This window comes from Olea europaea, unplaced genomic scaffold (genome assembly GCF_002742605.1).
Source record: "Olea europaea var. sylvestris unplaced genomic scaffold, O_europaea_v1 scaffold1442, whole genome shotgun sequence".
Taxonomy (NCBI): domain Eukaryota; kingdom Viridiplantae; phylum Streptophyta; class Magnoliopsida; order Lamiales; family Oleaceae; genus Olea; species Olea europaea.
The window spans coordinates 2,694-146,872 of record NW_019231962.1 but is presented as its reverse complement, the minus strand read 5'-3'; the positions used below and the strand labels follow the sequence as shown (position 1 = coordinate 146,872).

Sequence of the window (144,179 nt, the reverse complement as noted above, 5' to 3'; positions counted from 1 at the left end):
CCGAGTTTCTTTTGTTGATTCCCTCTTTGGTTCCACTTTTCTGTTCAAGCCAAAAAATAAGTTCCTTTTCAAATCTGGGGTTTTGAACTCCATGCTTTGTGTTGCCATACTATCCAACTTGCTAGTGAAACTGAACTCAAACTTCTGCTCGGCTCTAGGCAAAATATTCTCAACTGGTTTGAAATGAATGCCACCAGATGAAAATCTTGTATTACCTTGATTTTTGAGATGCACCTGAGTATCACTATCCACACTCTGTATCCCTGCCTGAAAAGTTAATCCTGAATTAGTCGAACCCAAATCACTGTTCACATTAGCAGCATCCAAATTCTTCTGGGTGTCACTAACAGTTGCAAAAGAATCGAAACTTGTATTTATTTGGTCAGAATTGTTTCCAACTCCACTTCCCATTTTCAAGTTCTCCATCTCATGACCATCACCACTACCTCTAAATGTGAATTTACCATTGTCCCTGGAACTAACATCATCAACCTTCCCATCGTTGGAGGAACTCAAAGTCTCTTTAATTGTCAAATTCTTCATCTTGTTTGGGAGAATGGTGTCTGAACTTCCACTAACATGGTTTTTAATATTCAAATTCTTCATCTTACTTGAAATTTCCATTCCCACATTTCCACCATACACTTCGCTAAAATTTTCACTTCCAATATACATCTTTCTCATCTCATCTGGGAGTTCTGAAACCACTCTTTCAACATCAATCTTCTTATCATTGTAATTGTAACTACTAGAAAACTCCAGGGTCTGATCTCCACTCAAATTTACACTACTAAAAACGTCACTATTACTTCTGTTAATATTATTACTAATATTCGCATTCTCGCTATCAAATCCCGTCTCCTCACTCTGAATTCGCAATCTCCTCATTTCATCAGCAATTCTACTACTTTTCTCTACATCACTATTCATATCACTAGAGCTAAACAGATTAATTCCAGCGTTACTATTATTGCATCCAAAAACGAGTTGGCTCGACCCAACGCCCAGTCCAGATTCCGGTCTGACAGTATTAAAGTCTTGATCATTACGAGTAGTTTCGATGCCCCGATTTTCCTGAAACGACCCAAAACCTCGCTCCAAAACAGATCGGGACGAGTTCATAGTTTCTCCGGCCGGCGTGGACCCGGGGCGGTGACGCGCTTGTGGCTTCCAGTGCTTGACTAAACGAGGTGGCCGCGACAGTCCGGTGGGCTTGGCGGTGCCAAATGCAGGGAAGTTGAAACCGAAATCAGGATTCATTTAATCCAAACTCAGAGACCAGAATGATAAATAATACACTATTATTCTATTACAGATTAGGGGAGAAAATCAGACCAGGTATGCGGCGGAGAACCGGAATCAACGACGGCCGGCATAATAAAGTCATCTAATCGGACTGTTGATAATGAATGATTTTCATCGGAAATTTTGGAAAACCAAAAATTTAGAAAGAAAAATGGGGTTTCATGTCTGATAAATGTTCATCAAATAAGAATTTGAAAAAGGGTAGGGTTTTTGTAATTTCAAATTTTTATATAAAATTTATTTTAAATTTTTTGGCACTGTGTGTTTTTTGTGTTTCTTGAGATGGAAGGAAAAGAGAATAGAGAGATATGTGTCCTTCTCACGATAATCACGGACCAAAAAGTAATGTTTCATTTTGCACTTGTTTGACCTCCATTTTATGTTTCTTGATAAATTGATTTTTGAGATACCCCTTTTATGGGATTTTCTACATTTTTTCTTCGCAGTCGTCTTGTTCTATTTGGATTCACTTTTTTCCCTTTATTTTTTTTTAAAGTCCAACATTGATTTTTATTACACATTTTATAGGATCCACAAATATTATTCACTTTTCAATTACTCAATTTTTGAAAAGTAGAATTTTAGTAACAAAAAACAGAGAGATTTTATATATGTATCAACTTACTTATATGAGAGTATCTTTTCAATGAGGAAATAGAGTGATGTGCTTCAAATACATGTTGTAATTGTTTTATTCTTTGTTATGGCAAAATATTTTGATGACAAGTAAATGTAGCTCTCATACTAGTGTACCGTAAATGAGGTTAATTTTTGACTAGTGTGAAAGATGGATTTTATCACTCAAAATGAGTAGTATTGAGTGGGTAAACATGGCCCTGCACAATTTCTTTTCCATTTTTTTTTTTTTTGGTTAAGTTTTCAAAGAAAAAGGGGGAAACTTGTTTAGATTGACCTTCTTCTCTTAAGACCCCGTTTGGTACCAATTTTTGTCAAAATGCATTTTTCTCTCTCTTCTTTTCAACCACACAATCTTCATTAAAATAATATTACACATAAATAAAAAACTTTTCCTTATTTTTCAACCACACATTTTCCATCAATTTACTATTTCAAAATGCATCTTTACATAAAATTGGCTCCCAAACGCCCTCTAATTGTGTAGCACTTGAAACATGCTGAGTAAGGGAAGTTGGTACTTCATTAATGGATATTTGATCTTATTTCATATCTTTTCTTTTATCAATCAATTTTGACCATAATTTGAGGTTTATAATCGATTGGTTCTCTAAATCTTAACCTTATTTTAGTGTTCTTTTTTTATTGAGCGATTCTTGACCTTCATATATCCCATTCTTGACTTCGTCCAAGGTTCTTTTGCATTATGGTTCCACAATGAGCCTTTCATTGTTGTCATTTTGCACAGCAATAATAAAGACCATGTCGCGGAATTCCCTCGATAAATATTGATTACGGGTTCAGAAAACAATCAAACGAACACCAGTTTACCTCGACTCGACCTAAGATTTTCGTCTTCACTTTGGATAGCCCTTGCTCTCTCAATCCCCACAAAGGATACAGGATGGTGGTGGTAATAAAAAGAAGAAGAGGAGGCAACAATGGTGGGAATCACTCCAACAAACCCCCCAAGTCGGCTACCCCTCAACCCTGTCTCTCTCTCGACCCTCTCTTCCACACAGACAACCACACACCATACATTCACGGTTGTAGAAGAGATGGATATAACTAATGGGTCAATTTTCAACTCCATATTAATCACTAAATGGTCCAACTAACAAAAAATAATCCAACCCAAACCCGAGCCATCCAAAAGTGTAGTTCGTCTCCGAGGTGTCGATAAATAATCCGACAACTGTTTTAAATTATCGCCCAGGATTATTGGGTATCAAAAAACCCAACAGACCACATTCAACTTACACAGTCCATTAAGTTGCAAATATCAAAGATACCCATCTCTGCAGCAGACGTGTAATATATAAGGTGAAGGAAAATATAACATTAACCAATTTTCTATCTTCAACTTAGACCTATTAAATTCATCATGATACATGGTGCCTGGTGTATACTAGAGATGATCAGTTTCTTTAACTGATCCAGTGTTGAGACGTAGTAATTATCGACTCCAAGTCTAGCATTGAAAGTGTGCAATGTGAACTTTCTATTAAAAACAACTTTTATAGCATTGAATTCAGCTTGTAAACTTTATAAGTGATCCGTTGGAGCAATAATTTACAAGAGTTCAGAGTTCTCCATGAACAAACAAAGTACAACACAAGTTGGGAAACTACATAGAAGGGATGCACATAGTTAAAGGTGAAAATTACACCCCATCTTCTTTTCTTTTGAAATTTTAATTCTACTTTTTCGTTAGCAAATATTGATTTTTTTCTTTTACCATACAAACATATAGTGGTGGCAAACGACCTTATCAACTCAAGTGGTCTATGGCTCAACTCGAAAAAAGCCCAAATCGACCCGACTCAAAACTCATTTGTACAAGCCAAGGCTTAGACCAAACCTCAAAAATGAGATTTGGCCCAATCTCAAGCCAGCCCATGAGTCCAAATAAGGGACGACCTATATGTGGGGTCATGCGGACCACTTTTTAAATTAATTTTGTAGTTCATAAATTAACGGTCAAATTTTCATATATTCGAATAAAAAATCAAAAATTCCATGAGTCGGCTCAGCTCGACGAAGACTAGAACTAAAGCTCGATCCAAAACTCCATTTTTTAAGGACAAGAGCCCGAGCCCAAAAAGCACAAGCCTTTTTTTGACGAGCCAATACCGAGCCCCGAGCTTGGACAACAAGCTGATTCGACTCGACTCATTGCCTCTACTACAAACATACTATCCAAAACAAACCCTTCACCTTCTTCCTAATATCCTAGTGCAATCGCTCGACACAACTACATTCCAAAAGAAAAGCAAATACCAACTCCAACACCGCCACGCACTAGGCACCACTACCACCACCTTGTCACCTAGTTATGAGATATGAGTCCATCGTAGTCGCCACCTTTCCACCACCACCCGATTTGGTTTCAAGTTTAAAATCAAGAATTGATCATCTAGGAACCCTTGTAGAATAACTTGAAAGATGGATCTTACTCTTTATTTTTTATTCACTTTTGTGAGATTGGTTGTGTGGTGGGGATGGGTGATTGTAGTCTTGATGGTGAGATGGGACAGCGTTGATGGCAATGATGACAATTTTGTGTTGGATTTTGACAGTGGTACACATTTGATCGTGGTGGTAGTGGTGATTTGGGTTTATAATGGTTAACTGTTGGCGACTCAATCGTAGTTACCTAAGAATATTACAAGGGGGTGGTGGCAATGATGGTGTGGTAAATATTAAAAGTGGTAATGGTGTTGGCCATGGAAGTTGAACTATGTAGCAAAATGTGTGTAACACATTGAATTTCAAGTGATTATGGTGGTTAAATGCATAACATAATTTTATGAAATGTATGCACTTTGTTGCAAAAGAATTTGTAAAAATATTCAAATAATAATAATTATAATAACAACCAGAATAATAACAATAACAGCAATAAAAATAATAAGAAGAAAAAGAAGAAGAATATTGTGGTACAAAAAATGATAATTAGATGTGATATTAATGGTACTCATATTTCAACAATGATAACAGTAAGTAGCTATAGAAATCGTTCAGGAATAATTTCACATAATGTTCCAGCCACTTATAACTTTGATTTTGAATTTATGATCTTGTTTGAGCCCCATATTTTTTGGAAATAGTGTATTCATGGGAAATGCGTGGTTAAAAAATAAGGAAAATTTTGGATTTACGTGTAACATTATTTTATTAAAGAATGTGTGGTTGAAATAATGTCAAAACTTTAACGTCCCAATTTTTTTATAAACACCGGAACGTTACGAAAAACTCACTTTTCCTTAAGTTAAATGCGGAAATATAAAAACATAATTCTTTATTAAACAAAAACTGCAATATTTATAAATCTAAATTTGAAAACATGAAAGTCGTATCTAAACATAAACATAAACATAAACTTTTAGCAAATTCAAATAACACATTCTGAATAAATTAAACTAACTAATAAATTTTAAAAACGACAAACTTATTTCTTTTTCTCTATTCTTTATTCACTTGGCGCCCCGCATCATCAATTCGCCACTGTTCCAATCGACCCGAACTAACCTGTAAAATTAATGTAAGAGTGAGTATTTAAAAATATCCAGTAAGATACGTGCAGCTTCATATACAATTACATAACAAATAAATTATATATTTCATACCGCTCTTCTCTTATGGAGTATATCGGTGATCAAACGACACACCTATTTTAGGGCCTCTTAAATCCCCGTAGGAACTTCATATATCTTTCTCTAGAATCCGAAAGTCCACTAGCAATCTATGCATATTTAATTGCATATAAGAGTACAAGGAAACTAAAAACACTTTACACATAAATGTATCTTACTTGTCTTGAAAAATCTGAATGCACGTTCAAAATCTTTTCTTCACTTTGAAAAACACGTGATTAAAATATTTGATGTAGGAAAACTTTATTTCCAATACTACTCTCTCTCTCTCATTTCTCTTTCTCTTTCTCTCTTTACCCTATGTATTGTATAAGAATTGGTGTGAGTAAAACTTTTTTCAACATGCCTATATTTATAGTGCAGGATTTTTGGAAAAGTGGGACACTGCTCACAATTAATCTTTATCTTAGTCAACCAAAAAGATTCAATGGATTTTTACTACACCTTTGTTTCTATTTCAATCAAGTCACGTGCAATAAAATATTCCTTAACCCTTTCCTGATTTTAGCAGAAGTATTATTTTATTAATTATCACCAAAATTGAGGACTTCTGGAAGACTTCATTTGCTTTAGGAGTTGTTATCTAAAATAAATAAACAACAAACCCACTACACGTAACCGGCTAATTAAGTAAAAAAAAAAAGATAGTTATTTACTTAGGATTACTATTAACAATTAACCTTTATCCTAATCAACTATTAAAACTAATCTAAATTACCAGCCAACCATCATAATTAACTTGAACAGTTCCAGATTTATCTTCATAAAAAATGTAACCCTTTCATCTCTACAGACACGTAGGTAGATCCCTATGAAAATCCAAATCCAAAATCAAAGCAAATAAATCTATTTAAAATAATACTACCTTATCTATCATAACCTACCCTTGTACTACGCCAAGAAAATTGCACATATATTTTATATAATAAGTCATGGCAGCCATTAACTTAATAAAAAGATAACAGTAAGCAAAGTTTTAATGCTATCGAAACTGTCGAGCCTAGTTTCACAAATAATTTGAATGAGAAATATTTTACAATAATAAAGTTAGGACTATCATTAAACTATATCATAATCCAATTGAAATTACTAGTAAACTTATTAAAAACAGGGCCACGAGTGGCAGCAAATTTTCCCATTAATTACCTACCAACTTAATTAATAACAAAGCTTACATTTTTAGAACTACAATATCTCGGACCTAACTTATCCGAATTATCTTTTTCTTCGGCCTAAAATACATGATTAATTACGAGCTACCCAATGAGTCCAATATCGATATACTTATACTTCTTCTATCAAAATTTAATTATTTGACTCAAAGTATAAGAATTTAAAATATATTACCTCTTAGTCCCTCAATTTTGAAACCATAAAATATTATATATATTTATTCTAATATTTTTGGGGTGTTACAATCTCCCCTCCTTAAAGATTTTCGTCCTCGAAATTACCTGTATTTGGGTCCTCTGTTGTCCGTTCCTGGGCTAAAGCAAAAACTCGGGCATTTCCCTTCTTTTCTTGTTCGTCATTCTTCTTTAAGGGATCTTCTAAATGTGACTCGTTTTGCCACATCGATAGCATACATGTTTCCCGAACATACATTCCCCCCATGCATCCTATTGCACTTTGAACAGGGTGAAATGAATAGTCCAAAATTTGATCCAATGTTGACTTTCTTGTTCTGTCCTCTTTTTTCTTCGTTGGACCCGATCGATTTCCGCTTTCCTGAAGAGTCGGCTCCTTGCTGGGAAGTTTGATCAATCTCTAATCTATTTGAGATTGCCTGGGCAGTTTGCAATACTCGGGAATAAGTGGTGAATTGGTGCGATGCCATTATTCCACCAATCTCAGGGCGCAATCCCAATTCGAACCTCCTTGCTTTCTTTACCTTCGTGTCTACTAGGTGTGGTGCGTACCTAGAGAGTTGCTCGAACTTTCTATCATAATTTTTAAGTTTCATCTTTCCATGTTTGAGTTGAAGGAATTCTGTCTCCTTACGATCCCTCAGGGCATGTGGGAAGTATTTTCCCATCACCCCCTCCTTAAATTGCGTCCAAGTCAGGGCACGTTGTTGTGCTTCTGTTCTAGTGCGAGATGCTGACTCCCACCAATGGCCTGTCGCGCCAACTAACATAAATTCTGCACATAACACCTTTTGAGTATCAGTGCAAGATAGATGTCTGAAGATTCGCTCCATTCTTCTTATTCATTCTTCAGCTGCTAGTGGGTCTGCCTTGCCATCGAAGGTTGGGGTTTTGTAGTAATAAAACTGTTCCATGATTGAGCTGGTGTTGTTAGCGTTTGTACCATGGGGACCACCTTGTGCTTGTTACCTACTTAAATCTTATACCGCCCTTAGCAATTCCCTGATGATTGTAGCCTGATTTTGTTGTTGTCTCGACATTTTCTTAACACAAATAAAATTTTAATTTAGGAAAAATTGGTAAAACACTCTAATATTATTAATAATCTTTGTAATAATGAAGAATTTTAATATAATTTTCAAATCCTTACATGTAGAAAATTTTCTCTTCAAAAAAAATTAAAATCAAATAAATAAATAAATAATCAAACTTTTCCTAAGCAAATAAATAACACTTATCCCTAATCTAAAATCTTCCTTTTTTTATGCCGTCGCATCATCCGAAGTAATGCATGACTCGGGTGCGGAATCCATAACCAAATCAATGAAATTTTGTGGTTAGACTTCTTACTCAGGGTCTTCTGGCTCTGGTTCGATCTCCTCCTCTGGGTCTTCCTCCGACTCCTCCGGCTTTGGCTCTGGTTCTGGTTCGGGTGCTAGTGCTTGTTGTCTGTGATCCCATAAAATTATGATATCTTCACAGTATTCTTTAAAATCAATCTTATCCCAATCTTTTTCCAAATATAGATCATAATCCATGTCCCTCACGAAGTACGCCACGTCTCTCCATTGAGGTCGCATAATGCTTATAAGGTGATATATCGAAAGGATTGTCCCCTCATTATATCTAAACGACCTTGCTCGCTTCCACTTAGAAAGGAAATTTTCAACATGTTCAACAAAAGTTCACTCTCATCTCACTTCATAATTTATGTAGTTCTCAATGGCCATTTCAGCACGCTGGAGGTACGTTGGGCTATTTCTAGTCATCCTAATCATATAACAAGTATAATTTCAATTATGCTTAATTTTGTATTATCAATATTATTTTGTTCTTAGTGCATAAATGATATTATGGTAAAATGACAAATAAACTATGTGAGGTGAACATGCTTATACATTTTATAATATGCAGCAATGTTTAAAAACATGACATTACATTTCATACCTGGGATCAATTGGAGAGTAGTCGAATGGTGAGCGCCACGTGCAGAGTTGTTTAACATTCATCTTGCTTCCTTAAGGAATGTAGTTGATGGGATATTTTATATATTTAAATCATGGTTCACAATTTTCAAAATAACTTTTTTCACTTTCATAGCACACGCAAGCCAAGTTAGTTTTAGCTTATGTTGAATTTACATAATTTTATTTATAGAAAATGTCGTTCTAATGAATTTTCATTTAAACATCATAATATTTTTGACGAGGGAAAGACTTCGCACCTATTTTTAGAAGTCAAGAACAACATAGAGAGAATACTAATGCATGCAGAAGTACATTAGCACCTGACATACGGAGTGAGCTGGGAATAGATGATAACATTGAACATTGCTCAAATACTATTAATCCTTTGATATTTAAACTATTTGTTAATCTACATTTTTTAAAATATTTCTATTAACATGAGAAATGTGATTTTTTTACTTTGTGGAATAATATTACATTATACAACCATTTAGCTTAGCCTATGTTTGATCGGAATTAAAATCTAAATTTTATTAAATTAAAGTCAATAACTAATTTTAACTATGTATTTCATTGGATTTTCAATTTTTCAATCACATATTTCATAAATCTTTATCAAAATATACTAAATATCCAATTTTTATCTCAATCAAATCGGGGCTTAATAACTATTTTTTTCCCTAAAACAAACAAATTCATAAAAATCACTTTAAAAGTCCACAAATTACACAAAAGTCATCCATTTTAAAAAGTCTTCTAAAGTTCTAAATTGAATATACATTTAATGAATTTGTGAATTTTTCCTTGTTTAATTTATGGGCCCGATTAACATTTTGATCTATTTTATTTATCATAATAAATATGGAGCTCAGATACAACAATAAACGTTGTAAATCTGAATTGTGGAAATTACATAATACTAGGGCTTTAAACATCACAATTCAAAAATCAGGGCCGAAGTTACATTATTCAAAAATCAGGTATTGATTTAATAATTTAAATATGAAATATTTCACTCAAATTCAATTTCAATCCTAATTTCTCTCTCTCTACCATCTATATTCTCTCCCCTCTCTCTACCATAAATCACCACCGTTGCCATCGACGGCGGCGATTCACGACAACGCAACCTCACTGCCTCTTGGGGTTCTGTATAAGCCGGAATGTGCTCTTTCAAAATCGAGATTCGCCCCTGAATATTCTGGATCGCCCACTCGTGGTAGTTGGGGAGGCCCTTCTCGATCCGAATTTTCACCCTAGTAAGTTCCTCGAGTCGCTTAATGATAGAGCCAGAGCTCCCAATGACACCTCTAGCGGTGTGGAAGTGGCAGAGCAGGCAGAATGCCACCTACCCCGGCTGGAGAGGAACTGGTGAATTCGAATCCAGGTTCACGCCACCGTGCCTAATGGTGTTGCAATAATGAAAATCCTGGTTGTTTAACTGGTGGGATGTTTTAGCTTTGATGATTTTGTAAGGAAGCAAAGACAACAGAGGGCTTTCCTCCATTTCTATGGAAGTTCAAAACTCTCTTCCACACGCATCTATTTCTCCGTGGTGAGAAAAACCACTAGGGAGATGAATGATGAATAAATTGGTGAGGTGTCATGCTAGATGCGCTTTTATGGATTGATTCCGTGGGGCCGATGGTAGGAAGGCGGTGGCGACAATGGTAGTAACAGTGTTCGTGTTGGCTGTGGTGATTTGGGTGGTGTTGGTGAGGTTGAAAGGTAGTGTATTATTGGGTTCTGGTCTTGGTGGCTGTAGTGGTTTCTGGTGGTAGTTGTGTTGGCGGTGATGCTCATTTTGTTGGTGCTCATGATGGTGGTTGCAAGAGGCGGTGATGCTCATTTTGGTGAGGTGATGGTGGTTCTGGAGGCGGTCGTGTCCAAATATTGTTGTTTTGTTGTTGCGGTGGCGATAACGGTGATGGGTGGGGTGTCTGTGACCAACAATTAGGCGTCTGTGACTTTCACTTGAGTTTGGTTCATTGGCGCATTTCCAATCGAATTTGACTAAAATTTCATCTAGATTTTATTTATTGTCGCGCTTTAAATCAAATATGACTACAATTTCATCTGAGTTTGGTTAAATGACATGTTTTCAATCAAATATGAGTAAAATTTCCTCTGAATTTTGTTCATCGGTGCGTTTCAAATTAAATTTGATTAAAATTTCACATGGGTTTAGTTCATTGGCGCGTTTCCAATCAAATTTGACTAAAATTTCACTTGGATTTTGTTCATTGGCGTGTATCAAATCAAATTTGACTAAAATTTCACTTGAGTTTGGTTCATTGGTGTGTTTCCCATCAAATTTGATTAAAACATAGTCTGGATTTTGTTCATTGCGGCGCTTCTAATCAAATTTGACTAAAATTTCACTTGAGTTTAATTTATTGACGCGTTTCCAATCAAATTTGACTAAAATTTCATCTGAGTTTTGTTCATTGGCATGTTTCCAATCAAATATGACTAAAATTTCACTTGAATTTGATTCATTGGCGCGTTTCCAATAAAATTGACTAAAATTTGGTATGTGTTTTGCTCATTGGTGTGTTTCTAATCAGATTTGACAAAAATTTTCACTTGAGTTTGATTCATTGGCGCGTTTCCAATCAAATTTGACTAAAATTTCTCCTAAATTTTGTTCATTGGCGTGTTCCCAATCAAATTTGACAAAAATTTTACTTGAGTTTTGTTTATTGGCGCGTTTCCAATCAAATTTAACTAAAATTTCGTCTAAATTTTGTTCATTGTTGCGCTTCCAATCAAATTTGACTAAAATTTCACTTGAATTTGATTCATTGGCGCGTTTTCAATTAAATTGGAGAAAAATTTCTTCTGGATTTTGATTATTGGTGCGCTTCCAATCAAATTTAACTAAAATTTCACATGAGTTTAGTACATTGCCGCGTTTTTAATCAAATTTGACTAAAATCAAACCCTGGTTTCGTTTATTGGCGTGTGTCCAATCAAATTTCACTAAAATTTCACCTGAGTTCAGTTCATTGGCATGTTTCCAATCAAATTTGACTAAAATTTTATCTGAATTTTATTCATTATCGCGCTTCAAATCAAATATGATAACAATTTCATCTGAGTTTTGTTAAATGACGCGTTTTCAATGAAATTTCAGTAAAATTTCATCTAGATTTTGATCATCGGTGCACTTCCAATCAAATCTGACTAAAATTTCACTTCGGTTTAGTTCTTTGGTGCGTTTCCAGTCAAATTTGACTAAATTTCACTTGAATTTTGTTGTTTGGCACATTTCCAATCATATTTGATTAAAATTTCACTTGAGTATGGTTCATTGACGCGTTTTCAATCAAATTTCACTAAAATTTCTTCTAAATTTTGTGCATTGTTGTGTTTCCAATTAAATTTGACAAAAATTTCACATTAGTTTACTTCATTGGTGCGTTTCCAATCAAATTTGACTAAAATTTCACTTGAGCTTGATTCATTGGAGCGTTTCCAATCAAATTTGACTAAAATTTCACTTGAGTTTTGTTCATTGGCGTGTTTCCAATCAAATTTGACTAAAAGTTTTGTTTATTGGCGTGTTTTCAATCAAGTTTGACTAAAATTTCTTCTGAGTTTTGTTCATTGGTGCGCTTCCAATCAAATTTGACTAAAATTTCACTTGAGTTTGATTCATTGGTGCGTTTTCAATCAAATTTGACTAAAATTTCATATGGGTTTTGTTCATTGGCGTGTTTCCAATCAAATTTGACTAAAATTTCACTTGAATTTAGTTCATTGGCACGTTTCCAATCAAATTTGACTAAAATTTCGTCTGGATTTTGTTCATTAGTGTGCTTCCAATCAAATTTGACTAAAATTTCACTTGAATTTGATCCATTAGCGCGTTTTCAAACAAATTTGACTACAATTTCACCTGAATTTTGCTCATTGGCGTGCTTCCAATCAAATTTAACAAAAAATTCACATTGGCTTAGTTCATTGTCGCGTTTTCAATCAAATTTGACTAAAATTTCACCTGAGTTTCATTTAATGCCGTGTTTCCAATCAAATTCAACTAAAATTTCACCTAGGTCTTGTTCATTAGTGTGTTTCCAATCAAATTTGACTAAAATTTCACTTGGGTTTGGTTTGTTGGTGCTCTTCCAATCAAATTTAACTAAAATTTCGCTTGAGTTTGATTTATTCGAGTGTTTCCAATCAAATTTGACTAAAATTTCACTTGGATTTTGTTCATTGGCGCGTTTCCAATCAAATTTGTCTAAAATTTTCATACGAGTTTGGTTCATTAGCACGTTTTCAATCAAATTTGGATAAAATTTCATCTGAATTTTGTTCACTGTCGCGTTTCAAATCAAATATGACTACAATTTCATCTGAGTTTGGTTTAATGGCGCGTTTTCAATCAAATTTGAATAAAATTTTATCTGGATTTTAATCATTGGTGCTCTTCCAATCAAATTTGACTACAATTTCATCTGAGTTTGGTTTAATGGCGCGTTTTCAATCAAATTTGAATAAAATTTTATCTGGATTTTAATCATTGGTGCTCTTCCAATCAAATTTGACTAAAATTTCACTTGAGTTTAGTTCATTGGAATGTTTTCAGTCAAATTTGACTAAAATTTCACGTGAATATTGTTGTTTGGCGCGTTTTCAATCAAATTTGACTAAAATTTCACTTTAGTATTAACGTGTTTCCAATCAAATTTGACTAAAATTTCTTCTGAATTTTATTCATTGATGCGCTTCAAATCAAATAAGACTACAATTTCATCTGTGTTTGGTTAAATGACGCATTTTCAATCAAATTTGAGTAAAATTTCACTTGAGTTTTATTCATTTGCCTATTTCCAATCAAAATTTGACTAAAATTTCACTTGAGTTAGGTTCATGGGCGCGTTTTCATTCAAATTTGACCAAAATTTCGTCTAGATTTTGTTCATTGTTGTGCTTCAAATCAAATTTGACTACAATTTCATCTGAGTTTTGTTAAATGACGCATTTTCAATCAAATTTGACTTGAGTTTAGTTCATTGGCACGTTTCCAATCAAATTTGACTAAAATTTCACCTAAATTTTATTGTTTGGCACGTTTCCAAACCAATTTGACTAAAGTTTCGCTTCAGTATGGTTCATTGACGCGTTTCCAATCAAATTTGACTAAAATTTCTTTTGGATTTTGTTCATTGTTGCGTTTCCTATCAAATTTGACTAAAATTTCACATGAGTTTAGTTAATTGGCTCGTTTCCAATTAAAATTTAACTAAAATTTCACTTGAGTTTGATTCATTGGCACGTTTCCAATCAAATATGACTAAAATTTCTCCTAAGTTTTGTTCATTGGCGTGTTTCCAATCAAATTTGACTAAAATTTCACCTGAGTTTGGTTCATTAGAGCTTTTCCAATCAAACTTGACTTAAATTTCGTTTGAATTTTGTTCATTGGTGTGCATCCAATCAAATTTGACTAAAATTTCACTCAAGTTTGATTTATTGGCGCGTTTCCAATCAAATTTAACTAAAATTTCACCTGTGTTTTGTTCATTGGCGTGTTTCCAATCAAATATGACTAAAATTTCACTTGAATTTTTTTCATTGGCGCGTTTTCAATCAAATTTGACTAAAATTTCACTTGAATTTTGTTCATTGGCGTGTTTCCAATCAAATTTGACTAAAATTTCTTCTGAATTTTGTTCATTGTCGCGCTTCAAATCAAATATGACTAAAACTTCATCTGAGTTTTGCTTATTGGCTTATTTCCAATTAAATTTGACTAAAATTTCACCTGAATTTTGTTCATTGGCATGTTTCCAATCAAGTTGACTAAAATTTCTCTTGAGTTCGGTTCATTTGAGCGTTTCCAATCAAATTTGACTAAAATTTCGTTTGAAATTTGCTCATTGGTGCGCTTCCAATCAAATTTAACTAAAATTTCACTCGAGTTTGATCCATTGGCGCGTTTTCAATCAAATTTGACACAAAATTCACATGAATTTTGTTTCATTGGCATGTTTTCAATCAAATTTGACTAAAATTTCACTTGAATTTGGTTCATTGGCGCATTACCAATCAAATTTGACTAAAATTTTGTCTGAATTTTGTTTATTGGTGAGTTTCCAATTAATTTTGACTAAAATTTCACTTGAGTTTGATTCATTGGCTTGTTTTAAATGAAATTGGAGTTCTTCTGAATTTTGATCATTTGTGCCCTTCCAATCAAATTTAACTAAAATTTCACATGTATTTAGTTCATTGTCGCGTTTTCAGTCAAATTTGAGTAAAATTTCGCATAGGTTTCGTTTATTGGCATGTTTCCCGTTAAATTTGACTAAATTTTCACTTGAGTTTAGTTCATTGGCGCTTTCCAATCAAATTTGACTAAAATTTTGTCTGAATTTCACTCATTATAGCCATTCTAATCAAATATGACTACAATTTCATTTGAATTTTGTTAAATGGCGTGTTTTCATTCAAATTTGAGTAAAATTTTATCTGAATTTTGATCATTGGTGCTCTTCCAATCAAATTTGACTAAAATTTCACTTGGGTTTATTTAATTTGCGCGTTTCCAATCAAATTTGACTAAATGTTCACTTGAGCATGGTTAATTGGCACATTTCCAATCAAATTTGACTAAATTTTTTTCTGGATTTTGTTAATTGGCGCACTTAAAATCAAATATGACTACAATTTCATCCGAGTTTTGTTAAATGACGCGTTTTCAATCAAATTTGAGTAAACTTTCACCTGAATTTTGTTCATTCGTGTGTTTCCAATCAAACTTTACTAAAATTTCACTTGAATTTGATTTATTGGCGCGTTTCCAATCAAATTTCACTAAAATTTCTTCTGAATTTTGTTCAATGTCGCGCTTCAAATCAAATATGACTACAATTTCATCTGAATTTTGTTAAATGACGCATTTCCAATCAAATTTGAGTTAAATTTCATCTAAATTTTGATCATCGGTGCTCTTCCAATCAAATTTGAATAAAATTCGACTTGGGTTTAGTTCATCGGCACGTTTTCAGTCAAATTTGACTAAAATTTCACCTGAATTTTGTTGTTTGGCGTGTTTTCAATCAAATTTGACTAAAATTTCACTTGAGTATGGATCATTGAAGCGTTTCCAATCAGATTTAACTAAAATTTCTTCTGAATTTTGTTCACTGTTGCGTTTCCAATCAAATTTGACCAAAATTTCGTATGAATTTAGTTTATCAGCGCGTTTCCAATCAAATTTGACTAAAATTTCACCTGGATTTTGTTCATTTGTGTGTTTCCAAACAAATTTGACTAAAATCTCACTTGAGTTTGGTTCATTAGTGCGTTTTTAATGAAATTTAACTAAAATTTCGTCTGAATTTTGTTCATTAGTGCGCTTCCAATCAAATTTGACTAAAATTTCACCTGAATTTTGTTCATTGGCGTGTTTTCAATCAACTATTACTAAAATTTCACTTGAATTTAGTTCATTGGCGCATTTCCAATCAGATTTGGCTAGAATTTCATTTGGATTTTGTTCATTGTCGTGCTTCAAATCCAATATGACTAGAATTTCATCTGAGTTTTGTTAAATGGCCGATTTTCAAACAAATTTGACTAAAATTTCACTTGAGTTTTGTTCATTGGCGCGTTTCGAGTCAAATTTGACTAAAATTTCACTTGAGTTTTGTTCATTGGCGCGTTTCGAGTCAAATTTGACTAAAATTTCAACTGAATTTTGTTGTTTGGTGCGTTTCCAATCAAATTTTACTAAAATTTTAGTTGAGTGTGGTTCATTGACGCGTTTCCAATCAAATTCGACTAAAATTTCTTCTGGATTTTGTTCATTGTTGTGTTTCCTCTGAAATTTAACTAAAATTTCACATGGGTTTATTTCATTGGCGTGTTTACAATCAAATTTGACTAAAATTTCACTTGAGTTTGATTCATTGGCGCGTTTCCAATCAAATTTGACTAAAATTTCACCTGGATCTTGTTCATTGGTGTGTTTTCAATCAAATTTGACTAAAATTTCACTTGAGTTTGATTCATTGGCGCGTTTCCAACCAAATTTGGCTAAAATTTCACCTGAATTTTGTTCATTAGCGTGTTTCCAATCAAATTTGACTAAAATTTCACTTGAGTTTTGTTCATTGCGCGTTTCCAATCAAATTTGACTAAAACTTCGTCTTGATTTTGTTCATTGGTATGCTTCCATTAAAATTTGACTAAAATTTCACTTGATTTTGATACATTAGAGCGTTTCACCAGGGTTTTGTTCATTGGCGTGTTTCCAATCAAATTAGACTAAAATTTCACATGAGTTTAGTTCATTGGTGCGTTTTCAATCAAATTTGACTAAATTTTCATCCGAATTTAGTTCATTATCGCGTTTCAAATCAAATATGACTATAATTTCTTCTGAGTTTTGTTAAGTGGTGCTTTTCAAAAAAATTTGAGTAAAATTTCATCTGAATTTTGATCATCGATGCTCTTCCAATCAAATTTGACTAAAATTTCACTACGTTTTTTTTCATCGGCACGTTTCTAGTCAAATTTGACTAAAACTTCACCTTAATTTTGTTGTTTGGCGCGTTTCCAATCAAATTTGACTAATATTTCCCTTGAGTATGGTTCATTGACACGTTTCCAATCAAATTTGGTTAAAATTTCTTCTGGATTTTGTTCATTGTTGCGTTTTCAATCAAATTTGACTAAAATTTCATGTGGGTTTAGTTCATTGGCACGTTTCCAATTAAATTTGACTAAAATTTCACTTGAATTTGATTCATTGGCACGTTTCCAATCAAATTTGACTAAAATTTCACTTGAGTTTGGTTCATTGGCGCTTTTTCAATCAAATTTAACTAAAATTTCATCTGAATTTTGTTCATTAGAGCTCTTCCAATCAAATTTGACTAAAATTTCACTTGAGTTTGATTCATTTGCGCATTATCAATCAAATTCGACTAAAATTTCTCCTGGATTTTGTTCATTGGTGTGCTTCTAATCAAATTTGACTAAAATTTCACTTGAGTTTCGTTCGTTGGCGTGTTTCCAATCAAATTTGACTAAAATTTCGTCTGAATTTTGTTCATTGTCGCGCTTCAAATCAAATATGATTATAATTTCATCTGAGTTTTGTTAAATGGCACGTTTTTTAATCAAATTTAAGTAAAATTTCGTCTGGATTTTGATCGTTGGTCCTCTTCCAATAAAATTTGACTAAAATTTTACTTGGGTTTAGTTCATTAGCGCATTTGCAATCAAATTTGACTAAAATTTCACCTGAATACTTTTGTTTGGCGCGTTTCCAATCAAATTTGATTAAAATTTCATCTGAAATTTGTTCGTTGGTGCGCTTCCAATCAAATTTGACTAAAATTTCACTTGAATTTGATTCATTGGCGCGTTTCCAATCAAATTTGACTAAAATTTCACTTGAATTTTGTTCAATGGCCTGTTTCCAATCAAATTTGACTAAGACTCACTTCAGTTTGCTTCATTGGCGCGCGTTTCTAATCAAATTTGACTAAAATTTCGTTTGAATTTTGTTCATTATCGTGCTTCAAATCAAATATGACTACAATTTTATCTGAGTTTTGTTAAATGACGCGTTTTAATCAAATTGGAGTAAAATTTCTTTTGGATTTTGATCATTGGTGCGCCTCCAATCAAATTTAACTAAAATATCACAGGGATTAGTTCATTATCGCGTTTTCAATCAAATTTGAGTAAAATTTCACCTGGGTTTCGTTTATTGGCGTGTTTTCAATTAAGTTTGACTAAAATTTCACTTGAGTTTAGTTCATTGGCGCATTTCTAAACAAATTTGACTAAAATTTCGTCTGAATTTTGTTCATTGTCGCGCTTCAAATCAAATATGACTGCAATTTCATCTGAGTCTTGTTAAATGGCGCATTTTCAATCAAATTTGTGTTGAATTTTATTTGGATTTTGATCATTGGTGCTTTTCCAATCAAATTTGACTTAAATTTCACTTGAGTTTAGTTTATTGGCGCGTTTTCAGTAAAATTTGACTAAAATTTCACCTGAATTTTTTTGTTTGGCGTGTTTCCAATCAAATTTGACTAAAATTTCACTTGAGCATGGTTCATTGACTTGTTTTCAATCAAATTTGACTAAAATTTCTTTTGAATTTTCTGTATTGGCTCCCTTCAAATCAAATATGACTACAATTTCATCTGAGTTTTGTTAAAAGGCGCATTTTCAATCAAATTTGAGTAAAATTTCACCCGAGTTTTGTTCATTGGCATGTTTCCAATTGAATTTGACTAAAATTTCACTTGATTTTTGTTCATTGGCGCGTTTTTAATCAAATTTGACTAAAATTTCGTCTGAATTTTGTTCATTGTCGTGCTTTGCATCAAATATGACTAGAATTTCGTCCAAGTTTTGTTAAATGGCACGTTTTTTAGAAGAATTTCATCTGAATTTTGATCATTGGTGCTCTTCCAATTAAATTTGACTAAAATTTCACTTGGGTTTAGTTCATTGGTGCGTTTCCAATCATATTTGACTAAAATTTTACATGAATTTTGTTGTTTAGCACGTTTCCAATCAAATTTGACTAAAATGTCACTTGAGTATGGATCATTGACGCGTTTCCAATCAAATTTGCCTAAAATTTCTTCTGAATTTTGTTCATTGTTGCATTTCCAATCAAACTTGACTAAAATTTCACCTAAATTTCGTTGTGTTGGCACGTTTCCAATCAAATTTGACTAAAATTTCACTTGAGTTTGGTTCATTGGCGTGTTTCCAATCAAATTTGATTAAAATTTTGTCTCAAATTTGATTAAAATTTCACTTGAGTTTGATTCATTAGCGCATTTCCAATATATTTCATCTGAATTTTGTTCATTGGTGCGCTTCCAAACAAATTTGACTAAAATTTCACTTGAGTTTGATTCATTAGCGCGTTTCCAATCAATTTGGCTAAAATTTCGTCTGGATTTTGTTCATTGTCGCACTTCAAATCAAATATGACTACAACTACATCCGTGTTTTGTAAAATGGCGATTTCAATCAAATTTAAGGAAAATTTCATCTGAATTTTGATCATTGGTGCTCTTCCAATCAAATTTGACTAAAATTTCACCTAAATTTTTTTGTTTGGCACGTTTCCAATCAAATTTGACTAAAATATCACTTGAGTATGGTTTGTTGACGCGTTTTCAATCAAATTTGACTAAAATTTCATCTGAATTTTGTTCACTATTGCATTTCCAATCAAACTTGACTAAAATTTCGCATGATTTTAGTTTATTGGTGCGTTTTCAATCAAATTTGACTAAAATTTCACATGGGTTTTTATCATTGGCGTGTTTCCATTCAAATTTGATTAAAATTTTACTTGAGTTTGGTTAATTAGCGCGTTTCCAATCAAATATGACTAAAATTTCGTCTGGATTTTGTTCGTTGGTGCGCTTCCTATCAAATTTAACTAAAATTTTGCTTGAGTTTGATTCATTGGTGTGTTTCTAATCAAATTTGACTAAAATTTCACCTGGATTTTGTTCATTAGCTTGTTTCCAATCAAATTTGACTAAAATTTCACTTGAGTTTAGTTCAGTGGCCCGTTTCTAATCAATTTTGACCAAAATTTCACTTGAGTTTGGCTCATTGGCGCGTTTCCAATCAAATTTGACTAAAATTTCATTTGTATTTTCTTCAATGTCGTGCTTCAAATCAAATATGACTGTAATTTTATCTGAGTTTGGTTAAATGACGCGTTTTCAATCAAATTTGAGTAAAATTTCATCTGAATTTTGATCATTAGTGCGTTTTTAATCAAATTTGACCAAAATTTAACGTGGGTTTAGTTCATTGGCTCGTTTTCAATCAAATTTAACTAAAATTTCACATGGCTGTTGTTTATTGGCATTTTTTCAATCAAATTAGATTAAAATTTCACTTGAGTTTGGGTCATTGGTGATTTTCCAATCAACTTTGACTAAAATTTCGTCTGAATTTTGTTCATTGGTGCGTTTTCAATAAAATTTGACTAAAATTTCACTTGAATTTGATTCATTGGCGCAATTCATTGGCGCGTTTCCAATCAAATTTGACTAAAATTTCACCTGAATTTTGTTCATTGGCGTGCTCCGAGTCAAATTTTACTAAAATTTTACATGAATTTGGTTTATTGGCGCGTTTCCAATCAAATTTGTCTAAAATTTCGTCTGAATTTTGATCATTGGTACGCTTCAAATTAAATTTGACTAAAATTTCACTTGAGATTGATTCATTGGTGCATTTTCAATCAAATTGGAGTAAATTTTCTTCTGCATTTTGATCATTGGTTTCGCTTCCAATCAAATTTAACTAAAATTTCATATGGGTTTAGTTCATTGTCGCGTTTTCAATCAAAGTTTACTAAAATTTCACCTGGGTTTTGTTTATTGGCGTGTTTCCAATCAAATTTGACTAAAATTTTACTTGAGTTTAGCTCATTGGCACGTTTCGAATCAAATTTGACTAAAATTTCGTCTGAATTTGGTTCATTGTCGCTCTTCAAATCAAATATGACTACAATTTCACTTGAGTTATGTTAAATGACGCGTTTTCAATCAAATTTGACTAAAATTTTACTTGCGTATGGTTCATTGACGCGTTTTCAATCAAATTTGACTAAAATTTATTCTGGACTTTGTTTATTAGCACGCTTCAAATCAAATATGACTGTAATTTCATCTGAGATTTGTTAAATGGAGCGTTTTCAATCAAATTTGATTAAAATTTCATCTGAATTTTGTTCATTGGCATGTTTCCAATCAAATTTGACTAAAATTTCACTTGAATTTGATTCATTGGCACGTTTTCAATCAAAATTGACTAAAATTTCGTCTGAATTTTTTCAATTGCCGCACTTCAAATCAAACATGACTGCAATTTCATTTGAGTTTTGTTAAATGGCATGTTTTCAATCAAATTTGACTGAAATTTCACTTGAGTTTTGTTCATTGGCACGTTTTCAATGAAATTTGACTAAAATTTAATCTGAATTTTGTTCGCTGCCGCGCTTCAAATCAAATATGACAACAATTCCATCTGAGTCTTGTTAAATGGCACGTTTCCAATTAAATTTGAGTAAAATCTGTTATAGATTTTGATCATTGGTGCTTTTTCAATCAAATTTGACTAATATTTCACTTGGGTTTATTTCATTGGCGCATTTCCAGTCAAATTTGACTAAAATTTCAACTAAATTTTGCTATTTGACAAGTTTTCAATCAAATTTGACTACAATTTTACTTACGTACGGTTGATTGACGCGTTTCCAATCAAATTTGACTAAAATTTATTCTAAATTTTGTTTGTTCATTAGCGCGCTTCAAATCAAATATGACTACACTTTCATCTGAGTTTTGTTAAATGATGCGTTTTCAATCAAATTGGAGTAAAATTTCTTCTGAATTTTGATCATTGGTGAGTTTCCAATCAAATTTAACTAAAATTTCACATGGGTTTAGTTCATTGTCGCGTTTTCAATCAAATTTCACTAAGATTTCTCTTGGATTTCGTTTATTGGCGTGTTTTCAATCATGTTTGACCAAAATTTCAACTGGGTTTTGTTTATTGGTGTGTTTCCAATCAAATTTGACTAAAATTTCATCTAAGTTTTGTTAAATGGCACGTTTTCAATCAAATTTGAGTAAAATTTCACCTGAATTTTATTCATTGGCATGTTTCCAATCAAATTTGACTAAATTTTCACTTGAATTTGGTTCATTAGCACATTTCCAATCAAATTTGACTGAAATTTGTCGAGATTTTGTTCATTAGTGCGCTTCCAATCAAATTTGACTAAAATTTCACTTGAGTTTGATTCATTGGTGCGTTTCCAATCAAATTTGACTAAAATCTAACCTGAATTTTTTTTATTGGCGTGTTTCCAATCAAATTTAACTAAAATTTCACTTGAGTTTGGTTCATTGGCGCATTTCCAATACAAATTGACTAAAATTTCGTCTGGATTTTTTTCATTGCCGTGCTTCAAATCAAATATAACTGCAATTTCATCTGACTTTTGTTAAATGGCAAGTTTTCAACCAAATTTGAGTAAAATTTCACCTGAATTTTGTTGTTTTGTGCGTTTCCAATCAAATTTCACTAAAATTTCACTTGAGTATGGTTCATTGACGCGTTTTCAATCAAATTTGACTGAAATTTCTTCTGGATTTTGTTCATTGGCGCGCTTCAAATTAAATATGACTGCAATTTCATCTGAGTTTTGTTAAATGATGTGTTTCCAGTCAAATTTGACTTAAATTTCACCTGAATTTTGTTCATTGGCGTGTTTCCAATCAAATTTGACTAAAATTTCACTTGAGTCTGGTTTATTGGCGCGTTTCTAATTAAATTTGACTAAAATATCGTCTGAATTTTATTCATTGCCGTGCTTCAAATCAAATATGACTACAATTTCATTTGAGTTTTGTTAAATGCGCCGTTTCAATCAAATTTGAGTAAAATTTCATCTGAATTTTGATTATTGGTCCTCTTCCAATCAAAATTGACAAAAATTTCGCTTGGGTTTAGTTCCTTGGCGTGTTTCCAGTGAAATTTGACTAAAATTTCATTTGAATTTTGTTGTTTGATGCATTTCCAATTAAATTTGACTAACATTTCACTTGAGTTTGGTTCATTGGCGCGTTTTCAATCAAATTTGACTAAAATTTCACCTGGGTCTTGTTCATTGGCGTGTTCCCAATAAAATTTGAATAAAATTCACTTGAGTTTGGTTCATTGGCACGCGTTTCCAATCAAATTTGGCTAAAATTTCGTTTGAATTTTTTCATTGTCGCGCTTCAAATCAAATATGACTACAATTTCATCTGAATATTGTTAAATGGCACGCTTTCAATCAAATTTATGCAAAATTTCATCTGTATTTTGATTATTGGTGCTCTTCCAATCAAAATTGACTAAAATCATTTGGGTTTAGTTCATTGGCGTATTTCCAGTCAAATTTGACAAAAAATTCACTTGATTTTTTTGTTTGGCGCGTTTCTAATCAAATTTGACTAAAATTTCACGTAAGTATGGTTCATTGACGCGTTTGCAATCAAATTCGACTAAAATTTCATATAGATTTTGTTCATTGGCGCGCTTCAAATCAAATATGACTACAATTTCATTTGTGTTTTGTTAAATGGCACGATTTCAATCAAATTTGAGTAAATTTTCACCTGAGTTGTGTTCATTGGCGTGCTTTCGAACAAATTTGACTAAAATTTCACTTAAGTATGGTTCATCGACGCGTTTCCAATTGAATTTGACTGAAATTTCTTCTGAATTTTGTCCATTGGTGCGCTTCAAATCAAATTTACTGCAATTTCATCTGAGTGTTGTTAAATGGCGCGTTATCAATCTGATTTGAGTAAAATTTCACCTAGATTTTGTCCATTGGTGTGTTTCCAATCAAATTTGACTAAAATTTCACTTGAATTTGGTTCATTGAGGCGTTTCCAATCAAATTTGACTAAAATTTCGTCTGAATTTTGTTCATTATCGTGCTTCAAATCAAATATGACTGTAATTTCATCTGAGTTTTGTTAAATAGCGCATTTTCAATCAAATTTGAGTAAAATTTCATCTAGATTTTGTTCATTGGCCTGTTTCCAATCAAATTTGACTAAAATTCACTTAAGTTTGGTTCATTGGCGCGTTTTCGATCTAATTTGCCTGAATTTTACTTGAATTTTTTTGTTTGGCGCGTTTCCAATCAATTTTGACTAAAATTTCACTTGAGTATGGTTCATTGACGAGTTTCCAATCAAATTCGACTAAAATTTCGTCTGAATTTTTTTCATTGGCAAGCTGCAAATCAAATATGACTACAATTTCATCTGTGTTTGTTAAATGGCACGTTTTCAATCACATTTGAATAAAATTTCACCTGAATTTTGTTCGTTGTCATGCTTCCAATCAAATTTGACTAAAATTTCACTTGAGTTTGGTTCATTAGCGCTTTTCCAATCAAATTTGACTAAAATTTCTTTTGGATTTGTTTCATTGTCGAGCTTTAAATTAAATATGACTACAATTTCATCTGAGTTTTGTTAAACGGCGCATTTTCAATCAAATTTGAGTTAAATTTCATCTTGATTTTGATCATTGGTGCTCTTCTAATTAAATTTGACTAAAATTTTGCTTTGGTTTGGTTCCTTGGCGCGTTTCCAGTCAAATTTGACTAAAATTTCACCTGAATTTTGTTGTTTGGCGCATTTCTAATCAAATTTGACTAAAATTTCACCTGAGTTTGGTTCATTGGCACGTTGCCAATCAAATTTGACTAAAATTTCGTCTGAATTTTGGTCATTGGTGCGCTTCCAATCAAATTTGACTAAAGTTTCACTTGAGTTTGATTCATTGGCGCGTTTCCAATCTAATTTGACTAAAATTTCAGTTGGATTTTTTTCATTGTGTGTTTCCAATAAAATTTGACTAAAATTCACTTGAGTTTGGTTCATAGGCGCGCGTTTCCAATCAAATTTGATTAAAATTTTGTTTAAATTTTGTTCGTTGTCGAATTTCAATTAAAATATGACCACAATTTCATTTGAGTTTTGTTAAATGGCGCGTTTTCAATTAAATTGGTGTAAAATTTCTTCTGGATTTTGATCATTGGTGCGCTTCAAATCAAATTCAACTAAAATTTCACCTGTGTTTAGTTCATTATCGCGTTTTCGATTAAATTTGTCTAAAATTTCACTTGAGTTTAGTTCATTCGTGCGTTTTCAATCAAATTTGACTAAAATTTTGTGTGGATTTTGTTCATTGTCTCACTTCAAATCATATATGACAACATTTTTATCTGAGTTTTGTTAAATGGCACGTTTTCAATCAAATTTGAGTAAAATTTCATTAGGATTTTGATCATTAGTGCTCTTCCAATCAAATTTGACTAAAATTTCACTTGAGTATGGTTCGTTGACGTGTTTTCAATCAAATTTGACTAAAATTTCTTTTGTATTTTGTTCATTGGCATGTTTCAAATCAAATATGACTGCAATTTCATCTAAGTTTTACTAAATGACGCGTTTTCAATCAAATTTTACTAGAATTTCACCTGGGTTTTGTTCATTGGCGTGTTTCCAATCAAATTTGACTAAAATTTTACTTGAATTTGGTTCATTGCCATGTTTTCAATCCAATTTGACTAAAATTTCGTCTGAATTTTGTTCATTGTCCCGTTTCAAATCAAATATGACTACAATTTCATGTGAGTTTTGTTAAACAACGCATTTTCAATCAAATTTAAGTAAAATTTCATCTGGATTTTGATCATTGGTGCTCTTTCAATCAAATTTGACTAAAATTTAACTTGGGTTTAGTTCATTTGCGTGTTTTCAGTCAAATTTGACTAAAATTTCGCCTGAGTTTTGTTGTTTGGCGCGTCTCCAATCAAATTTGACTAAAATTTCACTTGAGTATAGTTCATTGACGCGTTTCCATTCAAATTTGACTAAAATTCTTCTGGATCTTGTTCATTGTTGCGTTCCAATCAAATTTGACTATAATTTCACATGGGATTAGTTCATTGGTGGGTTTCCAATCAAATTTGACTAAAAATTCACTTCGGTTTGATTCATTGGCCCGTTTCCATTCAAATTTGACAAAAATTTCACATGAATTTTGTTCCTTGGCGCGTTTCCAATCAAATTTGACTAAAATTTCACTTTAGTTTGGTTCATTAGCGCGTTTCCAACCAAATTTCACTAAAATTTCTCCTGAATTTTGGTCGTTGTCGCGCTTCAAATAGTTATGACTACAATTCCATCCGAGTCTTGTTAAATGATGCCTTTCCAATCAAATTTGACTAAAATTTCACTTGGGTTTAGTTCATTGGCGCATTTCCAATCAAATTTGACTAAAATTTCACCCGTGTATGGTTCATTGATGCGTTTCCAATCAAATTTGACTAAAATTTCAACAGATATGGTTCATTGACGCATTTTCATTCAAATTTGACCAAAATTTCACCTGAGTTTGGTTCATTGGCGCGTTTCCAATCAAAAAATTTCATCTGATTTTCATTCATTGTCGCGCTTCAAATCAAATATGACTACAATTTCATCTGAGCTTTGTTTTATGGTACGTTTTCAATAAAATTTGAGTGAAATTTCGTTCGGATTTTGATTATAGGTGCTCTTCCAATCAAATTTGACTAAAATTTCACTTGTGTTTAGTTTAATGGCGCATTTCCAATCAAATTTAACTAAAATTTCACCTGAGTATGATTCATTGACGTGTTTTCAATCAGATTTGACTAAAATTTCTTTTGGAATTTGTTCATTGGCGTGCTTCAAAGCAAATATGCCTACAATTTCATCTAAGCTGTGTTAAATGAAGCATTTTCAATCAAATTTGACTAAAATTTCACCTGAAGTTTGTTCATTAGCGTGTTTCCTGTCAAATTTTACTAAAACTTCACTTGAGTTTTGTTGATCGGCACATTTTCAATATAATTTGACCAAAATTTTGTCTGGATTTTGATCATTGCCGCGCTTCAAATATGACTACAATTTCATCTGAATTTTGTTAAATAGCACGTTTTCAATCAAATTTGAGTAAAATTTCATCTGCATTTTGATCAGTGGTGCTATTCCAATCAAATTTGACTAAAATTTCACTTGGGTTTAGTTAATTGGCGCATTTTCAATCAAATCTGACTAAAATTTTACCTGAATTTTGTTGCTTGGCGCGTTTCCAATCAAATTTGACTAAAATTTCACTTGAGTATGGTTCATTGACGCGTTTCCAATCAAATTTGACTAAAGTTTCTTCTGAATTTTGTTCATTGTTGCATTTTCAATCAAATTTGACTAAAATTTCACATGGGATTAGTTCATTGGCGGGGTTCCAATCAAATTTGACTAAAATTTCACTTTAATTTGAGTCATTGGCGCGTTTCCAATCAAATTTGACTAAATTTCACCTAGGTTTTGTTTATTGGCATATTTCCAATCAAATTTGACTGAAATTTCACTTGAGTTTTATTCATTGGCACGTTTTCAGTGAAATTTGACTAAAATTTAATCTGAATTTTGTTCGCTGCTGCGCTTCAAATCAAATATGACAACAATTCCATCCGAGTCTTGTTAAATGGCGCATTTTCAATCAAATTTGACTAAAATTTCACTTGAATTTAGTTTGTTGGCGCGTTTCCAATCAAATTTGACTAAAATTTCACCTGTGTATAGTTCATTGACGCGTTTTCAATCAAATTTGACTAAAATTTCACTGAATATTGTTGTTTGGCACGTTTCCAATCAAATTTGATTAAAATTTCACTTGATTATGGTTCATTGACGCGTTTTCAATCAAATTTGAGTCAAATTTCTTCTAGATTTATTTCATTGGCGCGCTTCAAATCAAATATGACTGCAATTTCATCTAAATTTTGTTAAATGGCACGTTTTCAATCAAATTTGAGTAAAATTTCACCTGTGTTTTATTTATTAGCGTGTTTCCAATCAAATTTGACTAAAATTTTACTTGAATTTGGTTCATTAGCTTATTTCCAATCAAATTTGACTAAAATTTCACCTGAGTTTTGTTTATTAGCGTTTCCAATCAAATTTGACTTAAATTTCGCTTGAGTTTGGTTCATTGGCTCATTTCCAATCAAATTTGGCTAAAATTTCGTTTGGATTTTGTTCATTATCTCGCTTCAAATCAAATATGACTACAATTTCATCTGAGTTTGTCAAATGGAGCGTTTTCAATCAAATTTGTGTAAAACTTCATCTGAATTTTGATTATTGGTGTTCTTCCAATCAAATTTGACTAAAATTTCACATGGTTTTAGTTCATTGGCACGTTCCCAATCAAATTAGACTGAAATTTCACTTGAATTTGATTAATTGGCGCGTTTTCAGTTAAATTTGACTAAAATTTCATTAGAATTTTTATTGTTTGCCGTGTTTCCAATCGAATATGACTAAAATTTCGGTTGAGTTTGGTTCATTGGCGCGTTTTCAATCAAATTTGACTAAAATCTTGTCAGAATTTTGTTCATTGGTGAGCTTCCTATCAAATTTGACTAAAATTTCACTTGGGTTTGATTCATTGGCGCGTTCCCAACAAATTTGACTAAAATTTCACTTGGATTTTTTTGTTGGCGTGTTTCCAATCAAATTTGACTAAAATTTTACTTGAGTTTGGTTCATTAGCGCGTTTCCAATAAAATTTGAATAAAATTTCGTCACGATTTTGTTCATTGTCACACTTCAAATCAAATATGACTACAGTTTCATCTGAATTTTGTTAAATGGCGTGTTTTCAATCAAATTTGAGTAAAATTTCATTTGAATTTTGTTCATTGGCGTGTTTCCAGTCAAATTTGACTAATATTTCACTTGACTTTAGTTCATTCGCGCGTTCCAATCAAATTTGACCAAAATTTGGTCTTGATTTTTTTCATCGTCGTGCTTCAAATCAAACATGACTACAATTTCATCTGAGGTTTGTTAAATGACGCGTTTTCAATTAAATTTGAGTAGAATTTCATCCGAATTTTTATCCTTAGTACTCTTCCAATCAATATTGACTAAAATTTCACTTTGGTTTAGTTTATTGGCACGTTTCCAATCAAATTTGACTAAAACTTCATTAGAGTATGGTTCATTGACGTGTTTGAAATTAAATTTGACTAAAATTTCACATGAATTTTGTTCATTGGCTGGTTTCAAATCAAATTTGACTAAAATTTCACCTGAGTATGATTCATTGACGTGTTTTAAATATAATTTGACTAAAATTTCTTCTGAATTTTGTTCATTGGCATGCTTCAAATCAAATATGACTAAAATTTCACTTCAGTTTCGTTCATTGGCGCGTTTCAAATCAAATTTGACTAAAATTTCACCAAAGTATGGTTCATTGATGCGTTTTAAATAAAATTTGACTAAAATTTCTTCTGAATTTTGTTTGTTGGCGTGCTTCAAATCAAATATGACTAAAATTTCACTTGAGTTTGGTTTATTGGCGTGTTTCGAATAAAATTTGACAAAAATTTTGACTGGATTTTATCCATTGTCGCGTTTCAAATCAAATATGACTACAATTTCATCTGAATTTTATAAAATGGCGCGTTTTCAATCAAATTTGAGTAAAATTTCATCCAAATTTTGATCATTGGTACTCTTCCATTCAATTTTGACTAAAATTTCACTTGGGTTTAGTTCATTGGCTCGTTTCCAATCAAATTTGACTAAAATTTCAACTGAGTTTTGTTCATTGGCGTGTTTCCAATCAAATTTGACTAAAACTTTACTTGAGTTTTGTTCATTGGCACGTTTTCAATCAAATTTGGCCAAACTTTCGTCTGAATTTTGTTCATTGCCGTGCGTCAAATAAAATATGACTACAATTTCATCTAAGTTTTGTTAAATGGCTCACTTTCATTCAAATTTGAGTAAAATTTCGTTTGGATTTTGTTCATTGGTCATTTTCCAATCAAATTTGACTAAAATTTCACTTAGGTTTAACTCACTGGCACGTTTGTAGTCAGATTTCACTAAAATTTTTCCTGAAATTTGTTGTTTGGCGCGTTTTCAATCAAATTTGACTAAAATTTCATTTGAGTATAGCCCATTGATGCGTTTCCAATCAAATATGACTAAAATTTCATCTGGATTTTGTTAATGTTTGCGTTTTCAATCAAATTTGACTAAAATTTCACATGGTTTAGTTTATTGGAGCGTTTACAATCAAATTTTTCTAAAATTTTACTTGAGTTTGATTCATTGGCGCGTTTCCAATCAAATTTGACCAAAATTTCGCCTGAGTTTTGTTCATTGGCCTGTTTCCAATCATATTTAACTAAAACTTGACTGGAGTTTGTTTTATTGGCGTGTTTCTAATCAAACTTGATTAAAATTTCATCTGGATTTAGTTCATTGGAGCGCTTCCAATCAAATTTGACTAAAATTACACCTAAATTTTGTTCATTCGCATGTTTCCAATCAAATTTGACTAAAATTTCGTCTGAATTTTGTTCATTGATGTGTTTCAAATCAAATATGACTACATTTTCACCTGAGTTTTGTAAAATGGCGCATTTTCAATCAAATTTATGTAAAATTTCATCCGAATTTTGATCATTGGTGCTCTTCTAATCAAATTTGACTAAAATTTCACTTGTGTTAAGTTCATTGGCGCATTTCCATTCAAATTTGACTTAAATTTGACCAGGGTATGGTTCATTGACGCGTTTGAAATCAAATTTGTCTAAAATTTCTTCCGAATTTTGTTCATTCTTGTGCTTCAAATCAAATACGACTACAATTTCATTTGAGTTTTCTAAATGACGCATTTTTAATCAAATTTGACTAAAATTTCACTTGAGTTTTGTTCATTGGCGTATTTACAATCAAATTTGACTAAAATTTCAATTGAGTTTGGTTCATTGACGCATTTCCAATCAAATTTGACTCAAATTTCGTCTTGATTTTGTTCATTATCGCGCTCCAAATCAAATATGACTACAATTTCATCCGAGTTTGGTTAAATGACACGTTTTCAATCAAATTAGATTAAAATTTCATCTGAATTTTGTTCATTGGTGCTCTTCCAATCAAATTTTACTAAAATTTCACTTGAATTTAGTTCATTGGCGTATTTTCGATCAAATTTGACTAAAATTTCATCTGAAATTTGTTGTTTGGCGCGTTTCCAATCAAAGTTGGCTAAAATTCACTTGAGTTTAGCTCATTGCCTTGTTTCCAATCAAATTTGAATAAAATTTCGTCTGGATTTTGTTCATTGTTGCGCTTCAAATCAAATATGACTACAATTTCATCTACATTTTGTTAAACTGCGCGTTTTCAATCAAACTTGAGAAAAATTTCATCTGAATTTTGATCTTTAGTGCTCTTCCAACAGAATTTGACTAAAATTTCACTTGAATTTAATTCATTGGTACATTTCCAGTTAAATTTAACTAAAATTTCACCTGAAATTTGTTGTTAGGTGCGTTTCCAATCAAATTTGACTAAACTTTCACTTGAGTTTGGTTCTATGATGCGTTTCCAATCAATTTTGACAAAAATTTCGTCTGGATTTTGTTCATTGCTGCGTTTCCAATCAAATTTGACTAAAATTTGACATGGAATTTATTCATTGGCGATTTCCATTCAAATTTGACTAAAATTTCACATCAGTTTGATTCATTGGCACGTTTTCAATCAAATTTGACTAAAATTTCATCTGGATTTTGTTCATTGGCGTGTTTCCAATCAAATTTGACTAAAACTTCACTTGAGTTTTGATCATTGGCACATTTTCAATCAAATTTGACTAAAATTTCGTCTGGATTTTGTTCATTGCCGCTCTTCAAATCAAATATGACTACAATTTTATCTGAGTTTTATTAAATGGCACCTTTAATCAAATTTGAGGAAAATTTCATCTGGATGTTGATTATTAATGCTCTTCCAATCAAATTTATCTAAAATTTCACTTGGGTTTAGTTCATTGGCACGTTTCCAGTCAAATTTGACTAAAATTTCACCTGAAATTTGTTGTTTGGCGGGTTTCCAATGAAATTTGACCAAAATTTCACTTGAGTATGATTCATTGACCCATTTCCCATCAAATTGAACTAAAACTTCTTTTGGATTTTGTTCATTGTTGCACTTCAAATGAAATATGACTGCAATTTTACTGGAGTTTTGTTAAATGGCACGTTTTCAACCAAATTTGGTAAAATTTCACCTGGATTTTGTTCATTGTCGTGTTTCCAATCAAATTTGGCGAAATTTCACTTGAGTTATATAATTGCAGCTTTTTCAATAAATTTGACTAAAATATCGTCTGGATTTTGTTCATTGTAGCGCTTCAAGTAAAATATGACTACAATTTCATCTGAGTTTTGTTAAATAGCGCGTTTTCATTCAAATTTGAGTAAAATTTCATCTGGATTTTGATCATTGGTGCTCTTCCAATCAAATTTGACTAAAATTTCACCTGAATTTTGTTGTTTAGCACGTTTCCAATCACATTTGACTAAAATTTCATCAGAGTATGGTTCATTGACGCGTTTTCAATTAAATATGACTAAAATTTCTTCTGTATTTTGTTCATTACTGCGTTTCCAATTACATTTGCCTAAAATTTCACATGAGTTTAGTTCATTGGCACGTTTCCAGTCAAATTTGACAAAAAAATCACTTTAGTGTGATTCATTGGCACGTTTCCAATCAAATTTGACTAAAATTTTACCTGGATTTTGCTCATTGCTGAGCTTTCAATCAAATTTGACTAAAATTCCACTTGAGTTTGATTCATTGGTGTGTTTCCAATCAAATTTGACTAAAAGTTTACTTGTGTTTGATTCATTGGCGCATTTCCAATCAAATTTGACTCAAATTTCACCTGAATTTTGTTAATTGGCGTGTTTCCAATTAAATTTGACTAAAATTTCACTTGAATTTGGTTCATTGGTGCGTTTTCAATCAAATTTGACTGAATTTTCGTCTGAATTTTGTTCACTGGTGCGCTTCTAATCAAATTTGTCTAAATTTCACTTGAGTTTGATTCATCGACATGTTTCCAATCAAAATTGACTAAAATTTCACCTGAATTTTCTTCATTGGCATGTTTCCAATCAAAATTGACAAAAATTTCACTTGTGTTTGGTTCGTTAGCACGTTTTCCGTCAAATTTGACTAAAATTTCGTTTGAATTTTGTTCATTGTCGCGCTTGAAATCAAATATGACTATAATTTCATTTGAGTTTGGTTACGTGGTGCGTTTTCAATCAAATTTGAGTAAAATTTCGTCTAGATTTTGTTCATTGGTGTGTTTCCAATCAAATTTGACTAAAATTTCACATGTGTTTAATTCATTGGCGCATTTCCAATCAAATTTGACTAAAATTTCACGTGAATTTTGTTCATTGGCGTGTTTCAAATCAAATTTGACTAAAATTTCACTCGAGTTTGGTTAATTGGCACGTTTCCTATCAAATTTAAATAAAATTTCGTCTGAATTTTGTTTATTTTCACGCTTCAAATCAAATCTGATTACAATTTCAACTTAGTTTTGTTAACTGGCATGTTTTCAATCAAAATTGAGTAAAATTTCATCTGAATTTTGATCATTGGTTCTCTTCCAATCCAATTTAACTAAAATTTCACTTGAGTTTGATTGATTGGCATGTTTCCAACTCAATTTGACTAAAATTTCCGCTAAATTTTGTTTTTTGACGAGTTTCCAATCAAATTTGACTAAAATTTCATTTGAGTATGGTTCATTGATGCGTTTCCAATCAAATTTAACTAAAATTTCTTGGAGATTTTGTTCATTGGCGTGCTTCAAATCAAATATGAACGTAATTTCATTTGAGTTTTGTCAAATGGAGTGTTTTCAATCAAATTTCGGCAAAATTTCACTTGAGTTTTGTTCATTGGCGTGTTTCCAATCAAATTTAACTAAAATTTCACTTCAGTTTGGTTCAGTCGTGAGTTTCCAATCAAATTTGACTAAAATGTCGTCTGGATTTCTTTCATTGTCGCGCTTCAAATCAAATATGACTACAATTTCATCTGAGCTTTGTTTTATGGCACTTTTTCAATCTAATTTGAGTAAAATTTCATCTGAATTTTGGTCATTGGTGCTCTTCCAATCAAATTTGACTAAAATTTCACTTGGGTTTAGTTCATTGGCGCATTTCTAGTCAAATTTGACTAAAGTTTCGCCTAAATTTTGTTGTTTGGTGCGTTTCCAATCAAATTTGACTAAAATTTCATTTGAGTATTGTTCACTGATGCGTTTCCAATCAAATTTGACTAAATTTTCTTCGGGATTTTATTCGTTGCGCCCTTGAAGTCAAATATGACTGTAATTTCATCTGAGTTTTTTTAAATGGCTTGTTTTCAATAAAATTTGAGTAAAATCACCTGGATTTTGTTCATGGTGTGTTTCTAATCAAATTTGACTAAAATTGCACTCGAGTTTGGTTAATTGGCACGTTTCCAATCAAATTTGAATAAAATTTTATCTGGATTTTGTTCATTGTCGTGCGTCAAATAAAATATAACTATAATTTCATCTGAGCTTTGTTTTATGGCGCATTTTCAATCAAATTTGAGTAAAATTTTGAATTTTGATCATTGGTGCTCTTCCAATCAAATTTAACTAAAATTTCATTTGGGTTTAGTTCATTGGCGCATTTCCAATCAAATTTGACTAAAATTTCGCCTGAATTTTGTTGTTTGGCGTTTTTTCAATCAAATTTGACTAAAATTTCACTTGTATATTGTTCAGAGATGCGTTTCCAATCAATTTGACCAAAATTTCTTTCGGGATTTTGTTCGTTGGTGCCCATGAAGTCAAATATGACTGTAATTTCATCTTTGTTTTTTTTAAATGGCTCGTTTTCAATAAAATTTGAGTAAAATCACCTGGATTTTGTTCATTGGCATGTTTTCAATCAAATTTGACTAAAATTGCACTCGAGTTTTGTTAAAAATTTTATCTGAATTTTGTTCATTGTCGCACTTCAAATCAAATATGACTACAATTTCATCTGAGTTTTGTTTCATGGCACATTTTCAATCAAATTTGAGTAAAATTTCATCTGAATTTTGATCATTGGTGCTTTTCCAATCATATTTGACAAAAATTTCATTTAGGTTTAGATCATTGGCGCCTTTCCAGTCAAATTTGACTAAAATTTCACCTGAATTTTGTTGTTTGGAGCGTTTCCAATCAAATTTGATTAAAATTTCACTTGAGTATAGTTCATTGACTCGTTTTCAATCAAATTTGACTAAAATTTCTGCTGAATTTTGTTCATTGGCGCACTTCAAAAAAAATATGATTACAATTTCATCTGAGTTTTGTTAAATGGCGTTTTCTCAATCAAATCTGAGTAAAATTTCACTTGAATTTTGTTTATTGGCGTGTTTCAAATCAATTTTGAATAAAATTTCACTTGAATTTGGTTTATTTGCGCGTTTCTAATCAAATTTGACTAAAATTTCTTCTGAATTTTGTTCATTGGTGCGCTTCCAATCAAATTTTACTAATATTTCACTTGAGTTTGATTCATTGGCACTTTTTTGATCAAATTTGACTAAAATTTCGCTTGAGCATAATTCAATGACGCGTTTCCAATAAAGTTTGACTGAAATTTCTTCTGGATTTTGTTCATAGTTTAGTTTCCAATCAAATTTAACTAAAATTTCACATGAATTTAGTTTATTAGCGCATTTCCAATCAAATTTTACTAAAATTTCAATTGAGTTTGATTCATTGGCACGTTTCCAATCAAATTGGACTAAAGTTTCACCTGAATTTTGTTCATTCGCGTGTTTTCAATCAAATTTGACTGAAATTTCACTTGAATTTGGTGCATTAGCACGTTTTCAATCAAATTTGACTAAAATTTCGTCTGGATTTTTTTTATTGGTGTGCTTCCAATCAAATTTGACTAAAATTTCACATGAGGTTGACTCATTGGCCCGTTTCCAATCAAATTTGACTAAAATTTTGCCTAAATTTTGCTCATTATCGCGCTTCAAGCCAAATATTACTACAATTTCAACTAAGTTTTGTTTAATAGCTTGTTTTCAATCAAATTTGAGTAAAATTTCATCTGAATTTTGATCACTGGTGTTCTTCCAATCAATTTTAACTAAAATTTCTCTTGGCTTTAGTTTGTTGGCGCGTTTCCAATCAAATTTGACTAAAATGTCACTTGAATTTTATTGTTTAGTGTGTTTCCAATCAACTTTGTCTAAAATTTCACTTGGTATGGTTCATTGACGCGTTTCCAAACAAATTTGACTAAAATTTCACATGGGTTTAGTTTATTGGTGCGTTTCCAATCAATTTTGACTAAAATTTCGCTTGAGTTTGATTCATTAGCACGTTTCCAATCAAATTTGACTAAAATTTCACCTGAATTTTGTTCATTGGCGTGCTTCCGATCAAATTTGACTAAAATTTCGCCTGAATTTAGTTCATTAGCACGTTTCAAATCAAATTTGATTTAAATTTCATCTAGATTTAGTTCATTGGTGATCTTCCAATCAAATTTGACTAAAATTGCACTTAAGTTTGATTCTTTAGCGCGTTTCCAATCAAATTTGACTAAAATTCCACTTGGATTTTGTTCATTGGCCAGTTTCTAATCAAATTTGACTAAAATTTCACTTGAGTTTAGTTCATTTGCATGTTTCCAATCGAATTTGACTAAAATTTGGTCCGAATTTTTTTCATTGGCGCGCTTCAAATCAAATATGACTACAATTTCATCTGAATTTTGTTTTATGGCGCGTTTTCAATCAAATTTGAGCAAAATGTCATCTGAATTTTGATCATGGGTGCTATTCCAATCAAATTTGACTAAAATTTCACTTGGGTTTAATTCATTGGAGCGTTTTCAGTCAAATTTGACTAAAATTTCATCAGAATTTTGTTGTTTGGAGCGTTTCCAATCAAATTTGACTAAAATTTCTTCTGAATTTTGTTCATTGGTAACATTCAAATCAAATATAACTGCAATTTTATCTTTGTTTGGTTCCATGGCGCGTTTTCAATCAAATTTGAGTAAAATTTCACCTGGATTTTTTTCATTAGCGTGTTTCCAATCAAATTTGACTATAATTTCGCTTGACTTTGGTTCATTGGCACGTTTCCAATCAAATTTGACTAAAATTTCTTCTGGATTTCGTTCATTGTCGCGCTTCAAATCAAATATGAGTACAATTTGATTTGAGTTTTTTTATGGCACGTTTTCAATCAAAATTGAGTAAAATTTCATGTGGATTTTGATTCCAATAAAATTTGACTAAAATTTTACTTTGGTTTAGTTCATTGGCGCGTTTTCAGTCAAGTTTGACTAAAATTTCACCTGAATTAATTTATTTTGCGCGTTTCCAATCAAATTTAACTAAAATTTCACTTGTGTATGGTTCATTGACGCGTTTCCAATCAAATATGACTAAAATTTCATCTGAATTTTATTCAATATTGTGTTTCCAATCAAATTTGGCTAAAATTTCACATGAGTTTAGGTCATTTGCGTGTTTCCAATCAAATTCGACTAAAATTTTATTTGAGTTTGGTTCATTGCCCTTCATTGGCACGTTTCCAATCAAATTTGACTAAAATTTTGTCTGAATTTTTTTCATTATCGCGCTTCAAATCAAATATGACTACAATTTCTTCTGAGTTTTATTAAATGGCGCCTTTTCAATCAAATTTGAGTAAAATTTCATCTGTTTTTTGATCATTGGTGCTTGTCCAATCAAATTTGACTAATATTTCACTTGTGTTTAGTTCATTGGCACGTTTCCATTCAAATTTGACTAAAATTTCTCCAGAATTTTGTTGTTTGGCGCATTTTCAATCAAATTTGAATAAAATTTTACCTGAGTTTTGTTTATTGGTTTGTTTCCAATCAAATCTGACAAAAATTTCACTTGAGTTTTGTTTATTGGTGCGTTTCCAATCAAATTTGACTAAAATTTCGTTTGAGTTTTGTTCATTGGAACTTTCCAATCAAATTTGACTAAAATTTTGCTTGAATTTGATTCATTGGCACGTTTCCAATCAAATTTGACTAAAATTTCACCTAGATTTTGTTCATTGGCGTATTTCCAATCAAATCTGACTAAAATTTCACTTGAGTTTAGTTCATTGGCACGTTACTAATCAAATTTGACTAAAATTTCGTCTTGATTTTGTTCATTGTCGCGTTTCAAATCAAATTTGACTAAAATTTCACTTGAATTTTGTTGTTTTGTGAGTTTCCAATCAAATTTGACTAAAATTTCACTTGAGTTTGTTTCATTGGCGCTTTTCCAATAAAAATGGACTAAAATTTCGTCTGAATTTTGTTCATTGTCGCTCTTCAAATCAAATATGACTACAATTTCATCTGAATCTTGTTAAATGACGCATTTTCAATCAAATTTGTGTAAAATTTCATCTGGATTTTGATCATTGGTGCTCTTCCAATCGAATTGAACTAAAATTTCACTTGGGTTGAGTTCATTGACGCGTTTCCAGTCAAATTTGACTAAAATATCACCTGAGTTTTGTTGTTTAGCGTGTTTCCAATCAAATTTGACTAAAATTTCACTTGAGTATGGTTCATTGATACATTTTCAATCAAATTTGACTAAAATTTCCTCTGAATTTTGTTCTTTGGCACGCTTCAAATCAAATATAATTGCAATTTTATCTGAGTTTTGTTAAATGAAGCGTTTTCAATCAAATTTGAGTAAATTTTCACTTGAGTTGTGTTCATTAGCGTGTTTCCAATCAAAATTGACTAAAATTTCCCTTGAGTTTGGTTCATTGGCGCATTTCCAATCAGATTTGACTAAAATTTCGTCTTAATTTTGTTCATTGTCATGCTTCAAATCAAACGTGACTACGATTTCATCCGAATTTTGTTAAATGACACATTTTCAAACAAATTTGAGTAAAATTTTATCTGGATATTGATCGTTGGTGCTCTTCCAATCAAATTTGACTAAAATTTCTCTTGAATTTGGTTCATTGGCGCGTTTTCAGTCAAATTTGACTAAAATTTCACCTGAATTTTGTTGTTTAGCGCATTTTCAATCGAATTTGTCTAAAGTTCCTTCTGGATTTTGTTCATTGTTGCGTTTCAAATCAAATTTGACTAAAATTTCACATGGGTTTAGTTAATTGGCGTGTTTCCAGTCAAATTTGACTAAAATTTAACTTAACTTTGGTTCATTGGCGCGTTTCCAATCAAATTCGACTAAAATTTTGTCTGGATCTTGTTCGTTGTCACGCTTCAATTCAAATATGACTAAAATTTCATCCGAGTCTTGTTAAATGGCACGTTTTCAATCAAATTTGAGTAAAATTTCATCCGAGTTTTGATCATTGGTGCTCTTCCAATCGAATTTGGCTTAAATTTCACTTAGGTTTAGTTTATTGGCTCATTTCCAGTCAAATTTGACTCAAATTTCACCTGAATTTTGTTGTTTGGGGCATTTCCAATCAAATTTGACTAAAATTTCACTTGTGTATAGATCATTGACGCGTTTCCAATAAAATTTGACTAAATTTTCTTCTGGATTTTGTTCGTTGTTGCGTTTCCAATCAAATTTGACTAAAATTTCACATGAGTTTAGTTTATTGATGCGTTTCCAATCAAACTTAACTAAAATTTCACTTGAGTTTTGTTCATTGGCGTGTTTCCAATCAAATTTGACTAAAATTTTACCTGAGTTTTGTTCCGTGGCTTATTTTCAATCAAATTCGACTAAAATTTCTCTTGAGTTTAGTTCATTGGTACGTTTCCAATCAAATTTGTCTAAAATTTCGTCTGAATTTTGTTCATTGGAGCGCTTCCAATCAAATTTGACTAAAATTTCACTTAAGTTTGACTCATTGGCACGTTTCCAATCAAATTTGACTAAAATTTCACTTAAGTTTAACTCATTGGTACGTTTCAAATCAAATTTGATTAAAATTTCACTTGAGTTTAGTTCATCGGTACGCTTCAAATCGAATATGACTGCAATTTCATCTGAGTTTTGTTAAATTGCACGTTTTCAATCAAATTTAAGTAAAATTTCACCTGAATTTTGTTCATTGGTGTGTTTCCAATTAAATTTGACTAAAATTTCACTTGAGTTTGGTTCATTGGCGCGTTTCCAATCAAATTTGACTAAAATTTCGTCTGGTTTTTGTTCATTCTCGCGCTTTAAATCAAATATAACTACAATTTCATCCAAGTTTGGTTAAATATCGTGTTTTCAATCAAATTTGAGTAAAATTTCATCTGAATTTTCTTCATTGGTACGTTTTCAATCAAATTTGACTAAAATTTCACATGGGTTTAGTTCATTGGCGCGTTTCCAATCTAATTTGACTAAAATTTCACCTGAATTTTGTTCAATAGCGTGTTTCCAATCAAATTTGACTAAAATTTCACTTGAGTTTACTTCATTTGCGCGTTTCCAATCAAATTTGACTAAAATTTTGTCTGAATTTTGTTAATTGCCACGCTTCAAATCAAATATGACTACAATTTCTTTTGAATTTTGTTAAAGGGCACATTTTCAATCAAATTTGAGTAAATTTTATCCGAATTTTGATCATTGGTGCTCTTCCATTCAGATTTGACTAAAATTTCACTAGGGTTTAGTTCATTGGCACGTTTCCAGTCAAATTTGACAAAAATTTCACCTGAGTATGGATCATTGACGTGTTTCAAATCAAATTTGACTCAAATTTCTTCTAGATTTTGTTCATTGGCGTACTTCAAATCAAATATGACTGCAATATCATCTGAGTTTTGTTAAATGACACATTTTCAATCAAATTTGAGTAAAATTTCATCTAGGTTTTATTAATTGGCGTGTTTCCAATCAAATTTGACTATATTATCACTTGAGTTTGGTTCATCGGCGCATTTCCAATAAAATTTGACAAAAATTTTGTCTGGATTTTGTTCACTGTGGCGCTTCAAATTAAATATGACGACAATTTCATGTGAGTTTTGTTTAATAGCTTGTTTTTAATCAAAATTTGAGTAAAATTTCATTTGAATTTTGGTCACTGGTGTTCTTCCAATCAAATTTGACTAAAATTTCTCTTGGCTTAGTTCGTTGGCACGTTTTCAATCAAATTTGACTAAAATGTCACCTGAATTTTGTTGTTTAGCGCGTTTCCAATCAACTTTACCTAAAATTTCACTTGGTATGGTTTATTGACGAGTTTCCAAACAAATTTGACTAAAATATCTTCTGGATTCTGTTCATTATCGCGTTTCCAATCAAATTTGACTAAAATTTCACATGGGTTTAGTTCATTGGTGCGTTTTCAATCAAATTTGACTAAAATTTCACTCGAGTTTGATTCATTGGCGCGTTTCCAATCAAATTTGACAAAAATTTCACCTAGGTTTTTATTCATTGGCATGTTTCCAATCAAATTTGACTAAAATTTCACTTGAGTTTAGTTCATTGATGCGTTTCCAATCAAATTTGACTAAAATTTCGTTTGTATTTTGTTCATTATCGCACTTCAAATCAAATATGATTACAATTTCATCTGAGTTTTGTTAAATGGCGTGTTTTCAATCAAATTTGAGTAAAATTTCATCTGAATTTTGATCATTAGTGCTCTTCCAATCAAATTTGACTAAAATTTCACATGGGTTTAGTTCATTGGCACGTTTCCTGTCAAACTTGCCTAAAACTTCCCTGACTTTTGTTGTTTGGCGCGTTTCCAATCTAGTTTGACTAAAATTTAGCTCGAGTATGGATCATTGACGCATTTCCAATGAAATTTGACTTAAATTTCTTCTGGATTTTGTTTATGGTTGCGTTCCTAATCAAAATTTACTAAAATTTTATATGGATTTATTTCGTTGGCGCGTTTCCAATCAAATTTGACTTGAGTTTGATTCATTGGCGCGTTTCCATTCAAATTTGACTAAAATTTCACCTGAGTTTGGTTCGTTGGTGTGTTTCCAGTCAAATTTGACTAAAATTTCACATGAATTTGATTCATTGGCGCGTTTCGAAAATTTTGTTTGAATTTTGTTCGTTGCCGCGCTTCAAATCAAATATGAGTACAATTTGAACTGGGTTTTGTTAACTGGCACGTTTTCTATCAAATTTGAGGAAATTTCATCTGGATCTTGATCATTGGTCCTCTTCCAAACAAATTTAAGTATAATTTCACTTCAATTTGACTCATTTGCGTGTTTTCAATTGAATTTGACTAAAATTTCACTCGAATTTTGTTGTTTGACGCGTTTCCAATTGAATTTGACTAAAATTTCACTTGAATATGGTTCATTGATGCTTTTCCAATTAAATTTAACTAAAATTTCTTCGAATTTTGTTCATTGGCGCGCTTCAAATCAAATATGACTACAATTTCATCTGAGTTTTGTTTAATGTCACGTTTTCAATCAAATTTAAGTAAAATTTCATCTGCATATTGATCATTGGTGCTCTTCCAATCAACTTTGACTAAAATTTCTCTTGGGTTGGGTTCATTGGCGTGTTTCCAGTTAAATTTGATAAAATTTCACCTGAATTTGTTTGCGCGTTTCCAATCAAATTTGACTAAATTTTTTCTGGATTTTGATCATTATTGCATTTCAAATCAAATTTGACTAAAATTTCACATGAGTTTAGTTCATTGGCGTGTTTCCAATCAAATATGACTAAAATTTCACATAAGTTTGGTTCATTGGCGCATTTCCAATCAAATTTGACTAAAATTTTGTTTGGATTTTGTTCATTATCGCGCTTTAAATTAAATATGATTACAATTTCATCTAAGTTTTGTTAAATGACACGTTTTCAATCAAATTTGAGTAAAGTTTCATCTGAATTTTGATCATTGGTGCTCGTCCGATAAAATTTGACTAAAATTTCACTTGGGTTTAATTCGTTGGCTCGTTTCTAGTCAAATTTGACTAAAATTTCACCGAAATTTTGTTGTTTGGGGTGTTTACAATCAAATTTGACTAAAATTTCACTTGAGTATGGTTCATTGACGCGTTTTCAATAAAATTTGACTAAAATTTCCTCTGGATTTTTTTTCATTGTTGCGTTTCCAATTAAATTTGACTTAAATTTCACATGGGTTTAGTTCATTAGCGCGTTTCCAATCAAACTTGACTAAAATTTCACTTGGGTTTTGTTCATTGGCTCGTTTCCAATCAAATTTGACTAAAATTTCACCTAGGTTTTGTTCCTTGGCTTGTTTCCAATCAAATTCGACTAGAATTTCTCTTGAGTTTGGTTCATTGGAGCATTTACAATCAAAGTTGACTAAAATTTCGTCTGTATTTTATTCATTAGAGCGCTTCCAAGCAAATTTGACTAAAATTTCACTTGAGTTTGACGCATTGGTATTTCCAATCAAATTTGACTAAAATTTCACATAGGTTTGGTTCATTGGCGCGTTTCAAATCAAATTTTACTAAATTTTCACTTGAGTTTAGTTCATTGGCACACTTCAAATCGAATATGACTGCAATTTTATCCGAGTTTTGTTAAATGGCGCGTTTTCAATCAAATTTAAGTAAAATTTTACCTGGATTTTGTTCATTGGCGTGTTTCCAATCAAATTTGACTAAAATTTCACTTGAGTTTTGTTTACTGAAGCGTTTCCAATCAAATTTGACTAAAATTTCGTCTGGTTTTTGTTCATTGTTGCGCTTCAAATCAAATATAACTACAATTTCATCCGAGTTTGGTTAAATATCGTGTTTTCAATCAAATTTGAGTAAAATTTAATCTGAATTTTGTTCGTTGATGCGTTTTCAATCAAATTTGACTAAAATTTCACCTGGGTTTAGTTTATTGGCGTGTTTCCAATCTAATTTGACTAAAATTTCACCTGAATTTTGATCAATGGTATGTTTCCAATCAAATTTGACTAAAATTTCAGTTGAGTTTACTTCATCGGCTCGTTTTCAAACAAATTTGACTAAAATCTCGTTTGGATTTTGTTCATTGTCACACTTCAAATCAAATATGACTGCAATTTCATCTGAATTTTATTAAAGGGCGCATTTTCAATGAAATTTGAGTAAAATTTTATCCGAATTTTGATCATTGGTGCTCTTCCAATCAATTTTGACTAAAATTTCACTAGGGTTTATTTCATTGGCACGTTTCCAGTCAAATTTGACAAAATTTTTACCTGAGTATGGATCATTGATGCATTTCAATCAAATTTGACTAAAATTTCTTCTAGATTTTGTTCATTGACGTGCTTCAAATCAAATATGACTGCAATATCATCTGAGTTCTGTTAAATGGCACGTTTTCAATCAAATTTGAGTAAAATTTCATTTGGATTTTGTTAATTGGCGTGTTTCCAATTAAATTTGACTAAAATATCACTTAAGTTTGGTTCATCGGTGGGTTTTCAATCAAATTTGACTAAAATTTCGTCTGGATTTTTGTTCATTGTCGCGCTTCAAATCAAATATGACTACAATTTCATCTGAGTTTTGTTTAATAGCTCGTTTTCAATCAAATTTGAGTAAAACTTCATCTGAATTTTGATCACTGGTGTTCTTCAAATCAAATTTGACTAAAATTTCTCTTGGCTTTAGTTCATTGGCACGTTTTCAATCAAATTTGAATAAAATGTCACTTGAATTTTGTTGTTTAGCGCGTTTCCAATCAACTTTGCCTAAGATTTCACTTGGTATGGTTCATTGACGCCTTTCCAAACAAATTTGACAAAAAGTTCTTCTGGATTCTGTTCATTGTTGCGTTTTCAATCAAATTTGACTAAAATTTCACATGAGTTTAGTTTATTGGTGCATTTCCAATCAAATTTGACTAAAATTTCACTTGAGTTTGATTCATTGGCGCGTTTCCAATCAAATTTGACAAAAATTTCACCTGGGCTTTTGTTCATTGGCGTGTTTCCAATCAAACTTAACTACTAAAATTTCACTTGAGTTTAGTTCATTGCTGCGTTTCTAATTAAATTTGACCAAAATTTCGTCTGGATTTTATTCATTGTCGTGCTTCAAATTAAAGATGATTACAATTTCATTTGAGTTTTTTTTAAATGGTGTGTTTTCAATCAAATTTGAGTAAAATTTCGTCTAGATTTTGATCATTGGTGCTCTTCCAATCAAATTTGACTAAAATTTCACTTGGGTTTAATTCGTTGGTGCGTTTCCATTCAAATTTGACTAAAATGTCACTTGAGTTTTGTTCGTTAGTGTGTTTCGAATCAAATTTGACTAAAATTTTGTCTGAATTTTGTTCATTGTCGCGCTTCAAATCAAATATGAGTACAATTTGAACTGGGTTTTGTTAACTGGCGCATTTCTATCAAATTTGAGGAAATTTCATCTGGATCTTGATCATTGGTCCTCTTCCAATCAAATTTAAGTATAATTTCACTTCAATTTGATTCATTGGCGTGTTTCCAATCCAATTTGACTAAAATTTCACCCGAATTTTGCTGTTTGGCACGTTTCCAATCAAATTTGACTAAAATTTCTTCGGGATTTTGTTCATTGGCGTGCTTCAAATCCAATATGACTGTAATTTCATTAGAGTTTTGTTAAAATGGTGCGTTTTCAATCAAATTTGAGTAAGATTTCACCTGGGTTTTATTCATTAGCGTGTTTCTAATCAAATTTAACTAAAATTTCACTAGAGTTTCCTTCATTGGCGCGTTACCAATCAAATTTGACAAAAAATTAGTTTGGATTTTGTTCATTATCGCCCTTCAAATCAAATATGGCTACAATTTCATCTGAGTTTTGTTTAATATCGCGTTTTCATTCAAATTTGAGTAAAATTTAACATGGGTTTTGTTGATTGGTCTGTTTCCAATCAAACTTGAATAAAATTTCACTTGAGTTTGGTTCATTGGCGCGTTTCCAATCAAATTGGACTAAAATTTCGTTTGAATTTTATTCATTGTCGCACTTCAAATCAAATATGACTACAATTTCATCTGAGTTTTGTTAAATGGCGCATTTTCAATCAAATTTGAGTAAAATTTCATCTAGATTTTGATCGTTGGTGCTCTCCCAATCAAATTTGACTAAAATTTCACTTAGGTTTATTTCATTGGCGCGTTTCCAGTCAAGCTTGACTAAAATTTCACCTAAATTTTGTTGTTTGGCGTGTTTTCAATCAAATTTGACTAAAGTTTCACTTGAGTGTAGTTTATTGATGCGCTTCCAATCAAATTTGTGTAAAATTTCTTTGGGATTTTGTTCATTGACACGCTTCAAATCAAATATGACTGTAATTTCATCTGAGTTTTGTTAAATGACGCATTTTCAATAAAATTTGAGTAAAATTTCAACTGGGTTTTGTTCGTTGGCGTGTTTCCAGACAAATTTGAATAAAATTTCACTTGAGTTTGGTTAATTGGCGCGTTTCCAAATTTGAATAAAATTTCGCCTAGATTTTATTCATTGTCGCGCTTCAAATCAAATATGACTACAGTTTCATCTGAGTTTTGTTTAATGGCGCATTTTCAATCAAATTTGAGTAAAATTTCATCTGAATTTTGATCATTGGTGCTTTTCCAATCAAATCTCATTGACTAAAATTTCACCTGAATTTTTTTGTTTGGTGCGTTTCCAATCAAATTTGATTAAAATTCCACTTGAGTATGGTTCATTAGCGCGTTTTCAATCAAATTTGACTAGAATTTCTTCTGGATTTTGTTCATTGGCGCGCTTCAAATCAAATATGACTGTAATTTCATTTGAGTTTTGTTAAATGTATGTTTTCAATCAAATTTGAGTAAAACTTCACCTGAATTTTTTTAATTGGCGTGTTTCAATCAATTTTAACTAAAATTTCACTTGAGTTTGGTTCATTTGCGCATTTCCAATCAAATTTGACTAAAATTTCGTCTGAATTTTGTTCATTGGTGCGCTTCCAATCAAATTTGACTAAAATGTTGCTTGAGTATAGTTAATTGACGTGTTTCCAATCAAATTTGACTAAAACTTCTTCTGGATTTAGTTCGTGGTTGCGTTTCGAATCAATTTTGATTAAAATTTCACTCGAGTTTTATTAATTAGCACGTTTCCAATCACATTTGACTAAAATCTCACTTGAGTTTTGTTCTTTGACGTGTTTCCAATCAAATTTGAATAAAATTTTACTTGAGTTTGGTTTATTGGCGCGTTTTCAATCAAATTTGACTAAAATTTCGTCTGGAATTTGTTCATTAGTGCGCTTCAAATCAAATATGATTGTAATTCATCTGAGTTTTGTTAAATGGCGTGTTTTCAATCAAATTTAAGTAAAATTTTACTCTTGTTTGGTTCGTTGGCGCGTTTCCAATCAAATTTGACCAATATTTTGATTTTGTTCATTGTGGCGCTTCAAATTAAATATAAATATAGTTTCATATGAGTTTTGTTAAATGGAGCATTTACAATCAAATTTGAGTAAAATTTCACCTAGGTTTTGTTCATTGGTGCGTTTTCAAACAAATTTGACTAAAATTTCATCTAAATTATGTTCATTGGCCTGTTTCCAATCCAATTTGACTAAAATTTCACTTGAGTTTGGTTCATTTGCGTGTTTCTAATCTAATTTGACTCAAATTTCACATGAGTTTGGTTAATTGGCACGTTTCCAATGAAATTTGACTAAAATTTCACTTGATTTTTTTTATTGGTGCGCTTCCAATCAAATTTGACTAAAATTTCACATAAGTTTGATCCGTTGGCGCGTTTCTAATCAAATTTGACCAAAATTTCAACTTTATGTTGTTCATTAGCGTGTTTCCAAACAAGTTTGACTATAATTTCACCAGAGTTTAATTCATTGGCGTCTTTCCAATCAAATTTGACTAAAATTTCGTTTGAATTTTGTTCATTGTCGCGATTTAAATTAACTATGACTATAATTTCATCTGAGTTTTGTTAACTGGTGCGTTTTCAATCAAATTTGAGTAAAATTTCATCTGAATTTTGGTCATTGGTGCTCTTTCACTCAAATTTGACTAAAATTTAACTTGGCTTTAGTTCATTGGCGCCTTTCCATTCAAATTTGACGAAAATTTCACCTGAATTTTGTTGTTTGGGGAGTTCCACTTTGATACGACTCGTCCCGAATCACCCTAGTGGACCCGAAACTTGACATGCGTCGATGATAGATGCTGACTAGATGTCAAATCTATCACCAAAGCTGACTATGAGAGAGATATTGAGAGAGATCAAGAATTCTCACTATTTCTTAGATTCATGGACCCAATTCAATTCAGTGGGATCTTTCATTCATATTTTTTCCACCAAGACCGACCCCATCATCTCCACCCCGTAGGAACTACGAGATCACCCCAAGGGATGCCATTAAATTTGACTAAAATTTCACTTGAGTATGGTTCATTGATGCGTTTCCAACTAAATTTGACTAAAATTTCTTCTGGATGCTGTTCATTGTTGTGTTTCTAATGAAATTTGACTAAAATTTCACAAGGGTTTAGTTCATTGGCACGTTTCTACCCAAATTTGACTATTCACTTAAATTTGATTCATTGGCGCATTTCCAATCAAATATCACTAAAAATTTTCTTGAATTTTGTTCATTGGCATGTTTCCAATCAAATTGGACTAAAATTTTACTTGAGTTTGGTTAATTGGCGCGCCTCCAATCAAATTTGACTAAAATCTCGTCTGAATTTTGTTCATTGTTGCGCTTCAAATCAAATATGACTACAATTTCATCTCAGTTTTGTTAAATGATGCATTTTCAGTTAAATTTGAGTAAAATTTCATTCGGATTTTGATCATTGGCGCTCTTCCAATCAGATTTGACTAAAATTTAACTTGGCTTTAGTTCATTGGCGCATTTCCATTCAAATTTGACGAAAATTTCACCTGAATTTTGTTCTTTGGGGAGTTTTCAATCAAATTTGACTAAAATTTCACTTGAGTATGGTTCATTGATGCGTTTCCAACCAAATTTGACTAAAATTTCTTCTTGATGTTGTTCATTGGCGCGTTTCCAATCAAATTTTACTAAAATCTCACCTGAATTTTGTTCATTGACGTGTTTCCAAACAAGTTTGATTTTAATTTCACTAGAGTTTAGTTCATTGACGTGTTTCCAATCAAATTTGACTAAAATTTCGTCTGAATTTTGTTCATTCTCGCGCTTCGAATCAACTATGACTACAATTTCATTATGTTAAATGGCGCGTTTTTAATCAAATTTGAGTAAAATTTCATCTGAATTTTGGTCATTGGTACTCTTCCAATCAAATTTGACTAAAATTTAACTTGGCTTTAGTTCATTGGTGCCTTCCCATTCAAATTTGACAAAAATTTCACCTGAATTTTGTTGTTTGGGGAGTTTTCAATCAAATTTGACTAAAATTTCACTTTAGTATGGCTCATTGACGCGTTTCCAATCAAACTTGACTAAAATTTCTTCTGTATGTTGTTTATTTTTTCATTTCCAATCAAATTTGACTAAAATTTCACAAGGGTTTAGTTCATTGGCACGTTTCTACCCAAATTTGACTAAAATTTCACTTAAATTTGATTCATTGGCTTGTTTCCAATCAAATTTGACTAAAATTTCACCTGGGTTTTCTTTCTTGGCTTGTTTCCAATCAAATTTGACTAAAATTTCATTTGGATTTTGTTCATTGGTGCCCTTCCAATCAAATTTAACTAAAATTTCACCTGGATTTTGTTCATTGGCGTGTTTCCAATCAAATTGGACAAAAATTTTACTTGAGTTTGGTTCATTGGCGCGTCTCCAGTCAAATTTGACTAAAACCTCGTCTAGATTTTGTTCATTGTCGCGCTTCAAATCAAATATGACTACAATTTCATCTTAGTTTTGTTAAATGGTGTGTTTTCAATCAAATTTGAGTAAAATTTCATTCGGATTTTGATCATTGGTTCTCTTCCAATCAGATTTGACTAAAATTTCACTTGGGTTTAGTTCATTGGTGCGTTTTCAGTCAAATTTGACTAAAATTTCCCTTGAATTTCTCTGTTTGGTGCGTTTCCAATTGAATTTGACTAAACTTTCACTTGAGTATGGTTCGTTGATGTGTTTCCAATCAAATTTGACTAAAATTTCTTTTAGATTTTATTCATTGGTACGCTTCAAATCAAATATGACTGCAATTTCATCTAAATTTTCTTAAATGGCTCGATTTCAATCAAATTTGAGTAAAATTTCACCAGGGTTTTGTTCATTGGCGTGTTTCCAATCAAATTTGACTAAAATTTCACTTGAGCATGGTTCATTGATGCGTTTGCAATCAAATTTGACTAAAATTTTCCCTGAATTTTGTTCATTGTCGCGCTTCAAATCAAATATGTTTACAATTTCTCTTAGTTTTGTTAAATGGCATGTTTTCAATCGAATTTGAGTAAAATTTCATCTGAATTTTGATCATTGGTACTCTTCCAATCATATTTGACTAAAATTTCGCTTGGGTTTAGTTCATTGGCAGGTTTCCATTGAAATTTACTAAAATTTCACCTGAATTTTGTTGTTTGGCCCATTTCCAATCAAATTTGATAAAAATTGCACTTGAGTATGGTTTATTGATGTGTTTCCAATCAAATTTGACAAAAATTTCTTCTAGATTTTGTTCGTTGTTGCATTTCCAATCAAATTTGACCAAAATTTCATATGGATTTAATTCATTTGCCCGTTTTCAATCAAATTTGACTAAAATTTCTCTTGAGTTTAGTTCATTCGTGCGTTTTCAATCAAATTGGACTAAAATTTCACCTGAATTTTGTTCATTAGCGCGTTTCCAATTAAATTTGACTAAAATTGCACCTGATTTTTTTGTTTGGCGTGTTTCCAATCAAATTTGACTAAAATTTCACTTGAGTTTGGTTCATTGGCGCGTTTCAAATCACATTTGACTAAAATTTCGTCTAGATTTTCTTCGTTATCATTCTTCAAATCAAATATGACTACAATTTCATCTGAGTTTTGTTTAATGGCGCATTTTCAATCAAATTTGAGTAAAATTTCATATGGATTTTGATAATTGGTGCTCTTCCAATCAAATTTGACTAAAATTTCACTTGGGTTTAGTTCGTTGGCACGTTTCTAGTCAAATTTGACTAAAATTTCATCTGAATTTTATTGTTTGGCACGTTTCCAATCAAATTTGACTAAAATTTTAGTCGAGTTTGGTTCATTGACACATTTCAATCAAATTTGACTAAAATTTCTTCTGAATTCTGTTCATTGGCGTGCTTGAAATCAAATATGATTGCAATTTCATTTGAGTTTTGTTAAATGGCGCGTTTTCAATCAAATTTGAGTAAAATTTCACCTGGTTTTTTTCATTGGAGTGTTTCCAATCAAATTTGACTAAAATTTCACTTGAGTTCGGTTTAGTGGCGAGTTTCCAATCAAATTTCACTAAAATTTCACTTGAGTTTCATTCATTGGCGCGTTTCCAATCAAATTTGGCTAAAATTTCATTTGAATTTTGTTTATCGTCGCGCTTCAAATCATGTATGACTACAATTTCATCTGAGTTTTGTTTAATGGCGCATTTTCAATCAAATTTAAGTAAAATTACATTTGGGTTTTGATCACTTGTGCTCTTTCAATCAAAATTGACTAAAATTTCACTTGGCTTTAGTTCATTGGCGCATTTCCAGTCGAACTTGACTATAATTGCACCTGAATTTTGTTGTTTGGCATTTTTCCAATCAAATTTAATTAAAATTTCACTTGAGTATTGTTCATTGACGCGTTTCCAATCAAATTTGACTAAAATTTCTTAAGGATTTTGTTCGTTGGCACACTTCAAATCAAATATGACTGCAATTTCGTCTATGTTTTGTTAAATGGTGCATTTTCAATCAAATTTAAATTAAATTTAACCTAGATTTTGTTCATTGGCGTGTTTCCAATCAAATTTGATTAAAATTTCACTTGAATTTGGTTCATTGGCGCGTTTTCAATCAAATTTGACTAAAATTTCGACTGAATTTTGTTTATTGTTGCTCTTCACATCAAATATGACTACAATTTCACCTGAGTTTTGTTAAATGGCGCGTTTCCAATCAAATTTGACTAAAATGTCTTCTGAATTTTGTTCATTGTTGCGTTTACAATCAAATTTGTCTAAAATTTCATATGGGTTTAGTTCATTGGCGCGTGATTTTGTTAATTAGCTTGTTTCCATTCAAATTTGACTAAGATTTCACTTAAGTTTGGGTCATTGGCACGTTTCCAATCAAATTTGACTAAAATTTCGTCTGGAATTTGTTCATTGGTACGGTCCCAATCAAACTTGACTAAAATTTCACTCGAGTGTGATTCATTGGTGCGTTTCCAATCAAATTTGACTAGAATTTCACTTGGGTTTTGTTCGTTGGCATGTTTCCAATCAAATTTGACTAAAATTTCATCTTGATTTTGTTTATTGTCGCTCTTCAAATCTGATATGACTGCAATTTCATCTAAGTTTCATTAAATGACACGTTTTCAATCAAAATTGGGTAAAATTTCATCTGGATTTCGATCATTGGTGCTCTTCCAATCAAATTTAACTAAAATTTCACTTGGGTTTAGTTCATTGGCGCGTTTTCAGTAAAATTTGACTGAAATTTCATCTAAATTTTGTTGTTTGACGTGTTTCCAGTCAAATTTTACTAAAATTTCACTTGAGTTTGGTTCATTGGCGCGTTTCCAATCAAATTTGACTGAAATTTTGTCTGAATTTTGTTAATTGTCGCGTTTCAAATCAAATATGACTATAATATCATCTGAGTTTGGTTAAATGGCGCGTTTTCATTCAAATTTGAGTAAAATTTCATCTGAATTTTGATCATTGGTGCTCTTCCAATCAAATTTGACTAAAATTTCATTTGGGTTTAGTTCATTGGCGCGTTTCTAGTCAAATTTGACTAAAATTCACGTCAATTTTGTTGTTTGGTGCGTTTCCACTCAAATTTGACTAAAATTTCACTTGAATTTGATTCATTGGCGTGTTTCCAATCAAATTTGACTAAAATTTCTTTTGGATTTTTTTCATTGGTGTGTTTCCAATCAAATTTGATTAAAATTTCACTTGAGTTTGGTTCATTAGCACATTTCCAATCAAATTTAACTAAAATGTCGTCTGGATTTTGTTCATTGTCGCGCTTCAAATCAAATATGACTATAAATTCATCTGAGTTTGGTCAAATGACGTGTTTTCAATCAAACTTGAGTAAAATATCATCTGGATTTTGTTCAATGGTGCTTTTCCAATCAAATTTGACTAACATGTCATATGGTCTTAGTTCATTAAGGCGTTTCCAATCAAATTTGTCTAAAATTTCATCTGGGTTTTGTTCATTGGTGTGTTTCCAATCAAATTTGACTAAAATTTTATTTAAGTTCAGTTCATTGGTGCGTTTCCAATCAAATTTGACTAAATGGATTTTTTTTTCGCACTTCAAATCAAATATGACTGCAATTTCATTTGAGTTTTGTTAAATGGGGCATTTTCAATCAAATTTGAGTAAAATTTCATCTAAATTTATATCATTGGTGCTCTTCTAATCAAATTTGACCAAAATTTCACTTTGGTTTAGTTCATTGGTGCGTTTCCTATCAAATTTGACTAAAATTTTACATTTCCAATCAAATTTGACCAAAATTTTGTCTGGATTTTGTTCATCATCGCGCTTGAAATCAAATTTGACTACAATTTCATCCGAGTTTTGTTAAATGGCATTTTTCAATTAAATTTGAGTAATATTTCTTCTGGATTTTGATCATTGGTGTTCTTCCAATCAAATTTGACTAAAATTTCACATGAGTTTAGTTCATTGGCACGTTTCCGAATAAATTTGACAGAAATTTCACCTGGGTTTTGTTCATTGCCGTGTTTCCAATCAAATTTGACAAAAATTTCACTTGAGTTTGATTCATTGGCATGTTTTCAAAAAAATTTGACTAAATGTCACCTGAGTTTTGTTCATTGACGTGTTTCCAATCAAATTTGACTAAATTTTAACTTAAGTTTGACTCATAGGCCCGTTTCCAAACAAATTTGACTAAAATTGCACTTGAGTTTGGTTCATTGGCGGGTGTCCAATCAAATTTTAATAAAATTTCGTTTGGATTTTGTTCATTGTCATCATGCTTCAAATCAAATACGACTACAATTTTATCTGAGTTTTGTTAAATGACATTTTTCAATCAAATTTGAGTAATATTTCTTCTGGATTTTGATCATCGGCGTGCTTCCAATCAAATTTGACTAAAATTTCACTTAAGTTTGACTCTTAGGCCGGTTTCCAATCAAATTTGACCAAAATTTCACCTGGATTTTGTTCATTAGTGTGTTTCAATCAAATTTGACTAAAATTTCACTTGAGCTTGATTCATTGGCGTGTTTTCAAAAAATTTTGACTAAATATCACCTGGGTTTTGTTCATCGGCGTGCTTCCAATCACATTTGACTAACTTTTCACTTAAGTTTGACTCTTAGGCCCGTTTCCAATCAAATTTGACTAAAATTTCACATGAATTTTCTTCATTGGCAAGTTTCCAAACAAATTTGATTAAAATTTCAATTGAGTTTGGTTCATTGAAGGGTGTCCAATCAAATTTGAATAAAATTTCGTTCGGATTTTGTTCATTGTCATCGTGCTTCAAATCAAATATGACTACAATTTCATCTGAATTTTGTTAAATTGCGCCTTTTCAATTAAATTTGACTATAATTTCTTCTGGATTTTGATCATTGGTGCTCCTCCAATCAAATTTGACTAAAATTTCACTTGGGTTTAGTTCATTGGCGTGTTTCCGATCCAATTTGACTAAATTTTCACCTGGTTTTTGTTCATTGGCCTGTTTCCAAACAAATTTGACCAAAATTTCTCTTGAATTTGGTTCATAGGAGCATTTCCAATCAAATTTGGCTAATATTTTACCTACATTTTGTTCGTTGGCGTGTTTTCAATCAAATTTGAATAAAATTTCACTTGAGTTTGGTTCATTGGCGCGTTTCCAATCAAATTTGACTAAAATTTCGTCAGGATGTTGTTCATTGTCGCGCTTCAAATCAAATATGACTAAAATTTTGTCGGAGTTTTGTTAAATGGCACATTTCCAATCAGATTTGACTAAAATTTCACTTTAGTTTTGCCCATTGGCCTGTTTCCAATCAAATTTGACTAAAATTTCACTTGAGCGTGGTTCATTGACGCTTTTTCATTCAAATTTGACTAAAATTTCGTCTGAATTTTGCTCATTGGGGCGATTCAAATCAAATATGACTACAATTTCATTTTAAGTTACGTTAAATGGCGCATTTTCAATCAAATTTGAGTTAAATTTCTTCTGAATTTTATTCATTGGTGCGCTTCCAATCAAATTTGACTATAATTTCACATGGGTTTAGTTCATTGGTGAGTTTCCAATCAAATTTGACTAAAATTTCGCCTGGATTTTGTTCATTGTTGCGCTTGAAATGAAATTTGACTACAATTTATAATGAGTTTTGTTAAATAGCGCATTTTCAATCAAATTTGGATAAAATTTCATGTGAATTTTGATCATTGGTGCTCTTCCAATCAAATTTGACTAAAATTTTACATGGGTTTAGTTCATTGACGCGTTTCCAATCAAATTTGACAAAAATTTCACCTGGGTTTTGTTCATTAGTGTGTTTCCAATCAAATTTGACAAAAAATTCACTTGAGTTTGATTCATTGGCACGTTTCCAATAAAATTTGACTAAAATTTCAACTGAATTTTGTTCATTGGCATGCTTCCAATCAAATTTGACTAAATTTTCACTTAAGTTTGACTCATTGGCCTGTTGCCATTCAAATTTGACAAAAATTTCGCCTAGATTTCGTTCATTTGCATGTTTTCAAACGAATTTGACTAAAATTTCACTTGAGTTTGGTTCAATGGCGCCTGTCTAATCAAATTTGAATAAAATTTCGTCTGAATTTTGTTCATTGTCATCGCGCTTCAAATCAAATATGACTACAATTTTTTCTGAATTTTGTTAAATGGAGCCATTTCAATCAAATTTGACTATAATTTCATCTGAATTTTGATCATTAGTGCTCCTCCAATCAAATTTGACTAAATATCACGTAAGTTCTGTTCATCGGAGCGTTTCCAATCATATTTGACTAAAATTTCACCTGGATTTTGTTCATTGGCGTGTTTCCAATCAAATTTGACTAAAATTTCACTTGAGTTTGGTTCATAGGAGCGTTTCCAATCAAATTTGGCTAATATTTCACCTACGTTTTGTTCATTGGCGTGTTTCCAATCAAATTTGGCTAAAATTTCATTTGAGTTTGGTTCATTGACGCGTTTCCAGCCAAATTTGACTAAAATTTCATCAGGATTTTGTTCATTGTCGCACTTCAAATCAAATATGACTACAATTTCATATGAGTTTTTTAAAATGACTCGTTTCCAATTAAATTTGACTAAAATTTCACCTTAGTTTTGCTCATTGGCGTGTTTCCAATCAAATTCGTCTAAAATTTCACTTGAGCATGGTTCATTGACGTATTTTCATTCAAATTTCACTAAAATTTCGTCTGAATTTTATTCATTGGTGCGATTCAAATCAAATATATATATATATATATATATATTGTATTTTCATCTAAGTTATGTTAAATGGCACGTTTTCAATCAAATTTGAGTTAAATTTCTTTTGAATTTAATTCAATGATGCGCTTCCAATCAAATTTGACTATAATTTCACATGAATTTAGTTCATTGGCGAGTTTTCAATCAACTTTGACTAAAATTTCGCCTGAGCTTTGTTCATTGTCACGATTGAAATGAAATTTGACTACATTTTCATATGAGTTTTGTTAAGTGGCGCTTTTTCATCAAATTTGGGTAAAATTTCATCTGAATTTTGATCATTGGTGCTCTTCCAATCAAAATTGACTAAAATTTCATCTGAATTTAGTTCATTGGCGTGTTTCCAATCAAATTTGACAAAAATTTCACCTGTGTTTTGTTCATTGGCGTGTCAAATTAGACAAAAAATTTACTTGAGTTTGATTCATTGGCATGTTTTCAATAAAATTTGACTAAAATTTCACCTGAATTTTGTTCGTTGGCGTGCTTCCAATCAAATTTGACTAAATTTTCTCTTAAGCTTGACTCATTGTCTCGTTTCCAATCAAATTTGACTAAAATTTCGTCTGAATTTTGTTCATTGGCATGTTTCCAAAGGAATTTGATAAAAATTTCACTTGAGTTTGGTTCAATGACACGTGTACAATCAAATTTGAATAAAATTTCGTCTGAATTTTGTTCATTGTCGTCGTGCTTCAAATCAAATATGACTACAATTTCTTCTGAATTTTGTTAAATGAAGCCTTTTCAATCAAATTTGACTATAATTTCATCTGGATTTTGATCATTGGAGCTCCTTCAATCAAATTTGACTAAAATTTCACATCAGTTCAATTAATCGGTGCGTTTCCAATCAAATTTGACTAAAATTTCAACTAAATTTTGTTCAATGGCGTGTTTCCAATCAAAATTGACTAAAATTTCACTTGAATTTGGTTCATAGGAATGTTTCCAATCAAATTTGGCTAATGTTTCACCTGCATTTTCTTCATTGGCGTGTTTCCAATCAAATTTGAATAAAATTCCACTTTAGTTTGGTTCATTGGCGCGTTTCCAATCAATTTTGAAAAAAAAGTTTCGTCAGGATTTTGTTCATTGTCGCTCTTCAAATCAAATATGACAACAATTTCATCTGAGTTTTTTAAATGGCGCGTTTCCAGTCAAATTTGACTAAAATTTCACCTTAGTTTTGCTCATTGGCCTGTTTTCGATCAAATTTGACTAAAATTTCACTTGAGCATGGTTCATTGACGCGTTTTCATTCAAATCTGACTCAAATTTCGTCTAGATTTTGTTCATTAGGGCGATTCAAATCAAATATGACTACAATTTCATCTAAGTTACGTAAAATGGCGCATTTTCAATCAATTTGAGTTAAATTTCTTCTGAATTTTATTCATTGGTGCGCTTCCAATCAAATTTAACTATAATTTCACATGGGTTTAGTTCATTGGCGAGTTTGCAATCAAATTTGGCTAATATTTCGCCTGAATTTTGTTCATTGTCGCGCTTGAAATGAAATTTGACTACAATTTCTTATGAGTTTTGTTAAATGACGCTTTTTCAATCAAATTTGGGTAAAATTTCATCGGAGTTCTGATCATTGGGCTCTTTCAATCAAATTTGACGAAAATTTAACATGGGTTTAGTTCATTGGCGCATTTCCAATCAAATTTGATAAAAATTTCACATGAATTTTGTTCATTGGCGTGTTTTCAATCAAATTTGACAAAAATTTCACTTGAGTTTGATTCATTGCTGCATTTTCAATAAAATTTGACTAAAATTTAATCTGAATTTTGTTCATTGGCATGCTTCCAATAAAATTTGACTAAATTTTTACTTAAGTTTGACTCATTGGCCGTTTCCAATCAAATTTGACAAAAATTTCGCCTAAATTTTGTTCATTGGCTTGTTTCCAAACGAATTTGACTAAAATTTTATTTGAGTTTGGCTTATTGGCTCGTGTCCAATCAAATTTGAATAAAACTTCGTCTGAATTTTTTCATTGTCGTCGAGCTTCAGATCAAATATGACTACAATTTCTCTGAATTTTGTTAAATGGAGCATTTTCAATCAAATTTGACTATAATTTCATCTGAATTTTGATCATTGGTACTCTTCCAATCAAATTTGACTAAAATTTCACATGAGCTCAGTTCATCGGCGCGTTTCCAATCAAATTTGAATAAAATTTCACCTGAATTTTGTTCATTGGCGTGTTTTCGATCAAATTTGATAAAAATTTCACTTGAGTTTGGTTCATTGGCACGTTTTCAATCAAATTTAACTAAAATTTTGTCAGTATTTTGTTCATTGTCGCGCTTCAAATCAAATATGACTACAATTTCATCTGGAATTTTTTAAATGGCGTGTTTTCAGTCAAATTTGACTAAAATTTCACCTTAATTTTGCTCATTGGCATGTTTCCAATCAAATTTGACTAAAATTTCACTTGAGCATGGTTCATTGACATGTTTTCATTTAAATTTGACTAAAATTTCGTCTGAGTTTTGTGCATTGGGGCGCTTTAAATGGAATATGACTACAATTTCATGTAAGTTATGTTAAATGGCGCGTTTTCAATCAAATTTGAGTTAAATTTCTTTGAATTTTATTCATTGGTGCGCTTCCAATCAAATTTGACTATAATTCCCCATGGGTTTAGTTCATTGGCGAGTTTTCAATCAAATTTAACTAAAATTTCACTTGAATTTTGTTCATTGGCATGTTTCCAAACAAAATAGACTAAAATCTCACTTGAATTTGGTTCATTGGCGCGTGTCCAATCAAAATTGAATAAATTTTCGTCTGAATTTTGTTCATTGTCGTCGCGCTTCAAATCAAATATGACTACAATTTTTTCTGAATTTTGTTAAATGGAGCCATTTCAATCAAATTTGACTATAATTTAATCTGGATTTTGATCATTAGTGCTCCTCCAATCGAATTTGGCTAAATATCACGTAAGTTCTGTTCATCAGAGCGTTTCCAATTATATTTGACTAAAATTTCACCTGAATTTTGTTCATTGGCGTGTTTCCAATCAAATTTGACTAAAATTTCACTTGAGTTTGGTTCATAGGAGCGTTTCCAATCAAATTTGGCTAATATTTCACCTGCATTTTGTTCATTGGTGTGTTTCCAATCAAATTTGACTAAAATTTCACTTGAATTTGGTTCATTGGCGCGTTTCTAATCAAAATTGACTAAAATTTCGTCAGGATTTTGTTCATTTCCGCGTTTCAAATCAAATATGACTACATTGTCGTCTGAGTTCGGTTAAAATGGCGCGTTTCTAATCAAATTTGTCTAAAATTTCACCTTAGTTTTGCTCATTGCCGTGTTTCCAATCAAATTTGACTAAAATTTCACTTGGGCATGGTTCATTGACGCATTTTCATTCAAATTTGACTAAAATTTGGTCTGAATTTTATTCATTGGTGCGCTTCAAATCAAATATGACTACAGTTTCATCTTACTTATGTTAAGTGGCACGTTTTCAATCAAACTTTAGAAAAATTTCTTCTGAATTTTGCTCATTGGTGCGCTTCCAATCAAATTTGACTATAATTTCACATGGGTTTAGTTCATTGGCGAGTTTCCAATCAAATTTGACTAAAATTTTGCTTGAATTTTGTTGATTATCGCGCTTGAAATGAAATTTGACTACAATTTCATATGAGTTGTTAAATGGAGATTTTTCAATCAGATTTGGGTAAAATCTCATCTGGATTTTGATCATTGGTGCTCTTCCTATCAAATTTGACTAAAATTTCAAATGAGTTTAGTTCATTAGCGCGTTTCCAATCAATTTTGACAAAAATTTCGTCCGAGTTTTGTTCATTGGCGTGTTTTCAATCAAATTTGACAAAAAATTCACTTGCGTTTGATTCATTGGCGCGTTTTCAATAAAATTTGACTAAAATTTCACCTGGATTTTGTTCATTGGCGTGCTTCCAATCAAATTTGACGAAATTTTCGCTTAAGTTTGACTCATTGGCTTGTCTTCAATTAAATTTGACTAAAATTTCACTTGGATTTTGTTCATTGGCTTGTTTCCAAACAAATTTACCTAAAATTTCACTTGAATTTGGTTCATTGACGCGTGTCCAATCAAAGTTGAATAAAATTTCGTCTGAATTTTGTTCATTGTCCTCGCGCTTCAAATCAAATATGACTACAATTTCTTTTGAATTTTGTTAAATGGCGCATTTCCAATCAAATTTGACTATAATTTCATCTGGATTTTGATCATTGGTGCTCCTCCAATCAAATTTGACTAAAATTTCACATGAGTTCAGTTCATCGGCGCGTTTCCAATCAAATTTGACTAAAATTTCACCTGAATTTTGTTCATCGACGTGTTTCCAATCAAATTTGACTAAAATTTCACTTGAGTTTGGTTCATAGGAGCGTTTCCAATAAAATTTAGCTAATATTTCACCTGGGTTTTGTTCATTGGCGTGTTTCCAATTAAATTTGACTAAAATTTCACTTGAGTTTGGTTCATTGGCGCGTTTCCAATCAAATTTGACTAAAATTTCGTAAGGATTTTGTTCATTGTCGCGCTTAAAATCAAATATGACTGCAATTTCTTCTGAGTTTTGTTAAATAGTGCATTTTCAATCAAATTTGACTAAAAATTCACCTTATTTTTGCTCAATGGCATGTTTCCAATCAAATTTAACTAAAATTTCACTTGAGCAAGGTTCATTGACGCATTTTCTTCGAATTTGACTAAAATTTCGTCTGGATTTTGTTCTTTAGTGCACTTCAAATCAAATATGACTTATGTTTCATCTGACTTATGCTAAGTGGCACGTTTTCAATCAAAGTTGAGTAAAATTTCTTCTGAATTTTTTTCATTGGTGCGCTTCCAATCAAATTTGACTATAATTTCACATGAGTTTAGTTCATTGGAGAGTTTCCAATCAAATTTGACTAAAATTTCGCCTGAATTTTGCTCATTATCACGCTTGAAATGAAATTTGATTACAATTTCATATGAGTTTTGTTAAATGGCGCCTTTTCAATAAAAGTTGGGTAAAATTTCATCTGAATTTTAATCATTGGTGCTCTTTCAATCAAATTTGACTAAAATTTCACATGGGTTTAGTTTATTGGCGCGTTTCCAATCAAATTTGACATAAAATTTCACATGGGTTTTGTTTATTGGCATGTTTTCAATCAAATTTGGCAAAAATTTCACTTGAGTTCGATTCATTGGCGCGTTTTCAATCAAATTTTACTAAAATTTCACTTGGATTTTGTTCATTGGCGTGCTTCCAATCAAATTTGATGAAATTATCACTTAAGTTTGACTTATGGGCCCGTTTTCAATCAAATTTGACTAAAATTTCACCTGACTTTTATTCATTGGCATGTTTCCATACAAATTTGACTAAAATTTCACTTAAATTTGGTTCATTGGTGCATGTCCAATTAAATTTGAATAAAATTTCGTCTGAATTTTGTTCATTGTCGTCGCGCTTCAAATCAAATATGACTACAATTTCTTTTGAATTTTGTTAAATGACGCCTTTTCAATCAAATTTGACTATAATTTCATCTGAATTTTGATCATTGGTGCTCCTCCAATCAAATTTGACTAAAATTTCACACGAGTTCAGTTCATCGGCGCGTATCCAATCAAATTTGACTATAATTTCATTTGAATTTTGATCATTGGTGCTCCTCCTATCAAATTTGACTAAAATTTCACACGAGTTCAGTTCATCGACGCGTATCCAATCAAATTTGACAAAAATTTCGCCTGAATTTTGTTCATTGGCGTGTGTCCAATAAAATTTGTCTAAAATTTCACTTGAGTTTGGTTCATAGGGACATTTCTAATCAAATTTGGCTAATATTTCACCTGCGTTTTGTTCATTGGTGTGTTTCCAATCAAATTTGAATAAATTTCACTTGAGTTTGGTTCATTGCCGCTTTTCCAATCAAATTTGACTAAAATTTCGTCAGGATTTTGTTCATTATCACGCTTCAAATCAAATATGACTACAATTTCGTCTGAGTTTTGTTAAATGGTGCATTTCCAATCAAGTTTGACTAAAATTTCGCATTAGTTTTGCTCATTACCGTGTTTCCAATCAAATTTGACTAAAATTTCACTTGTGCGTGATTCATTGACGCATTTTCATTCAAATTTGACTAAAATTTCGTCTGAATTTTGTTCATTGATGTGTTTTAAATCTACGACTATAATTTCATCTAACTTATGTTAAGTGGCACATTTCCAATCAAATCTGAGTAAAATTTCTTCTGAATTTTGTTTATTGGTGCACTTCCAATCAAATTTGACTATTATTTCACATGGGTTTAGTTCATTGGCGAGTTTCCGATCAACTTTGACTAAAATTTCGCCTGTATTTTGTTCATTGTCGCGCTTGAAATGAAATTTGACTACAATTTCATATGAGTTTTGTTAAATGGCACTTTTTCAATCAAATTTGGGTAAAATTTCATCTAGATTTTGATCATTGGTGCTCTTTCAATCAAATTTGACTAAAATTTCACATCGGTTTAGTTCATTGGCATGTTTCCAATCAACTTTGACAAAAATTTCACCTGGATTTTGTTTATTGGCGTGTTTCTAATCAAATTTGACAAAAATTTCACTTGAATTTGATTCATTGGCGCGTTTTAAATAAAATTTGACTAAAATTTCACCTAAATTTTGTTCATTGGCATGCTTCCAATCAAAATTGACTGAATTTTCACTCAAGTTTAACTCATTTGCTCGTTTTCAATCGAATTTGACTAAAATTTCACTTGAATTTTGTTCATTGGCATGTTTCAAAATAAATTTGACTAAAATTTCATTTGAGTTTGGTCCATTAGCGCGTGTCCAATCAAATTTGAATAAAATTTCGTTTGAATTTTGTTCATTGCTGTCGCGCTTCAAATCAAATATGACTACAATTTCTTTTGAATTTTGTTAAATGGCGCCTTTTCAATCAAATTTGACTGTAATTTCATCTAGATTTTGCTCATTGGTGCTCCTCCAATCAAATTTGACTAAAATTTCACATGAGTTCAGTTCATCATCGCGTTTCCAATCAAATTTGACTAAAATTTCACTTGAGTTTGGTTCATAGGAGCGTTTCCAATCAAATTTGACTAAAATTTCACCTGTATTTTGTTCATTGGTGTGTTTCCAATCAAATTTGACTAAAATTTCGTCAGTATTTTGTTCATTGACGTGCTTCAAATCAAATATGACTACAATTTCATCTGAGTTTGTTATTGGCGTGTTTCAAATCAAATATGACTAAAATTTCACTTGAGCATGGTTCATTGATGCTTTTTCATTCAAATTTGACTAAAATTTCGTTTGAATTTTGTTCATTGGGGCGATTCAAATCAAATATGACTACAATTTCATCTAAGTTACGTTAAATGGCACGTTTTCAATCAAATTTGAGTTAAATTTCTTCTGAATTTTATTTATTGGTACGCTTCCAATCAAATTTGACTATAATTTCACATGGGTTTAGTTGATTGGCCAGTTTCCAATCAAATTTGAATAAATTTCTCCTAAATTTTGTTCATTGTCGCGCTTGAAATGAAATTTGACTACAATTTCTTATGAGTTTTGTTAAATGACGCATTTTCAATCAAATTTGGGCAAAATTTCATTTGGATTTTGATCATTGGTGCTCTTCCAATCAAATTTGACTAAAATTTCACATAAGTTTAGTTCATTGGCGCGTTTCCAATTAAATTTGACAAAAATTTCAACTGAGTTTTGTTCATTGGCATGTTTCCAATCAAATTTGACCAAAATTTCACTTGACTTTGATTCATTGGCGCGTTTTCAATAAAATTTGACTAAAATTTCACCTGAATTTTGCTAATTGGCGTGCTTTCAATCAAATTTGACTAAATTTTCACTTAAGTTTAATCATTAGCCAGTTTCCAATCAAATTTGACAAAAATTTCATCTGGATTTTGTTCATTGGCATGTTTCCAAACAAATTTGGCTAAAATTTCACTTGAGTTTGGTTCATTGGCGCGTGTCCAATCAAATTTGAATAAAATTTCAACTGAATTTTGTTCATTGTCGTCGCGCTTCAAATCAAATATGACTACGATTTCATCTGAATTTTGTTAAATGGTGCCTTTTGACTGACTTTGACTATAATTTCATCCAAATTTTGATCACTGGTGCTCCTCCAATCAAATTTGACTAAAATTTTACATGAGTTCAGTTCATCGGCGCGTTTCCAATCCAATTGGACTAAAATTTCACCTGGATTTTGTTCATTCACATGTTTTCAATGAAATCTGACTAAAATTTCACTTGAGTTTGGTTCATTGGAGCGTTTCAAACAAAATTTGACTAAAATTTCGTCAGGATTTGGTTCATTGTCGCGCTTCAAATCAAATATGACTATAATTTCATCTGAGTTTTTTTAAATGGCTCGTTTTCTGTCAAATTTGACTAAAATTTCACCTCAGTTTTGCTCATTGGCGTGTTTCCAATAAAATTTGACTAAAATTTCACTTGAGCATGGTTCATTGAAGCATTCTCATTCAAATTTTACTAAAATTTCGTCTGAATTTTGTGCATTGGGGTGCTTCAAATCAAATATTACCACAATTTCATCCAAGTAACGTCAAATGGCGCGTTTTCAATCAAATTTGAGTTAAACTTCTTTTGAATTTTATTCATTAGTGCGCTTCCAATCAAATTTGACTATAATTTCACATGGATTTAGTTCATTGCCGAGTTTCCAATCAAATTTGACTAAAATTTCGCTTGAGTTTTGTTCATTGTCACCCTTGAAATGAAATTTTTGACTATAATTTTATATGAGTTTTGTTAAATGGCGCTTTTTCTATCAAATTTGGGTAAAATTTCATCTGAATTTTGATCATTGGTGCTCTTCCAATCAAATTTGACGAAAATTTCACATGTGTTTAGTTCATTGGAGCGTTTCCAATCAAATTTGACAAAAAATTCACCTAGATTTTTTTCATTGGCGTGTTTCCAATCAAATTTCATAAAAATTTCACTTGAGTTTGATTCATTGGCGCGTTTTCAATAAAATTTAACTGAAATTTCACCTGAGTTTTGTTAATTGGCGTGCTTCCAATCAAATTTGACTAAATTTTCACTTAAGTTTGACTCATTTGCTCGTTTCCAATCAAATTTGACTAAAATTTCACCTGAATTTTGTTCATTGGCATGTTTCCAAACAAATTTGACTGAAATTTCACTTGAGTTTGGTTCATTGGCGCGTGTCCAATCAAATTTGAATAAATTTTCTTCTGAATTTTGTTCATTGCCGTCGCGCTTCAAATCAAATATGACTACAATTTCTTCTGAATTTTGTTAAATGGCATATTTTCAATCAAATTTGACTATAATTTCATCTTGGTTTTGATCATTGGTGCTCCTCCAATCAAATTTGACTAAAATTTTACTTAAATTTAGTTCATCGACGCGTTTCTAATCAAATTTGACTAAAATTTGACTACAATTTCATCTAAGTTACGTTAAATGGCGCGTTTTCAATCAAATTTGAGTTAAATTTCTTCTGAATTTTATTCATCGGTGCGCTTCCAATCAAATTTGACTGTAATTTCACATGGATTTAGTTCATTGTCGAGTTTCCAATCAAATTTGACTAAAATTTCGCCTGGATTTTGTTCATTGTCGCGCTTGAAATGAAATTTGACTACAATTTCATATGAGTTTTGTTAAATGACGCTTTTTCAATCAAATTTGGGTAAAATTTCATTTGGATTTTGATCATTGGTGCTCTTCCAATCAAATTTGACTAAAATTTCACATGAGTTTAGTTCATTGGCACGTTTCCAATCAAATTTGACAAAAAATTCACCTGGGTTTTGCTCATTGGCGTGTTTTCAATCAAATTTGACAAAAAAATTCACTTGAGTTTGATTCATTGGCATGTTTTCAATAAAATTTGACTAAAATTTCACCTGAATTTTGTTCATTGGCGTGTTTCCAATCAAATTTGACTAATTTTTCACTTAAGATTGACTCATTTGCCCATTTTCAATCAAATTTGATTAAAATTTAACCTGGATTTTGTTCATTGGCATGTTTCCAAACAAATTTGACTAAAATTTCACTTGAGTTTGGTTCATTGGCACGTGTCAAATCGAACTTGATTAAAATTTTGTTCATTGTCGTCGCGCTTCAAATCAAATAAGACTACAATTTCTTCTGAATTTTATTAAATGGCGCGTTTTCAATCAAATTTGACTATAATTTCATCTGGATTTTGATCATTGGTGCTCTTCCAATCAAATTTGACTGAAACTTCACATGAGTTCAGTTCATCGGCGTGTTTCCAATCAAATATGACTAAAATTTCACTTGGATTTTGTTCATCGACATGCTTCCAATCAAATTTGACTATAATTTCAATTGAGTTTGGTTCATAGGAGCATTTCCAATCAAATTTGACAAAAATTTCACCTGCATTTTGTTCATTGGCATGTTTCCAATCAATTTTGACTAAAACTTTACTTGAGTTTGGTTCATTGGCGCGTTTCTAATCAAATTTTACTAAAATTTCGTCAGGATTTTGTTCATTGTTGCGCTTCAAATTGAATATGACTACAATTTCATATGAGTTTTGTTAAATGATGCGTTTCCAATCAAATTTGACTAAAATTTCACCTTAATTTTGCTCATTGGCATGTTTCCAATAAAATTTGACTAAAATTTCACTTGAGCATGGTTCATTAACGCTTTTTCATTCAAATTTGACTAAAATTTCGTCTGAATTTTGTTCATTGGGGCGATTCAAATCAAATATGACTACAATTTCATCTAAGTTGCATTAAATGGCGCATTTTCAATCAAATTTGAGTTAAATTTCTTCTGAATTTTATTCATTGGTGCGCTTCTAGTCAAATTTGTGTATAATTTCATATGAGTTTAGTTCATTGTCGAGTTTCCAATCAAAATTGACTAAAATTTCGCTTCGATTTTGTCCATTGTCACGCTTGAAATGAAATTTGACTACAGTTTCATATGAGTTTTGTTAAATGGCACTTTTTCAATCAAATTTGTGTACAATTTCATTTGGATTTTGATCATTGGTGCTCTTCCAATCAAATTTGACTAAAATTTCACATGGATTTAGTTCATTGGCGCGTTTCCAATAAAATTTGACTAAAATTTCACTTATGTTTGGTTCATTGGCTCGTTTCCAATCAAATTTGGCTAAAATTTCGTCAAGATTTTGTTCGTTGTTGCGGTTCAAATCGAATATGACTACAATTTCATCTGAATTTTGTTAAATGGCACGTTTTCTGTCAAATTTGACTAAAATTTCACCTAAGTTTTACTCATTGGCGTCTTTTCAATTAAATTTGACTAAAATTTCATTTGAACATGGTTCATTCACGCGTGTTCTTTCAAATTTTACTAAAATTTCATCTGAATTTTGTGCATTGGGGCGCTTCAAGTCAAATATGACTACAATTTCATCCAAGTTACGTTAAATGACGCGTTTTCAATCAAATTTGAGTTAAATTTCTTCTTAATTTTATTCGTTGGTGCGCTTCCAATCAAATTTGACTATAATTTCACATGGGTTTAGTTCATTGCCGAGTTTCCAATTAAATTTGACTAAAATTTCGCTTGGATTGTGTTCATTGTCGCGCTTGAAATGAAATTTGACTACAATTTCATATGAGTTTTGTTAAATGGCGTTTTTTCTACCAAATTTGGGTAAAATTTCATTTGGATTTTGATCATTGGTACTCTTCCAATTTGACTGAAATTTCACATGGGTTTAGTTCATTGGCGTGTTTCCAATCAAATTTGACAAAAATTTCACCTGGATTTTGGTCATTGGCGTGTTTCCAATCAAATTTGACAAAAAATTCACTTGAGTTTGATTCATTGGAGCGTTTTCATTAAAATTTGACTAAAATTTCACCTGAATTTTGTTTATTGGCGTGCTTCCAATCAAATTTGACTAAATTTTCACTTAAGTTTGACTCATTTGCTTGTTTCCAATCAAATTTGACTAAAATTTCACTTGAGTTTGATTCATATGAGCGTTTCTAATCAAATTTGACTAAAATTTCACTTAAGTTTTATTCATTGGCTTGTTTCCAATCAAATTTGACTAAAATTTCACTTGAGTTTGGTTCATTGGAGCATCTCCAATCAAATTTGACTAAAATTTTGTCAGGATTTTATTCATTGTCACGCATCAAATCAAATATAACTTCAATTTCATTTTAATTTTGTTGAATGGCGAATTTCCAATCAAATTTGACTAAAATTTCACCTGAGTTTTTTTTTATTGGTGTGTTTCCAATCAAATTTGACTAAAATTTTACTTGAGCATGGTTCATTGACCCGTTTTCATTCAAATTTAACTAAAATTTCATCTGAATTTTGTTCATTGGGCACTTCACATCAAATATGACTACAATTTCATCTAAGTTATGTTAAATGGCGCGTTTTCAATCAAATTTGAGTAAAATTTCTTCTGAATTTTGTTCATTGGTGCGCTTTCAATCAAAGTTGACTATAATTTCACTTAGATTAGTTCATTGGCGCGTCTCCAATCAAATTTGACTAAAATTTCACCCGAGTTTTGTTCAATGGCGTGTGTCCAATCAAACTTGACTAAACTTTAACTTGAATTTGGTTCATTGGCGCGTTTTCAATCAAATTTGACTAAAATTTCGTCCGAATTTTGTTCATTCCCAATCAAAATTGACAAAAAATCTCACCTGAGTTTGGTTTATTACCATGTTTCCTATCAAAGTTGATAAAAATTTCATCTGCATTTTGTTCATAGGCGGGTTTCCAATCAAAGTTAACTAAAATTTCTGACTAGTTTAGTTTATTTGCACGTTTTCAATAAAATTTGACTCAAATTTAGATTTGATTTTGTTAGGTTTTCTAGTCAGATTTGACTAAAATTTCGCTTAGATTTAGTTCATCAGCGCGTTTTCAATCAAATTTGACTAAACTATCACCCGCATTTCGTTCATCGGTAGGTTTCCAATCAAATTTGACTAAAATTTTATCTAGGTTTAGTTCATTGGCGCGTTTCCAATCCAATTTGATTAAAATTTCACTGGAGTTTGGTTCATTGGCGCATTTCCAATCCAATTTGATTAAAATTTCATTGGAGTTTGGTTCATTGGCGTATTTCCAATCAAATTTGACTAAAATTTCGCCTATGTTTTGTTCATTAGTGTGATTCCAATCAAATTTGATGAAAATTTCACACTGGTTTCGTTCATTGGTGCGTTTCCAATCAAATTTGACTAAAATTTCACCTGGGTTTGTTCATTTGCGTGCTTCCAATCCAACTGACTAAAAATTAACTTAAATATGGTTTATTGACGCGTTTCCAATCAAATTTGACTAAAATTTGTTCGAGATTTTGTTCATTGGAGCGGTTCAAATCAAATATGACTACAATTTCATCTAAATTTTGTTAAATGGTGCGTTTTCAATCAAATTTAAGTAAAATTTCATCTGAATTTTGTTAATTGGTGCGTTTTCAATCAAATTTGACTATAATTTCACATGGGCTTAGTTCATTGGCGCGTTTCCAATCATATTTGACTAAAATTTCACTTGAGTTTGGTTCATTGGCGCGTTTCCAATCAAATTTGACCGAAATTTCATCTAAATTTTGTTCATTGGTGTGTTTCCAATCAAATTTGACGAAAATTTCACATTGGTTTAGTTCATTAGCGCGTTTCCAACCACATTTGACTAAAATTTCACCTGAATTTTGTTCATTGGTGTGTTTCCAGTCAAATATGACTAAAATTTTATTTGAATTTGGTTCATTAGCGCGTTTCCAATCAAATCTGGCTAAAATTTTGTCTGGATTTTGTTCATTATCCCGCTTCAAATCAAGTATGACTACAATTTCATCTGAATTTTGTTAAAGGCCGTCTTCAATCAATTTTGAATAAAATTTCATCTCAATTTTGATTGTTAGTGCACTTCCAATCAAATTTGACTAAAATTTCAAATGGATTTAGTTCATTGGCACGTTTTCAATCAAATTTGACTAAAATTTCATTTGGATTTTGATCACTGGTGCTCTGCCAATCAAATTTGACTAAAATTTCAGATGGGTTTTGTTTATTGGCGCGTTTCCAATCAAATGTGATAAAAATTCCACCTGCGTTTTGTTCATTGGCGTGCTTCCAATCAAATTTGACTAAAATTTATCTTGAGTATGGTTCATTGACGCGTTTTCAATCAAATTTGACTAAAATTTCGTCTGAATTCTGTTGATTAATGTGCTTCAAATCAATTATGAGTACAATTTCATTTGAGTTTGGTTAAATGACACTTTTTCAATCAAATTTGAGTAAAATTTCATCTGAATTTTGTTCATTAGTGTGCTTCCAATCAAATATACTTAAATTTCACTTAAGTATGGTTCATTAACGGGTTTTTAATCAAATTTGACTAAAATTTCAAATGGTTTTAATTCATTTGCGCGTTTCCAATCAAATTTGACTAAAATTTCATCTATATTATGATCATTGCTCCGCTAATCAAATTTGACTAAAATTTCAAATGGATTTAATTCATCGGCGTGTTTCCAATCAAATTTGACAAAAACTTCAAATTTCAAATGGATTTAGTTCATCGGCGCGTTTCCAATCAAATTTGACAAAAACTTCACCTGGGTTTTGTTCATTAGCTTCTTCCAATTAAATTTGACAAAATTTCACTTGAGTATGGTACATTGACGCGTTTCCAATCAAATATGGCTAAAATTTCATCTGAATTTTGTTCATTGGCACGCTTCAAATCAAATATGACTGCAATTTCATCTGAGTTTTGTTTAATGGCACTTTTTCAATCAAATTTGAGTAAAATTTCATCTGAATTTCGTTCATTGGTGGGCTTCCAATCAAATTTGACTATAATTTCACATGGGTTTAGTGCATTGGCATGTTTCCTATCAAATTTGACTTTAATTTCACCCGAGTTCGGTTCGTTGGTGTATTTTCAAACAAATTTGATAAAAATTTCATCTGTGTTTTGTTCATCGGCGGGTTTTCAATCAAAGTTAACTAAAATTTCTCATTGGTTTAGCTTATTGGCACGTTTTCATTAAAATTGGACTCAAATTTAGATTTGATTTTGTTCATTAACGGGTTTCCAGTCAAATATGACTAAAAATCGGCTTTTATTTAGTTCATTTGCACGTTTTCAATCAAATTTGACTAAAATATAATATGCGTTTCGTTCATCAACGGGTTTCCATTCAAATTTGACTAACATTTCACCTGGGTTTAGTTCATTGGCGCGTTTCCAATCAAATTTGACTAAAATTTCACACGAATTGGTTGACTGGCGCGTTGCCAATCAAATTTAACAAAAATTTCTTCTAAATTTTGCTCATTGGCCTGCTTCCAATCAAATTTGAGAAAAATTTTACTTGGGTTTGATTCATTGGCGCATTTACAATTAATTTTGACAAAAATTTCACCTTAATTTTGTTCATTGGCATGATTCCACTCAAATTTGACTAAAATCTCACTTGAATATGATTCATTGACGCGTTTTCATTCAAATTTGACTAAAATTTTGTCTGAATTTTTTTCATGGATGCGATTTAAATCAAAATGACTACAATTTCATCTGAGTTTTGTTAAATGGTGCATTTTCAATCAAATTTTGATAAAATTTCATCTGAATTTTGATCATTGGTGCTCCTTCAATCAAATTTGACTAAAATTTAGCTTGGGTTTAGTTCATTGGCGCATTTTCGATCGAATTTGACTAAAATTTCACCTGAATTTTGTTGTTTGGCATGCTTCTAATCAAATTTGACTAAAATTTCACTTGACTTTGGTTCATTGGTTCGTTTTCAATCAAATTTGACTAAAATTTCGTCTGAATTTTGTTCATTGTTGCGCTTCAAATCAAATATGACCACAATTTCATATGAGTTTTTTAAATGACGCATTTCAATCAAATTTGAGTAAAATTTCATCTGAATTTTGTTCATTGGTGCGCTTTCAATCAAATTTGACTAAAGTTTCAAATGTGTTTAGTTCATTGACGCGTTTCCAATCAAATTTGACTAAAATTTTATCTGAATTTTGATCATTGGTGCTCCGCCAATTAAATTTGACTAAAATTTCACTTGAGTGGGTCATAGGAGTGTTTCCAATTAAATTTGACTAAAATTTTATTTGAATTTTGTTCATTGGTGTGTTTCCAATCAAATATGACTAAAATTTTATTTGAATTTGGTTCATTGGCGCGTTTGCAATCAAATCTGACTAAAATTTAATCTAAATTTTGCTCATTATCCTGCTTCAAATCAAATATGACTACAATTTCATCTGAATTTTGTTAAATTGCCATCTTCAATCAAATTTTAATAAAATATCATCGTGATTTTGATCGTTGGTGCGCTTCCAATCAAATTTGACTAAAACAGTTCATTGGCACGTTTCCAATCAAATTTGACTAAAATTTCATTTGGATTTTGATCATTGGTGCTCCGCCAATCAAATTTGACTAAAATTTCAAATGAGTTTTGTTTATTGGCGCGTTTCCAATCAAATTTGACAAAAATTTCACCGGGGTTTTGTTTTTTGGCGTGCTTCCAATCAAATTTGACTAAAATTTAACTTGAGGATGGTTCATTGACGCATTTTCAGTCAAATTTGACTAAAATTTCATCTGAATTTTGTTGATTGGCGTGCTTCAAATCAATTATGAGTAAAATTTAATCCGACTTTGGTCCATTGGTGCGCTTCCAATCATATATACTAAAATTTCACTTAAGTACGGTTCGTTTTTAGTCAAATTTGACTAAAATTTCATCTAGATTATGATCATTGCTCCGCCAATCAAATTGGACTAAAATTTCAAATGGATTTAGTTCATCGGCGCGTTTCCAATCAAATTTGACGAAAACTTCACCTAAGTTTTGTTCATTGGCTTCTTCTAATGAAATTTGACTAAAATTTCACTTGAGTATAGTTCATTGATGCGTTTCCAATTAAATATGACCAAAATTTCATCTGAATTTTGTTCATTGGCACGCTTCAAATCAAATATGACTACAATTTCATCTGAGTTTTGTTTAATGGCACTTTTTCAATCAAATTTGAGTAAAATTTCATCTTGATTTTGATCATTGGCACGCTTCCAATTAAATTTGACTAAAATTTCAAATGGGTTTAGTTCATTGGCACGCTTCCAATCAAACTAAAATTTCATCTGAATTTTGATCATTGGTGCTCCGCCAATGAAATTTGACTAAAATTTCAGATGAGTTTAGTTCATTGGCGCGTTTTCAATCAAATTTGACAAAAAATTTGCTTGGGTTTTGTTCATTGGCATGCTTCCAATCAAATTTGACTAAAAATTAACTTGAGTATGGTTCATTGACAGGTTTTCAATCAAATTTAGCTAAAATTTCGTCTAAATTTTGTTCATTGGAGCGCTTTAAATCAAATATGAGTACAATTTCATCTAAGTTCGGTTAAATGGCACTTTTTCAATCAAATTTGAATAAAATTTCATCTGAATTTTGTTCATTTGTGCTCTTCCAATCAAATATACTAAAATTTCACTGGAGTATGGTTCATTGACGGGTTTTTAATCAAATATGACTAAAATTTCAAATGAATTTAGTTCATTTGCGCATTTCCAATCAAATTTGACTAAAATTTCATCGGGATTTTGATCACTGCTCTGCCAATCAAATTTGAATAAAATTTCAAACGGGTTTAGTTCATCGGCGTGTTTCCAATCAAATTTGACAAAAAATTCACCTAAATTTTTTTCATTGGCTGTTTCCAATCAAATTTGACTAAAATTTCACTTGAATATGGTTCATTGACGCGTTTCCAATCAATTAAGACTAAAATTTCATCTAAATTTTGTATATTGGCGCACTTCAAATCAAATATGACTACAATTTCATCTGAGTTTTGTTAAATGGTGCTTTTTCAATCAAATTCGACAAAATTTTTATCTGAATTCCGTTCATTGGTGCGCTTCCAATCAAATTTGACTATAATTTCACATGGGTTTAGTTCATTGGCGCATTTTCAATCAAATTTGACTAAAATTTCACCTGAATTTGGTTCATTGGTGTGTTTCCAACCAAATTGGATAAAAATTTCATCTGCGTTTTGTTCATCGACGGGTTTCCAATCAAAGTTAACTAAAATTTCTCATTGGTTTAGCTTATTGGCGCATTTTCAATATAATTTGACTTAAATTTAGATTTGATTTTGTTTATTAGCGGGTTTTCAGTCAAATTTGACTAAAATTTCGCTTTAATTTAGTTTATTGGCACATTTTCAATCAAATTTGTCTAAAATATCATTTGTGGTTCATTCATCAGTGGGTTTTCATTCAAATTTGACTGAAATTTCACCTGTGTTTAGTTCATTGGAACGTTTTCAATCAAATTTGACTAAAATTTCACTTGACTTTGGTTGACTTGCGCGTTGCCAATCAAATTTGGCTAAAATTTCGTCTGAATTTTGTTCATTAATGTGCTTCCAATCAAATTTGACTAAAATTTTATTTAAGTTTGATTCATTGGGCGTTTGCAATGAAATTTGACTAAAATTTCACCTGAATTTTATTCAATGACATGATTCCAATCAAATTTGATTAAAATTTCACTTGAGTATGGTTCATTGACGCGTTTTCATTCAAATTTGATTAAAATTTTGTCTAGATTTTTTTCATGAAACGCGCTTCAAATCAAATGACTTCAATTTCATTTGAGTTTTGTTAAATGGCACGTTCTCAATTAAATTTGAATAAAATTTCATTTGGATTTCGATCATTGGTACTCCTCTAATCAAATTTGACTAAAATTTCACATTGGTTTAGTTCATTGGCATGTTTCCAATCGAATTTGACTAAATTTTTACTTGAATTTTATTGTTTGACATGTTTCTAATCAAAATTGAATCAAATTTCTCTGGACTTTGGTTCATTGGCCGTTTTCAATTAAATTTGACTAAAATTTCGTCTGAATTTTGTTCATTGTTATGCTTCAAATCAAATATGACTATAATTTCATCTGAGTTTTGTTAAATGTCACGTTTTCAATCAAATTAGAGTAAAATTTCATTTGAATTTTGTTCATTGGCGTGCTTCCAATCAAATTTGACTAAAATTTCAAATGGGTTTAATTCATTGGTGCGTTTCCAATCAAATTTGACTAAAATTTCATCTAGATTTTGATCATTGGTGCTCCGCCAGTCAAATTTGACTAAAATTTCACATGGGCTTAGTTCATTGGCGTGTTTCCAATCAAATTTGACAAAAATTTCACATGGGTCCTGTTCATTGGTGTGCTTCCAATCAAATTTGACTAAAATTTCCCTTGAGTATGGTTTATTGACGCGTTTTCAATCAAATTTGATTAAAATTTCGTCTGGATTTTTTTCACTGGCGTGATTCAAATCAAATATGACTACAATTTCATCTGAATTTAGTTAAATGGCGCTTTTTCAATCAAATTTAATTAAAATTTCATCTGAATTTTGTTCATTGGTGCGCTTTCAATCAAATATGACTAAAATTTGACTTGAGTATGGCTCATAATTCATTGATGAATTTTTAATCTAATTTGACCAAAATTTCAAATGGGTTTAGTTCATTTGCGTGTTTTCAATCAGATTTGACTAAAATTTCATCTGAATTTTGATCATTGCTCCGCCAATCAAATTTGACTAAAATTTCAAATGGGTTTAGTTCATCGGCACGTTTCCGATCAAATTTGGCAAAAATTTCGTCTGTATTTTGTTCATTGGCTGCTTTCAATCAAATTTGACTAAAATTTCACTTAATTATTATTCATTAACGCGTTTCCAATCAAATATGACGAAAATTTCATCTAAATTTTGTTTAATGGGGCGCTTTAAATCTAATATGACTACAATTTCATCTCAGTTTTGTTAAATGACACTTTTTCAATCAAATTTGAGTGAAATTTCATCCGAATTTCGTTCATTGGTGCTTCCAATCAAATTTGACTGTAATTTCACATGGGTTAAGTTCATTGGCGTATTTCCAATCAAATTTGACTAAAATTTCACCTGAGTTTGGTTTATTGGCGCGTTTCCAACCAAATTTGATAAAAATTTCATCTGCGTTTTGTTCATCGTCGGGTTTCCAATCAAAGTTAACTAAAAATTCTCATTGGTTTAGCTTATTGCGCGTTTCTAATAAAATTTGACTAAAATTTAGATTTGATTTTGTTCATTAGCGGGTTTCCAGTCAAATTTGTCTAAAATTCAGCTTTGATTTAGTTTTTTTGTTCATTTTCAATCAAATTTGACTAAAATATCATCCGCGTTTCGTTCACCGACGGGTTTCCCTTCAAATTTGACTAAAATTTCACTTGAGTTTAGTTCATTGGCGCGTTTCCAATCAAATTTTACTAAAATTTCAATTGAGGTTGGTTGACTGGCGCGTTGCCAATCAAATTTGACAAAAAAATTCATCTGAATTTTGTTCATTGGCGTGCATCCAATCAAATTTGACTAAAACTTTACTTGAGTTTGATTCATTGGCACATTTCCAATCAAATTTGACTAAAATTTCATCTGAATTTTGTTCATTGGCATTATTCCAATCAAATTTGACTAAAATTTCACTTGAGTATGATTCATTGACGCGTTTTCAATCAAATTTGACTAAAATTTCACCTGGATTTTTTTTATCGACGTGCTTCAAATCAAATATGATTACAATTTAATCCGAGTTATGTTAAATGGCACGCTTTGATTTAGTTTTTTTGTTCATTTTCAATCAAATTTGACTAAAATATCATCCGCGTTTCGTTCACCGACGGGTTTCCCTTCAAATTTGACTAAAATTTCACTTGAGTTTAGTTCATTGGCGCGTTTCCAATCAAATTTTACTAAAATTTCAATTGAGGTTGGTTGACTGGCGCGTTGCCAATCAAATTTGACAAAAAAATTCATCTGAATTTTGTTCATTGGCGTGCATCCAATCAAATTTGACTAAAACTTTACTTAAGTTTGATTCATTGGCACATTTCCAATCAAATTTGACTAAAATTTCATCTGAATTTTGTTCATTGGCATTATTCCAATCAAATTGGACTAAAATTTCCCTTGAGTATGATTCATTGACGCGTTTTCAATCAAATTTGACTAAAATTTCACCTGGATTTTTTTTATCGACGTGCTTCAAATCAAATATGATTACAATTTAATCCGAGTTATGTTAAATGGCACGTTTTCAATCAAACTTGAATAAAATTTTATTTGAATTTTGATCATAGGTGCTCTTCCAATCAAATTTGGCTAAAATTTCGCATGGGTTTAGTTCATTAGCGCGTTTGCAATCTTGACTAAATTTTCACCCGAATTTTGTTGTTTGGCATGTTTCTAATCAAATTTGATTGAAATTTCACTTGACTTTGGTTTATTGGCGCGTTTTTAATCAAATTTGTCTAAAATTTCGTCTGACTTTTGTTCATTGTCGCCCTTCAAATCAAATATGACTATAATTTCATCTGAATTTTGTTAAATGACGCATTTTCAATCAAATTTGAGTAAAATTTCATCTGAATTTTGGTCATTGGTGCTCCATCAAATTTAAATAAAATTTCACATGGGTTTAGTTCATTGGCGCGTTTTCAGTCAAATTTGACTAAAATTTCAGTCATTGACATGTTTTCAATCAAATTTGACTAAAATCTCTCTTGAGTTTGGTTCATTGGAGCGTTTCCAATCAAATCTGACTAAAATTTCACCAAGGTTTTGTTCATTGGCGTGTTTCCAATCAAATCTGACTAAAATTTCACTCGCGTTTGATTCATTAGCGCATGTCCAATCAAATTTGACTAAAATTTCGTGTAGATTTTGTTCATTGTCGCGCTTTAAATCAAGTATGGCTACAATTTCATCTGAGTTTTGTTAAATGGCACGTTTTCAATCAAATTTGAGTAAAATTTTATTTGGATTTTGATCATTGGAGCTCCTTCAATCAAATTTGACTGAAATTTCACTTGCGTTTAGTTCATTGGCGTGTTTCCATTCAAATTTGAAAAAAATTTCATCTAGGTTTTGTTCATTTGTGTGCTTCCAAATTAATTTGACTAAAATTTCACTTGAGTTTGGTTCATTGGCGTGTGTCCAATCAAATTTAGCTAAAATTTTGTCTGGATTTTGTTCGTTGTCGCGCTTCAAATCAAATATGACTACAATTTCATTTGACTTTTTTAAATAGCGCGTTTTCTAGCAAATTTAAGTAAAATTTCATCTGAATTTTGATCATTGGTGCTCCTCCAATCATATTAGACTAAAATATGTCATGGGTTTAGTTCATTGGCGCGTTTCCAATCAAATTTGACAAAAATTTCACCTTGTTTGATCGTTGGCGTGCTTCCAATCAAATTGGACAAAAATTTCACTTGAGTATGGTTCATTGACGTGTTTTCAATCAAATTTGACTAAAATTTCATTTGAATTTTTTTCATTGGCGCGCTTCATATCGAATATGACTACAATTTGATCTGAGTTTTGTCAAATGGTGCATTTTCAATCAAATTTGAGTAAAATTTCATCTAAATTTTGTTCTTTGGTACGCTTCCAATCAAATTTGGCTATAATTTCACATGGGTTTAGTTCACTGGTGCGTTTCCAATCAAATTTGACTGAAATTTCACTTGAATTTGGTTTATTAGCATGTTTCCAATCAAATTTGATAAAAATCTCATCTGCGTTTTGTTCCTCGGCGAGTTTCCAATCAAAGTTAACTAAAATTTCTCATTAGTTTAGTTTATTGGCGCGTTTCCAATAAAACGTGACTCAAATTTAGATTTCATTTTGTTCATTAGTGGGTTTCTAGTCAAATTTGACAAAAATTCCGCTTAGATTTAGTTCATTGCAGTGTTTTCAATCAAATTTCACTAAAATATCATCTGTGTTTCGTTCATCGGCGGGTTTCCAATCAAATCTGACTAAAATTTCACCTGGGTTTAGTTTTTTGGTGCGTTTCCAATCAAATTTGACTTAAATTTCGTCTAGATTTCGTTCATTGGTGTGCTTCCAATCAAATTTGATGAAAATTTCACATTGGTTTAGTTCATTGGAGTGTTTCCAATCAAATTTGACAAAAATTTCACCTAGGCTTATTTTATTAACGTGTCTACAATCAAATTTGACTAAAATTTCACTTGAATTTGGTTCATTGGCGCGTTTCAAATTAAATTAGACAAAAATTTCGTCTGAATTTTGTTCATTGTCGCACTTCAAATCAAATATGACTACAATTTCATCTGAGTTTGGTTAAATGGCGCTTTATCAATCAAGTTTGAGTAAAATTTTATCTGGAATTTGATCATTGGTGCTCTTCCAAACAAATTTGACTAAAATTTCACATGGGTTTAGTTCATTGGCGTGTTTCCAACCAAATTTGATAAAAATTTCACTTGACTTTGGTTCATTGGCACGTTTCCAATCAAATTTGAATAAAATTTCATCTGAATTTTGTTCATTGTAGCGCTTCAAATCGAATATGACTTGAATTTCACCTGAGTTTTGTTAAATGGCATGTTTTCATTTAAATTCGAGTAAAATTTCATCTGGATCTTAATCATTGGAGCTCTTCCAATCGAATTTAACCAAAATTTCAAATGGGTTTAGTTCATTGGCCTGTTTCCAATCAAAATTGACAAAAAATTCATCTGGATTTTGTTCGTTGGCGTGCTTCCAATCAAATTTGCCTAAAATTTCCCTTGAGTTTGATTCATTGGCTCGTTTCCAATCAACTTTGACGAAAATTTCACCTAAATTTTGCTCATTAGCGTGTTTCCAATGAAATTTGACTAAAATTTCACTTGAGCTTGGTTCATTGGCGCGTGTCCAATCAAATTTGACTAAAATTTCATCTAGATTTTGCTCATTGCCGCACTTCAAATCAAATATGACTACAATTTCATCCGAGTTTTGTTGAATGGCACATTTTCAATCAAATTTGAGTAAAATTTCATCTGAATTTTGATCATTGGTGCTCCTACAATCAAATTTGACTAAAATTTCAGCTGGGTTTAGTTCATTCGCGTGTTTCCAATTAAATTTGACAAAAATTTCACCCGAGTTTTGTTCGTTGGCGTGTTTCCAATCAAATTTGACTAAAAATTTTCTCGAGTTTAGTTCATTGGTATGTTTCCAATCGAATTTGACTAAAATTTCCTCTGGATTTTGTTCATTGTCGCGCTTCAAATTAATTATGACTACAATTTCATCTGAGTATTTTTAACTGGCGCGTTTCCAATCAAATTTGAGTAAAATTTCATCTTGATTTTGATCATTGGAGCTCCTCCAATCAAATTTGACTAAAAGTTCACATGGGTTTAGTTCGTTGGCGCGTTTCCAATCAAATTTGACAAAAACTTCACCTGCATTTTATTCATTGGCATGCTTCCAACCAAATTTGACAAAAATTTCACTTGAATATGGTTCATCGACACATTTTCAATCATATTTGACTAAAAATTCGTCTGGATTTTGTTCATTGCTGCGCTTCAAATAAAATATGACTACAATTTCATCTGAGTTTTGTTAAATGGCGTTTTCAATCAAGTTTGAGTAAAATTTCATTTGAATTTTGTTCATTGGTTCGCTTCCAATCAAATTTGACTAAAATTTCAAATGGGTTAAGTTCATTAGCGCGTTTCCAATAAAATTTTACTAAAATTTCATCTGAATTTTGATCATTGGTGCTCCACCAATCAAATTTGACTAAAATTTCACATAGGCTTAGTTCATTGGCATGTTTCCAATTAAATTTGACAAAAATTTCACCTGAGTTTTGTTCATTGACATGCTTCCAATCAAATTTGACGAAAATTTCACTTGAGTATGGTTCATTGACGCGTTTCCAATCAAATTTGACTAAAATTTCTTCTGAATTTTGTTCATTGGCGTGCTTCAAATCAAATATGACTATAATTTCATCTGAGTTTGGTTAAATGACGCTTTTTCAATTAGATTTGATTAACATTTACTCTGAATTTCGTTCATTTGTGTGCTTTCGATCAAATATGACTAAAATTCCACTTGAGTATGGTTCATTGACATGTTTTTAATCAAATTTGACTAAAATTTTAAATGGGTTTAGTTCATTTGCGAGTTTCCAATCAAATTTGAATAAAATTTCATCTGGATTTTGATTATTGCTTCGCTAATCAAATTTGACTAAAATTTCAAATAGGTTTAGTTCATCGGCGCGTTTCCAATCAAATCTGACAAAAAATTCACATGAGTTTTGTTCATTGGCTGCTTCCAATCAAATTTGACTAAAATTTCCCTCGAATATAGTTCATTGACGCATTTCCAATCAAATATGACGAAAATTTCATCTAAATTTTGTTTGTTGGCATGCTTCTAATCAAATATGACTACAATTTCATCTGAGTTTTGTTAAATGATGCTTTTTCAATCAAATTTGAGTAAAATTTCATCTAAATTTCATTCATTGGTGCGCTTCAAATCAAATTTGGCTATAATTTCACATGAGTTTAGTTCACTGGCGCATTTTCAATCAAATTTGACTAAAATTTCACCTGAATTTGGTTCATTGGCGCGTTTCTTATCAAATTTGATGAAAATTTCATCTGGGTCTTGTTCATCGACGAATTTCCAATCAAAGTTAACTAAAATTTCACATCGGCTTAGCATATTGGCGCGTTTCCAATAAAATTTGACTCAAATTTAGATTTGATTTTGTTCATTAGCGGGTTTTTAGTAAAATTTGACTAAAATTCAGCTTTGATTTAGTTCATTGGCGTGTTTTTAATCAAATTTGACTAAAATATCATCTGCGTTTCGTTCATCGACAGGTTTCCATTCAAATTTAACTAAAATTTCACCTGGATTTAGTTCATTAGCGTGTTTCCAATCAAATTTGACTAAAATTTCACTTCAATTTGGTTGATTGGCGCGTTGCCAATCAAATTTGATAAAAATTTCGTCTGACTTTTGTTCACTCGTATGCTTCCAATCAAATTTGACTAAAATTTTACTTGAGTTTGATTCATTGGTGCGTTTGTAATCAAATTTGACTAAAATTTCACCTGATTTATTTTTCATTGGCATTATTCCAATCAAATTTGACTAAAATTTTAATTGAGTATAATTCATTGACGTGTTTTCAATCAAATTTGACTAAAATTTCGCTTGGATTTTTTTTCATGGGCGTGCTTCAAATCAAATATGACTACAATTTAATCCGAGTTTTGTTAAATGGCACATTTTCAATCAAACTTGAATAAAATCTCATCTGAATTTTGATCATTGGTGCTCCTCTAATCAAATTTGACTAAAATTTCACATGGGTTTAGTTCATTGGCGCGTTTCCAATCAAATTTGACTAAATTCTCACCTGAATTTTTGTTGTTTGGCATGTTTCTAATCAAATTTGACTAAAATTTCACTTGACTTTGGTTTATTGGCGCGTTTTCAATTAAATTTGACTAAAATTTCGTCTAGATTTTTTTCATTGTCGCGCTTCAAATCAAATATAACTTCAATTTCATCTGAATTTTGATCATTGGAGCTCTTCCAATTGAATTTGTCTAAAATTTCAAATAGGTTTAGTTCATTGGTGCGTTTCCAATCAAATTTGAACAAAATTTCGCCTGGTTTTGTTCATTGGCGCGTGTCTAATCAAATTTGACTAAAATTTCGTGTAGATTGTGTTCGTTGTCGCGCTTCAAATAAAAAAATGACTACCATTTCATTTGAGTTTTGTTAAATGTCGTGTTTTCAATCAAATTTGAGTCAAATTTCATCTGATTTTGATCATTGGAGCTCCTCCAATCAAATTTGAGTAAAATTTCACATGGGTTTAGTTCATTGGCGTGTTTTCAATCAAATTTGACTAAAATTTCACTTGACTTTGGTTCATTGGCTTGTTTCCAACAAATTTGACTAAAATTTCGTCTGAATTTTGTTCATTGTTGCGCTTCAAATCAAATATGACTACAATTTCATCTGAGTTTGGTTAAATGGCACGTTTTCAATCAAATCTGATGAAAATTTCATCTGAGTTTTGTTCATTGGTGCGCTTTCAATCAAATTTGAGTAAAATTTCATTTGAATTTTGTTTATTGGTGTGCTTCCAATCAAATTTGACTAAATTTCAAATGGGTTTAGTTCGTTGGCGAGTTTCCAATCAAATTTGACTAAAATTTCATCTAGATTTTGATCATTAGTGCTCCACCAATCAAATTTTACTAAAATTTCACATGGACTTAGATCATTGGCGCATTTCCAATCAAATTTTACAAAAATTTCACCTGGATTTTGTTCATTGTCGTGCTTCCAATCAAATTTGACTAAAATTTCACTTGAGTATGGTTCATTGACGCGTTTCCAATCAAATTTGACTAAAATTTCGTCTGAATTTTGTTCATTGGAGCGCTTCAAATCAAATATGACTACAATTTCATCTGAGTTTGGTTAAATGGCACGTTTTCAATCAAATCTGATGAAAATTTCATCTAAATTTTGTTCATTGGAGCGCTTCAAATCAAATATGACTACAATTTCATCTGAGTTTGGTTAAATGGCACGTTTTCAATCAAATCTGATGAAAATTTCATCTAAATTTTGTTCATTGGTGCGCTTTCAATCAAATATGACTTAAATTTCACTTGAATATGGTTCATTAATGGCTTTTTAGTCGAATTTGACTAAAATTTCAAATGAGTTTAGTTCATTTGCTCGTTTCCCATCAGAGTTGACTGAAATTTTATCTAGATTTTGATCATTGCTCCGCCAATGAAATTTGAGTAAAATTTCAAATGGGTTTGTTCATTGCCACATTTCCAATCAAATTTGACGAAAATTTCGCCTGAATTTTGTTCATTGGCTGCTTCCAATCAAATTTGACTAAAATTTCACTTGAGTATAGTTCATTGACGCGTTTCCCATCAAATATGATGAAAATTTCATCTGGATTTTGTTCATTAGCGCGTTTCAAATCAAATATGACTACAATTTCATCTGAGTTTTGTTAAATCGCACTTTTTCAATCAAATTTGAATAAAATTTCATTTGAATTTCATTCATTGGTGCGCTTCCAATCAAATTTGACTATAATTTCACATGGGTTTAGTTCATTGTCGCGTTTCCAATCAAATTTGACTAAAATTTCACCTGAGTTTGGTTCATTGGCGCGTTTCAAAATAAATTTGATAAAGATTTCATCTGCGTTTTGTTCATGGATGGGTTTCCAATCAAAGTTAACTAAAATTACTCATTGTTTTAGCTTATTGGTGCGTTTCCAATAGAACTTGATTCAAATTTAGTTTTGATTTTGTTCATTAGCGGGTTTCCAGTCAGGCTTGACTAAAATTCAACTTTGATTTAGTTAATTGGCTCGTTTTCAATCAAATTTGACTAAAATATCATTTGTGTTTCGTTCATCGACGGGTTTCCATTCAAATTTGACTAAAATTTCACCTGAATTTAGTTCATTGGTGCATTTTCAATCAAATTTAACTAAAATTTCACTTGAGTTTCGTTGATTGGCGCGTTGCCAATCAAATTTGACAAAAAATTTATCTGAATTTTGTTCATTGGCGTACTTCCAATCAATTTTGAATAAAATGTTACTTGAGTTTGATTCATTGGCACGTTTCCAATCAAATTTGACTACAATATCACCTGAAATTTGTTAATTGGCATTATTCTAATCAAATTTGACTAAAATTTCACTTGCGTATGATTTATTGGCGCGTTTTCAATCAAATTTGACTAAAATTTTGTCTAGACTTCTTTCATGGGCGCACTTCAGATCAAATATGACTACAATTTAATTCGAGTTTTGTTAAATGGCACGTTTTCAATCAAATTTGAATAAAATTTATTCTGGATTTTGATCATTGGTGCTCATCCAATCAAATTTGACTAAAATTTCACATTAGTTTAGTCAATTGGCGCGTTTCCAATCAAATTTGACTAAATTTTCACCTGAATTTTGTTGTTTGGCATGTTTCTAATCAAATTTGACTAAAATTTCACTTGACTTTGGTTCATTGGCGCGTTTCCAATCAAATTTAACTAACATTTCTTCTGGATTTTGTTCATTATCCCCCTTAAAATCAAATATGATTTCAATTTCATCTGAGTTTTGTTAAATGGAGTGTTTTCATTCAAATTTGAGTAAAATTTCATCTGGATTTTGATCATTGGAGCTCTTCCAATCAAATTTCACTAAAATTTCAAATGAGTTTAGTTCATTGGCGCATTTCCAATCAAATTTGACAAAAGTTTCAACTAGGTTTTGTTAATTGGCATGCTTCCAAACAAATTTGACTAAAATTTCAATTTGATTCATTGGCGCATTTCTAGTCAAATTTGAATAAAATTTCACCTGATTTTGTTTATTGACATGCTTCCAATAAATTTTGACTAAGATTTTACTTGAGTTTGGTTCATTGACACATGTCCAATCAAATTTGACTAAAATTTCACTAGATTTTGTTCATTGTCCCGCTTCAAATTAAATATGACTACAATTTCATATGAGTTTTGTTAAATGGCACGTTTCCAATTAAATTTGACTAAAATTTCATCTGAATTTTAATCATTGGTGCTCCACCAATCAAATTTGACTAAAATTTCACATGGTCTTTGTTCATTGACCCGTTTTCAATAAAATTTTACAAAAATTTCACCTGGGTTTTGTTCATTGGCGTGCTTCCAATCAAATTTAACTAAAATTTCACTTGAGTATGGTCATTGACGCATTTCCAATCAAATTTGACTAAAATTTCGTCTGGATTTTGTTCATTGGAGCGCTTCAAAACAAATATGACTACAATCTCATTTGAGTTTGGTTAAATGGCACTTTTTCAATCAAATTTGATGAAAATTTCATCTGAATTTTGTTCATTGGTGCACTTTCAATCAACTATGACTAAAATTTCACTTGAATACGGTTCATTGACGCGTTTTTAATCGAATTTGACTAAAATTTCAAACGAGTTTAGTTCATTTGCTCATTTCCCATTAGATTTGACTAAAGTTTTATTTGGATTTTGATCATTGCTCCGCCAATCAAATTTGACTAAAATTTCAAATGTGTTTAGTTCATCGGCATGTTTCCAATCAAATTAGACAAAAATTTCGCCAGGGTTTTGATCATTAGCTGCTTCCAATCAAATTTGACTAAAATTTAACTTGAGTATAGTTCATTAACGCGTTTCCAATCAAATATGATGAAAACTTCATATGGATTTTGTTCATTGGCGCGCTTCAAATCAAATATAACTACAATTTCATCTGAGTTTTGTTAAATCGCACTTTTTCAATCAAATTTGAGTGAAATTTCATCTGAATTTTATTCATTGGTGTGCTTCCAATCAAATTTGACTGTAATTTCACATGGGTTTAGTTCATTGACGTGTTTCCAATTAAATTTGACTAAAATTTCACTTGAGTTTGGTTCATTAGCGCGTTTCCAACCAAATTTGAAAAAAATTTCATCTGCGTTTTGTTCATGGATGGGTTTCCAATCAAAGTTAACTAAAATTACTCATTGGTTTAGCTTATTAGCGCGTTTCCAATAAAATTTGATTCAAATTTAGATTTGATTTTGTTCATTAGCAGGTTTCCAGTCAAATTTGACTAAAATTCAACTTTGATTTAGTTCATTGGCGCGTTTTCAATCAAATTTGACTAACATATCATCTATGTTTCGTTCATCGGTGGGTTTCCATTCAAATTTGACTAAAATTTCACCTATGTTTAGTTCATTGGTGCATTTCCAATTAAATTTGACTAAAATTTCACTTGAGTTTGGTTGATTGGCGTGGTGCCAATCAAATTTGACAAAAATTTCATCTGAATTTTGATCATTGGCGTACTTCGAATCAAATTTGACTAAAATTTTACTTGAGTTTGATTCATTGGCACGTTTCAAATCAAATTTGACTACAATATCGCCTTAATTTTGTTAATTGGCATTATTCCAATCAAATTTGACTAAAATTTCACTTGAGTTTGATTTTGTAATGCGTTTTCAATCAAATTTGGCTAAAATTTTGTCTGGACTTTTTTCATGGGCGCGTTTCAAATCAAACATAACTACAATTTAATTCAAGTTTTGTTAAATGGCACGTTTTCAATCAAATTTGAATAAAATTTATTCTAGATTTTGATCATTGGTGCTCCTCCAATCAAATTTGATTAAAATTTCACATTGGTTTAGTTAATTGGCGTGTTTCCAATCAAATTTGACTAAATTTTCACCTGAATTTTGTTGTTTGGCATGTTTCTAATCAAATTTGACTAAAATTTCACTTGACTTTGGTTCATTGGCGCGTTTCCAATCAAATTTGACTAACATTTCTTCTGGATTTTGTTCATTATGACTTCAATTTCATCTGAGTTTTGTTAAATGGAGCTTTTTCATTCAAATTTGAGTAAAATTTCATCTAGATTTTGATCATTATAGCTCTTCCAATCAAATCTGACTAAAATTTCAAATGGGTTTAGTTCATTGGCACGTTTCCAATCAAATTTGAAAAAAATTTCATCTGAGTTTTGTTAAATTGGCGTGCTTCCAATCAAATCTGACTAAAATTTCAGTTTGATTCATTGGTGCATTTTCAGTCAAATTTGAATAAAATTTCACCTGTTTTTGTTTATTGGCGTGCTTCCAATAAAATTTGACTAAAATTTTACTTGAGTTTGGTTCATTGGCACGTGTCCGATCAAATTTGACTAAAATTTCACTAGATTTTGTTCGTTGTCCCACTTCAAATTAAATATGACTACAATTTCATCTGAGTTTTGTTAAATGACGCCTTTTCAATTAAATTTGAGTAAAATTTCATCTCGATTTTGATCATTGGTGCTCCTACAATCAAATATGACTAAAATTTCACATGGGTTTAGTTTATTTGCGCGTTTCCAGTCAAATTTGACTAAAATTTCACCTGAGTTTTGTTCACTGGCCTGTTTCTAAACAAATTTGACTGAAATTTCACTCGAGTTTGGTTCATTGGAGCATTTCCATTCAAATTTGACTAAAATTTCACTGGGTTTTCTCCATTGGCGTGTTTCCAATCAAATTTGACTAAAATTTCACTTGAGTTTGGCTTATTGGCGCGTTTTCAATCAAATTTGACAAAAAATTAGTCTGAAATTTGTTCATTGTCGTGCTTCAAATCAAATATGACTACAATTTTATCTGTATTTTTTAAATGGCGCATTTCCAACCAAATTTGAGTAAAATTTCTTTTGGATTTTGATCATTCGTGCTCCTTCAACCAAATTTATCTAAAATTTCACATGGGTTTAGTTCATTGGCGAGTTTTCAATCAAATTTGAAAAAAATTTCTCCTGGGTTTTGTTCATTGGTGTGCTGCCAATCAAATTTGACTAAAATTTCACTTGAATTTGGTTTATTGGCGTATGTCCAATCAAATTTGTCTAAAATTTCATTTGGATTTTGTTCGTTGTCGCGCTTCAAATCAAACATGACTACAATTTCATCTGACTTTTTTAAACGGCGCATTTCCAAGCAAATTTGAGTAAAATTTCATCTAAATTTTGATCATTGGTGCTCCACCAATCAAATGTGACTAAAATATCACATGTATTTAGTTCATTAGCACGTTTCCAATCAAATTTGACAAAAAATTCACTTTGTTTTAATCATTGGCGTGCCTCCAATCAAATTTTACTAAAGTTTCACTTGAGTATGGTTCATTGACGCGTTTTCAATCAAATTTGACTAAAGTTTCTTCTGAATTTTTTTTATTGGCGCGTTTCAAATCAAATATGACTACAATTTCATTTGATTTTTGTTAAATGATGCGTTTTCAATCAAATTTGAGTAAAATTTCATCTAAAATTCGTTCATTGGTGCACTTCAAATCAAATTTGACGATAATTTCACATGAGTTTAGTTTAGTGGCGCGTTTCCAATCAAATTTGACTAAAATTTCATCTGAATTTTGATCATTGCTCCGTCAATCAAATTTGACATAAATTTCAAATGGGTTTAGTTCATCGGCGCGTTTCCAATCAAACTTGACAAAAGTTTCGCCTGGGTTTTATTCATTGGCGGCTTCCAATCAATTTTGACTTAAATTTCACTTGAGTATAGTTCATTGACGCGTTTCCAATCAAATATGACAAAAATTTCATCTGAATTTTGTTCATTGGCGTGCTTCAAATCTAATATGACTACAATTTTATCTGAGTTTAGTTAAATGGCACTTTTTCAATCAAATTTGAGTAAAATTTCACCTGAATTTCGTTCATTGGTGCGCTTCCAATCAAATTTGACTATAATTTCACATGGGTTTAGTTCATTGGGGCCTTTCTAATCAAATTTGACTAAAATTTCACATGAGTTGGGTTCATTGGCGTGTTTTCAACCAAACTTGATAAAAATTTCGTCTGCGTTTTGCTTATCTGCGGGTTTCCAATCAAAGTTAACTAAAATTTGTCATTGGTTTAGTTTATCGGCATATTTCCAATAAAATTTAACTCAAATTTAGATTTGATTTTGTTCATTAGCGGGTTTTCAGTCAAATTTGACTAAAATTCTGCTTAGATTTAGTTCATTAGCACGTTTTCAATCAAATTTGACTAAAATATCACCTACGTTTCATTTATCGATGGGTTTCCAATTAAATCTGACTAAAATTTCAATTGGGTTTAGTACTGGTGCATTTCCAATCAAATTTGACTAAAATTTCACTTAAGTTTAGCTCATTGGCACGTTTCCAATCAGATTTGACTAAAATTTCGTTTAGATTTCGATCATTACTGTGCTTCCAATCAAATTTGATGAAAATTTCACATTTGTTTAGGTCATTGTAGCGTTTCCAATCAAATTTGACAAAAAATTCACCTGGGCTTTTTTCATTGGCGTGTTTGCAATCAAATTTGACTAAAATTTTACTTGAATTTGGTTAATTGGCGCGCGTTCAATCAAATTTGACTAAAATTTCGTCTGAATTTTGTTCGTTGTAGCACTTCAAATCAAATATGACTACAATTTCATCTGAGTTTTTTAAAATGGCGCATTTCCAAGCAAATTTGTGTAAAATTTCACCTGAATTTTGATCATTGGTGCTCCTCCAATCAAATTTAACTAAAATATCATAGGGGTTTAGTTCATTGGTGCGTTTTCAATCAAATTTGACAAAAATTTCACCTTGTTTTGATCATTGGCATGCTTCCAATCAAATTTGACTAAAATTTCACTTAAGTATGGTTCATTGACGCATTTTCAATCAAATTTGACTAAGATTTCGTCTGAATTTTTTTCAATGGAGCGCTTCAAGTCAAATATGACTACAATTTCATCTGAGTTTTGTTAAATGACGCGTTTTCAATCAAATTTGAGTAAAATTTTATCTGAATTTTGTTCATTGGTACGCTTCCAATCAAATTTGGCTATAATTTCACATGGGTTTAGTTCATTGGCTTTTTTCCAATCAAATTTAACGAAAATTTCACTTGAGTTGTGTTCAATGACACGTTTCCAATCAAATTTGATAAAAATTTATCTGCGTTTTGTTCATCGATGGGTTTCCAATCAAAGTTAACTAAAATTTCTCATTAGTTTAGTTTATTGGCGCGTTTCCAATAAAATTTGACTCAAATTTAGATTTGATTTTGTTTATTAGCGGGTTTCTAGTCAAATTTGACTAAAATTCCGCTTAGATTTAGTTCATTGGCGCGTTTTCAATCAAATTTGACTAAAATATCATATGCGTTTCGTTCATCGACGGGTTTCCAATCAAATCTTTCTAAAATTTCACTTAAGTTTAGTTCATTGGCGTGTTTCCAATCAAATTTAACTAAAATTTTACTTAAGTTTGGCTCATTGACGCGTTTCCAATAAAAATTGACTAAAATTTTGTCTAGATTTCGTTCATTATTGAGCTTCCAATCAAATTTGACAAAAAATTCACATTAGTTTAGTTCACTGGAGTGTTTCCAATCAAATTTGACAAAAATTTCAACTGAGCTTATTTCATTGGCGTGTTTGCCATCAAATTTGACTAAAATTTCACTTGAATTTGGTTCATTGGCATGTTTCCAATCAAATTTGACAAAAATTTCTTCAGGATTTTGTTCATTGTCGCGCTACAAAACAAATATGACTACAATTTCATCTGAGTTTGGTTAAATGATGCTTTCTCAATCAGATTTGAGTAAAATTTCATCGCGATCTTTATCATTGGTGCTCGTTCAATCAAATTTGACTAAAATTTCACATGGGTTTAGTTCATTGGCGTGTTTCCAATTAAATTTGACGAAAATTTCATCTGGATTTAGTTCATTGTCACGCTTCAAATCAAATATGACTTAATTTCATCCAAGTTTTGTTAAATGGCGCGTTTTCATTCAAATTTGAGTAAAATTTCACTTGAGTATGGTTTATTGACGCGTTTTCAATCATATTTGACTGAAATTTCGTCTGAATTTTTTTCACTAGCATGCTTCAAATCAAATATGACTACAATTTCATCTGAGTTTTGTAAAATGGCATGTTTTCAATCAAATTTGAGTAAAATTTCATCTAAATTTCATTCAATACTGCGCTTCCAATCAAATTTGAATATAATTTCACATGAGTTTAGTTCATTGGCGCGTTTCCAATCAAATTTGATTAAAATTTCACCTGAGTTTGGTTCATTGGCGCGTTTCCAACCAAATTTGATAAAAATCTCATCTACGTTTTGTTCATCGACGGGTTTCCAATCAAAGTTAACTAAAAGTTGCCTCTGGTTTAGTTTATTGGCACGTTTCCAATAAAATTTGACTCAAATTTGGAATTGATTTTGTTCATTAGCGGGTTTCTAGTCAAATTTGACTAAAATTCTACGTATATTTAGTTCATTGGCGCGATTTCAATCAAATTTGACAAAAATATCATCTGCATTTCATTCATCGACGGGTTTTCAATCAAATTTGACTAAAATTTTGCCTGGATTTAGTTCATTGGCAATTTTCCAATCAAATTTAACTTCATTGGCTCGTTTTCAGTCAAATTTGAGTAAAATTTCACTTAAATTTTGTTCATTGGCGTGTTTCCAATCAAATTTGACTAAAAATTCACTCGAGTTTGATTTATTGGAGTGTTTTCGATCAAATTTGACTAACATTTCACTAGGGTTTTGTTTATTGGCGTGTTTCCAATCAAATTTTGACTAAAATTTCACTTGAGTTTAGTTCATTCGCATGTTTACAATCAAATTTGACTAAAATTCCGTCTGTATTTTGTTCATTGTCGTGCTTCAAATCAAGTATGACTACAATTTCTTCTGATTTTTTTTAAATGGCGCATTTCCAATCAACTTTGAGTAAGGTTTCATTTGGATTTTGATCATTGAAGCCCCTCCAATCAAATTTGACTAAAATTTCACATGGATTTAGTTCATTGGCGTGTTTCCAATCAAATTTGACAAAAAATTCACCTGGGTTTTGTTCATTGGCATGCTTCCAATCAAATTTGACTAAAATTTCACTTGAATTTGGTTCATTGGCTCATGTCCAAACAAATTTGACGTTGGAATTTTGTTCGATGTAGCGCTTCAAATCAAATATGACAACAATTTCATTTGATTTTTTTAAATGGCGCGTTACCAATCAAATTTGAGCAAAATTTCATCTGGATTTTGATCATTGGTGCTCCTCCAATCATATTTGACCAAAATTTCACATGGATTTAGTTCATTGGTGCATTTCCAATCAAATTTGACAAAAATTTCACCTAAGTTTTGTTCATTGGCATGCTTCCAATCAAAATTGACTAAAATTTCACTTGATTATGGATCGTTGACGCGTTATCAATCAAATTTGACTAAATTTTCGTCTTCCAATCAAATTTGACTAAATTTTCGTCTAGATTTTGTTCATTGGCGCGCTTCAAATCAAATATGGCTACAATTTCATCTGACTTTTGTTAAATGGCGCGTTTTCTATCAAATTTGAGTAAAGTTTCATCTTAATTTCGTTCATTGGTGCACTTCCAATCAAATTTGACTATAATTTCCCATGGGTTTAGTTCATTAGCGTGTTTCCAATCAAAATTGACTAAAATTTCATCTGGGTTTGGTTTGTTGGCATGTTTCTAGGGATGGCAATCGGCCTTGCCGGCTCGAGCCGCCCGTGACTCGGCCCGAGCCCCATTTTGGGGGCACGGGCTTTGCCTAAGCCGGCCAGTGAGCTCGCGAGCTTTTAAAAAAATATTTGAGGCTGCGTTGGCAGCAAAACTACTGACTTTTACACGCAGCAGCGCTGCCTTTTAAGGCAGCTAAATGCTACCTCAGGCAGCAGCTTAGAAAAAAAAAGGGGGAGAGAAAACGAGCCTACCCGGCTCAGCCAGGAAAAAGCCCGAGCAAAAGCTCGGGTCAAGCCTATTTTTTTGGCCGAGTAAGCTCCCAAAAAAGCTTGGTCATTTTAACCGGGCCGGTTTGTTTACATCCCTACGTGTTTCCAGCCAAATTTGATAAAAATTTCATCTGCATTTTGTTCATCGACGGGTTTCCAATCAAAGTTAACAAAAATTTCTCATTGGTTTAGCTTATTAGCGCATTTCCAATAAAATTTGACATAAATTTAGATTTAATTTTGTTCATTAGCGGTTTTCCAGTCAAATTTGACTAAAATTCCGCTTTGATTTAGTTCATTGGCGCGTTTTCAATCATTGACTAAAATATCATCAGTGTTTCGTTCAACGATGGGTTTCCATTCAAATTTGACTAAAATTTCACTTGAATTTGGTTAACTGGCGCGTTGCCAATCAAATTTGACAAAAATTTCGTCTGAATTTTGTTCATTGGCGTGCTTTCAATCAATTGACCAAAATTTTACTCGAGTTTGATTCATTGGTGCTTTTTCAATCAAATTTGACTTGAGTTTACTACATTGGCGCGTTTCCAATCAAATTTGACTACAATTTCGACTGAGTTTTGTTAAATGGCGCGTTTTCAATCAAATTTGAGTAAAATTTCATCTGAATTTCATTCATTGGTGTGCTTCCAATCAAATTAGGCTATAATTTGACATGGGTTTAGTTTACTGGCACGTTACTAATCAAATTTGACTATAATTTCACCCGACTTTGGTTCATTGGCGCTTTTCCAACCAAATTTGATAAAAATTTCATCTGCGTTTTGTTCATCGGCAGGTTTCCAATCAAAGTTAACTAAATTTCTCATTGGTTTATTTTATTGACGCGTTTTCAATAAAATTTGACTCAAATCTAGATTTGATTTTGTTCATTAGCAGGTTTCTAGTCAAATTTGACTAAAATTTCGCTTAGATTTAGTTCATTGGTGCGTTTTCAATCAAATTTAACTAAAATATTGTCTGCGTTTCGTTCATAAGCGGGTTTTCAATCAAATTTGACTAAAATTTCACTTGAGTTTATTTCGTTGGCGTGTTTCCAATCAAATTTGACTAAAATTTTACTTGAGTTTGGCTCATTGGCCCGTTTCCAATCAAATTTGACTAAAATTTCCCTTCAGTATGGTTCATTGACACATTTCCAATCAAATTTGGCTAAAATTTCTTCTAGATTTTGTTCAATGTTGTGTTTCCAATCAAATTTGACTAAAATTTCACATGTGTTTACTTCATTGGCGTGTTTCCAATCAAATTTGACTAAAATTTCACATGATTTGATTCATTGACGCGTTTCCAATCAAATTTGACAAAAATTTCACCTGTGTTTTGTTCATTGTTGTGTTTCCAACCAATTTTGACAAATATTTCGCTTGACTTTGATTCATTGGCATATTTTCGATCAAATTTGACTATAATTTCACCTGAGATTTGTTCATTAGCGTGCTTCCAATCAAATTTGACTAAAATTTCACTTGAGTTTGATTCATTGACGCCTTTCTGATCAAATTTCACTCAAATTTCACCTTAATTTTGTTCATTAGTGTGTTTCCAATCAAATTTGACTGAAATTTCCATTGGCTTTGGTTCATTGGTGCGTGCCCAATCAAATTTGACTAAAATTTCGTCTAGATTTTGTTTATTGTCGAAACTTCAAATCAAATATGACTACAATTTCATCTGAGTTTTGTTAAGTGGCACATTTTCAATCAAATTTGACTACAGTTTCATCTGAATTTTGATCATTGGTGCTCCTTCAATCAAATTTGACTAAAATTTCACATAGATTTAGTTCATTGACGCATTTCCAATTAAATTTGGCAAAAATTTCACCTAGGTATTTTACATTAGCATGTTTCCAATCAAATTTGGCTGAAATTTCACTTGAGTTTGGTTCATTAGCACATATCCAATCAAATTTTACTAAAATTTTGTCTGGATTTTGTTCTTTGTCACGCATCAAATCAAATATTACTACAATTTCATCTGAGTTTTGTTAAATGGAGTGTTTTCAATCAAACTTGATTACAATTTCATTTGGGATTTGATCATTGGTGCTCTACCAATCAAATTTGATTAAAATTTCACCTGAATTTTGTTCATTATCGTGTTTCCAATCAAATTTGAATAAAATTTCACTGGAGTTTGGTTAATAGGAGCGTTTCCAATCAAATTTGACTAAAATTTCACTTGAGTTTGGTTCATTGGCGCATTTCCTATCAAATTTGACCAAAATTTCGACAGAATTTTGTTCATTGTCGTGCTTCAAATCAAATATGACTACAATTTTGTCTGTGTTTTGTTAAATGGCATGTTTCCAATCAAATTTGACTAAAATTTTACTTGAGTTTTGTTCATTGACGTGTCCAATCAAATTTGACTAAAATTTCACTTGAGTATGGTTCATTGACGCGTTTTCATTTAAATTTGACTAAAATTTTATCTATATTTTGTTCATTGGCGAGCTTCAAATTAAATATGACTACTGTTTCATCTGAGTTTTGTTAAATAACGCATTTCAATCAAATTTGAGTAAAATTTCATCTGAATTTTGTTCATTGATGCGTTTCCAATCAAATTTAACTATAATTTCACATGAGTTTAGTTCATTAGCACGTTTCTATTCAAATTTGGCTAAAATTTCACCTGACTTTGGTTCATTGCCGCATTTTAAATCAATTTTGATAAAAATTTCATCGATGTTTTGTTCATCGGGGGGTTTTTCAATCAAAGTTAACCAAAATTTCTCATTGATTTAGTTTATTGGTGCGTTTCCAATAGAATTTGACTCAAATTTAGATTTGATTTTATTCATTAGCATGTTTTCAGTCAAATTTGACAAAAATTCCGCTTAGATTTTTTTCATTGGCACATTTTCAATCAAATTTGACTAAAATATCATCTTCATTTCGTTCGTCGGCAGGTTTCCAATCAAATTTGACTAAAATTTTACTTGAGTTTAGTTTATTGGCGCGTTTCCAATCAAATTTGACTAAAATTTCACTTGAGTTTGGTTTATTGGCGCGTTTCCAGTCAAATTAAATTAAAATTTCGTCTACATTTTATACATTCTGTGCTTCCAATCAAATTTGATGAATATTTTACATTGGTTTTATTCATTGGTGCGTTTTTAATCAAATTTGACTAAAATTTCATCAGGACTTTGTTCATTGGCGTGTTTCCAATCAAATTTGATTAAAATTTTACTTGAATTTGGTTCATTGGCGCGTTTCCAATCAAGTTTGACTGAAATTTCATCTGAATTTTGTTCATTGTCACGCTTCAAATCAAATATGATTACAATTTCATCTGAGTTTGGTTAAATGGTGCTTTTTCAATTAATTTTGAGTAAAATTTCATCTGAATTTTGATCATTGGTGCTCTTCCAATCAAATTTGACTAAAATTTCACATGGATTTAGTTCATTGGTTCATTTCCAATCAAATTTGACAAAAATTTCGCCTGGGTTTTGTCAATTGGCGTGTTTCCAATCAAATTTAACTAAAATTTCACTTGAATTTGATTCATAAGGGCATTTTCAATCATATTTGATTAAAATTTCATCTGGCTTTTGTTCATTGGCGTGCTTCCTGCCAAATTTGACTAAAATTTCACTTGAGTTTGATTCATTGGCGTGTTTCCAATCAAATTTGACCAAAATTTCACCTGGATTTTGTTCATTGGTGTGTTTGCCATCAAATTTTGACTGAAATTCCACTTGAGTTTGGTTCATTGACGCATGTCCAATCAAATTTGACTAAAATTTTGCCTGGATTTTGCTCATTGTCGTGCTTCAAATCAAATATGACTACAATTTCATTTGAGTTTTGTTAAATGGCGTGTTTTCAATCAAATTTGACTATAATTTCATCTGGATTTTGATCATTGCTATTCCTCCAATGAAATTTGACTAAAATTTCAAACAGGTTTAGTTCATTGGCATGTTTCCAATCGAATTTGACTAAAATTTCACCTGAATTTTGTTCATTGGCGTGTTTCCAATCAAATTTGACTAAAATTTCACCGGAGTTCGATTCATTGACAACTTGACTAAAATTTCGTCTGGATTTCGTTCATCGTCGCGCTTCAAATCAAATATGACTTCAATTTTATCTGAATTTTGTTAAATGGCACATTTTCAAACAACTTAGACTATAATTTCATCAGGATTTTGATCATTGGTGCTCATCCAATAAAATTTGACTAAAAGTTCACATAGATTTAGTTCATTGGCGCGTTTTCAATCAAATTTGAGTAAAATTTCATTTGGATTTTGATCATTGGTGCTTCGCCAATCAAATTTGACCAAAAATTTCACTTGGGTTTAGTTCATTGCCGCGATTCCAATCAAATTTGACAAAAAATTCACCTAAGTTTTGTTGATTAGTATGCTTCCAATCAAATTTGACTAAACTTTCACTTGAGTATGGTTCATTGACGCATTTCCAATCAAATTTGATAAAAATTTCATATGCATTTTGTTCATCGACGGGTTTCCGATCAAAGTTAACTAAAATTTCTCATTGGTTTAGTTTATTGGTGCGTTTCCAATAAAATTTGACTGAAGTTAAGATTTGATTTTGTTCATTAGCGGGTTTCTAATCAAATTTGACTAAAATTCCACTTAGATTAGTTCATTGGCGCGTTTTCGATCAAATTTGACTAAAATATCATCTGCTTTTCGTTCATCGACGGGTTTCCAATCAAATTTGACTAAAATTTCACCTGAGTTTAGTTCTTTGGCACGTTTCCAATCGAATTTGACTAAAATTTCGTCTAGATTTTGTTCATTGGTGTGCTTCCAATCAAATTTGACGAAAATTTCACATTGGTTTAGTTCATTGGCGCATTTCCAATCAAATTTGAATAAAATTTCATCTAAATCTTATTCACTGGCGTGTTTCCAGTCAAATTTGACTAAATTTCACTTGAATTTGGTTCATTCGCACTTTTCCAATCAAATTTGACTAAAATTTTGTCTGGATTTTGTTCATTATCTCGCTTCAAATCAAATATGAGTATAATTTCATCTGAGTTTGGTTATATGGCACTTTTTCAATCACATTTGAGTAAAATTTCATCTGAATTTTGATCATTGGTGCTCTTCCAATCAAATTTGACTAAAATTTCACATGAGTTTAGTTCATTGGAGCGTGTCCAATCAAATTTGACGGAAATTTTGCCTGGGTTTTGTTCATTGGCGTGTTTCTAATCAAAATTTCACTTGAATTAGATTCATTAGCGCGTTTCCAATAAAATTTGACTAAAATTTCACCTGGATTTTGTTTATTGGTGCATTTCCTAACAAATTTGACTAAAATTTCAACTGGATCTTGTTCATTGTCGCACTTCAAATCAAATATGACTACAATTTCGTCTGAGTTTTGTTAAATGGAGCGTTTTCAATCATGTTTGAGTATAATTTCATCTAAATTTTGATCATTAGTGCTTCTCCAATCAAATTTGACTAAAATTTCACATAGGTTTAGTTCATTGTCCCGTTTCCAATGAAATTTGACCAAAAGTTCACTTGGGTTTTGTTCATCGGCATGTTTCCAATTAAATTTGACTAAAATTTTACTTGAGTTTGGTTCATTGGCAATTTGACTAAAATCTCATCTAGATTTTGTTCATTGTCGCGTTTCAAATCAAATATGACTACAATTTCATCTGAATTTTGTTAAATGGAGTGTTTTAAAAAAAATTAACTATAATTTCATCTAGATTTTGATCATTTGTTCTCCACCAATGAAATTTGACTAAAATTTCACACATGTTTAGTTTATCGGCGCGTTTCCAATCAAATTTGACTAAACTTTCATCTGGATTTTGATCATTGGTGCATAGCCAATAAAATTTGACTAAAATTTCACTTGGGTTTAGTTCATTGCTGCGTTCCCAATCAAATTTGACAAAAATTTCACCTAGGTTTTGTTAATTGGCATGCTTCCAATCAAATTTGACTAAAATTTCACTTGAGTATGGTTCATTGACTCGTATCCAATCAAATTTGACTAAAATTTTACTTGAGTTTGATTCATTAGCACTTTTCCAACCAAATTTGATAAAAATTTCATCTACGTTTTGTTCATCGACGGGTTTCTGATCATAGTTAACTAAAATTTCTCATTGGTTTAGTTTATTGGCACGTTTTCAATAAAATTTCACTCAAATTTAGATTTGATTTTGTTCATTAGCGGGTTTCTAGTCAAATTTGGCTAAAATTTCATTTAAGTTTAGTTCATTGGTGCGTTTCCAATCAAATTTGACTAAAATTTCACTTGAGTTTAGCTTATTGGCGCGTTTCCAATCAAATTAGACTAAAATTTCGTCTAGATTTTGTTCATTGGTTTGCTTCGAATCAAATTTGACGAAAATTACATTGGTTTAGTTCAATGGTGCGTTTCCAATCAAATTTGACTAAAATTTCACCTGAATTTTGTTCATTAGCACGTTTCCAATCAAATTTGACTAAAATTTCACCTGAATTTGGTTCATTAGATTGTTTCTAATCAAATTTGACTAAAATTTCATATTGATTTTGTTCATTGTCGAACTTCAAATCAAATATGACTGCAATTTCACCTGAGTTTTGTTAAATGGCACGTTTTCAATCAAATTTGACTATAATTTCATCTGGATTTTGATCATTGGTGCTCCTCCAATGAAATTTGACTAATATTTCACATAGATTTAGTTCAATGGTGCGTTTCCAATCAAATTTGACTAAAATTTCACCTGGATTTTGTTTATTGGCGTGTTTCCAATCAAATTTGACTAAAATTTCACTGGAGTTCGGTTCATTGACAATTTGACTAAAATTTCGTTCATTGTCATGCTTCAAATCAAATATGACTTCAATTTCATCTGAGTTTTGTTAAATGGCATGTTTTCAAACAAATTTGACTATAATTTCATCTGAATTTTGATCATTGGTACTCGTCCAATGAAATTTGACTAAAATTTCACATAGGTTTAGTTCATTGGCGCGTTTCCAATCAAATTTGAGTAAAATTTCATCTGAATTTTGATCATTGGTGCTTCGCCATTCAAATTTGACCAAAAATTTCGCTTGGGTTTAGTTCATTGCCGCGATTCCAATCAAATTTGATAAAAAGTTCACCTAAGTTTTGTTCATTGGCGTGCTTCCAATCAAATTTGACTAAAATTTCACTTGAGTATGGTTCATTGACGCCTTTCCAATCAAATTTGACTAAAATTTCACATAAGTTTGGTTCATTAGCGCTTTTCCTACCAAATTTGATAAAAATTTCATCTGTATTTTATTCATCGACGGGTTTTCGATCAAAGTTAACTGAAATTTCTCATTGGTTGAGTTTATTGGTGCATTTTCAATAAAATTTGACTCAAATTTAGATTTGATTTTGTTCATTAGCGCGTTTCTAGTCAAATTTGACCAAAATTCCACTTAGATTAGTTCATTGGCGCGTTTTCAATCAAATTTGACTAAAATGTCATCTATTTTTCGTTCATCGATGGGTTTCCAATCAAATTTGTCTAAAATTTCTCCTGAGTTTGGTTCATTGACATGTTTCCAATCAAATTTGACTAAAATTTCACTTAAGTTTGGCTTATTGGCGCGTTTTTAATCAAATTTGACTAAAATTTCGTTTAGATTTTGTTCATTGGTGTGCTTCCAATAAAATTTGACGAAAATTTCACATTGGTTTAGTTCATTGGCGCGTTTCCAATCAAATTTGAATAAAATTTCACCTGAGTTTTATTCATTGGCCCGCTTCCAGTCAAATTTGACTAAATTTCACTTGAATTTGTTTCATTCGCACCTTTCCAATCAAATTTAACTAAAATGTCGTCTGGATTTTGTTCATTGTCTCTCTTCTTATTATATATGACTACAATTTTATCTGAATTTGGTTAAATGGCACTTTTTTAATAAAATTTGAGTAAATTTCGTCTGAATTTTGATCATTGGTGCTCTTCCAATCAAATTTGACTAAAATTCCACATGTGTTTAGTTCATTGGAGCGTGTCCAATCAAATTTGACGAAAATTTCGCTAAAGTTTTGTTCATTGGCATGTTTCTTATCAAATTTAAATAAAATATCACTTGAATTAGAGTTATTGTCGCGTTTCCAATAAAATTTGACTAAAATTTCATCTGGATTTTGTTTATTGGTGCGTTTCCAATCAAATTTGACTAAAATTTCATCTGAATTTTGTTCATTGTCGCACTTCAAATCAAATATGACTACAATTTCATCTGAGTTTTTTTAAATGCACGTTTTCAATTAAATTTGACTATAATTTTATCTAAAATTTGATCATTGGTGCTTCTCCAATCAAATTTGACTAAAATTTCACATAGGTTTAGTTCATTGTCGTGTTTCCAATCAAATTTAACAAAAAGTTCACTTGGGTTTGTTCATCGGCATGTTTCCAATCAAATTTGACTAAAATTTTACTTGAGTTTGGTTCATTGGCAATTTGACTAAAATTTCGTCTGGATTTTATTCATTGTCGCGCTTCAAATCAAATATAACTACAATTTCATCTGAGTTTTGTTAAATGGTGCGTTTTCAAAAAAATTTAACTATAATTTCATCTAGATTTTGATCATTAGTTCTCCACCAATGAAATTTGACTAAAATTTCACATAGGTTTAGTTCATTGGCGTGTTTCCAATCAAATTTGTGTAAAATTTCATCTGAATTTTGATCATTGATACATAGCCAATAAAATTTGACTAAAATTTCACTTGGGTTTTGTTCATTGCCGCGTTTCCAATCAAAATTTTGACAAAAATTTCACTTAGGTTTTGTTCATTAGCAAGCGTCCAATCAAATTTGACTAAAATTTCCCTTGAGTATGGTTCATTGACGCGTTTCCAATCAAATTTAACTAAAATTTCACTTGAATTTGGTTCATTAGCGCTTTTCCAACCAAATTTGATAAAAAATTCATCTGCGTTTTGTTCGTCGGCGGGTTTCTGATCAAAATTAACTAAAATTTCTCATTGGTTTAGTTTATTGGCGCTTTTTCAATAAAATTTCACTCAAATTTAGATTTGATTTTGTTCATAAGCGGGTTTTAGTCAAATTTGGCTAAAATTTCACTTGAGTTTAGTTCATTGGTGCGTTTCCAATCAAATTTGACTAAAATTTCGTCTAGATTTTGTTCATTGGTATGCTTCCAATAAAATTTGACGAAAATTACATTGGTTTAGTTCAATGGCGCGTTTCCAATCAAATTTGATTAAAATTTCACTTGGATTTTGTTCATTAGCGTGTTTTCAATCAAATTTGACTAAAATTTCAACTAGATTTTTTTCATTGTCGAACTTCAAATCAAATATGACTACAATTTCATTGGAGTTTTGTTAAATGGTGCGTTTTCAATAAAATCTGACTATAATTTCATCTAGATTTTGATCATTGGTGCTTCTCCAATGAAATTTGACTAAAATTTCACATAAATTTAGTTCATTGGCGCGTTTCCAATCAAATTTGAGTAAAATTTCACCTGGATTTTGTTCATTTGCATGTTTCTAATCAAATTTGACTAAAATTTCACCGGAGTTCTGTTCATTGACAATTTGACTAAAATTTCGTTTGGATTTCGTTCATCGTCGCGCTTCAAATCAAATATGACTTCAATTTCATCTGAGTTTTGTTAAATGGCCCATTTTCAAACAAATTTTACTATAATTTCATCTGGATTTTGATCGTTGGTGCTCCTCCAATGAAGTTTGACTAAAATTTCACATAGGTTTAGTTCATTGGCGCGTTTCCAATTAAATTTGAGTAAAATTTCTTCTGGATTTTGATCATTGGTTCTTCGCCAATCAAATTTGACCAAGCATTTCACTTGGGTTTAGTTCATTGCCGCTATTCCAATCAAATTTGACAAAAAGTTCACCTAAGTTTTGTTCATTGGCATGCTTCCAATTAAATTTGACTAAAATTTTATTTGAGTGTGGTTTATTGACGTGTTTCCAATCAAATTTGACTAAAATTTCACCTGATTTTGGTTCATTAGGGCTTTTCCTACCAAATTTGATTAAAATTTCATCTGCGTTTTATTCATCGACGGGTTTTCGATCCAAATTAACTAAAATTTCTCATTGGTTTAGTTTATTGGTACGTTTCCAATATAATTTGACTCAAATTTAGATTTGATTTTGTTCATTAGCGGGTTTCGAGTCAAATTTGACTAAAATTCCACTTAGATTAGTTCATTGGCGCGTTTTCAATCAAATTTGACTAAAATATCATCTGCTTTTCGTTCATCGACGGGTTTCTAATCAAATTTGACTAAAATTTCACTTGAGTTTAGCTTATTGGCTCATTTCCAATCAAATTTGACTAAAAATTCGTCTAGATTTTGTTCATTTGGTGGGCTTCCAATCAAATTTGACGAAAATTTCACATTGGTTTAGTTTATTGACGCGTTTCCAATCAAATTTGAATAAAATTTCACCTGAGTTTTGTTCATTGGCCTGTTTCCAATCAAATTTAACTAAATTTCACTTGAATTTGGTTCATTCACACCTTTCCAATCAAATTTGGCTAAAATTTTGTCTGGATTTTGTTTATTGTCTTGCTTCAAAACAAATATGACTACAATGTCATGTGAGTTTGGTTAAATGGAGCTTTCTCAATCAAATTTGAGTAAAATTTCATCTGAATTTTGATCATCGGTGCTCTTTCAATCAAATTTGACTAAAATTTCACATGAGTATAGTTCATTGGAGCGTGTCCAATCAAAATTGACAAAAATTTCGCTTGGATTTTGTTCATTGGCGTGTTTCTAATCAAATTTAACTAAAATTTCACTTGAGTTTGATTCATTGGCGCGTTTCCAATCAAATTTAACTAAAATTTCATTTGAGTTTGATTCATTGGCACGTTTCCAATCAAATTTGACTAAAATTTGACCTGAATTTTGTTTATTGGCGTTTTTCCAATCAAATTTGACTAAAATTTCATCTAGATTTTGTTCATTGTCGCACTTCAAATCAAGTAGGACTACAATTTCATCCGAGTTTTGTTAAATGGCACGTTTTCTATCAAATTTGACTATAATTTCATCTAGATTTTGATCATTGGTGCTTGTCTAATGAAATTTGACTAAAATTTCACAAAGATTTAGTTCATTGGCCCGTTTCCAATCAAATTTGAGTAAAATTTCGCTTGGATTTTGTTCATTGGCATGTTTCTAATCAAATTTGACTAAAATTTCACTGGAGTTCAGTTAATTGACAATTTGACTAAAATTACGTCTGGATTTCGTTCATCGTAGCGCTTCAAATCAAATATGACTCAAATTTCATCTGGATTTTGATCATTAATGCTCCTCCAATGAAATTTGACTAAAATTTCACATAGGTTTAGTTCATTGGCGCGTTTTCGAAAAGTACTTATGGGCCCAAAAAAAACACTGTGTGCAAAAGTTACGCTCAATTCTTCGAACGCCGACAATCCAAATATGAAAGTGCTCGTTCTTCAAAAAACAAACGATCAAAATCCCTCTTACGTCACGACGATGCCGTGAGTTCAATCCAAAATGGTCGCTACATTTTCGAAAAGTACTTATGGGCCCAAAATGGACGCCGTGTGCAAAAGTTATCTCAATTCTTTGAACGTCGACAATCCAAATATGCAAGTGCTCGTTCTTCAAAAAACAAACGATCGAAATCCCTCTTACGTCACGACGATGCCGTGAGTTCAATCCAAAACGGTCGCTACATTTTCGAAAAGTACTTATGGGCCCAAAACGGACGCCGTGTGCAAAAGTTACGCTCAATTCTTCGAACGCCGACAATCCAAATATGCAAGTACTCATTCTTCGAAAAAAATGCCCAAAATCCCTCATACATCATGGTAAAGCGGTGAGTTCAATCCAAAATGGTCGCTACATTTTCGAAAAGTACTTGTGGGCCCAAAACGGACACCGTGTGCAAAAGTTACTCAATTCTTCAAACGCCGACAATCTAAATATGCAAGTGCTCGTTCTTCGAAAAACAAACGCTCAAAATCCCTCATGCATCATGGCAAAGCGGTGAGTCCAATCCAAAACGGTCGCTACATTTTCGAAAAGTACTTGTGGGCCCAAAACGGACTCCCTGTGCAAAAGTTACGCTCAATTCTTCGAACGCCGACAATCCAAACATGCAAGTGCTCGTTCTTCGAAAAACAAACGGCCGAAATCCCTCTTACGTCACGATGATGCCGTAAGTTCAATCCAAAACGGTCGCTACATTTTTGAAAAGTACTTATGGGCCCAAAACAAACACCGTGTGCAAAAGTTACGCTCAATTTTTCGAACGACGACAATCCAAATATGCAAGTGCTCGTTCTTCGAAAAACAAGCACCCAAAATCCCTCATACGCCACGGCAAAGCGGTGAGTTCAATCCAAAATAGTTGCTACATTTTCGAAAAGTACTTATGGACCCAAAATGGACACCGTGTCCAAAAGTTACGCTCAATTCTTCGAATGTCGACAATCCAATTATGCAAGTGCCCGTTCTTCGAAAAAAAAACGACTGAAATCCCTCTTACGTCACGATGATGCCATGAGTTCAATCCAAAACGGTCGCTACGTTCTCGAAAAGTACTTATGGGCCCAAAACGGAAACCGTGTGCAAAAGTTACGCTCAATTCTTCGAACGCCGACAATCCAAATATGCAAGTTCTCGTTCTTCGAAAGAAAAATTCCCAAATTCCCTCATACGTCATGGCAAAGCAGTGAGCTCAATCCAAAACGATCGCTACATTTCCAAAAAGTACTTATGGGCCCAAAACGGACGCCGTGTGCAAAAGTTACGCTCAATTCTTCGAACGTCGACAATCCAAATATGCAAGTGCTCGTTCTTCGAAAAACAAATGCCCAAAATCCCTCATGCAGCACGGGAAAGCGGTGAGTCCAATCTAAAACGGTTGCTACATTTCCGAAAAGTACTTGTGGGCCCAAAACGGACACCGTGTCCAAAAGTTACGCTCAATTCTTCGAACGCCGACAATCCAACTATGCAAGTGCTCGTTCTTCGAAAAACAAACGGTCGAAATCCCTCTTACGTCATGACGATGCCGTAAATTCAATCCAAAACGGTCGCTACATTATTGAAAAGTACTTATGGGCCCAGAACAAACACCGTGTGCAAAAGTTACGCTAAATTTTTCGAACGACGACAATCCAAATATGCAAGTGCTCGTTCTTCGAAAAACAAACACCCGAAATCCCTCATACTTCACGGCAAAGCGGTGAGTTCAATCCCAAACAGTCGCTACATTTTCGAAAAGTAATTATGGGCCCAAAACGGACACTGTGTCCAAAAGTTACGCTCAATTCTTCGAACGCCGACAATCCAACTATGCAAGTGCTCGTTCTTCGAAAAACAAACGGTCGAAATCCCTCTTACATTACGATGATGCCATGAGTTCAATCCAAAACGATCGCTACATTTTCGAAAAGTACTTAGAGGCCCAAAACGGAAACCGTGTGCAAAAGTTACGCTCAATTCCTCGAACGCCGACGATCCAAATATACAAGTTCTCGTTCTTTTAAAGAAAAATTCCCAAAATCCCTCATACGTCATGGCAAAGCAGTGAGTTCAATCCAAAGTGGTCGCTACATTTTCGAAAAGTACTTATGGGCCCAAACGGACACCGTGTGCAAAAGTTACGCTCAATTCTTCGAATGCCGACAATCCAATTATGCAAGTGCTCGTCCTTCGAAAAACAAACGATCAAATCCCTCTTACGTCACGACGATGCCGTCAGTCCAATCCAAAACGATCGCTACATTTTCGAAAAGTACGTATGGGCCCAAAACGGACACCGTGTGCAAAAGTAGAGCTCAATTCCTCGAACGCCGACAATCCAAATATGCAAGTGCTCGTTCTTCCAAAAACAAACGGTCGAAATCCCTCTTACGTCACGACGATGCTGTAAGTTCAATCCGAAATGGTCGCAACATTTTTCAAAAGTACTTATGGGCCCAAAATAAACACCGTGTGCAAAAGTTACGCTCAATTCTTCGAACGTCGGCAATCCCAACATGCAAGTGCTCGTTCTTCGAAAAACAAACGGCCAAAATCCCTCTTACATCACGACGATTCCGTGAGTTCAATCCAGAACGGTCGCTACATTTTTGAAAAGTACTTATGGGCCCAAAACAAACACCGTGTGCAAAAGTTACGCTCAATTTTTTGAACGACGACAATCCAAATATGCAAGTGCTCGTTCTTCAAAAAACAAACACCGAAATCCCTCGTACGTTACGGCAAAGCGGTGAGTTCAATCAAAAACAGTCGCTACATTTTCGAAAAGTACTTATGGGCCCAAGACGGACACCGTGTCCAAAAGTTACGCTCAATTTTTCGAACGCCGAAAATCCAAATATGCAAGTGCTCATTCTTCGAAAAACAAACGGCCGAAATCCCTCTTACGTCATGACGATGCCGTGAGTTCAATCCAAAATGGTTGCTACATTTTCGAAAAGTACTTATGAGCCCAAAACGAAAACCGTGTGCAAAAGTTACGCTCAATTCTTCGAACGCCGACAATCCAAATATGCAAGTGCTCGTTCTTCGAAAAACAAACGGCCGAAATCCCTCTTACGTCATGACGATGCCGTGAGTTCAATCCAAAATGGTTGCTACATTTTCGAAAAGTACTTATGAGCCCAAAACGAAAACCGTGTGCAAAAGTTACGCTCAATTCTTCGAACGCCGACAATCCAAATATGTAAGTTCTTGTTCTTTGAAAGAAAAATACCTAAAATCCCTCATACGTCACGGCAAAGCAGTGAGTTCAATTCAAAACGGTCGCTACATTTCCGAAAAGTACTTATGGGCCTAAAACGGACGTCGTGTGCAAAAGTTACGGTCAATTCTTCGAACGCCGACAATCCAAAAATGCAAGTGCTCGTTCTTCGAAAAAAATGCCCGAAATCCCTCATACGTCACGGCAAAGCGGTGAGTTCAATCCAAAATGGTCGCTACATTTTCGAAAAGTGCTTGTGGGCCCAAAACGGACACTGTGTGCAAAAGTTACGCTCAATTCTTCAAACACCGACAATCCAAATATGCAAGTGCTCGTTCTTCAAAAAACAAACGCTCAAAATCCCTCATGCATCATGGCAAAGCGGTGAGTCCAATCCAAAACGATCGCTACATTTTCGAAAAGTACTTGTGGGCCCAAAACGGACTCCCTGTGCAAAAGTTACACTCAATTCTTCGAACGTCGACAATCCAAATATGCAAGTGCTCGTTCGTCGAAAAACAAACGGCTGAAATCCCTCTTACCTCACGAAGATGCCATAAGTTCAATCCAAAACGGTCGCTACATTTTTGAAAAGTACTTATGGGTCCAAAACAAACACTGTGTGCAAAAGTTATGCTCAATTTTTCGAAAGACGACAATCCAAATATGCAAGTGCTCGTTCTTCGAAAAAAAACACCAAAAATCTCTCATACGTCGTGGCAAAGTGGTGAGTTCAATCCAAAACAGTCGCTACATTTTCGAAAAATACTTATGGATCCGAAACGGACACCGTGTCCAAATGTTATGCTCAATTCTTCGAACGTCGACAATCCAAATATGCAAGTGCCCGTTCTTCAAAAAACAAACGACCGAAATCCCTCTTACATCACGATGATGCCATGAGTTCAATCCAAAACGGTCGCTACGTTTCCGAAAAGTACTTATGGGCCCAAAACGAAAACCGTGTGTAAAAGTTACGCTCAATTCTTTGAACGCCGACAATCCAAATATGCAAGTTCTCGTTCTTCGAAAGAAAAATTCCCGAAATCCCTAATACGTCATGGTAAAGCAGTGAGTTCAATCCAAAATGATCGCTACATTTCCAAAAAGTACTTATGGACCCAAAACTGACGCCGTGTGTAAAAGTTACGCTCAATTCTTCGAACGCCGACAATCCAAATTTGCAAGTGCTCGTTCTTCGAAAAAAATGCCAGAAATCCCTCATACATCACAACAAAGCGGTGAGTTCAATTCAAAATGGTCGCTACATTTTCGAAAAGTACTTTTGGGCCCAAAACGGACACCCTATACAAAAGTTACGCTCAATTCTTCAAATGCCGACAATCCAAATATGCAAGTGCTTGTTCTTCGAAAAACAAACGCTCAAAATCCCTCATGCATCAAGGAAAAGCGGTGAGTCCAATCCAAAATGGTCGCTACATTTTCGAAAAGTACTTATGGGCCCAAAACGGAAACCTTCTGCAAAAGTTATGCTCAATTCTTCGAACGTCGACAATCTAATTATGCAAGTGGTCATTCGTCAAAAAATAAATGGTCGAAATCCCTCTTACGTCACGACGATGCCGTAAGTTCAATCCAAAATGGTCGCTACATTTTTGAAAAGTACTTATGGGCCCAAAACAGACACCGTGTGCAAAAGTTACGCTCAATTTTTCGAACGATGACAATCCAAATATGCAAGTGCTCGTTCTTAAAAAAACAAGCATCGAAATCCCTCGTACGTCATGGGAAAGTGATGAGTTCAATCAAAAATAGTCGCTACATTTCCAAAAAGTACTTATGGGCCAAAAACGGACACCGTGTTCAAAAGTTACGCTCAATTCTTCGAACGTCGACAATCCAAATATGCAAGTACCCGTTCTTCGAAAAAAAATGACCGAAATTCCTCTTACGTCACGATGATGCCATGAGTTCAATCTAAAACGGTCGCTACGTTTTCGAAAAGTACTTATGGGCCCAAAATGGACACCGTGTGCAAAAGTTACGCTCAATTCTCCGAACGCCGACAATCAAAATATGCAAGTTCTCGTTCTTCAAAAGAAAAATTCCCAAAATCCCTCATACATCACGGTAAAGCAGTGAGTTCAATCCAAAACGGTCGCTACATTTCCGAAAAGTACTTATGGGCCCAAAACGGAAACCGTGTGCAAAAGTTACGCTCAATTCTTCGTACGCCGACAATCCAAATAAGCAAGTGCTCATTCTTTCGAAAAATGGCCGAAATCCCTCATACATCATGGTAAAGCGATGAGTTAATCCAAAACGGTCGCTGCATTTCCGAAAAGTACTTATGGGCCCAAAACGGACACCGTGTGAAAGAGTTACGCTCAATTCTTCGTACGCCGACAATCCAAATAAGCAAGTGCTCATTCTTTCGAAAAATGGCCGAAATCCCTCATACATCATGGTAAAGCGATGAGTTAATCCAAAACGGTCGCTGCATTTCCGAAAAGTACTTATGGGCCCAAAACGGACACCGTGTGAAAGAGTTACGCTCAATTCTTCGTACGCCGACAATCCAAATAAGCAAGTGCTCATTCTTTCGAAAAATGGCCGAAATCCCTCATACATCATGGTAAAGCGATGAGTTAATCCAAAACGGTCGCTGCATTTCCGAAAAGTACTTATGGGCCCAAAACGGACACCGTGTGAAAGAGTTACGCTCAATTCTTCGTACGCCGACAATCCAAATAAGCAAGTGCTCATTCTTTCGAAAAATGGCCGAAATCCCTCATACATCATGGTAAAGCGATGAGTTAATCCAAAACGGTCGCTGCATTTCCGAAAAGTACTTATGGGCCCAAAACGGACACCGTGTGAAAGAGTTACGCTCAATTCTTCGTACGCCGACAATCCAAATAAGCAAGTGCTCATTCTTTCGAAAAATGGCCGAAATCCCTCATACATCATGGTAAAGCGATGAGTTAATCCAAAACGGTCGCTGCATTTCCGAAAAGTACTTATGGGCCCAAAACGGACACCGTGTGAAAGAGTTACGCTCAATTCTTCGTACGCCGACAATCCAAATAAGCAAGTGCTCATTCTTTCGAAAAATGGCCGAAATCCCTCATACATCATGGTAAAGCGATGAGTTAATCCAAAACGGTCGCTGCATTTCCGAAAAGTACTTATGGGCCCAAAACGGACACCGTGTGAAAGAGTTACGCTCAATTCTTCGTACGCCGACAATCCAAATAAGCAAGTGCTCATTCTTTCGAAAAATGGCCGAAATCCCTCATACATCATGGTAAAGCGATGAGTTAATCCAAAACGGTCGCAATATTTTCGAAAAGTACTTAAGGGCCCAAAACGGAAACCGTGTGCAAAAGTTACGCTCAATTCTTCGAACGCCGACAATCCAAATATGCAAGTTCTCGTTCTTCAAAAGAAAATACCCAATATCCCTCATACGTCTTGGCAAAGCAGTGAGTTCAATTCAAAACGGTCGCTACATTTTCAAAAAGTACTCATGGGCCCAAAACGGACATCGTGTCCAAAAGTTACGCTCAATTCTTCGAACGCCGACAATCCAAATATGCAAGTGCTCATTCTTCAAAAAACAAATGGCTAAAATCCCCCTTACATCATGACGATGCTGTGAGTTCAATCCAAAACGTTCGCTACATTTTCGAAAAGTACTTATCGGCCCAAAACGAAAATCGTGTACAAAAGTTACGCTCAATTCTTCAAATGCCGACAATCCAAATATGCAAGTTCTCGTTCTTCGAAAGAAAAATACCCAATATCCCTCATATGTCACGGCAAAGCAATGAGTTCAATCAAAAACGGTCGCTACATTTTCGAAAAGTACTTATGGGCCCAAAACGGACACCGTATGAAAGAATTACGCTCAATTCTTCGAATGCCGACAATCCAAATATGCAAGTGCTCGTTCTTCGAAAAACAAATGATCGAAATCCCTCTTACGTTACGATGATGCCGTGAGTTCAATCCAAAATGATCGCTACATTTCCGAAAAGTACTTATGGGCCCAAAACGAAAACCGTGTGGAAAAGTCACGCTCAATTCTTCGAACGCCGACAATCCAAGTATGCAAGTGCTCATTCTTCAAAAATAATGCCAGAAATCCCTCATACGTCACGGCAAAGTTGTGTGTTCAATCCAAAACGGTCGCTACATTTTCGTAATGTACTTGATATGATCTAGGAGTCGAGCCCGATGAAGGCAAGTGCGAGACGAGACCCGTTGATAGTCGATGGCGGACCAATGACGTGATTAAGGGCAAAGCAAGTGAAACAATTGATGGGATTGCTCGTTCAAGAAACCATTTATGGAACTATGTTCGAGACTCAAAATGGAGCAACTTTTATGTTCGGGTTGAAGGCCGAATCGACTTGGATCAATTTGTATCAAGCGACGAAAGCAGAGGCCGAAAACAACACCATGAGGCCGCACAGGTAAAACTCCCGAAAACCAAAAGTCCAACTCAAGTTAAACCATGCGACCGCATGGATTTACACCATGCGGCCGCATAGGCCAAAAAAATTGGCGATTTTCTATTTTCGGCCAAATTTCCTAGTTTTGATAGAATTCTTATGTAATCAAATTATTACCATAATTTGATGGTTTTGGACGTTTTTATTCATTAGTATAAATAGGAGATTACTTTTGATTATAACGACCTTTGAACTTTTGACTTTTGAATTAATATTATAGAGAGAGAAATTTCTTCTTTTAATTTAATGTTCTTCTTGAACAATCTTGGAACTTATCAAGATTCAACTTCTTGTGGTGTTCTATCAATCGGATTGTGGGTTCTTTTAATTGTAATCAAGGGGTTTTAGGTTTTTCGCTAATCTAGGGTTTCTTGGTTCAATTCTTGGGGTTCGAGATCCAAAATCGGGTTAGTATTGGTGTTCTGGGATTCCGCATCAATCTCGTTGTGGGTTTCGTAGTTTCCATTGCTACGGGGTTCACATCAGTTGGTATCAGAGCTTTGGCTCCAATTTAATCTGGTTATATCCTTTGTTTTCTAATTTTTTCAATTCCTTGTGTTCTTGTATCCAGAAGGTTTTCTTGATTCTTTGATCCAAAAGTTTTATCAAAAATCTTCAAATTCCGTTTCTGGGCTCAATTTTTGCCCAAATCAGTTTTCGTTTTCTTTGTTGGTTTTGTTATTGATTTTCGCATCTAAAAAAAAAATTAATGTTCATCCGTACGGTACTGTTCATCCGTACAGTAGAAAAAAATTGTTAAATATTATTGATCCGTCAAATACCAACTTTTATTATTCATTATCGTTTCTAAATTACTTGGACGCATTGAATCATTCCATTCCTTCAATTTAAATCAAGTTTTAAAAGTTTTCTTTGAGTCCTTTGTTACAATTATTGAGTCACATCCCATTTGGGGAATTCTACACAAATTGATTGATTGATTGAGTTCATTGATTGTTCCTAGAAGCAATTGTTGAAAGAACTGAGTGGTAAAAGGTAGAGAGGTGAGCTTAATAGAGGGTAAAAGCCTTGTGTGTGTTCCAAGTGACTTTTGGTGAGGCAGTAAAATAAAATTTTAGTGTTAGGATGTCAGAAAGGGCAGAATCAAACTCAAGCCGACAAGGTAATAATAGCAATGCATCAGAGGATTTAGTGCAAAGATTTGAGAGGACGTTTAGAGATGTGAAAGATAGGTTGGAGAAGCAGGAGGCTTGGATGAATAGATTAGATACATCGGTGGCTAATCTTAGTCGGGGGCATCGAGTGGATGTATCCAATGCCAGAGGACCGGATAGATGGGAGCCTAAGAGGGAAAGGTGAGAGGAGTATGGATATGGGAGTGACATGGGCGAAGATGAATTTCACAGTGTTGAGATGGAAATGATGAGGAATAGAGGCGATAGGTTCGACAGACGGGGACGGAATGATCGCGGGGAGGAGTTGGATGGAAACTTGGGAAATATAAAAATGACAGTTCCTTCATTCAAAGGAAGGAGTGATCCCGAGGCATACCTGGAGTGGGAAAGGAAGGTTGAAATGATCTTCGAGTGTTATAACTACTCGGAGGAGAAAAAGGTAAAGTTAGCAGTTTTGGAGTTCAGTGACTATGCAATTTCATGGTGGGATCAAGTGATTACTTCACAACGTAGGAGTGGGGGAAGGCCAATCAGCACTTGGGAGGAATTAAAGTCATTGATGAGAAAGAGGTTTGTTCCTAGCCACTATTATCGAGAGATCCATCAAAAACTGCAAGGTCTATATCAAGGGTCGAAAAGTGTAGAGGACTATCATAAGGAGATGGAAATACTCATGATTAGGGCCAATGTGGTGGAGGATCGGGAGGCTACCATGGCACGATTCTTGAATGGGTTGAATAGGAAAATTGCTAATATAGTGGAGTTGCAACATTATGTGGAGTTGGAAGACATGTTTCATGTGGCTATGAAGGTAGAGAGACAGCTGAAGAGGAAAGGGACAGCTAGGCAGCCGTTAGGAACTTCGAGTGTTAATCCATCTTGGAAGCTAGGGTGGAACAACAACTACAAAGGTGATAAAGCTGTACCTAAAGGTAGGAATGAGTGGCAGAAGGGGAAAGAAGAAAGTGCTAGCAAAACAGCACCCAAAACAGATTCACAACCATCAAGGAATTGAGACATCAAGTGTTTCAGATGCTTGGGGTCAGGGCACATTGCTTCTCAATGCCCAAATAAACGGGTAATGATTTTGTTGGATAATGGAGAGTTGATGAGTGAAAGTGAAGGAGAGTTTGAGGACATGCCTGCATTAGAGGACATTGAAGAAGAAGAAAATTTGGAGTTTGTTGTTGGGGAATCGTTGGTGTCAAGGAGAGCTCTTAACACTCAAGTCAAAGTGGTTGATTCGGAGCAGCAGCGAGAAAATATATTCCACACACGTTGTTACGTCAACGATAAGGTATGTAGAATGATTATTGATGGTGGGAGTTGCACGAATGTAGCTAGCACAACTTTAGTTGAGAAATTAGGACTAGCTTTATTAAGATACCCTAGGCCTTATAAGTTGCAATGGTTGAATGAAAGTGGGGAAGTTAAGGTGAATAAAAGAGTTTTAATTAATTTCTCAATTGGAAGTTATAGTGACAAAGTAGTATATGATGTGGTGCCTATGCATGTGGGTCATATCTTATTAGGAAGGCCATGGCAATATGATAGAAGGGTCACACATGATGGTTATAGGAATCGTTATAGCTTTGTCAAGGATGGGAAGACTATTACTCTTGCGCCATTAACACCGGCACAAGTGTATGGAGATCAAACCAAGCTAAAAAGTGAGGAAGATGAGAGCATAAGAGAGTCAGGAAAAAGGAGAAGCAATAGTGAACCATCAATAAGAGAGAAAATAGTGAGGTGGCTGAGAGTGGAGAAAAGAGAGAGAAGCCACATGAGCGGAGAGAAAAAAAGTCAGTTGAGAGGAGAGAAAAAGAGTCAGCTGATCGGAGAGAAAAGCCAAAGGTCAACTTCTACGCAAAAGAGAGTGAGTTGAAAAAGGCTATGAGCGATAATAGGCAAATGATATTGTTAGTGTACAAGGAGTCCCTCCTCAATTTTGAGGATTCTAACACATCCCTCCCTAGTTTGGTTAAGTCTTTATTGCAGGAGTTCGACGATGTGTTTCCTGAGGAGATGCCAAGTGGATTGCCACCAATCAGAGGCATCGAACACCAGATTGACTTTGTACCCGGAGCTATTATACCGAACCGACCCGCTTACCGAAGCAATCCCGAGGAGACGAAGGAGCTTCAAAAGCAAGTGGAGGAGTTGATGAGCAAAGGTTATGTCAGGGAGAGCATGAGTCCATGTGCTGTACCTATTTTGTTGGTGCCTAAGAAGGACGGGACTTGGAGAATGTACGTGGATTGCCGAGCTATCAATAATATCACGGTAAAGTATCGTCACCCAATACCTAGGCTAGATGATATGCTTGATGAGTTGCATGGTGCTTGCATTTTTAGTAAGATTGATCTTAAAAGTGGGTATCATCAAATTCGCATGCGGGAGGGTGATGAATGGAAAACGGCGTTTAAGACTAAGTATGGATTGTATAAATGGTTAGTTATGCCGTTTGGACTCACTAATGCACCGAGCACTTTTATGCGTTTAATGAACCATGTTTTGCGTGCTTTTATTGGGAAATTTGTTGTAGTTTATTTTGATGACATCTTAATCTATAGCAAAAACCTAGATGAGCATTTAGAACATTTAAATTTTGTGCTTGTTGTGTTGCAAAAGGAACAACTGTATGCTAATTTTAAAAAGTGCACGTTCTGCATGGATATAGTTGTTTTCCTAGGATTTGTGGTTAGTGCTAACGGGGTGGAAGTCGATGAAGAAAAGATAAAAGCTATAAAGGAATGGCCAACACCTAAGACTTTAACTGAAGTTAAGGAGTTTTCATGGATTGGATAATTTTTATAGGCGATTTGTAAGAGATTTTAGCACCATCACCACACCGTTGACTGAAATAGTAAAGAATAGTGTAGGTTTTCATTGGGGAGAATCTCAAGAAATTGCATTTAACATAATTAAGGATAAGCTATGTAAAGCACCTATTTTGGCATTACCAAATTTTGATAAAACATTCGAGGTTGAGTGTGATGCATCAGGAATAGGTATAGGAGCAGTGTTAATGCAGGAAAGGAGACCTATTGCTTACTTTAGCGAAAAGTTGAGTGGGACAGCATTGAATTATCCGACATATGACAAGGAGCTGTATTCACTTGTTCGAGCAATAGAGACTTGGCAGCACTACTTATGGCCAAAGGAATTCGTGATACACACCGATCATGAATCTTTAAAGTATTTGCGAGGTCAAGGTAAGTTGAACAAAAGACATGCGAGATGGGTGGAGTTTATCGAGACATTTCCCTACGTCATCAAGTACAAACAAGGTAAAAAAAATATAGTTGCTGATGCGTTGTCTTGAAGGTACGTGCTTTTAAATTCATTAAGTACTAAATTACTTGGTTTCGAGCATATTAAGGGCATGTATGAATCTGATTGTGATTTTTCTAGTATTTATGCTTCATGTGACAAAGGTGCATTTGATAAATTCTATAGGCATGAAGGATATTTGTTTAGGGAAAATAAGTTGTGCATTCCTAATTGTTCTTTGCATGAATTATTGGTAACGGAAGCACATGGAGGTGGTTTAATGGGACATTTCGAGGTTCAAAAGACTTTAGACATGTTAGGGGAACATTTTTATTGGCCTAAAATGCGACATGACGTAGAATAAATATGTGGAAAGTGCATAACTTGTAAAAAGGCTAAGTCTAAGGTTCAACCCCATGGTTTGTATACTCCTTTGCCTGTACCTAGTGAACCTTGGGTAGACATATCTATGGACTTTGTGTTAGGTTTCCCTAGGACAAAAAGGGGTCGGGATTCAATATTTGTAGTGGTCGATAGGTTTAGTAAGATGGCGAATTTCATACCATGTCATAAAACTGACGATGCTACTAATATTGCATAATTATTCTTTAGGAAAATAGTACGTTTACATGGAGTACCTAAAAGTATAATGTCTGATAGGGACGTGAAGTTTTTAAGTCATTTTTGGCGTGTTCTGTGGAGTAAGTTAGGAACTAAGTTATTATTTTCTACAACTTGTCACCCACAAACAGATGGACAAACTGAGGTAGTTAATCGAACTATGACTCAACTGTTTAGGACAGTTATCAATAAAAATCTAAAATCATGGGAAGAGTGTTTACCGTTTATAGAGTTTGCATATAATCGAGCTACACATTCTACTACTTCGTTTTCTCCTTTTGAAATTATTTATGGTTTTAATCCACTAACACCTATGGATTTAATGCCTTTGCCTGTACATGAACGAGGTAGCTTGGATAGGAAATGAAAAAGCTGAGATGGTGAAAACACTCCATGAAAAGGTTAGGATGCAGATTGAAGAGAAAGGAAAGCTGATTGCATCAAAAGTAAATAAAGGAAGAAGACGCGTTACATTTGAGCCTGGAGATTGGGTCTGGGTGCATTTCAGAAAAGAGCGTTTTCCAGAACAGAGGAAGTCAAAATTGCAACCACGAGGCGATGGACCGTATCAAGTCATCGAGAGGATCAATGACAATGTATACAAAGTGGATTTACCAGGTGAGTACAATGTTTCGGCTACTTTTAATGTATCTGATCTCTCTCTGTTTGATGTAGGTTCTGATTCGAGTACGAATCCTTTTGAAGAGGGAGGGGATGATATGATCCAGGAGTCGAGCCCGACGAAGGCAAGTGCGAGACGAGACCTGTTGATAGTCGATGGCGGACCAATGATGCGATCAAGGGCAAAGCAAGTGAAACAAGCGATGGGATTGCTCGTTCAAGAAACCATTGATGAAACTATGTTCGGGACTCAAAATGGAGCAATTTTCATGTTTGGGTCGAAGGCCGAATCGACTTGGATCAATTTGTATCAAGCGACGAAAGCAGAGGCAGAAAATAACACCATGCGGCCGCACAGGCAACACTCTATGCGGCCGCACACATGGTTCCCGAAAACCAAAAGTCCAACTCAAGTTAAACCATGTGACCACATGGATTTACACCATGCAGCCGCACAGGTCAAAAAAATTGGCGATTTTCTATTTTTGGCCGAATTTCCTAGTTTCGATAGAATTCTTATGGAATCAAATTATTACCATAATTTGATGATTTTGGACGTTTTTATTCATTAGTATAAATAGGAGATTACTTTCGATTGTAACGACCTTCGAACTTTTGAATTAATATTATAGAGAGAGAAATTTCTTCTTTCAATTTATTGTTTTTCTTGAACAATCTTGGAGCTTATCAAGATTCAACTTCTTGTGGCGTTCTATCAATCGGATTGTGGGTTCTTTTAATTGTAATCAAGGGGTTTTAGGTTTTTCGCTAATCTAGGGTTTCTTGTTTCAATTCTTGGGGTTCGAGATCCAAAATCGGGTTAGTATTGGCGTTCTTGGGTTCCGCATCAATCTCGTTGTGGGTTTCGTAGTTTCCATTGCTACGGGGTTCGCATCAGTACTTATGGGCCCAAAACGGACACCGTGTGTAAACGTTATGCTCAATTCTTCGTAGTTTCCATTGCTACGGGGTTCGCATCAGTACTTATGGGCCCAAAACGGACACCGTGTGTAAACGTTATGCTCAATTCTTCGAATGCCAACAATCAAAGAATGCAAGGGCTTGTTCGTCGAAAAATAAATGATCGAAATCCCTCTTACGTCACGACGATGCCGTGAATTCAATCCAAAATGGTCGTTACATTTTCGAAAAGTACTTATGCGCCCAAAACGGACACCATGTACAAAAGTTACGCTAAATTCTTCGAAAGTCGACAATCCAAATATGCAAGGGCTCGTTCTTCGAAAAACAAACAATCAAAATCCCTCTAACGTCACGACGATGTCGTGAGTTCAATCTAAAAAAGGTCGCTACATTTTCGAAAAGTACTTATAGGCCCAAAACGGAAACCGTGTGCAAAAGTTACGCTCAATTCTTCGAACGCCGACAATTCAACTATGCAGGTGCTCGTTCTTCGAAAAACAAAGGATCAAGATCCCTCTTACGTCACGACGCTGCCGTGAGTTCAATCAAAAACGGTCGTTCCATTTCCGAAAAGTACTTATGGGCCCAAAATGGACACCATGTGCAAAAGTTACGCTCAATTCTTCGAACGCCGACAATCCAAATATACAAATGCTCGTTCTTCGAAAAAATTGCCCGAAATCCATCATACGTCACGGTAAAGCTGTGTGTTCAATCCAAAACGGTCGCTACATTTTCGAAAAGTACTTGTGGGCCCAAAACGGACACCGTGTGCAAAAGTTACGTTCAATTCTTCGAACGTCGACAATCCAATTATGCAAGTGCTTGTTCATCGAAAAAAAACACCCGAAAACCCTCATATATCATGGCAAAGCGGTGAGTCCAATCCAAAATGGTCGCTACATTCCCGAAAAGTACTTATGGGCCCAAAACGGACACTGTGTGTAAAAGTTACGCTCAATTCTTCGAACTCCGACAATCCAAGTATGCAAGTGCTCGTTCTTCGAAATAAAAATGCCTGAAATCCCTCATACGTCACGGCAAAGCGGTGAGTTCAATCCAAAACGGTCGCTACATTTTCGAAAAGTACTTATGGGCCCAAAACGGACACCGTGTGCAAAAGTTACGCTCAATTCCTCGAACGCCTACAATCCAAATAAGCAAGTGCACGTTCTTCAAAAAACAAACGATCAAAATCCCTCTAACATCAAGACAATGCCGTGAGTTCAATCCAAAAAGGTCGCTACATTTTCGAAAAGTACTTTTGGACCCAAAACGGACACCGTGTGCAAAAGTTACGCTCATTTCTTCGAACGCCGACAATCCAAATATGCAAGTGCTCGTTCCTCAAAAAATAAACAATCAAAATCCCTCTAACATCATGACGATGCCGTGAGTTCAATCCAAAAACGTCGCTACATTTTCGAAAAGTACTTATGGGCCCAAAACGGACACCGTGTGCAAAAGTTACGCTCAATTCTTCGAATGCCGACAATTCAAATATGCAAGTGCTCGTTCTTCAAAACACAAAATGGCCAAAATCCCTCTTACATCGCGATGATGCCGTGAGTTCAATCCAAAACGGTCGCTACATTTCCGAAAAGTACTTATGGGCCCAAAACGGAAACCGTGTGCAAAAGTTACGCTCAATTCTTCGAACGCCGACAATCCAAATATGCAAGTGCTCGTTCTTCGAAAAACAAACGGTCAAAATCCCTCTTACGTCACGACGATGCCGTGAGTTCAATCCAAAATGATAGCTACATTTTCGAAAAGTACTTATGGGCCCAAAACGAAAACCGCGTGCAAAAGTTATGCTGAATTCTTTGGACGCCGACAATCCAAATATGCAGGTGCTCGTTCTTTGAAAAACAAAGGATCAAAATCCCTCTTACGTCACGACGATGCCGTGAGTTCAATCCAAAATGGTCGCTCCATTTCCGAAAAGTACTTATAGGCCCGAAATGGACACCATGTGCAAAAGTTACGCTCAATTCTTCGAACGCCGAAAATCCAAATATGCAAGTGGTCGTTCTTCGAAAAACAAATGATTGAAATCCCTCTTAGGTCACGATGATGCCGTGAGTTCAATCCAAAATGGTCGCTACATTTCCAAAAAGTACTTATGTGCCCAAAACGGACCCCGTGTACAAAGGGTACGCTCAATTCTTCGAACGCCGACAATCCAAATATGCAAGTGCTCGTTCTTCAAAAAACAAATGATCGAAATCCCTCTTAGGTCACGATGATGCCGTGAGTTCAATCTAAAACGGTCGCTACATTTTCGAAAAGTACTTGTGGGACCAAAACGGACACCGTGTGCAAAAGTTATGCTCAATTCTTCGAACGTCGACAATCCAAATATGCAAGTGCTCATTCTTCAAAAAACATGCCCAAAATCCCTCATACGTCACGGCAAAGCTATGAGTTCAATGCAAAATGATCGCGACGTTTCCAAAAAGTACTTATAGGCCCGAAACGGACACCGTGTGCAAAAGTTACGCTCAATTTTTCGAACGCCGATAATCCAAATATGAAAGTGCTCGTTCTTCGAAAAACATGCCTGAAATCCCTTATACATCATGGCAAAGCTGTGAGTTCAATTCAAAACGATCGCTACATTTTCGAAAAGTACTTATGGGCCCAAACGGACACCGTGTGCAAAAGTTACGCTCAATTTTTCGAACGCGATAATCCAAATATGCAAGTGCTCATTCTTCGAAAAACAAACGATTAAATCCCTCTTAGGTCATGACCATGCCGTGAGTTCAATCCAAAATGGTCGCCACATTTTCGAAAAGTACTTATGGGCCCAAAACAGAAATCGTGTGTAAAACATATGCTCAATTCTTCCAATGCCGACAATCCAAATATGCAAGTGCTCGTTCCTCGAAAAACAAAGGATCAAAATCCCTCTTACATCACGACGATACTGTGAGTTGAATCCAAGACGGTCGCTACATTTTCGAAAAGTAGTTATGGGCCCAAAACGGACACCATGTGCAAAAGTTATGCTCAATTCTTCGAACGCCAACAATCTAATTATGCAAGTGCTCGCTCTTCGAAAAACAAATGATCGAAATCCCTCTTACATCACGATGATGCCGTGAGTTCAATCCAAAACGGTCGCCACATTTTCAAAAAGTACTTATGGGCCCAAAACGGACACCGTGTACAAAAGTTACGCACAATTCTTCGAACGCCAACAATCCAATTATGCAAGTGCTCGTTCTTCGAAAAATAAAAGATCGAAATCCCTCTTAGGTCACGATGATGCCATGAGTTCAATCCAAAACGGTTACTACATTTTCGAAAAGTACTTATGGGCCCAAAACGGACACCGTGTGCAAAAGTTATGCTCAATTCTTCGAACGCTGACAATCCAAATATGCAAGTGCTCGTTCTTCAAAAAACATGCCCAAATCACTCATACATCATGGCAAAGCTGTGAGTTCAATCCAAAACGATCGCTACATTTTCGAAAAGTACTTATGGGCCCAAAACGGAAACCGTGTGCAAAAGTTATCCCCAATTCTTCCAACGCCGACAATCCAAATATGCAAGTGCTCGTTCTTCGAAAAAACAAAGGATCAAAATCCCTCTTACGTCACGACGATGCCGTGAGTTCAATCCAAAACGGTCGCTACATTTTCGAAAAGTACTTATGGGCTCAAAACGGACACCATGTGCAAAAGTTATGCTCAATTCTTCGAACGCCGACAATCCAAATATGCAAGTGCCTTTCTTCAAAAAAAAATGCCCGAAATCTCTCATACGTCACGGCAAAGCTGTGTGTTCAAACCAAAACGGTCGCCACATTTTCAAAAAGACTTATGGGCCCAAAACGGACACCGTGTGCAAAAGTTATGCTCAATTTTTCGAACGCCGACAATCCAAATATGCAAGTGCTCATTCTTCAAAAAACATGCCCAAAATCCCTCATACGTCACGGTAAAGCTGTGAGTGCAATCCAAAACGATCGTTACATTTTCGAAAAGTACTTATGGGCCCAAAACAGAAATCGTGTGTAAAACATATGCTCAATTCTTCCAATGCCGACAATCCAAATATGCAAGTGCTCGTTCCTCGAAAAACAAAGGATCAAAATCCCTCTTACATCACGACGATACTGTGAGTTGAATCCAAGACGGTCGCTACATTTTCGAAAAGTAGTTATGGGCCCAAAACGGACACCATGTGCAAAAGTTATGCTCAATTCTTCGAACGCCGACAATCCAAATATGCAAGTGCTCGTTCTTTGAAAAATGCTCGAAATCCCTCATACGTCACGGCAAAGCTGTGTGTTCAATCCAAAACGGTCGCTATTTTTCGAAAAGTACTTATGGGCCAAAAATGGACACCGTGTGTAAAAGTTACGCTCAATTCATCGAATTCTGACAATCCAAGTATGCAAGTGCTCATTCTTCGAAAAATGCCTGAAATCCCTCATACGTCACGACAAAGCTGTGAGTTCAATCCAAAACGGTATCTACATTTTCGGAAACTACATATGGGCCCAAAACGAAAACCGTGAGCAAAAGTTTCGCTCAATTCTTCGGACGCCGACAATCCTAATATGCAAGTGCTCGTTCTTCGTAAACATGCCTGAAATCCCTCATATGTCACGGTAAAGCTGTGAGTTCAATCGAAAATGGTCGCTACATTTTCGAAAAGCACTTGTGGGCCCAAAACGGACACCGTGTGCAAAACTTACGCTCAATTCTTCGAACGCCGACAATCCAAATATGCAACTGCTCATTCCTCGAAAAACAAACACCCGAAAACCCTCATACGTTACGGTAACGCTATGAGTCCAATCCAAAATGGTCGCTACATTTCCGAAAAGTACTTATGGGCGCAAAATGGACACCGTGTGTAAAAGTTACGCTCAATTCTTCGAACTCCGACAATCCAATTATGCAAGTGCTCTTTCGTCAAAAGAAAAATGCTCGAAATCCCTCATACATCACGACAAAGCGGTGAGTTCAATTCCAAATGGTTGTTACATTTCCGAAAAGTACTTATGGGCCTAAAACGGACACCGTGTGTAAAAGTTACGCTCAATTCATCGAATTCCGACAATCCAAGTATGCAAGTGCTCATTCTTCGAAAAAATGCCTGAAATCCCTCATACGTCACGGTGAAGCTGTGAGTTCAATCCAAAACGGTCGCTATATTTTCGGAAAGTACTTATGGGCCCAAAATAGAAACCCTGTGCAAAAGTTACGCTCAATTCTTCGAACGCCGACAATCCTAATATGCAAGTGCTTGTTCTTCGAAAAACATGCCCGAAATCCCTCATATGTCACGGCAAAGCTGTGAGTTTAAACCAAAATGGTCGCTACATTTTCGAAAAGCACTTGTGGGCCCAAAACGGACACCGTGTGCAAAAGTTACGTTCAATTCTTCGAACGCCGACAATCCAAATATGCAAGTGCTCATTCTTCGAAAAACAAACACCCAAAAACCCTCATATGTCACAGCAACATAGTGAGTCCAATCCAAAATGGTCGCTACATTTTCGAAAAGTACTTATGGGCTCAAAACGGACATCGTGTGTAAAAGTTACACTCAATTCTTCGAACTCCGACAATCCAAATATGCAAGTGCTCGTTCTTCGAAAGAAAAATGCTCAAAATCCTTCATATGTCATGGCAAAGTGATGAGTTCAATCCAAAATGATCGCTACATTTCCGAAAAGTACTTATGGGCCCAAAACGGACAACGTGTACAAAAGTTACGCTCAGTTCTTCGAACGCCGAAAATCCAAATACGCAAGTGCTCGTTCTTTGAAAAACAAACGATCAAAATCCCTCTAACATCTCGACGATGCCCTGAGTTCAATCCAAAACAGTCGCTACATTTTCAAAAAGTACTTATGGGCCCAAAACGAACACCGTGTGCAAAAGTTATGCTCAATTCTTCGGACGCCGACAATCCAAATATGCAAGTGCTCGTTCTTCGAAAAACAAACAATCAAAATCCCTCTAATGTCACGATGATGCCGCAAGTTCAATCCAAAATGGTCGCTACATTTTCGAAAAGTGCTTATGGGCCCAAAACGGAAATCGTGTGCAAAAGTTACGTTCAATTCTTCGAACGCCGACAATCCAAATATGCAAGTGCTCGTTCTTCGAAAAACAAACAATCAAAATCCCTCTAACGTCACGACGATGCCGTGAGTTCAATCCAAAACGGTCGCTACATTTTTGAAAAGTACTTATGGGCCCAAAACGGAAACTGTGTGGAAAAGTTACGCTCAATTCTTCGAACGCCGACAATCCAAATATGCAAGTGCTCGTTCTTCAAAAAAAGAAACGGCCGAAATCCCTCTTACGTCACGACGATGCCGTGAGTTCAATCCAAAACGGTCGCTACATTTTCGAAAAGTACTTCTGGGCCCAAAACGGAAATCGTGTGCAAAAGTTACGCTCAATTCTTCGAATGCCGACAATCCAAATATGCAAGTGCTCGTTCTTCGAAAAACAAATGGTCGAAATCCTTCTTACATCATGACGATGCCGTGAGTTCAATCCAAATTGATCGCTATATTTTCGAAAATTACTTATGGGCCAAAAATGGAAATCGCGTGCTAAAGTTATGCTAAATTCTTCGAACGCTGACAATCCAAATATGCAGGTGCTCGTTCTTCGAAAAACAAAGGATCAAAATCCCTCTTACGTCACGACGATGCCATGAGTTCAATCCATAACGGTCGCTACATTTTCGAAAAGTACTTATGGGCCCAAAACGGACACCATGTGCGAAAGTTACGCTCAATTCTTCAAATGCCGAAAATCCAAATATGCAAGTGTTCGTCCTTCGAAAAAAATACCCAAATCCCACATACGTCATGGAAAGCTGTGTGTTCAATCCAAAACGGTCGCCACATTTTCAAAAAGTACTTATAGGCCCAAAATGGACACCGTGTGTAAAAGTTAAGCTCAATTCTTCGAATGCCGACAATCCGAGTGTGCAAGTGCTCGTTCTTCGAAAAAAATGCCTGAAATCCCTCATACATCACGGCAAAGCTGTGAGCTCAATCCAAAACGGTCGCTACATTTTCGAAAAGTACTTATGGGCCCAAAACGGAAACCGTGTGTAAAAGTTACGCTCAATTCTTCGAACGCCGACAATCCAAATATGCAAGTGCTCGTTCTTCGAAAAACATGCCCGAAATCCCTCATACGTCACGGTAAAGCTGTGAGTTCAATTCAAAACGGTCGTTACATTTTTGAAAAGTACTTGTGGGCCCTAAACGGACACCGTATGTAAAAGTTACGCACAATTCTTTGAACGCCGACAATCCAAATATGCAAGTGCTCATTTTTCGAAAAAAATGACCGAAATCCCTCATGCGTCACGGCAGAGCTGTGAGTTCAATCCAAAACGGTCGCCACATTTTCGAAAAGTACTTATGGGCGCAAGACGAAAACCTTGTGCCAAAGTTACGCTCAATTCTTCGAACTCCGACAATCCAAATATGTAAGTGCTCGTTCTTCGGAAAAAATTCCCGAAATCCCTCATACGTCACGATAAAGCTGTGAGCTCAATCCAAAACGGTCGTCACATTTTCGAAAAGTACTTATGGGTCCAAAACGAAAACCGTGTGCAAAGGTTACGCTCAATTCTTTGAACTCCAACAGTCCAAATATGCAAGTGCTCGTTCTTCGAAAAAGAAATGGTCAAAAATCACTCTTATGCCATGATGATGCCATGAGTTCAATCCAAAACGATCGCTACATTTTCGAAAAGTACTTATGGGCCCAAAACGAAAACCGTGTGCAAAAGTTATGCTCAATTCTTCGAACGCCGACAATCCAAATATACAAGTGCTCGTTCTTCTAAAAACAAAAGATCAAAATCCCTCTTACTTTACGATGATGCCGTGAGTTCAATCCAAAATGGTTGCTACATTTCTGAAAAGTACTTATGGCCCAAAACGGACACCAAGTGCAAAAGTTACGCTCAATTCTTCGAACTCCGACAATCCAAATATGAAAGTGCTCATTTTTCGAAAATGAAATGGTCGAAATCACTGTTACGCCATGACGATGCCGTGAGTTCAATCCAAAACGATCGCTACATTTTCGAAAAGTACTGATGGGCCCAAAACGAAAATCGTGTGCAAAAGTTATGCTCAATTCTTCGAACGCCGACAATCCAAATATACAAGTTCTCGTTCTTTGAAAAACAAACGATCAAAATCCCTCTTACTTCACGACGATGCCATGAGTTCAATCCAAAATGGTCGCTACATTTTCGAAAAGTACTTATGGGCCCAAAACGGACACCATGTGCAAAAGTTACGCTCAATTCTTCGAATGCCAACAATCCAAGTGTGCAAGTGGTCGTTCTTCAAAAAAAATGCTTGAAATCCCTCATACGTTACGGCAAAGCTGTGAGTTCAATCCAAAACGGTCGCTACATTTTCGAAAAGTACTTATGGGCCCAAAACGGAAACCGTGTGCAAAAGTTACGCTCAATTCTTCGAACGCCGACAATCCAAATATACAAGTGCTCGTTCTTCGAAAAAAATGCTCGAAATCCCTCATACGTCACGGCAAAGCTGTGAATTCAATCCAAAACTGTCGCTGCATTTTCGAAAAATACTTGTGGGCCCAAAATGGGCACCATGTGCAAAAGTTACACTCAATTCTTTAAACGCGACAATCCAAATACGCAAGTGCTCGTTCTTTGAAAAATGCCCGAAATCCCTCATACGTCACGACAAAGTTGTGAGTTCAATCCAAAACGATCACTACATTTTCGAAAAGTACTTGTGGGCCCAAAACGGACACCGTGTGCAAAAGTTACTCTCAATTCTTCAAACGCCGACAATCCAAATATGCAAGTGCTCGTTCTTCAAAAAAAATAACCCAAATCCCTCATACGTCATGGCAAAGCTGTGAGTTCAATCCAAAAGGGTCGTTACACTTCCGAAAAGTACTTATGGGCCCAAAACGAAAACCTTGTGCAAAAGTTACGCTCAATTCTTCGAACGCCGACAATCCAAATATGCAAGTGATTGTTCTTCGAAAAACAAACAGTCGAAATCTCTCTTACATCAAGATGATGCCGTGAGTTCAATCCAAAATTGTCGCAACATTTTCGAAAAGTACTTATGTACCCAAAACGAAAACCGCGTGCAAAAGTTACGCTCAATTCTTCGAACGTCGATAATCCAAATTTACAAGTGCACATTCTTCAAAAAAATGCCCTAAATCCCTCCTACGTCATGACAAAGCTGTGAGTTCAATCCAAAACGGTCGCTACATTTCCGAAAAGTACTTATGGGCCCAAAACGAAAATCGTGTGTAAAAGTTACGCTCAATTCTTCGAACGCCGACAATCCAAATATGCAAGTACTCGTTCTTCGACAGAAAAATGCCCGAAATCCCTCATACATCACGGCAAAGCGGTGAGTTTAATCCAAAACGGTCGCTACATTTCCAAAAAGTACTTATGGGCCCAAACCGGACACTGTCTGCAAAAGTTACGCTCAATTCTTCGAACGCCGACAATCCAAATAACCAAGTACTCGTTCTTCGAAAAACAAACTATCAAAATCCCTCTAACCTCACGACGATACCGTGAGTTCAATCCAAAATGGTCACTACATTTTTGAAAAGTAATTATAGGCCTAAAACGGAAACCGTGCGCAAAAGTTATGTTCAATTCTTCGAACGCCAACAATCCAAATATGCAAGTGCTCGTTCTTCGAAAAAAATGCCCGAAATCCCTCATATGTCACGGCAAATTTGTGAGTTCAATCCAAAACAGTCGCTACATTTTAGAAAATTACTTGTGGGCCCAACACGGATACCGTGTGCAAAAGTTACGCTCAATTCTTCGAACGCCGACAATCCAAATATGCAAGTGCTCATTCTACGAAAAAATGCCCAAATCCTGATACGTCATGGCAAAGCGGTGAGTTCAATCGAAAACGATCTCTACATTATCGAAAAGTACTTATGGGCCCAAAACAGACACCGTGTGTAAAAGTTACGCTCAATTCTTCGAATGCCGACAATCCAAGTAAGCAAGTGTTCATTTTTCAAAAAAAATGCCTGAAATCCCTCATACATCGTGGCAAAGCTGTGAGTTCAATCCAAAATGGTCGCTACATTTCCGAAAAGTACTTCTAGGCCCAAAACGGAAACTGTGTGCAAAAGTTACGCTCAATTCTTTGAACGCCGACAATCCAAATATGCAAGTGCTCGTTCTTCGAAAAACATGTTCGAAATCCCTCATACATCACGGCAAAGCAGTGAGTTCAATCCAAAACGGTCGCTACATTTCCAAAAAGTGCTTATGGGCCCATAACGGACACCTTGTGCAAAAGTTACGCTCAATTCTTCGAACGCTGACAATCCAAATATGCAAGTGCTCGTTCTTTGAAAAACAAATGATCAAAATCCGTCTAACGTCATGACACTGCCATGAGTTCAATCCAAAATGGTCGCTACATTTTCGAAACGTACTTATGGGCCCAAAACGGACACCGTGTGCAAAAGTTAAGCTCAATTCTTCGAGCGCCGACAACCCAAATATGTAGGTGGTCGTTCTTTGAAAAAAAATGATCAAAATCCGTCTAACGTCATGACGATGCCATGAGTTCAATCCAAAACGGTCGCTACATTTTTGAAAAGTACTTATGGGCCCAAAACGAAAACCGTGTGCAAAAGTTACGCTCAATTCTTCGAACGCCGACAATCCAAATATGCAAGTGCTCGTTCTTCTGAAGAAAAATGCCCGAAATCCCTCATACATCATGGCAAAGCGGTGAGTTCAACCCAAAATGGTTGCTACATTTTCGAAAAGTATTTATGGACCCAAAATAGATACCGTGTGTAAAAGTTAAGCTCAATTCTTGCCGACAATCCAAGTATGGAAGTGCTCGTTCTTCAAGGAAAATGCCCGAAATCCCTCATACATCACGGCAAAGCGGTGGGTTCAATCCAAAATGGTCGCTACATTTCTGAAAAGTATTTATGGGCTCAAAACGGACACCGTATACAAAAGTTATGCTCAATTTTTCGAACGCCGGCAATCTAACTATGCAAGTGCTCGTTCATCAAAAAACGAATGGCCAAAATCCCACTTACGTCACGATGATGCCATGAGTTCAATCCAAAACGATCGCTACCTTGTCGAAAAGTACTTATGGGCCCAAAACGGAAATCGTGTGCAAAAGTTACACTCAATTCTTCAAACGCCGACAATCCAAATATGCAAGTTCTCATACTTCGAAAGAAAAATACCCAAAATCCCTCATATGTCATGGCAAAGTAGTGAGTTTAATCCAAAACGATTGCTACATTTCCAAAAATTACTTATGGGCCCAAAACGGACACCATGTGCAAAAGTTAAGCTCAATTCTTCGAACGCCGACAATCCAAATATGCAAGCGCTTGTTCCTCGAAAAACAAATGATCGAAATCCCTCTTACATCATGATGATGCCGTGAGTTCAATCCAAAACGGTCGCTAAATTTTCGAAAAGCACTTATGGGCCCAAAATGAAAAATGTGTGCAAAATTTACGCTCAATTCTTCGAATGCCGACAATCCAAATATGCAAGTGCTCATTCTTCAAAAAAATGCCTGAAATTCCTCATACATCAAGTTAAAGCTGTGAGTTCAATCCAAAACGGTCGCTACATTTCTGAAAAGTACTTATGGGCCCAAAATGGACACCGTGTGCAATAGTTACTCTCAATTCCTCGAACGCCGATAATCCAAATATGCAAGTGCTCATTCTTCGAAAAACAAAAGCCCGAAATCCCTCATACGTCATGGCAAAGTGGTGAGTCCAATCCAAAATAGTCGCTACATTTTCGAAAAGTACTTGTGGGCCCAAAACAGACACCATCTGCAAAAGTTACGCTCAATTCTTCGAACGTCGACAATCCGAATATGCAAGTGCTCATTCTTCGAAAGAAGAATGCCCGAAATCCCTCATACGTCACAGCAAAGTGGTGAGTTCAATCCAAAATGGTCGCTACATTTTCAAAAAGTACTTATGGGCCCAAAACGGACACCGTGTGCAAAAGTTACGCTCAATTCTATGCCCGAAATCCCTCATACGTCACAGCAAAGTGGTGAGTTCAATCCAAAATGGTCGCTACATTTTCAAAAAGTACTTATGGGCCCAAAACGGACACCGTGTGCAAAAGTTACGCTCAATTCTTCAAATGCCGACAATCCAAATATGCAAGCGTTGGTTCTTCGAAAAACAAATGGTCAAAATCCCTCTTACGTCATGACGATGCCGTGAGTTCAATCCAAAACGATCGCAACATTTTCAAAAAGTACTTATGGGCCCAAAACGGACACCGTCTGCAAAAGTTATGCTCAATTCTTCGAACGCTGACAATCCAAATATGCAAGTGCTCGTTCTTCGAAAAACAAACGATCAAAATCCCTCTTACTTCATGATGATGCCATGAGTTCAATCCCAAATGGTCGCTACATTTTCGAAAAGTACTTTCGGGCACCATGTGCAAAAGTTACGCTCAATTCTTGGAACGCCGACAATCCAAATATGCAAGTGCTCGTTCTTTGAAAAACAAACGGCCAAAATCCCTCTTACGTCACGATGACGTCGAAAGTTCAATCCAAAACGGTCGCTACATTTCCGAAAAGTACTTATGGGCCCAAAACGAAAATCGTGTGCAAAATTTACGCTGAATTCTTCGAATGATGACAATCCAAGTTTGCAAAAGTTATGCTCAATTCTTCGAACGTCAACAATCCAAATATATAAGTGCTCGTTCGTCAAAAATGATTGAAATCCCTCTTACGTCATGACGATGCCGTGAGTTCAATCCAAAATGGTCTCTACATTTTCGAAAAGTACTTATGGGCCCAAAACGGACACTATGTACGAAAGTTACGCTCAATTCTTTGAACGCCGACAATCCAAATATGCAAGTGCTCGTTCTTCGAAAAACAAACGATCAAAATCCCTCTTACGTCACGACGATACCGTGGGTTTAATCCAAAATGGTCGCTACATTTTCGAAAAGTACTTATGGGCACAAAACGGACACCAAGCGCAAAAGTTATGCTTATTTCTTCGAACGTCGACAATCCAAATATGCAAGTGCTCGTTCTTTGAAAAACATACCCGAAATCCCTCATACATCACGACAAAGCTGTGAGTTCAATCCAAAACAGTCGCTACATTTCCGAAAAGTACTTGTGAGCCTAAAATGGACACTCTGTGCAAAAGTTACGCTCAATTCTTTGAACGTCGACAATCCAAATATGCAAGTGCTCGTTCTTCGAAAAAATGGCCAAAATCACTCTTACGTCACGACGATGCCAAAAGTTCCATCCAAAACGGTCGCTACAATTTTGAAAACTACTTATCGGCCCAAAATAAACACCGTGTGCAAAATTTACGCTCAATTTTTCGAACGGCGACAATCTAAATATGCAAGTGCTCGTTCTTTGAAAAACAAACACCTGAAATCCCTCATACGTCATGGTAAAGTAGTGAGTTCAATCCAAAGCAATCGCTTCATTTCTGAAAAGTACTTATGGGCCCAAAACGGACAACGTGTCCAAAAGTTAAGCTCAATTCTTCGAACGCCGACAATCCAAATATACAAGTGCTCGTTCTTCAAAAACAAATGGCCAAAATCCCTCTTACATCATGAAGATGCTGTGAGTTCAATCCAAAACGGTCGCTACATTTCCGAAAAGTACTTATGGGCCTAAAACGAAAACTGTGTGCAAAAGTTACGCTCAATTCTTTGAACGCCGACAATCCAAATATACAAGTTCTCGTTATTCGAAAGAAAAATACCCAAAATCCCTAATACATCACGGCAAAGCAGTGAGTCCAATCAAAAATGGTCGCTACATTTCCGAAAAGTACTTATGGGCCCAAAACAGAGAATGTGTGCAAAAGTTACGCTCAATTCTTCGAACACCGACAGTCCAAATATGCAAGTGCTCGTTCTTCGAAAACAAATGGTCGAAATCGCTCTTACGCCACGACGATGCCGTGAGTTCAATCCAAAACGATCGCTACATTTTTGAAAAGTACATATGGGCCAAAAATGAAACCATGTGCAAAAGTTATGCTCAATTCTTCGAAAGCCGACAATCCAAATATGCAAGGGCTCGTTCTTCGAAAAACAAACGATCAAAATCCCTCTTACGTCACGACGATGCCGTGAGTTCAATCCAAAACGGTCGCTACATTTTTGAAAATTACTTATGGGCCCAAAACGGACACAGTGTGCAAAAGTTACGCTCAATTCTTCGAACGCCAACAATCCAAATATGTAAGTGCTCATTTTTCAAATAATAAACGGCCGAAATCCCTCTTGCGTCACGACGATGCCGTGAGTTGAATCCAAAATGGTCGCTACATTTCCGAAAAGTACTTATGGGCCCAAAACAAAAACCGTGTGCAAAAGTTACGCTCAATTCTTCGAACGCCGACAATTCAAATATGCAAGTGCTCGTTCTTCAAAAATGATTGAAATCCCTCTTACGTCACGATGATGCCGTGAGTTCAATCTAAAACGGTCGCTACATTTCCGAAAAGTACTTATGGGCCCAAAACAGACACCGTGTGCAAAAGTTACGCTCAATTCTTTGAACGCCGACAATCCAAATATGCAAGTGCTCGTTCTTCGAAAAACTAATGATCAAAATCCCTCTTACGTTACAATGATACCGTGGGTTTAATCCAAACGGTCGCTACATTTTCGAAAAATACTTATGCGCCCAAAACGGACACCAAGTGCAAAAGTTACGTTCAATTCTTCAAACGCCGACAATCCAAATGTGCAAGTGCTCTTTCTTCAAAAAACAAACGATCAAAATCCATCTTACATCATGACGATGCCGTGAGTTCATTCCATAATGGTCGCTACATTTTCGAAAAGTACTTATGGGCCCAAAACGGAAACCGTGTGCAAAAGTTACGCTCAATTCTTCGAACGGCGACAATCCAAGTATACAAGTGCTCGTTCTTCGAAAAAATGCCTGAAATCCCTCATACGTCACAGCAAAGTTGTGTGTTTAATCGAAAACGATCGCTACATTTTCGAAAAATACTTATGGGCCCAAAATGGACACCGTGTTTAAAAGTTACGCGGCATTCTTTGAATGCCGACAATCCAAGTATGCAAGTGCTCGTTCTTCGAAAAAATGCCTGAAATCGCTCATTCGTCACGGCAAAGCTGTGAGTTCAATCAAAAACGGTCGCTACATTTCCGAAATGTACTTATGGGCCCAAAACAGAAACCATGTGCAAAAGTTACGCTCAATTCTTCGAACGTCGACAATCCAAATATGCAAGTGCTCGTTCTTCAAAAAACATACCCAAAAACCCTCATACATTACGGCAAAGCTGTGAGTTCAATCCAAAACGGTCGCTCCATTTTTGAAAACTACTTGTGAGCCCGAAATGGACACCGTGTGCAAGAGTTACGCTCAATTCTTTGAACGTGGACAATTGAAATATGCAATTGCTCGTTCTTCGAAAAACAAACGATCGAAATCTCTCTTACGTCACGATGATGCCGTGAGTTCAATTCAAAATGGTCGCTACATTTTCGAAAAGTGCTTATGGGCCATAAACGAAAATCGTGTGCAAAAGTTACGCTCAATTCTCCGAACGCCGACAATCCAAATATGCAAGTGCTCATTTTTCGAAAAATAAACGGCTAAAATCCCTCTTACTTCACGACGATGCCACGAGTTCAATCCAAAACGGTCGCTACATTTCCCAAAAGTACTTATGGGTCGAAAACGAAAACCGTGTGTAAAAGTTACACTCAATTCTTCGAACGCCGACAATCAAAATATGCAAGTGCTCGTTCTTCGGAAAAAATGCTTGAAATCTCTCATACGTCACGGCAAAGCTGAGAGTTCAATCCAAAATGGTCGCTACATTTTCGAAAAGTACTTATGGCCCCAAAATGAAAATCTTGTGCAAAAGTTACGCTCAATTCTTCGAACGCCGACAATCCAAATATGAAGTGCTCGTTCTTCGAAAGAAAGATGCCCAAAGTCCCTCATACGTTACGGGAAAGCAGTGAGTTCAATCCAAAACGATCGCTACATTTTCGAAAAGTACTTATGGGCCCAAAACGGACACCGTGTACAAAAGTTACGCTAAATTGTTCGAACGCCGACAATCCAAATATGAAGTGCTCGTTCTTCGAACGAAAAATGCCCAAAATCCCTCATATGTCACGGGAAAGCGGTGAGTTCAATCTAAAACGGTCGCTACATTTCCGAAAAGTACTTATGGGCCGAAAACGGACACCGTGTACAAAAGTTACGCTAAATTGTTCGAACGCCGACAATCCAAATATGAAGTGCTCGTTCTTCGAAAGAAAGATGCCCAAAGTCCCTCATACGTTACGGGAAAGCAGTGAGTTCAATCCAAAACGATCGCTACATTTTCGAAAAGTACTTATGGGCCCAAAACGGACACCGTGTACAAAAGTTACGCTAAATTGTTCGAACGCTGACAATCCAAATATGCAAGTGCTCGTTCTTTGAAAGAAAAATGGCCGAAATCCCTTATACATCCCGACAAAGCAGTGAGTTCAATCCAAAACGATCGCTACATTTTCAAAAAGTACTTATGGGCCCAAAACGGACACCGTGTACGAAAGTTACGCTCAATTCTTCGAACGCCGACAATCCAAATATGCAAGTGCTCGTTCTTCGAACGAAAAATGCCCGAAATCCCTCATATGTCATGGGAAAGCGGTGAGTTCAATCTAAAATGGTCGCTACATTTCCGAAAAGTACTTATGGGCCCAAAACGAAAATCGTGTGCAAAAGTCACGCTCAATTCTTCGAACGACAACAATCTAACTATGGAAGTGCTCGTTCTTCGAAAGAAAAATGCCCGAAATCCCTCATACATCCCGACAAAGCAGTGAGTTCTATCCAGAGCGGTCGCTACATTTTTGAAAAGTACTTATGGGCCCAAAATGGAAACCGTGAGCAAACGTTACGCTCAATTCTTCGAACGTCGACAATTTAAATATGCAAGTGCTCGTTCTGTGAAAAAAATGCCTGAAATCCCTCATACGTCACGGCAAAGCTGTGAGTTCAATCCAAAATGGTCGCTACATTTCCGAAAAGTACTTATGGGCCCAAAACGGACACTGCGTGCAAAAGTTACGCTCAATTCTTCGAACGTCGACAATCTAAATATGCAAGTGCTCATTCTTTGAAAAAAATTCCCAAAATCCCTCATACGTCGCGGCAAAGCTGTGAGTTCAATCCAAAACGGTCGTTACATTTACGAAAAGTACTTATGGGCCCAAAACGGACACTGTGTGCAAAAGTTACGCTCAATTCTTCAAACGTCGACAATCCAATTATGCAAGTGCTCGTTCTTCGAAAAACAAACGATCGAAATCCCTCTTACTTCACGATGATGCCGTGAGTTCAATTCAAAACGGTCGCTACATTTTCGAAAAGTGCTTATGGGCCATAAACGAAAACCGTGTGCAAAAGTTACGCTCAATTCTCCGAATGCCGACAATCCAAATATGCAAGTGCTCATTTTTTGAAAAAAAAACGGCTGAAATCCCTCTTACATCATGACGATGCCATGAGTTCAATCCAAAATGGTCGCTACATTTCCCAAAAGTACTTATGGGCCGAAAACGAAAATCGTGTGTAAAAGTTACGCTCAATTCTTCGAACGCCGACAATCCAAATATGCAAGTGCTTGTTCTTCTGAAAAAAATGCTCGAAATCTCTCATACGTCACGGCAAACCTGAGAGTTCAATCCAAAACGGTCGCTACATTTTCGAAAAGTACTTATGGGCCCAAAATGAAAACCGTGTGCAAAAGTTACGCTCAATACTTCGAACGCCGACAATCCAAATATGCAGGTGCTCGTTCTTCGAAAGAAAAATGCCCGAAATCCATCATACATTACGGGAAAGCAGTGAGTTCAATCCAAAATGATCGCTACATTTTCGAAAAGTACTTATGGGCCCAAAACGGACACCGTGTACAAAAGTTACGCTCAATTCTTCGAACGCCGACAATCCAAATATGCAAGTGCTCATTCTTTGAAAGAAAAATGCCCGAAATCCCTCACACATCCCGACAAAGCAGTTAGTTCAATCCAAAACGATCGCTACATTTTCAAAAAGTACTTATAGGCCCAAAACGGACACCATGTACAAAAGTTACGCTCAATTCTTCGAACGCCGACAATCCAAATATGCAAGTGCTCGTTCTTCGAAAGAAAAATGCCCGAAATCCCTCATACGTCATGGCAAAGTGGTGAGTTCAATCTAAAACGGTCGCTACATTTCCGAAAAGTACTTATGGGCCCAAAACGGACACTGCGTGCAAAAGTTACGCTCAATTCTTCGAACGTCGACAATCTAAATATGCAAGTGCTCGTTCTTCGAAAGAAAAATGCCCGAAATCCCTCATACAACCCGACAAAGCAGTGAGTTCTATCCAAAACGGTCGCTACATTTTCGAAAAGTACTTATGGGACCAAAATGGAAACTGTGAGCAAACGTTACGCTCAATTCTTCGAACGTCGACAATTTAAATATCCAAGAGCTCGTTCTTCGAACAAAATGCCTAAAATCCCTCATACGTCACGGCAAAGCTGTGAGTTCAATCCAAAACGGTCGCTACATTTTCAAAAAGTACTTATAGGCCCAAAACGGACACTACGTGCAAAAGTCACGCTCAATTCTTCGAACGTCGACAATCTAAATAAGCAAGTGCTCGTTCTTCGAAAAAAAATTCCCAAAATCCCTCATACGTAATGGCAAAGCTGTGATTTCAATCCAAAACGGTCGTTACATTTACGAAAAGTACTTATGGGCCCAAGACGGACACCGTGTGCAAAAGTTACGCTCAATTCTTCGAACGTCGACAATCCAAATATGCAAGTGCTCATTCTTCGAAAAATAAAAGATCGAAATCCCTCTTATGCCATGATGATGCCGTGAGTTCAATTCAAAATTGTAGCTACATTTTCGAAAAGTGCTTATGGGCCATAAACGAAAATCGTATGCAAAAGTTACGCTCAATTCTCCGAACGTCGACAATCCAAATATGCAAGTGCTCATTTTTCGAAAAACAAATGGATGAAATCCCTCTTACATCACGACGATGCCACGAGTTCAATCCAAAATGGTCGCTACATTTCCCAAAAGTACTTATGGGCCGAAAACAAAAATCGTGTGTAAAAGTTACGCTCAATTCTTCGAACGCCGACAATCAAAATATGTAAGTGCTCGTTCTTCTGAAAAAATGCTCGAAATCTCTCATACATCACGGCAAAGCTGAGAGTTCAATCCAAAACGGTCGCCACATTTTTGAAAAGTATTTATGGGCCCAAAATGAAAACCGTGTGCAAAAGTTACGCTCAATTCTTCGAACGCCGACAATCCAAATATGCAAGTGCTCGTTCTTCGAAAGAAAAATGCCCGAAATCCCTCATACGTAACGAGAAAGCAGAGAGTTCAATCCAAAACGATCGCTACATTTTCGAAAAGTCCTTATGGACCCAAAACGAACATCGTGTACGAAAGTTACGCTCAATTCTTCGAACGCCGACAATCCAAATATGCAAGTGCTCGTTCTTCGAAAGAAAAATTCCCGAAATCCCTCATACGTCACGGCAAAGTGGTGAGCTCAATCTAAAACGGTCGCTACATTTCTGAAAAGTACCTATGGCCCCAAAACGAAAATCGTGCAAAACGAAAATCGTGCGCAAAAGTCATGCTCAATTCTTCGAACGACAACAATCCAACTATGGAAGTGCTCGTTCTTCGAAAGAAAAATGCCCGAAATCCCTCAGACATCCCGACAAAGCAGTGAGTTCCATTCAAAATGGTCGCTACATTTTCGAAAAGTACTTATGGGCCCAAAACGGAAACCGTGAGCAGTAGTTACGCACAATTCTTTGAACTTCGATAATCCAAATATGCAAGTGCTCGTTCTTCGAAAAAAATACCTGAAATTCCTCATACGTCACGACAAAGTTGTGAGTTCAACCCAAAACGGTCGCTACATTTCCGTAAAGTACTTATGGGCCCAAAACGGACACTGTGTGCAAAAGTTACGCTCAATTCTTCGAACGCGGACAATCCAAATATGCAAGTGCTCGTTCTTCAAAAAACAAATAGTCAAAATCCCTCTTATGTCACGATGATGCCGTGAGTTCAATCCAAAACGATCGTTACATTTTCGAAAAGTACTTATGGGCCGAAAACGAAAACCGTGGGTAAAAGTTATGCTCAATTCTTCGACCGCCGAAATCCAAATATGCAAGTGCTCGTTCTTCAAAAAAAATGCTTGAAATCCCTCATACGTCATGACAAAGCTGAGAGTTCAATCTAAAACAATCGCTACATTTTCGAAAAGTACTTATGGGCCCAAAATGAAAACCGTGTGCAAAAGTTACGCTCAATTCTTCGAACGCCGACAATCTAAATATGCAAGTGCTTGTTCTTCGAAAGAAAAATGCCCGAACTCCCTCATATGTTACAGGAAAGCAGTGAGTTCAATCCAAAACGATCGCTACATTTTCGAAAAGTACTTATGGGCCCAAAACGGACACCGTGTACAAAAGTTACGCTCAATTCTTCGAAAGTCGATAATCAAAATATGCAAGTGCTCGTTCTTCGAAAAAAATGCCCTAAATCCCTCATACATAACGAAAAAGTTGTGAGTTCAATCCAAAATGGTCGCTACATTTCCGAAAAGTACTTATGGGCCCAAAACGGACACCATGTGCAAAAGTGACGCTCAATTCTTCGAACGTCGACAATCCAAATATGCAACTGCTCGTTCTTCGAAAAAAATGCCCGAAATCTTTCATACGTCACGGGAAAGCTGCGAGTTCAATCCAAAACGGTCGCTACATTTTCTAAAAGTACTTATGGCCCAAACCGGACACCGTGTGCAAAAGTTACGCTCAATTCTTCGAACGTCGACAATCCAAATATGCAAGTGCTCATTCTTCGAAAAACAAAAGATCGAAATCCCTCTTACGCCATGATGATGCCGTGAGTTCAATTCAAAATGGTAGCTACATTTTCGAAAAGTGCTTATGGGCCATAAACGAAAATCGTGTGCAAAAGTTACGCTCAATTCTCCGAACGCCGACAATCCAAATATGCAAGTGCTCATTTTTCGAAAAACAAATGGCTGAAATCCCTCTTACATCACGACGATGCCACGAGTTCAATCCAAAATGGTCGCTACATTTCCCAAAAGTACTTATGGGCCGAAAACGAAAATCGTGTGTAAAAGTTACGCTCAATTCTTCGAACGCCGACAATCAAAATATGTAAGTGGTCGTTCTTCTGAAAAAATGCTCGAAATCTCTCATACGTCACGGCAAAGCTGAGAGTTCAATCCAAAACGGTCGCCACATTTTCGAAAAGTATTTATGGGCTCAAAATGAAAACCGTGTGCAAAAGTTACGCTCAATTCTTAGAACGCCGACAATCCAAATATGCAAGTGCTCGTTCTTCGAAAGAAAAATGCCCGAAATCCCTCATACGTTACGGGAAAGCAGAGAGTTCAATCCAAAACGATCGCTACATTTTCGAAAAGTCCTTATGGACCCAAAACGGACATCGTGTACGAAAGTTACGCTCAATTCTTCGAACGCCGACAATCCAAATATGCAAGTGCTCGTTCTTCGAAAGAAAAATTCCCAAAATCCCTCATACGTCACGGCAAAGTGGTGAGCTCAATCTAAAACGGTCGCTACATTTCTGAAAAGTACTTATGGGCCCAAAATGAAAATCGTGCGCAAAAGTCATGCTCAATTCTTCGAACGACAACAATCCAACTATGGAAGTGCTCGTTCTTCGAAAGAAAAATGCCCGAAATCCCTCAGACATCCCGACAAAGCAGTGAGTTCCATTCAAAACGGTCGCTACATTTTCGAAAAGTACTTATGGGCCCAAAACGGAAACCGTGAGCAATAGTTACGCACAATTCTTTGAACTTCGATAATCCAAATATGCAAGTGCTCGTTCTTCCAAAAAAATACCTGAAATCCCTCATACGTCACGACAAAGTTGTGAGTTCAATCCAAAATGGTCGCTACATTTCCGTAAAGTACTTATGGGCCCAAAACGGACACTGTGTGCAAAAGTTACGCTCAATTCTTCGAACGCCGACAATCCAAATATGCAAGTGCTCGTTCTTCAAAAAACAAATAGTCAAAATCCCTCTTATGTCATGATGATGCCGTGAGTTCAATCCAAAACGATCGTTACATTTTCGAAAAGTACTTATGGGCCGAAAACGAAAACCGTGTGTAAAAGTTACGCTCAATTTTTCGACCGCCGACAATCCAAATATGCAAGTGCTCGTTCTTCGAAAAAAATGCTCGAAATCCCTCATACGTCATGACAAAGCTGAGAGTTCAATCTAAAACGGTCGCTACATTTTCGAAAAGTACTTATGGGCCCAAAATGAAAACCGTGTGCAAAAGTTACGCTCAATTCTTCGAACGCCGACAATCTGAATATGCAAGTGCTTGTTCTTCGAAAGAAAAATGCCCGAACTCCCTCATATGTTACAGGAAAGCAGTGAGTTCAATCCAAAATGATCGCTACATTTTCGAAAAGTACTTATGGGCCCAAAACGGACACCTTGTACAAAAGTTACGCTCAATTCTTCGAACGTCGATAATCAAAATATGCAAGTGCTCGTTCTTCGAAAAAAATGCCCTAAATCCCTCATACATCACGAAAAAGTTGTGAGTTCAATCCAAAATGGTTGCTACATTTTCGAAAAGTACTTATGGGCCCAAAACGGACACCGTGTGCAAAAGTTACGCTCAATTCTTCGAACGCCGACAATCCAAATATGCAACTGCTCGTTCTTCGAAAAAAATGCCCGAAATCTTTCATACGTCACGGGAAAGCTGTGAGTTCAATCCAAAACGGTCGCTACATTTTCGAAAAGTACTTATGGGCCCAAACCGGACACCGTGTGCAAAAGTTACGCTCAATTCTTCGAACGTCGACAATCCAAATATGCAAGTGCTCGTTCTTCAAAAAACAAATGATTGAAATCCCTCATACGTCACGCAAAGCTGTGAGTTCAATCCAAAACGGTCGCTACATTTTTGTAAAGTACTTATGGGCCCAAAATGAAAACCAGGTGCAAAAGTTATGCTTATTTCTTCGAACGTCGACAATCCAAATATGCAAGTGCTCGTTCTTCGAAAAAAATCCCCAAAATCCCTCATACATCACGGTAAAACGATGAGTTCAATCCAAAACGGTCGTTACATTTTCGAAAAGTACTCATGGGCCCAAAACGAATATCGTGTGCAAAAGTTACGCTCAATTCTTCGAACGTCGACAATCCAAATATGCAAGTACTCGTTCTACGAAAAACAAAAGGTCGAAATCCCTCTTACGTCACGATGATGCCGTGAGTTCAATTCAAAATGGTCGCTACATTCCCGAAAAGTGCTTTTGGGCCAAAACGGAAACAGTGTGCAAAAGTTACGCTCAATTCTCAGAACGCAGACAATCAAAATATGCAAGTGCTCATTTTTCGAAAAAAACGGCTGAAATCCCTCTTACGTCACGACGATGCCACGAGTTCAATCCAAAACGGTCGCTACATTTTCGAAAAGTACTTATGGGCCGAAAACAAAAATTGTGTGTAAAAGTTACGCTCAATTGTTCGAACGCCGACAATCCAAATATGCAAGTGCTCGTTCTCCAGAAAAATGCTCGAAATCCCTCATACGTCATGGCAAAGTTGAGAGTTCAATCCAAAACGGTCGCTACATTTTCGAAAAGTACTTATAGGCCCAAAATGAACACCGTGTACAAAAGTTACGCTCAATTCTTCGAACGTCGACAATCCAAATATGCAAGTGCTCGTTCTCCAAAAAACAAATGATCGAAATCCCTCTTACA

The 144,179-nt window shown here is 33.9% G+C and overlaps 1 protein-coding gene across 2 annotated transcripts in view; it reads right to left on the bottom strand.

Moving 5' to 3' along the window:
- The window catches only part of LOC111376064, an 18,215-nt gene extending 16,673 nt beyond the window's left edge, over nt 1-1,542 (bottom strand). Inside the window, exons 1-2 of one of the 2 annotated variants that reach the window (XM_022998991.1) lie at nt 1,336-1,540; nt 1-1,212 (exon numbers count right to left, since the gene is read on the bottom strand). The exon at nt 1-1,212 is cut by the window's left edge and continues 905 nt beyond it. In XM_022998991.1, coding sequence (XP_022854759.1) covers nt 1-1,122 — 1,122 coding nt within the window. In that variant the 5' untranslated portion in view covers nt 1,123-1,212; nt 1,336-1,540. The other variant, XM_022998990.1, reaches the window with a different exon arrangement.
- Between the last annotated feature and the right edge of the window lie 142,637 nt (nt 1,543-144,179).